Here is a 144,179-nt window from a genome sequence, read left to right on the forward strand (position 1 = left end):
AAATCCAACACAGCACACAGGGGTGAGGAATGTACAGGAAAAAATACAAATTTACAACGAAGAGCGAACTTCCAAGAGGGGCCTGAGAATAAAGGGTACACAAACACAAAATCCAACACAGCACGCAGGGGTGAGGGATGCACAGGAAAAATTACAAATTTACAATGAAGAGCGAATTTCCAAGAGGGGCCGGAGTATGAAAGTATTAGTTCTGAAAGTGTCTTTGGAAGAGAAGAGTTTTGAGTTCAGCTTTGAAGATCCGGGTAGAGGAGGTGGCACGGAGCAATGGGGGAAGTGAGATCCATATTCTCACCGCATTGCCTGAGAAGGATTGCGCCATCGATCTTTCCCTTCTGAAGACGGGGGGCTCAAGCAGAAGCTTTTCCGCATTACGAGAGGGTCGAGAGCCTCCGGACAATTTCAATTTATTTTCCAGGTAACGAGGGGAGGACATGTGCAAGGCTTTGTGTGTGATGCAGGCAGTTTTGTAAATAGATCTTGCCTCAATCGGAAGCCATCGAAGAGAGGACAGGATAGGAGTGATGTGGCCGCTTTGTTTAGACCCTGAAATGAAGCGAGCTGCTGAATGGAGGATGGATTTGAGAGGGGAGAGGTGGGATTTGGGTAGGCCCGTCAGAAGAGAATTGCAATAATCCAGTCTTGAGAGAACCAGCGATTGTACCAAGGTTTTTAAGTCATTCTCTGGGAAGAACCGACGGACCCCCCATAGAAGGCGCAACTGGTACTGTGCGTTCTTGGCAATAGAGTTGATGTGGGAGATTAAGTTGAGTCTTTTGTCAAGAATGACACCTAGAGATTTAGCGCTGTCGACAATGATGGGTTTGTTGTTGAGTAGGTTCAGCTGATCCATCCACGATTGAACAGAAGGAGGTGAGAGAGAGGTCGAAAGGAGGAGAAATTCAGTTTTGGCGGGATTTAGAATGAGTTGTTGAGCTACCATCCAGTTGTGGATGGAGTTGAGAGTAGAGTTGAGTAAAGAGAGATCATGTGCGGAAGACACCTTGAGGTAGATTTGAGTGTCATCCGCATAAAGATGGTAATGGATCCCAGATTTGCTTAGGAGGTTCCCTAATGGTTCCAGGTAGAGATTAAACAGAGTGGGTGCCAGGATAGAGCCTTGAGGGACACCTTGACCTACAGCCAATGGAGATGAAAGACTTCACTATCTTAATCATTTGGGATCTGTCTGAGAGGAAAGAGGCAAACCATTTAAGCACCGTGCCATCCAATCCCATTCTCTGTTGTAGAGTGTTGAGGAGGGTGCTGTGATTAACAATGTCAAAGGCTGCAGAGAGGTCAAGAAGAATCAGAAGACAGGATTCCCCGGAGTCGAGTATTTGCAACGCACTGTTGAAGTTGGTGAATGCCATGACTGCCTAGTGAGGACACCAGCACAGCAAAGATCCCTAAGACACAGAACAAATACAACATGGCCACCAGTAGCGCAAACTTTCCTCACCAGTGTCTAATGTGTAAAAGAAACGTATAAGCTCAGGGCCTAATCTTTTTTTGCAGGTCGCCTAGACGTGGCTCAATATTGGAGGTTCCCGATTATCAAGTCTACCTAGTTATAATTTCATCGTATGACATTTTCCTCCACCACCATCCACTTCTTGTCTCCTTATACCTATTTTCCAGGGTCCATTTTATCCTTGCTTTCTTCCTTAATCACTATTTTCTTACATTTCTCTTCCTTCTTCATTAGTCCCTTTGTAACAATTTTACTTTGTTTCCCTTTCTCATTCTTTCTTCCTTTTCTGTCTTACTCTCTCTTGCACTGAGTCAAAGTCTTCTCATGGTTCCCAAATATTACTGCCGGAGCTCACCAGCTGTAAACACTGGCACAAACTAAGAATTGGCTACATCCATATTTCAAGCATTGAGATAGAAGTTATTCAGTCTAGAACATCATACAGAGATAACTTTAGTCCGTTTGTGAGAAAAGAGATCCTATATGCAAATCGGGTTTGGACGTGTACAGCGGCATAATGCAGGTCACTGCAGCTCCAGCCATGCAAGAGGACCCTTACCCTTCAGGGGATCCCCTTTGAGCCCAAGACCAATGAATATTGTGAGATATAGGAGACTCAGGGCACCCTCATCACAAACTGCGGGGGGGCATCATTTTGGGTTATGGCAGTAGACATGTAGTAGGGTTGCATGATCTTGTCATCATGCCAGAGATGTTCATGGCCACCCAGTGAGAGTCGAGAGAAGGGTAGCAAAGATTACATCCTAACAAACCATTCAATAGGATCTTGCGTATGATGCAGGAGTCATGCATGAAATAAATGTATTGGATTTGAAACCCAGTTGTGATAGCAAGAAACAGCCCCATAAGAAGTTGTTGAAGGTTGCTACAAGATCTGCAATGAACGTTGCACCGGTGCATCATCACGTGTCATGGCTGGGCTTGATTCACAAAGGTAAACTTACACTTACTCAGTATTCACAAACTGCAATTCGATGGTAAGTTTATGACTGTGGAAACTCTGCAGTCTGAGTGGAGAACTCCCACATAAAAAGATAGGCCTGTCCTATCATTTTATGTGCAAAGTTCCCCGCCCCAACGGCGTATTCTCCGCAGTCGCAAACTAACTATTAAATCATAGTTTGTCAATATTGTAAAAGAGTAAATTTAGACTGAAGTGTAATTTTACCTTTGTGTTTCAGGCCGAAAGTGTGGAGGCTGCAGCACTGGAACATAGGAGAAGAGCTGGCTAGCAGCTATTTGCTGCTATGATGGAGAAAGGTTCCTGCATGGCTCTAGAGAGCAAACACTACTGCCAGCATCTGAAGCTCTGTAGATTTTTTACTTTGCCTCAGCACAAAGGACAATCATGCATGTGCTCTGAATGCTTTTCTGTGAAATGGAACGAAACATAGAGGGGACTCTCTTGGCCTGAATGGGCACAACAAATATGACTTATTTATTGAGAGTGACTACCACCAGATCGCCGTATTCTAACATGACTGTGGACCAGTGGTGCCCGGCACGGATCTGGGGTGGTGGGGCAGGGGACGAGGGGTAAGGGGGTGTTAAAGAAGAAAAAGACACTTACCTCCTTGCCACTCTCTCCCACGTCATCTCTCCTCTGCGTTGGCCGAACAGAAAGCAGCCAGGCTCCCCTGGGCCTATCACAATGCTGCAATGCATGGACATGTTCTCCACCCAGCCTGAAATTCAGCCTGGGTGGAGAACATGCTAAGAACGCATGACTGTTTGGTTGGCCCGAGACAGGTGGCCAAAGCGTCATGCACACTTCATTGTGCTCACCACTCCTCCCCTGCGGTACACTGTGAGCAGAGCAGCCCCGCCTTTTCCCCATTCTGCCGCAGCAGGAACAAATAGAATGATAACGTCAAGTTCTTATCATTTTATTTTTCCTTTCTTTCACTGCTGCAAATCAGTAGGGCAATGCTCCTCCGCCTTAGCAGAGGAGCCGCCACTTGTGTGACCTCATGCCAGCTACTGTTTAAATGTATAAATAGGCATTGTGTAATGTACAGCTGCTTTTAAAGCCTGCTGCCCAAGAGCAGGTCTTTAGCTACAAAGGAAGGGGTAAGGGACTTAGATGTGGAGGCTCTTTAACATAAAACAAGACACAGAACCAAACCCCAGTCTGCCCAATCACTGGAGCCAGGGTACACCAAAACATATAACAAGTGGTGCCGTGGGGCTCAATCGAAACAACAGTAGAGGTTAAAATACATGTCAATCCTGATCATTTACAAAAAACACAAATCTGGAAAGAAGCATAAAACAGTAAACAGTTTTTTTGTAAATGATCAAGATTGACATGTGTTTTAACCTCATGGGTTATTTGATTGAGTTTCACGGAACCACTTGTTCTATTTTCTAGATGTAGACGCAGCATCCCGCCACCACGTGTTGAAGATCTACTGCAGAAGGTGCTGCAGTTAATAAATGGCATCACTGCCAATCATCCGGCACTGTGGGCCGAGATTGAGGTATATATTGGGGGTGAGGTCCAAGAGGACGAGGAGAGTGATTGCGACATGAAGGTGCCATTAGACAGCATAAGAGATTGAAGAGGTAGCTGTCTGTTGAGATGAGAGAGAGCCTGAGATGGGAGAGAGAAAAGGAGAGAGACTGCAGCAAGGAAGAGGAAAGACAGGTGATAACTACAATGACTGTTGTGTCGTTCCTTGTCTCTAGGTATTTCTTCTTCTACAGTGGAAACCCTTCCTATGCTATCACTACTGGTGTCTGGGGCCTGAGCATGTAAGACTGATGTAACATGTCTGCTCTCATAGCCGGGATGCTGTGTGCAACCGGGCAGCGGTATGCTGTGTGCAACCGTGCAGCGGTATTGCTGTTCTTCCTGCCCTGTTGTCTAGGGTATATTTTAAGAATCTACTTCGAAGGACCAGAATAGAAAAATTAAGAGAAGATGGTACATACATACTGGTAAACAATAGGTAATGCAAGATTACATTATCATACTCTTTTTACATGCCTTTAGAAGACAGTTGCTGAATCATTTTGTAATGTAAATTACGCTGGAAAAACTCTTTGTCTGCCATTTTGGGTATGGTATGCCTTGCACACAAAAATGTGGTGCATTATTTAATTAGTGCCTCTTCAGAAACTTCGAATTTTTAATTCATTTGTGTGAAAATTGTGTTGTAAAATTCATCATTACAACATTTTTAAAAACTTTTTCTCAGGGGGTGGATTCGTGGTAGACAGATGCTTAAATCAAGTAGTCAACCTGAGAAGTGGCCTGTCCCTCCTACCCACACACATAAATCTTGAATGCTTGATTCCCCATTAAATCACGATTTGATTGTTGGCAACTAACTCTGTCTACCTTACGAGCCCCCCAAGTCAGTGACCTGCACAGAGTGCAACATGTGGCCTTTAGTCTCATTACTGGCTTAGGCAGCAGAAACCATTTGTTGCAGGCTAGATCAAGTCACTCCACTGGAAGCTGGTCTGTGTCAGAGTGTGCTTTAAATTGGCCTAGTGGATGCCTACATTTGTGAATCATCTTGATCTCCTTTATCTGTTGAGCTGCTTCTCACTACACCCTGTGCAATTACTCCACAGTTAAGTGAAAATCAGCTTCTGACCACATATGTAAATCTGAAATCCAAGGGTGGCAGAGATTTCACGGTCAATGGGCCAGTGATTGGGGACTCTTGCCACAACCTTTGAGGTATTCACTCAACTAGCTTCCTTTTCAGGAAAGCGTGAAGGTCACACCCCTTCTGTGGATATGGTGTCAAGGCAGTGCTAAGAGGCAAAAAACAATGTACTACATCGACCAAGATGCCTAGAGGTAATAACGCTGAGACGTGATGGCAGTGTGCTCCTATCCCCTTTCGCAGTGCAAAGAGGCCCCTGTTCATAGTTAGGGGTATATAAATATTATGATGATAATGATGATGATTTGTGAAAAATGGTGAAATTAAAGTCATTGCGGGGACAATAGACAAGAGGACTTAAGCTGCCTATCCGCACAGAGCTGTGATGATCAAAGCCCCATCTGCATTAGTTGCAATGTCATTGGGTAGCAACGAGGATAAGGGTGAGAGCTGCTGTCATGGGTGCAGCATTTATGAACATTCTAAGGTAGTGTGAGACGAGGTCAGAGATATCCTAAGAGCAAGTAGCAGACCTTCGACCAAACGATTCCTGACAAAGGTCTCCGATGGTACCACCTTACCCTTTGAAAGAGGCATCCAGTGGAAACAGTTTTGAAGCGAGAGATAAGTAAAATGTCCAACATGTCTATGGACATTTCTGTTGTTTTTATTTTTTACTGTGGTAGTTATCGGATATATATGTTCATGTATGTGTGACGATACGCTAACACTAACTCACACTCAATGGACAGAATTTGGGACTTTCCCTCCCTTTTCGTTGAAATTGCAGTTTGATCCACACAGCATAAAGTCAGTTGAACTGTTCCCATATGTATTTACTTTGGCATTGGCCACAGTCTGATCATATATGAATGCCTTGAACCACATGGATATGCTTCTGATTGTTATGTTTGTGCCACTAATGAACTTAAGTCTGAAGAATAAGATGATATCCATGGAAACGTTGTGCATTTTCTAATCCACTAGTCAGAGAACTCACGCAATCTGGCCATATAGTTAATCCTTCTGACATAGGTGTTTCTAATCCTCTGGCACAGCAGCTGAACATTAATTACTGTCTTCTTAGAAAAAGAGGAGCGATCAGGATGTTTTGAGTAATCACAGAGAGTATGTATCATAAAGAAAAGTGATGTGTGTCTGTCTGCTTCAGGGTCCAATAACATGACATGCCATATAACTTTGGAAAGCAGGTTTAACTTTTACAAACACATTTGGAATGCCATTTCTCTAGTATTGAGTGATAAGCATGCATTGCAGTGCTCTTTCTAATAGGGATTATTAATATTTGAGCTAATGCTAATATTTGAGCTATTGTGTTCGGTAGCATACATTTCATAATCAGCCTTTAAGTGCATTAGGAAGAGTTTTGGTTTGAGAAGACTTCTTTTCATGATAGGAAAAATTATAAGGTTATATTTAGTCTTTGTAGGGAAATGCCTCTTTTTGTATGAGCACAAGATTTTAACTGATGTTGATGTTTTTTGACTCTCTAAGTGCACTGAGTCCTGCCAAACAGGCATCAGTGCCAGTGCTCTGACTCTTAAAAGGATATATGTTTGATTGGCTCACCCACAATTGGCATAAGTTAACTTACTTACAAGTTCTAGTATATGGTAGCAGGAGTACCAAAGGCCTGTAAACCAAAGTGCCCCTTGTGGATTGCAGCACTTATTGTGGCTCCATGAGCATGACAAAGCTAAGTATGGCTCCAAGCCTTCCATTGCTGGGAGCAGTGTTAGTCTGCTAACTCGACTTTGCCATTTAAAGTAATTGCAAAGCTCAAATCTTCCTTCTAATAATTGTTGATCACCCCTAAGGCAGACCTAATGAGTCCTAAATGCAAGGTGCATTATATTAAATAGATGGACATATGCTTTAGTAACTTTACATGTCTAGGATGTAAAACTATGCACTGTCATGTTCACTGTGGAAAGGCAAGTACACTGGCAAGTACAGCGTTACAGACAAGCAATGCTAACTTCTGAATGCGAGTACTAAATATAATACTTCAAGGTATCAAATAATCATTGCATTTAATCTGGCTTAATGCTCACGTCAAATTTAATGTAACTTTTGCAGAAATGGCAACTTTAGAAAGTTGCCACTTTGTTGCCCAAAGTTTCCAGTGATGGTTTACGGTTGCACACAAGTTACTGTCCTCTTGACAGTCTTCTGCCATACTGGAGAGAGGTGTAAAGAACTCTCAGGAATTAACACAGATGGCTTGCCATTGGAAGAGCTGTTACCTTCTCCTGGCAAAAAGGGCAAACAGGCTGTGAGTCGAAAAGGCAAGCTTCAAACGGGAAGCCATCTTTAAAGGACAAATAGTAGTCAGACAGAAGAGAGGCTTGCTCTTTTTTCAAGCAGACAGGTTGGCATCTAAGACAGAGAGGGTGAAGCTGTATCCAAACCATTTTTTCCATGTGCTTATAGCCCCGAGATATGCAGATGAGCTAGGAAGCTCCACACACCAAGAGAAGAGTTCTACCATGCTAGGAGCAAGCAGAATGATGCATTCTGGGATAGCTAGATGCCAGTTTTTCTAGGAAGCCATCACTAGAAACGAGGATATGTGACACTCCATTGGATAGTAGTCACCACATCCCCCAAGGACACAAATGGGTCCTGAAAGTGGCACCCAGACCTCAGATCACATTTCTACATGAGAGAGGATCAAAGGAGGACTGTCCTGCTGTTCCCAGTTCCAGAGAATAGATTTTGTCATAAAATCCTGGGTGCACCCATCTCATTCTCCAAATACGCTAGTCATTGTGAACTTAACCTGCCATACATTACCCTGGATGCTGCCACTATTAGCATGACCCCAAACTTCAGCACCGTAGGTTGCAATTGGTATGCATTGGAGTCTGAAAATCTTAACAGTGGCGGATACCACCTCCGTGTTCCTCAGCTTTGGCAGCCCAAGTATCACATTAATGGAATTTGTGAACTTCCTCCTACAATAGGCCAGGCAGCATACATTTTGCTAAAATGAGCTTCCGGGGACTCACTAGAGATATTACAACTAATTGATGACATAGGGTTTCCCGGAGACCTCATGCCTTTGACGGCCAACCAAAAATCCTTGCCATTTTTTAGTGTGGTGGCCTGAGCAAGGTTTTCCCAATGCTCTCTTGCAATCTCCTCCTTTCTGATTGCTATAGCTCTTTTGTAACTTAACCTAAGTGATTTGATAAGGGAGCTATCTTTGGGTTTATTAGCAAGCGCCCTTCGAAGGGATCTATTAGCTAAGGAGCAGTCAGCATTAAACCAACCTAGGTCAGAGTGAATGTTCTTATTGGGCCTAGACAACAAGCATTTAATACCTATGCAAAGGTCTGAAAAAGCACCAACTACCTCAGAGTTGCGTTCTTTAAACGTCAAACAAGTGTTATTCAGATCAGGGTGATATCTTACCATCCTGCCAGATACCACTTTATTATCTAAACCACCCCAAACCAATCTAAGGTTGACAGTAGTGGGAGTCAAATCCCTGGCACCCTGCTCATTGTCATAAATTGGTCTAGACGCAAAACTCAGGGTTAGATTAATCAGATTGTGATCCCCCTCTGCTTTTAACACACAATTTTCTAGGCAGGCAGTAATAAAAATATAATCAATAGTTGAAGTCGAGCCCCTGCCTCTATAGGTAGGTTCTATATGGCCAGTGCTCGTTGGCACTGCTGCAAGCTCCATAACATCTAAAACGTTATTGGAACTTAAAAGATCTAATAATTGGTCCCCCCTATGACATAACGTGCCGTATCAGTAGGGTAGATGGCTGAATATATACCCTTTGGAATTTTTACATTGACATCGCCTCCTAAGCAAATACCCTCGGGTTTAACACCACGATTGGCTGTCTGTAAATTAGAAATAAAGGTAAACAACTCAATAAAGTTCATATTGGGAACATTCTTAAAATCATTGTTGTAAAAATTAATTAAACAAAACGAAATCCCCCGTGTATAAATTATGGCCTGAAATTTATCATTATTAAGCTTTATACTTTTATCAGTGAAACTGTAAGTGAGTGCAAGTATAATGGTCATTTCAATTGAATATGTGTTGTATATAATGGCAGTATGCTACCATACGATGCATGTTTCACACTACCCCACTGCACTCTTGTATGAATCACTCCTCACCACTTCACTTTACACCACTCAACACTATGCCACTCCACTCCACACTGTGTCACTGTACTCTTTTCTGCACCACTCGACTCTATGCCTCTCTACTCTACACCACTCCACTCTTCTCTATGCCAATGCACTCTATCCTACAATACTCTACTATGCACCACTGCACTCTTCGTCACTGCACTCTATACCACTCCGTGCCATTCCACTCTGTCACCCTACTTTGCAAGTCTGCACTTTATGCCACTGCACCCTACGCCAAAGTACTCTACTCCACTTTACTCCAAACCAATGCACTCTACCCAGTCCATTCTACTCTGCACCACTGTACTCTATGCCACTGCTCTCTGTGCCACTCCAGTCTACACCACTGCACTCTTTGCCACTCTACTCTGTGCCACTGCACTTTATGCCATTCTACTCTAAACCACTGCACTCTATGACAATGCACCCCACACCACTTTACTATACGCCACTGCACAGTACAACAGTATACTCTGCAACACTGCACTCTCTGGCACTCTACTTTGTGTCACTCTATATTACTGAACTCTAAGCCACTAAAACCTACGCCAGACTATTCTAAGCCACTCTAATCTACTCTGCACAACTGCACTTTATGACACTCTACTTTATACCCCTGCACTCTACGCCACTTCACTCTACTCTGAAACAATCTACCCTGCCAATGAAGTCTATGCCAATGAAGTCTAAGCCACTCTATTGCACTCTGCTCCACTCCACAACACGCCAACACACATCATGCCACTGCACTCTACACCACTTGTACTCAAAATCAATACACTCTATCCCACTGCACTCTATACCAATCTACTCTCCACCACTGCACTGGATGCCACTACACTCTACTCTAGCCCACTACAGCATTGCATGTCACTTTACTTTGCACCCCTGTACACCATTGCACTCTACACCAAAGTACTCTACGCCACTCTACTCTACACCAATGCACTCTATGACAGTCTACTCTGTAGCACAGAGCTCTCTGCTGCTGAACTCTCATCCACTTAACGCTGCGTCACTCTACTCTGCACTGCTCTACTCTGCACCACTCTATACCACTTAACTCTGTGCCACTGCAGTCTACTCTACACCACTCTATGCCACTCTTCTGCACTCTACGCCAATGCATTCTACACCAGTCTAATCTACTGTGCACTACTGTGCTCTACGCTTCTTCACTCTATGTCTCTCTACTCTACACCATTCTACTCTATGCCAATGCACTCTACCCCAATCTACTATGCACCACTGTACTCTTCACCACAGAACTCTACACCACTCTACCCTGCCATACTGCACTCTATTCCCCAATATACTCTATGCCACTAGTCTATATCACTCTACTCTATCCTGCACCACTCCACTCTATGCCACTTTACTGTACTCTGAAATAATTTACTCTGTCACTGCACTCTATGCAACAAAACTTTACAACACTCTATTCAACTCTGCACCACTCCACTATATGCCACTGCAATCAATGCTGCACCACTCCTTCTCATCACCACTGTACACTAACCCACTGTGCTCTACACTACTACTCTCTACACCACCACTCTCTGCCACTGCACTCTACCCTACACCAGTATACTCTACCCTACACCACTTCACTTCATCCTAATCTGAAACAGTCTACTCTACGCCTCTGCACTGTATGCCACTGCACTGTGTGCCACTACGTACCACTCCACTCTATGCCACAGCACTGTATTCTGTGCCACTCTATGCCACTGCACTCTATGCTGCGCCACTCCACTCTACACCACTTTACTCAAAACCAATATACCCTACACCACTGTACATATGCCAGCTACTTTGCACCATTGCAACACTGCACAACTGCACTTTATGCCAATATATTTTACAACATTCTACTCTATTCCATTGCACTTTATGGCACTGCACGCTACGTCACTCAACACCATTGTGTTCTATGTCACTGCACTCTATGCCAGCCTATTCTACTCTGCACCGCTGTACTTTACGTCAGTGCTCTCTGCACCATTCTACTCTGCACCACTCTACGACCTTGCCCTCTATGACCACTGTGCCTATGCCAACTACTTTGCACCACTGCGCTTTACACCACTATACTCTACAACATTCTACTCTATGCCACTGGACTCTATGCCATTGCAATCTATGTCTACTCTGCACCAATCTACTCTGCACCACTCTACGACCCTGCACTCTGACACTCTACTCTGCATGCCTGCATTCAATGCCACTGCACTCTATGCCACTGCACTCTGCTCTGTACCACTCAACTCTACTGCACTCTACACCAATGCACTCTGCACCAATATACTCTATGCCACTGCACTCTATGCTACTCTACACCTCTGCACTCCACCCTGCACCACTCCACTCTATGCCACTCTATGCCACTCTGCACCACTCTACTCCACTCTGTGCCTCTTTACTCGAAGCCATTGCTCTCTAAGCTACTGCAATCTACCCCGCATCGCTCTACTCTATACCACTGCACTCTACGCCACTCTATGTCATGGCACTCAATGGCAATGCACTCCACACACTTTGCTCAAAACCAATACACTCTATATCACTGCACTCTACGCCAATCTACTCTGCACCACTGTACTTTATGTCACTACGCTCTAGGACACTTTACTCCACTCTATGATGCTCTACTCAATTAAACTCTGCTCCACTGACATTCTACTCCACTCTACATCACTCTACTCCACTCTATGCCATTCTACAACACTACTCCACTCTACGACGTTCTATGCAACTCCCTCTATGCCACTCCATGCCACTTTACTCCACTCTATCTATGGCACACTACTCCACTCTACTCCACTCCACTCTGACATTCTACTTCGCTGTACACCACTCTACTCTAAAACACTCTACTCCACTTTACGCTACATCATATATGCCACTCCACTCTACACCACTCCATGACACTCTATGCAACTCCACTCTATGACACTCTACTCAACTCTGACTCTCTGCTCCACTCTGCGCCCTTACCTCAACGACACTCCACAACACTCTATAACACTCCACTCTACTCCACTTTAAGACACTTCACTCCATGCCACTTTCCTTTGCCCTACTAACTTTAAGCCATGCTGAACAGCAGCCACTCTGGTGTACAAAATTATTAAACATATTGGCAAACCCAATAGCTCTTGCATAGGCGAGACCTATTGGCTTTGCCAATGCTTGTCTTCAAATGTAAACACTGCATGGTCTGTTAGTATGCATTACTGTCTACAATGTGAATCAAGGCGTGGCAGCTTCTGTATAAATCAGTGTCCTTAACAACATACTGCCCATAGGCCTGGTAAAATAAGAGAACAAAGGAAAACTGAAAAGAAATTGATGGAAATAAACATTGGGGAGGATTATGAAAGTAAGAAGAAAGGAAAAGCAGAACGAAGTGCAATATGAAGTTGTGAAAGGGAAGGAGAAACTGAAGAATTGATCAGTGTGAGGAGAATGAAAAAGAGCAATACAACAATGCAGTGGAATCCAAGGGTGGGAGAAAGGAAGCAGGCACAAAGAAAATAGAGAGCCGATGAATGTGGATGGGAGTAGCGGTAGTGAGGGGTGTTAGAAGATAGAAGGCTCCAGAGAAAGATGCTTTAAAGAAAGGGTTTATGGATTGCTGAATTGTTTCAAAATGCTTAAACTGCCTGAGCGGTGTTTATTGTCACAGGGATGCTATTTAGCACCATATTAAACATGGGGAAAGTATGATAGCACATTCTAGTCATTTTTGTGGCTGCAGTCAATGCAGTTTTTATCAGCAAAATTCAGCGATCGAATTTTGATTACAAACAATGAATTTTGCTGCCGCAGCTCAGTACTTGTGGTATCCAGTCGCACCAGGATACTCAGGTAATGCAAGGTAGGCCGCATGCACTGGTGCTTGATAAATGATTCACACTGACACTGTACTTCGTCACTGGGCCAAGACCCCGAGAGGTCAAGAGCCCCTTTATTTATACCCTCGGGCGAGCCTGCCCTCGGGGTGCGTGAATGCGTGTGGCGTGCGTGGACGGGTCGGGTGGCTCCGTCACTACATCCCTCCAATCTTTTAGATACAAAGAAAACCCTTTCAGGTGAATGTTCAGTTCTTCTTTACGCACCACGCAAAGTCTCTTAGTTTCTGGCTAGGAGTTGGGTTCAGCCGGAGACCATACCTCTGGCTCCGGGAGCTCTTGTTTGCTTCCAACCCCTCCACATCTCGCTCCAACTGGGGCGATGCTGTTCCAGTACTCTGTGATTCCTCCGCTGCAACTACTGCTCTTCCTGCTTGGTGCTGGTTTGGCTCCAGGCTGTCAGGAACAGTATCTGTGGAGACCACCCCTCCTTCTTCCTCGAGGTCTTCCGGGGTACAGTTGGCTGACGGTCCTCCACGACCTTCTTAATCTTGAACCATGAAGTGTTCCTCGTGACTACGCGAGTCCCTTGCACCTCCCTGCTTATTGACGACCTTCCACACTTCAGGCTCATACGTGGTGTGATACTTCCAGCCTGGGTATCGGTCTTTCACCACAACTTGGTCCCCAACACGAATGTGCATCGGTTGGGATCTCCTAGGTTGGCTCACCTTCTCATTGGACATCTTCCTCCGGCTCTGGGCAGCCTCTTGATCCAGCGCTGGGGGAGTCCATGACGGGTCCGCGGGAACACTATCCCTGGGTGCTCTACAAAACACCAGGTGAGCCGGTGCACACTGGGTGGTGCAGTGTGGGGTTTGACGATATGCGCTGAGAAACTGCAGGAGGCACTGTTCGTCATCTTCTCCCTTCTCGACTCCGATTCTGAGCGCACGATTCGTTGTTCGCATGAACCGTTCTACTTCCCCGTTCGCCTGGGGCCATTGAGGCATGATCTTCTGGTGTTGGATGCCTCTGGAGGAGAGGTACTCCTGGAAGTCTCTTCCCTTGAACGGCGGCCCATTGTCTGACTTCACCTCCGCAGGCAGTCCCATCATGACAAAGACGTGTTCAAGAGCAGTCTTAACGTGGGGAAACGCTGTTTATGATACCACTTCAACCACCGGGAATTTCGAGTAAGAGTCGATGAGTACCGGGGTGCTCCGTCCATCCAGAAATGATCCGAAATCCAGGCTCACCTTAGACCATGGCTCCCGGCACGGCTCTTCAGTGATTACCGGGTGGGGCGCAGGATCGCCACACGTGATGTTGCTGGCATGGCATGTGCGAACAACCTCCTCAACCATGGCGTCCATCCCAGGGAACCAAACTTTGCTCCTCAGCCTGGCCTTGGTCTTTGAGACTCCCTGGTGCCCTTGATGCGCTAGACGGACCACTTCTTCTTGAAGGCTCCTCGGGATCACTAGTGTGGTTCCACGCAGCACGACTCCATGAAGGCCTTCACTGAGTTCACTCTGAACTCTCCACACCTGTTGTCTGAACAGCCTTTCCTCCGCCGTCAACGAGCTGACACCATCCAGGAAATGACGGCAGTTTCTCTTAGCTAGCGTGGTCTTGACCCTGGCAAGGCATTCATCCGATTCTGTAGCCTTCCCGACACCTTCCAGCGTGAGCATGACTGGACATGCTTCGAGGGAGACCATCCTGACAAATTCTTCAGTGCAATCTTCGTCGACTAGCACGTTGGACGGTGTTGGCGGGCCAGGGTGCCGTGATAAGAAGTCGGCAGGGTTGTTGGCCCCTGGACGGAAGATTACTTCAAAGTGATAGGCTTGCAGCTGAACTGCCCATCTCTCGATCCAGGGGGGGGCGAGTCGAGATGTGCCAGCGAAGAGAGGAACCAGGGGTTTGTGGTCCGTGACCACCCGGAACGCATGTCCATATCAGTAGAGATGGAAGTGCTGGCATGCCCGTTTGATGGCCAGGGCTTCATGCTTTATCTGTGCGTACTGCATTTCCGTTGCAGTCAGCGCCCAGCTGGCGTATGCAGTAGGGACCCATTACTTGAACTCTGTTTCTTGCATCAGGACTGCGCCCAGTCCTCGTGGACTCGCATCCACCACTACCTCCGTGCGACGATGTGGGCGAAAGTACGACAGGACTTTGTCATCGATGAGGGCCTCCTTGACAGCCTGAAATGCCAGATCTTCTCTCGCGGACCAGACCCACGGTTGACCAGGCTTCATGAGAGCCTGGAGCAGCTCAGACAGGGATGCCAGGTTGGGAACGAATCGGCCACAGTACGTGGCCATCCCGAGGAAACTCCGGACTTCCGTGGCTGATGTTGGTCTCGGGGCAAAACGTATGGCTTCCGCTTTCTTCGGGTCAACACGCAGCCCTTCCCTGGAGAAGATATACCCAAAGAAATCCACTGACTCCTGATAAAACGAGCACTTGGCTTTGTGTAGAGTGAGTTCGTTGACCGCCAGCCGTTGAAGAGTGGCTCTGAGGTGTATGTGGTGTTCTTCCAGCGTCTTGGAGAACACAAGGATGTCATCACTCAAGTTTATTACACCCTGCAGTCCCGTGAGAGTCTCTCTTATTGTGTTTTGGAACACCTCCGTGGCCGATGATACGCCGAAACTCAATCTCTTGTAACAACGCAATCCTGCATGTGTGGAGAACGTTGTGATGTTCCTACTGTCAGGGTGAAGCTCCAGCTGATGATAGCCGGCATTGAGGTAAAGTTTTGTGAACCACTTGGCGCCATTGAGGTCAGCTACAATGTCAACCATCGTTGGTGTGAGATGACGTTCCCTCTTCACGGCCTTGTTAGGTAAGCGCATGTCGACACAGAGTCAAATGGCCCCTGGTTGTTTCATTTCAGGGCCACGACTAACAGGGACACCCACGGTGTGGGGCACAACACCTTCTCTATCACCCCTAGGTCTTCTAACTTCTTCAACTCCTCCTCTACTTGCGGCTGCAAATGAAATGGCACCCGCCAATGCCTCAAGGCCATGGGCTGGACCATCTGATCAACGTGCAGCTTGAACGTCTTCCCTTTCAGGCAACCAAGGCCCTCGAATAACATGGGAAAGTCTCTGAGCATCTCTCGGGCATGAAGGTCATGTACCTGGTTCGTGAAGAACACTAGCTCCAGGTCCTCCGCTGTGTGACAACTAACGAGGGTGCCTCGTTTTCCTTCAGTGACGTGGAACTTTGTGTGGAGACGATGGCCCTCATTGACAATTTCGACCTCCATGACTCCTCGTAGGGGAAGAGGCTCATTTCCATCGTACGTGTACATCCTTACTTTGGATGGCAGGAGTAGCGGGCATGGCGATAGCTTCTCATACTGGTCACTGTCCATCACGTTTACTGACGTTCCGGTGTCTATGAGGGCACTCACGGGAGATCCTGCGATGGTGACAGAGCAAATGGGCGGCGGGCGGCACCGCGTTCCTTCTCGGCCAACAAAGGATACAAAGAAGACGTCGCCGTCATCGCCCAACCCTGGCGGGGTATTGTCCATTTGCGCCGCCGGGTCTTCCAGCGACAGTTGCCTCACCGCCGTTGAGAGTCCGCGCAAGCCCGGGGTATTGCCCCTTCCTCTTCCGCTCCTGCAGACTTTGGCAAAATTATTACGTTTTCCGCACTGGGTGCACGTTTTTCCTCTCGTGAAGCATCTTCCTGCCGGAGGGTGATCCAGACCACAGTTGCCACATGTGGTCTTCTGGGGAGGCCGAGAACCTTGTGGTTGAGTGGGCCGTCTCTGAATCGCGTCCACTTTCTCTTCTTTGACCACCAGGGGTTGTGGAGCTGCACCTTGAGTTGTGGGCCGGTTGAGGGCCGCTTCCATTTTGTCTGCACGCGCATTGGACAGTACGTGGGCCCTGGCGAGCACGAGGATCTCATCAAGACTGATGCCTGGCTGGCGCAGTATCAGACGGCGCAGTGTCACGGAACGGCATCCCTGGATGACCTGCGCCCTAATTTCTTTCTTCTGGTCGGGCAGCGTGCAGGAGCTCGCCAGCTTCCGTAGATGAGCGTAGAAAACGTTGATGGTCTCAGCTTCCCCTTGACGCGCTTGACGGAGCTTGAAGCGCTCGAAGTCGGGTTTATTTGCGGATCAAAATATCGGTTCAAGGCCGCGACTGCTGCATTGTAATCATCATCCGGTCCGGTGTTAGGCAGCGTCTCTAATAGCTCGTATAATTCACCCCCTCCATAGCACATGAGGAGCGACCTCTTCACCCTTCCGTCGGTCTCCCGCACATCCACAAAGTAGTGATCCAGGCGGCCAATCCAGGACTTCCAGCGGGCCGCAGCGGTGGCGGGATCAGACAGTTCACTGAATGGCAGTAGGGGGATGGCCATGGCCTGACCGGGCCGAGGATGATCTGGCCCGGCAGCCTGTTGAGGCGGTGGTGGCGGCGCCACAGGCACATTCCCTCCTCCATCAGCGTTCTGCACGCTCATGCGTATCGTTTACATAAGCAGGCGCGTGTGTCAGGGCAGGCGAGGTGGGTTGTCACCAAGTATGCAGGTGCAGAGCGTGGGCTTGTGTTCCAAGTGCCTCCACTGTTGTAGTTTAATTAGCGCTTTTTTTCACATGTGTCTTTAGGTGACTGAGGTATGCAGGCAAGTGGAGCACTATTCAGGCAGGTGACAGACAGATGCAGGAGCCGTGCTGAGCAGGTATCGTGTCTTCTTGCATTTGACTGCACTTTCTCTATTGTTCTCTTTACTATATGTGTTGTTTTTTTTTTCACAGTCCGTGCAGAGGCTGGCAGGCTTTGGAACGTGTGAGGGCACTGACGGGCCGACCGGGAAGGAGACGAGTGCACCAAGTGGGAGAGGGACACACCCCACGCTGGCTCCAGCATCAACGCGTTGGGCTGGGGAGGCTCTTCTTATGCCTGCCAGCCGCGAGCTCCACCGCGGGACTGCGGGAGCGCGGCACGCAGCAGGCCTCGCAGGGATCAGCACGTATGCTCCACCACACCAGTGTGGAAGCAGCGTGACTGGCGTGCGCACGGGTGTGCATCAAACAGGGCCGGGCTCAACTTCCGAGGACCGCAGCCTGTTCTGTCTTCTTCCGCCACAGGCACCACATGGCCCAGGAGTCAGGGCGGGGAACCAGGCACCGCGGGGTGGGCACCTGCTTGACGAGGTGCGCGACAGCACGACATTCCCCACCAGGTAGTAGCTGCTTCGTGGGGTGGGCACCCGCCGCGGTGGTGTGCCGGGACAGCAGGCAGGCTGCACACGCTCCACGGAGCTGCTCCGTTGGCGGTGCACGCCGCGGCCACAGCACAGGATCAGGCACGGTGAGCACGGCACGGCAGAGGCGTAGGTGAGGCCCGCCTTGTCGCCAGTGTAGTATCTTGTTGCACCAGGATACTCAGGTAATGCCAGGTAGGCCGCATGCACTGGTACTTGATAAATGATTCGCACTCACACTGTACTTCGTCACTGGGCCAAGACCCCTAGCGGTCAAGAGACCCTTTATTTATACACACGGGCGAGCCCACCCTCGGGGTGCGTGAATGCGTGTGGCGTGTGTGAACAAACCGGGTGGCTCCGTCACTACAGTACTGACCTCCAGAACATTAACATTGGGTGTGTGGAGCTAAGGGTAGCCTTTAAAACCAGAGGTTTGCCCTTCCATACCCATGGTACTAACTTTACTACCCAATGTCCTGAATTAAGAGGGAAGTAGTAGGAACAGAAAACAGCTGTTTCATTTCTGTAGTTTGGACTGGTTACTCTTTTCCTCTCCTAACTCCTCTGTAGCAAATTGAAGACTATTGGGGTGCTAGGGTAGGGTGACTAGATTTTGAAAAACAAAAACCGGTATTTTTTGCAAACATAAAAGAAGGACTACAATTTTACATCAACGAGGGGCACAAAATGATTTAACTTACAGCCTCACCCACATAGAAATATAGACAACGAGGGACTAAATTAAATGCAAGTTTAAACTCATCCTCATGTGTGTTAATTAAATTGCTCTCTGATAAAAACTCGTCTTGCCTCGGAAATGTGCCACCTTCTGTTTTCAATCCAGCCCCTTTAAAAACTAGAACATGTGTCAGTTTTGCCGAAATCCGCCGGGAAAAGTGGTAAGAAAACACAGGTACTGTCCTGGCAAACACGAGGCGCCTGCTCACCCTAGCTAGGAGTGGGAGAAGAGGCCATTTCTGTCACGTGATCAGGATACAATGGGGTGAAAGTCACTTCCACCAATACCAAAGCGCTGCAGAAAATGAAGAACAATTATATTATACGTAAATGTAGTGATGGCAGTAGGTTCAGCGCAGTTTTGAAACACGATCTGGTGTGCCACTGACGTCGAAATAAAAGGATACACAGATATTTCCTAGATCAGCATGGAATGGTTCTGGACAGAGTAACGCATTTCACCCCTGCAATATCTGCACAAGGTGCATTGTTCCAAAACTCGTTCCCAAGGCAAGTAGTGCCTGAGGTACTAAACTAACTACCCTGTCCCGTTTTACACTCAACAGAGCAGGCGGTTGGACACGATCCTATAGAAGGAGGAGGCGGAGACGTGTCTCATAAAATTCAGCAGTATTAAAGCAAATATGTAAACTGTCCGAGCACCAAGGAGACACTTCAAAGCTTTACCAGGGCAAATAAAAATTCGGCGCTGATGTAAGAGGGGGTCAGAGAGCCTCGCTGCTTGTGTGCGGCTTTTGTTTTGATGTGCTGCCCAATGAAAGGTGAAATAACAACCTCTCCGTCCACGGCAATTCCTCAGTTCATCTCGAGCGGATATAAAAGGACCAAATGAGGGAAATCGTGTGTGTGTGTGTGTGGGGGGGGGAGACACCGAGAGACTGGCTAGTCCTCAAAGCTTGGCCCATGCCACTGCTTATCAATGCTCTCAGCAATCCCATTGCCATACTTGGCGCTTTGGCTGCATGGACGGTTCTCTGTTGAAATAGTTGAGGTTGCAGTGGCTTGCACATTTACATAAATACAAAGATATTTGCTGACAGTGGCCCAGTGTTTTATTTCCAAAAAGAATTAAGAAAATGTGGAAAGGACTGTGCTGCCAAACTGCAGGATTGCCCAGTACCAAGGCTGCCAGTCATGATTCCACCCCATGTTACCCCCTCCATTTCCTATCAATTTATCCCAATCTTGCAGCATCTTTTTCATTCCTTTCTTTTTCATCCGTTCTCCATTTGTCATTGTTTTCCTGACTTTCTCTTCCTTCTTCTTTAGTCCTTTTCTTCCCTTCTTTCTCACTTGCTCCCAGGCAAAGCCTGATGATAATTAAGTACCAGTTCCTAATAAAAATGTGTGGGGGCCCAACACCTGCAAGCACGTCCACACTGCAATGTCCCTCGAACCATCTAGATATCTTGTGTCTATGTGTGCTCCAATGTTGCACCCTCATAAGCCACCTTGGCTGCCAAGAAGCCAAGATGAAAGCATTGCAATCACAGGAACAAAAGACTGAGCCAAGCCTTCCTCTGAGAGTGCCCCAGTCCTGCCCTCCTGGGCTAGCTCCTTTTGTGCCTAGAGGATATCTCCTGTGCAGTGAACTAGCACACGTAAAACAAAGAGCAGATTTCAAAGTAGAGGATATGGCCTCAGCTTCTTGCAGGAAGTTTGCTAACAGCCAAGGAAGATGGATCTGGTAGGCTGTGAGAGGCCTCTGGACTACGGGAACGCCCTCTACGTGGGATCCACGGCCAAACTACAGAAGAAACTACAACGCATACAGAACGTTGCAGCACGCCTCATCCTGGACATCCCCCGCCACAGCCATATCTCTGCCCACCTGAGAGACCTGCACTGGCTCCCGGTCAGCAAGAGAATCACGTTCAGACTCCTCACCCACGCACACAAGGCCCTCCACGACTCGGGCCCCACCTACCTCAACGACGGCCTTACGTTCTACACACCCAGCCGCCAGCTCAGATCCGCCAGCCTCGCCCTCGCCACCGTCCCACGGATTCGCAGAACCACCGCAGGAGGAAGATCCTTCTCCTACCTGGCTGCCAAGACATGGAACTCCCTTCCCACCCACCTTCGACTGACCCAGGACCATCTCACGTTCAGGAAGTTACTCAAGACCTGGCCCTTCGAGATGTAGCAGCACCCCCCCCCCCCCCCCAGCGCCTTGAGACCCGTCCGGGTGAGTAGCGCGCTCTATAAATGCCTTGATTGATTGATTGATTGATTCAATAGTGTGCAGGTTGGCCCTCATCAAACTACCCCTACATCTATCCAAACTCACCACCCATCCTGTCTAAAAACACAAACTCCACTCAAGACAACATCCATTCTGAACTCTTAGATCAGTAATGGGTCTCACACTATCATGACATATACTCTCCAGGCCCCACCGGTCAAACCTCCTTCTGTTGAGGTCTGCCTAAAGACAGCTTTAGCTGTCTTGCCAGCCTCATGTTTACCCAAAAATATCATATAAAAATTCATTCATATATATGGGGTCCCAATTAGCAGTGTTTTACCATTGATCTGTTGAGATGCCAATCAAATTATGCTCCCTATCACCACTGCGCAAGGAAATGTTCATATGTATGGTTGGTAGGGTTTTATCAACTATTTCGCTAACTCACAAAACAATTACTGTAATTTGCAATGTTGATTCCTCACTACAAATTAGCGTTGGTATATTTATTAATAATAATAATAATAATAATAATAAATTAAATTTATAAACGTGCATGGTTACTCCAAATGGAGTTTTCCCGTGCTAGAATTGCAACTCAAAAGGGAGAAGCAGATTACTCACTAACCAGAAGAGGAGAGAAGACTAAAACTAGTCTGGCAAACACAGCGCTCACTGCTAGACCCCAATTCTGTCTAAAAAACCATGTCTTGAGTTCCTTTTGAAAACTTACTTCTGAGCACTCCTGTCTCAGATATAGGGGGGAGGGTGCCACCGTTTTGGGGCTAAGAACCTGAAAGAGCAGCCACCCGTGGAAACTTTTAATGCTAGGGGTATTTTGGTCCACCTGAGACTTCTACTAGGCTGATATGGCTTCACCAGCGGAAATAGGTAGTAGGGTCTTTTACCATTTAGAATGTATTGGTACAGACACAAAGCTTTGAAATAAACTCTTTTTCCCTGGAAACCAGTGCAGCTTGGCAAGAGCAGGGGCCATAGGAGAGCGCCTCAGGAGATTTAACAATAGGCAAGCAGTCGTATTCTGTGTTCTTTGAAGTTTTAGCAGTCTTACTTGCGTAGCACATATGTATAAAACATTACAATAGTCCAGCCTGGACATAACCAGGGCCTAAACTATTGTTTTCCTGACTATTTCAGCGAGTAGGCAGATGATTTTATTCAATGTTTTAGGAATACCAAAGCACTTCCCCGGCAGGCAGGCCAGTTATTGACTGTCCAAGTCAATTTAGCATCAAACCAAATTCCCCAATTCTTCACTTTAGGTTTGGGATCTGGTGCGGACCCAGTACATCTGGCCACCAAGCGGAGGACCAGATTGAGGGTTGCTTACCAAGGATGAGAACCACGGTTTTGCTGGCATTAAGCTTAAGACAGCTTTGATCCATCCATTCTGCAAGTTCAGCCAAACAAGACATAAACCGAGCAGCAGCAGCTCCCTCATCCTGAGACAGCGTGATGATCAACTGAGTGTCGTCGGCATATCACACGTGTTTACAATGTGTCGCTTGACGACTTCTGCAAGTGGGCACACATGAAGGTTAAATAACGTAGGGCGCAGAGCAGAGCCTGGAGGTGCTCCGCTGCTTACCTTATAGAAAATGAACATAAATCAGTAGAGTAGGTAGAGTGTATGTGCAAATTTCTACATTCAAGCAACACTTCCTCAGGTTTGCGATTAGCATTTCAAGCTCTTGTATCTGTCTTGAAAGGGACTTCTAGTAACGACTTGTGTAACTGCAGCTTCATGAAAGAATTTTAATAATTTTGCATTTGACAGGAGAGGGACACCTAGTAATGATAAATGGTGATGCACTTTTATGAAAGGATTCCAATGCTTTTGCATCTGACAGGAGAGGGATGTCTAGTAATGACTTGTGGAACTGCAGCTTAATAAGAAATTGGGGAGTTTTATCTGACTAGAGAGGGACATCTAGTAACGCCCTGAGGAACTGCAACTTCATGGACGAATTTTGAAGATTTTCTATCGGACTCTAGAAAGGCCATCTAGTGACACTCTGAGGAATTGCAGCTCTGTGAAATATTTCTGAAGATTTTGCATCTGAATCAGAAGGACCTTTAGTAATGACTTGAAGAATTGAAGCATCATAATAGAATTTCAATGCTTTTGCATCTGACATGAGAGGGAAACCTAGTAAAGACTATTGGTAATGTAGCATTATGAAAGAAGTTCATTGCTTTTGCATTTGAGTGGAGAGAGACAGTTAGTAAGGAATTGTGTGGCATTTATGGGACCCCTTGCTTCTCCAACCTTGTGCAGTGTCTCAGCGATAATCTGAGTACCTAGAACTATATGGCAGAAACTGAAGTTCGCAAGTGTCAGGTCCCATATTTGAAGAAGTCTCCTCCCAGGTTTGGGTCCCCAAGGGAGCCACAACTCTCGGTTCATCATCCCTACTGAAGCATGATCAAATCCAGTTCTCTTCTTTCAGTGGCACACTTCAGTTTTTTCTCTCTGACTTGATTTTTTCTGGTTGACTTGAAATCGTCGTACTTTAACTTCACCACAGGCACTATCTGGCAGGAACGTAACCTATCAGGTCCCTTGAAGTACTAAAAGTCAAAGCAGGATCTGGCAATACATATTTTGGACCCTCCAGTCACTCAAGTAGATAATGATGCCCTGCCCATCTCTGGACCCAACATCTGGAAACACCCCTAGATGGCATGCAGAAATACTGTACTCTCAAACGTATATACTATCACAAAATCTGATCCCCAAACACACAAATATATTCTTCTGTTCAACCAAAAATGTTATTGCATCTAAATGAGCAAAGGAGCGGCATTAATAACAAGCCCAAGCTAATTTTTCTGTGTCAGGAATTACACCATGATGGACATTTGCACAAGTTGTTTGCTCCAGAGAGCTGATTCGAGCAGAAAATGTCCTGTGGAAGAAAGGTTCGAGCAGAAAATGGGTCATTAAAGACCTTTAACTCTGCTTACCAGTACCCTTGACAAGATCTCGAGAGACTTTTCATCATGAGGTATGCTCTTGATTTCAGTTTTGCCTCAAAATAGCCCAAAGTGCATCCCAAATAATTTATGTGTGATAAATGTGTAATTCTGCACACCCTGAAACAATGCACCAAATGAATGGCGTATTGCGGAACCACCAAAAGTGATTGCCTTTTGCCCATAAAAAGGTCTTTCTGTGGTCAAAGTGGGATCATTCTCAGTCACTCCTAGGCAGGTACCTCCATCTCTACAGTTAGGAGGCTCCTTCCAGTGGTTGTCCATTTTGTTCACTGGGATGTATGTCCATTGTGAGGGCAAGGAGCTTGATGAATCGTTTTTTTTTTTATCCCCAAGCCATTCCAGTTTGGATCCAGCCATATGCAAATCAGTTCTGACCCTGCTCCCCATGGGAACAGTCCAGCCTGAACTGCCAGGCCAGGTCCTCTCTGGACTGGAAAACAAGCATGCTAGGACGGTTCCGGGGCATCACCCCTCATCAGTCAGGCTAGCTTGAATCCAGTGGCATGGGGAGTTCTCCCTAGGACATTGACGTTATCCTGATTGATGCAGGAAGCGAGCTCTGGTTACCTTCATAAGATGTAAGCACAGACAGACCACACTGATTTTCCTCACTGCCTTCAACTTTCAATAAGGCAAACTAAATGCAAACTAACATGTGAAATATTGTTTCCTGACGGTGTGGTGAATGTGCGTCTGGATCTATCCTGAGGCTGTGGGATTTCCTTGGTCTATCTCTCTGACATGGGTTACCAAGCTACAACTTTCTTCACTATTAAAAAAGAGACAAATCATCCTCTACAAAGGGCTGATTTAAGGCAGATGCAGATAAGCCAGAAAGTGATTACAAGATCACAGGATGGCGAACAACCTCCCAATCCTCATCCAAACTGCTCCTACCCTCCTGCAATTCAGATTTGTTCTGCCTTCATCTTCATAAATTGATGCTCTCACATGATCAACCAAAGACAAAGCCGTCTTCAAAGTACTAAATTCAGTGATGCTGTAAAGTGTCAGCCGTAAAAGAGTAACCAGGGCACCCCCTAAGGTAAGGGAAAGACACATATGCAGTAGTTCTGTGAATCCAATGCAAATTAGAGCAAGAAAAAGAGTACCCCAAAAATACAGGAAGCTAAAATGCTAAAAAATGGGTGACCCAAAGCCATCTTGACAGGGTACAACCGTAAGTCATTAGTTGGAATGAGCAGGAAGGAATGGTCTTTTCCTGCTTTCATTTGTCAGACCATAGAAGTGTGATCTTGCCCTGGTTGATCTGCCTTAAACAGATCTGGTCTGCTAATGTTTGGTGGTCATATGCGTTTACCTACCATGTGATGTTAAAATTTGCAGTAGTATTGGCGGTGCTACCTTATTGCTAAATTATGGGCATTTACTCTGCCTACACAAATATATTGGGTGATGTCTACATATATTAACCTACAGCTGCCATGCACACTCAATGTCACCCCTTTCACTGCTTTCCCTTCACAATGGCATCAAGCAATTGCAAATTTTAAATCATTTAAAATTATTGAATTTCACCAGGTGTCTCTTCCTTTTACACTGGCTAAACAGAATTTATTGCAAACTCTACCTGATTTGTAACTGTAATGCTTCCCTAAACATTTCGCTCAGGCTGTCCTATTTATTATCCGCATAGCTTGCATCATCTCAGTAGATCCCTTGAGGACAATCTTTTGTCGGTGTGTGCCATTAATAACTGACAACAATACTCCAAATAACCTGCCACCGAGGATTATTAAATGGTATTAAACAGTAACACAGCATCATTCATTTATGTTGCACGAGAATAACCAGAAACCTGCCACACATAAAATAACCTCTCGGCCACTCTTTATATGGTATTCATTGTTTTTTAGGTATCGCCTGGCATTGCAGCGTGCATGCGGTGCTCGCTTGGCGAGAGCTAATGTCATCAGGATATTTCAGAAGGGGGCTTGAAGCCCCGCCCATCATTTTCATTGGGTCGCATCAGCGTTTATGCTAAATGCTGGCTTCCCATTGAAAATGATGCTTCTTAGTTACCGCCCTGTCTCCCTTTTGGACGGCCCATCCGGACTGGGTCGTCAGCTTCACGGCTGATGTGAAGGAATATCTAATCTGAAGGGGGCGTGTTATATAAACAAGCCCTATAGCAAAGGATCCAGTCCGGATGGGCCGTCTGAAAACGAAACAGGGCGGTAGCGCACTGTAACTCTTCACACCACTAAGCCACCACTAAGCCAATCTGCCCGAAACTTTCATTGCAGTAAGTTACAGTTAGAGTAAACTTCTGAGAGGTGCACAGTTCGTCCAAATCTCTGCTGGGACTGACTCGGGCTGTGGATGCCCCTCCGTTGGACCCCACTGGAGCCCTGGAGCTGCACGCCACCCTTTACTCGCACCTTGTCAGCATGAAGTCTGCGGAGCGAGGTACCGTGTGCCTCGCGCCCACCTGCCCCCACAAAGCGTGCCAGCTCGCACTGTAACTCTTCACAGCACTAAGCCACCACTAAGCCAATCTGCCCAAAACTTTCATTGCAGTGAGTTACAGTTAGAGTAAACTTCTGAGAGGCGCAAGGCTCGTCCGAATCTCTGCTGGGACTGACTCGGGCTGGTGATGCCCCTTCGTTGGACCCAGCAGGAGCCCAGGAGCTGCACGCTGCCCTCTACTCGTGCCTTTTTAGCATGAAGTCTGCGGAGGGAGGTAGCGTGTGCCTCGCGCCCACCTGCCCCCACACCGTGTGCCAGCTGTGGACACTGCCCTGTCCCTCCCCCTTAGCTTAAAACTCTGTGTCTTGGCAGGAGGCCCGCTCCCCTCCCCCACAGGTTTCCCTCTGCTCACTGCCTCTGTCTGGAACTTCACCAACAGGTGTCTCCTCTCACTGCCCGGCGCATCTGGAGAGGCGATCACACGAGGAGCGCTGCTGCCTGTGACTGGGTGTATGAGTGGGCGCATCTGGCGCATCTGGGCGTGCATGTGCCTGCACGTGTATTCTAGTGTATATGTGTGCGTGCTTGCATGCATGTGTATCCTTAGTTGTGAGCCTGCTGTGTTTATGTGTGTTGTGTTTGTGCCTCTGTTTGCGCACCACGTGTTTTAATAGTTCGTATGTTTATGTGCATTTGTGTGGCTGTGTTTTTATTTTTTTTATAAAACGTTTTATTAACATACATCAGCTTATTGATTGCAATACAGAGGAAGTAATAAATCAGGCATCATGGATACAATAGGTAAAATCATTTAATGCAATATATCACTTGGAAGATCTAGGGGGAAGGGGGGTCATCATAACTGACAGTGAGGGGCAGTTGACATATATCCCCACAATAGGAATTCCACAAACCCCATAAGCGGGTCCCCTTTTAGGGCAACCCCGAGCCACATACACTGTCTTCTCTCTAAACATGGACCAATCCAGGTCTTTCTTCCAGTTTCCCACTGTAGGAGGATGTGACGCTCCCCATAACTGTGCGATGTTTCTCCTAGCGAGCATAAGCCCCAGAGTGACCCACTGTGTCAGGTAAACATTCAAATCTGTCGGTTCCCAAATATTCAATAAACATCTACGAGCTTCAGGGCCGAGTTGGGTGGATAGAACTGTGTTGATGGTGTCATGTATCTTACGCCAGTAGGGTTGAATGATGTCGCATTCCCAAATAATGTGCATAAAAGTACCCACCTGGCCACATCCCCGTCTGCAATCCCCCCATCTACTTTACCCATCCGCACCAGCTGGGGTCCCATCACGTATACCCTATGGAGGATTTTAAGTTGTACTAGTCAGAGTCGCACTGGTATTGCCACGACTCTGGGCGAGGAAACGGCCTCCTGCCATTCTTCGTCGTCCATCTCAATACCGTCCCCTGACCATTTTTCCCGGAGTGAGTGAAGAGGGTCTGGCATATTATTTATCAATTTTTTATATATCAGAGAGATAGTTTTATCAGGGAGGTGTCCATCTAGTACCCTATCCTCCAACGGGGAAGACTCGGGAAGGGTGGTACCACACGGCAAGTGGGAGCGCAAAGCGTGTTGGATCTGCGTGTAACGAAAGTATTTTGTGTCAGCTATGGTTTGACATCCGACTTTTCCCATAAATCACCTATACATGAGATACCAATAAGGTCCCACTTGTCAAACCCCTTGGATTTCCCTAGGCTACCCAGCTGCTCTGAATCCCATAACGGAGTCGCAAGCGTAAGTCTGCGATCCCAGCCAAGACATTTAGTGGCAGTATTCCAAACGTGTACCGAATGTTTGGTGGGGCCCGTGAGTTTAGAGTGCTGAGGTTTGGAGTAAAGGGCTCTATTGTAGTTCCCACCGGAGAGAAGCCATCTGTTCATGATATAGCCTGGATCTCCCGGTCGGGCATAGGTGCTATGTTCAGAGTGAGCTTACTGAAAGCAATACGAGGCTTTCCATCCCACAGTAGGTCCCGCTGAAGGCCCCCTACCTCCCTGAAATAGGACGACGGAACAAGATCTAAGGAATTCTGCAGGGCGTACAAAAACCGAGGCAAGGACATCATTTTAAAAAGAGCCGCTTTACCCAGTAGGGAAAGGGGAGATTCTTCCAATTATTTATATCTTTCCTCCATCTAGTCAGAGGCGGGAGCAGGTTCTGAGTGTACCGGAGAGATGACTATAAGGAGAGAAAGATCCAGAGATACTTAAAGCCCTCCGTACGTATTTGTATAGGGCACACCTTCGGTGGGGTAGGCAGTTCTCCCGCTAGAACAAACAGCAGGGATTTACTCCAATTAATAGAATACCCAGAAATCTACCGAAGATGGGCAGGATATCCAAGACGACAATCAGGGACCGTCTCGGGGAGGACAGATAAAGTAGGATATCATCCGCATAGAGTGAGTTGCGGTCTTCCCACTCTGGGGACCAACGCAGGCCCCGTACTACCGGGTCTCTGCGTATCCAAGCTGCTAATGGCTCCAATGCCAAGGCAAACAGGAGGGGAGACAGTGGAAATCCCTGCCGGGTCCCCCAGCTAAGCTCAAAAGTGGCCGACTTATTATTATTAACCACCACTTGCACCAGAGGTTTAGGGTATAGGAGCTGTACCCATTGAATATATTTCGGGCCAAACACCATTTTTTCCAAAACTGCCCAGACATATGGCCATTCAATGGTGTCAAAGGCCATGGTTGAGTCAAGGGAGACTATTATAGCTGGTTCTTGGATGAAGGCTGCTCTGTCTTGTACCCCATGCACCCTATGCAAATTAAGAGCTGTGTTGCGATGAGAAATAAAACCGGATTGTCTGGGTGAACTAGAGTCCCAATAACAGTGACCAGGCAGTTAGCCAGGAGCTTAGCCAGAATCTTGGGCTCGGCATTCAAGAGAGAAATCGGTTTATAAGACGCACAGTCAGTTTTAGGTTTCCCTTCCTTGTGGATAGTGATTATGGTGGCCGTCCTCTGATCAGCCAGGAGGATCCCCCTGTTTCTGTATTCCTCAAACATGGCCCGGAGATATGGGGCCAGTTTGTCTGGCAGGAGTTTGTACAGTTCGATCGGAAGACCGTTAGGACCGGAGGTCTTCCCTGAGTTTAAGGACCTGATTGATTTCGCTATTTTGTCGTTGGATATGTCGCTATCCAGAAAGTTACAGTCCTCTACAGGGAGCTTGGGCAGCGTTATGTCAGCTAACAGTTCACGGGAGTCCTCTACAGAATAGGAAGCGACGGAAGAATAAACAATGCTGAAATGGTCCGCAAACATGTCCACAATGCCTTGCGGATCTTTGAGAGGGCTGCCCCCCTCCCCATGAAGTTCTGGTACTAGCCGGCTCGCCCATTCCTTTTTGTCCAGCCACGCTAGTAATTTCCCTGCTTTATCTCCCAGATCATATAACCATCCTTGCATGGCTCTCCCAAAGGTTTTGGACTGTTCAGTCGCTAATGCCCTATATTCCTGCTGTCGGAGCTTAAGAAAGTGAAGCTTGTCAGGCGTGACCTCTGATTCCAGGTCAGTCTCGAGTCGGCTAATCTCAGCCTCAATGGCAGCTATCTCTTTCTGGTGTTCTTCCTTTGTTCCGGAGATCAAAGATAAGGCTTGACCCCGGATCACCGTCTTAAAGGCCTCCCATAGCGTCTGCGAGGAGTCCACTGATCCATCATTGTCAGTAAAATAATTATCTATGGCTACGAGAAGTTCCTTGCGAATTTTAGGATTCCGGAGATACCATGGGTTGTTAGGGACCACCCTTCCCACCTGTTTATAGTTAAGAACAAAGCGAAGCCAAACCGGTGAATGGTCAGAGATTCCCCTGGCCAGGTGTTTAATCTCGAGAATATGTGCAACCTGAGATGCAGGGACTAAAATGTAGCCTATGCGCGAAAGGCTTCTATGGGCCCCCGAATGAAACGTGTGCTGCACTGTGTTTGGGTGATAGGCCCGCCCCCTATCCACCATCCCCATGGTCTCAAGGAATTCAGGAAGCCACCACGCTGTTGTACCCACCTCTCGGGGGGGATGACGATCTAGCTCGCCCGAGACCACCGAGTTTCAGTCACCCCCAAGTATTAGCAGGCCCTCTAGAATAGCAAGCAAGATAGTCCCTAGGTCCCTGAAGGTGGTGGCTTGTAAGCCAGGCGGTATGTAAACCGACAGAAGTGTGATGGGGTGCCCCTCCCATGTGCCCGAGACCCCAATGTACCTACCCCGGTCATCTGTCCAGGTAGCCTGTACCACCAGCGGGAAGGATTTTCTCATCATGATACCCACTCCTAGCGAGCTGGAGGTGAATCCCGCATAAGCTAACATGGTGTAACCCCCTCTGTGCATGGCTTTGCATGCATTTCCGATGAGATGTGTTTCTTGAAGCAATACAAAATCAGGGGCCTGACGCTTCATGTATTGGAGGACAACACTGCATTTGATTTTATCCCCCAACCCGTTGACATTCCAGCTTAGAATTTTAATCCCTCTGTCCCACTGTGTATCCATGACGGATTAGAAAATGTCCCTACTTCCTCTAAGAGAGTTGCAGTATACGTTGCTGATGCAATAATTACAACAAAAACCAAACAATATGCCTCCTCCCAATGACCCCCCACCCCTCTGCCCTGCACTCTGGGCTTAGAACTACCCATTTGAAACTTGCAGAGTGCCTGTCGCCCTCGTATGGAACTAAAAGTAGAAGAAAAAGAGGGGTAGAGCGCTCCTCTTCCCTGTCCCCAACAGATTCAAGTGTATTTCCCCAAGTAAGTAAATATGTCAAGTCCGTAGGAGTCCACCACTGCAAAAAACCAGAAACAAGGTAACCCCCCTCCCGAGCCCACCCCGTTCCAGGCCCCATTTACTCAGTTCAGGTTCAGCTGCATGCTTGATCTCATCCTCAGGAAGGCCGATTGATTTCACCCTCCCTGTCATTGCGGTCGTTCGGGCTTCTAACTCCCCGTTGTTCAATCCAATCTGCCACTGCTTTCAGTTGTTCGAAGAACCAAGCTCTCCCCTCTGCTTCGACCCGGAGACGTGCTGGGAATAACATTGAATATTTCAGGCCCCTTTCTCTGAGATCTCGTTTCACTGCGAGGCACAATCTCCTCTGCCTTTGTACCCTCTGTGTGAAGTCCGGGAAAAAGATTATGTCAGCATTTTCGTAGCGAAGGGGGGGCACCATCCTGGCGTTCTGGAGGTTAATATCTCTGTCTCGGAAGTTCAGGACTCTAGCTAACATAGGTCGCGGGGAGCGCCCCGCTTGGGACGGCCGCCCGGGACCCAATGAGCTCTTTCAATAACAATGAATTTGCTTAGGCATTTAGGTTGCAAATGTTTCAGGATAAGGTCTTCAACAAAGAGGTCAGGGGACTGTCCCTCTGACTTTTCCAGAACTCCCAAAATGCGCAGGTTGTTGCGCCGAAGGCAGCCTTCATAGTCGTCCAGCTTTGATTCTGTAAATTTGCGGAAATCTTGTAGTTCGTGGACTTCTCCTTGGGGCTGTGTGACATACCCGACGAGACTGGTGGCAGTGATTTCCACCTGTTTGACTTTCTCATTAAATTTAGCTAGATCAGCCCTGATGAGATTCACGTCACGTCAATTGCCATGGTGTCCATTTTGTGCTCTAGGGAGGCCTTGCCGCGGTCCCTTGCGCCGCCAACCGTCGACACCGACCCTGGCCTGGGTCAAACGGGGCAAGTGGTGGTCGCTGCACTCCCACAGTCGGCTATCCTGAGTGTTTACTGACCCCGATGTCCAGATGCATGGTGAACCAACCCGATCTCTGTCCCTCCCAGGGACGCCTGACGCTGTTCGGCTTAGCCTCCGTCAATTGATGTAAACTGGTGCTCAGATCTGGGCCTCCCCAGTCCAGATGGGCCATTCCTTGCGGGTCGCCGCGGGTGCCCGGCCCTGTCATAGCACGGTCTGCCCGGGGGAGCCTCTCACACCTCTCTCAGAGGCGATGGTCCTCCAGGTCCTGCGTGTCCCGGGAAACAATCCGCCAAGCTACGTCACTCCCTTGGCCTCCGGTTGGACTGTGGGTCCCGGCTCCAACACGGGGAGTAGGCCCCGATCTGCAGATCCCCGCAAATACGGCCCCTGACGTCGGCCCCGGGCAGGGGGAGCAGAACGAGGTACCACTAGGTCCCCAATGCACAACACCGCTATCAGCTGAGTTTCCGCCAATTGAGTGAGGATGTCGCTCAGGTCCGGGTCCCTCCTGCCCAACCGGAGCCCTCTCAGCAGATTTCTGCTGGTGCTAGGCCTCGACGTGTCCCGACCTGCACGAGGAGATCTCGCACTCCTCTCTCGATGGCGATCACCCCCAGGGTCCCTCGTCGCCGCGGGAAACCATCAGCGCGGCTGAGTCACTCCATCGGCCTCCGGCAGGACTGTGGGTCCAGGCTCCCGCTCAGTGAGTAGGCCTCACTCCACCGGTCTCCGTAACTTTGGCCCCAGACGTCGGCTGCGAGCCGGGGTGGCAGGGATAGTCGCTGCTACTTCTCCGATGCACAGAACAACCTTCAGGAAGGTCGAATAAAGGATTCGGATAGACGTGGGGAAGATTAGGGTGACGGAGCTTCACTCTACGCGGCCATCATGGTTCGATGCTTGGCCACGTCCCGGCTGTGTTTTTATTGATGTATTTGCAGACAATCTATGTATGGTTTATCTGTAACTTCATTGTTTATATTTAGTTGTTTGTGTTTTATGCCTCTGTGTCTGCACTTTTTTATGCTGGATTGTATCTTTATGTGCTTTTGTCTATATTTCTGATTTTTGGATACTTGTGTGAGTAGGTACATATTTCTGTGTGGTTGTTTGTATTTTGTGCCTCTGTGCTTGCGTATTAAGTGTAATGCTAGTTTATATGTAAGTGCACGTGTGTAGTTTTGTGCTTATTTTTCTCTGTGTATTTGCAGGCATGGGTGCCCATTGCGGTGCCTGCTGTGTTTACATATGGCTGTTTGTGTTTGTTTGCGCATTGTTCTGCTACTTTGTGTTTTTATGAGCATGTGTGTGCTTGCATGGATTTTTATGTGTGTGTATTTGCGTGCGTGCTCATGTGCCTGTTGTGTTTATGCCGTTGTACGTGTTTGTGCATGGTATGATTGGGTCTGGCAATTCCGTTGTGGAACTTTCAGCTGATCAACTGCAAACGGTTTCTGCAGCATCCAGTTGCTTTTAAATGGGCTACTGGAAATATGAAGAAATAATACGAAAAAAGTCTAGTTAAATATTGTTCTATTTTGGTGTCGGTTATTTTTGTCTAATCTTGTGTGTTGGATCTGTTTATATTCTGTATTTGTCATTAAAATCTCCCTTGGTTTCTTTAACGTTGGAACCTATATGCCTCACGTGGGTTCAGATAAAAAGCCTTTGTATAGTCCGATGCCTGAAGCCCACATGCCTCGACTTGGACCAAGTAGAACTACTTGCCCCTACACAGGTGGCATGTCCTTGGGGGTAAACAGTTCCACCTCGCCCCCTAGCGGGTCCCAGCCATCCGTACCAGATGGATAATAGCAAAGCATTACTTCCACTCTCCTGAAATATTATAGGAGGGATGTAATACTGGACCCATTCTCAAAGGCATGCAGCAGTAGGTAAAACACACTTCTGTAGTACTCTGTTACAAACCCTTATATGTATTTCTGAATTGACCCCAAAACATCTAAACAAGGAATATGGGAAAGGGCAATGTGCCCTGTGCACTTTTTACTGATAAGGAGTCGTACCTTTTGGGCTGATTAACAAATGCACATAAGAGTACGTAAAAGGATACAACAGGAGCATGTTTACTCACTCCAGATTGCCTCTGTAAATTGAACCCAGTGTAGGGCCGGCTTTAGCGCTGGTGGCGCCCGGTGCGACAATCACTTTTGGCACCCCCTACGCCCCATGACTGCCTCCTCAGATTCTCACACTACCACAGGGCAAACGTCCTCCTCATCTCTCCTAACATGATATACTGCTAAACACAGCGCCCCCCTGAGGTCAACGCCCCCTCTCCACAGGTCAGCACCCAGTGCAGCCGCACAAGTCGCACTGCCCTAAAGCCGGTCCTGACCCAGTGTGTTTAAACTGCACGGCGTGGATGCAGGAGGCCCCAGTCCCGGCTTCATCCTTGGTCACATTTTAGGATCCAGAGCATATCAAGTTGTCACAATCTGCTTTCGTTCCCCGAGCTGACAAAATTGCAATGCGTAGAAGCAGAATAGACGCTAGAGTTAAGCGCCATGTCACATCTCCAGTGATTGTTACATTTTAAGGGCGGTTTAAACACAACAAAAATAATTGAGGACCTGTAAAAAAAAGTGAAGGTCACCTAGGAAACCAATAGCAGGTACCTGTGGAACAGGATCTCTTGCACGTGTCCTGACGTCACCGGCTGACTTAGCCGAGTCCCTGAACACTTTAAAAAACAAGCATTTGCAATGCAATAGGTCTCGCATTTACGCGAGTTTAAGCTATTGGCATTGTAAATGGCAATGCCTTTTATTTATTTTTTTAAAACCAAAACATAAAAAAGGCATTGTCATTTAGAATGCCAATAGTTCAAACTTGCGTAAATGCGAGACCTATTGCATTGCAAATGCTTGTCATACCCTCCCACAGGGGTCGGCCAGTGCTCCCTTAAGTAATGCATTGGTGCTCTATTCTAGGAGCAGGCCAGTGATAGGACACTGACTCAATCATAAACAGAAACAACTTCGATGGGAAGTCTCAGGGAACTACGGTGTCCCACAAACCCCATTTGAGGATCTCATCACAGGTAAAGCAGAAACTGCGGAGTGTCGCTGCTATACACCGGTTAGGGGTGGGAGCAAGGAGCTGCTGTTTTTCCTCAATTGACTTTTCCCCATGCTAACCCTGGTCTCCGGGGTCTTGAAGGCAGTGAATGGAACAGAAGAACAAAAAGAAAAACAGGCTTCCATTTGTCCTGTTTAGAGTGTGTAGTTTACACTCCAGCATGGCCGGCTTTAGCACTTGTGGTGCCCAGTGCTGCAATCTTTTTTAGCACCCCATATCGCCTTCTCCTCAGATTACCTCACTAACAGCCAGCAAAAGGGCTCCCCATAGCCCCTCTATCGCATACATTTGATTTGTTTTGAAGCTCTGGTAAAGGCTGGCTTTACTAATCCACTCAGCTCTTTACTTTAAATACAGATCTGTTCTTTGCAGCAGGCATTTTAACCCTCTGCGCTACTTATGGTGATTCGAAACTGTCACTAGACAAAACACTGATCTCTCTTGCTAGCAGGTACATTAATCACAAGAGTTATCTTGACATTTTTGTTGCTGCCCGAAATCTGGACACACAAGGAACTCTGCATCAACTGCTTTTAAATCCTAAATTATTGCTAAACACAGTGCCCCCAACTGAGGTCAGCACCACCCCTCCAAGTGAGCGGCCAGTGCGGCTGCACCGGTCGCACTGCGCTAAAGCCGGCTTACTCTATCACCGTGGATCAACCCCATGGGTTGAACTGATGTGTGATGTCACTTGCGCTCTGACTGACATTTTCTTGAGTTGTCGTCCATGGCGGTGCAAAAGGTAGCATTAGTCTAGCCTAGTGCCCCCAAGTCCCTAAGAAGAAGACCAGGTCCTATTTTTACATCCGATTGTGCGTGAAAAACTCCCCCAGTCAAGATTCCTCTTAATTTCACCGGCCTATCAGGATAAATGTGCAATCCGCGGTAAAGTCAGTGGAGTGTGACTTTTTTCAAAGCTCGTTCAGTGACAGGACGACAGAGCCTGCTGGCCATTCATTGACATTTGGACTGTGCGGTGTCCAGTCAAGTTGGCACCAGCAAGTTAAAGTCAACTGGCAGTGCGTGCACAAGGCAGGGCAAGTGTGTATTGTATACAGTGGGGTCAAGATGACATTCTGTGGAGATTGAGAAACTAGTAATTGAAGAAACGTAGCTTGCACGTGAGATTACATCATTTAAAAAAAAAAAATAATAACATACATTATTGTTACCCGTTCCCAACACACAATGGGGCTGGATATCCACGTCAGTGAAGAGAGTACCTAAGCCCAGTGCAAAAATGAATAAAAACAAATAACATACATTGATAAAAAAAAATGCAGGCGTGTTATCTCTCTCCTGCTCCAGAGAAAACAGGAAATGCTTTGCCCCTCTCTGCACGAGAGCTTCATTACTGTAATGCGATGGGGCTTATCGCGCCATCGCAGCCTGGGCGACGGTTATTTTGAGCTCTCTCCCCTGTGCCTGCTGTAATTTGAAGCACATGCTAAGATGGCGCTTTCCCTGGGCTTCGCAGAGCTCACAGCTATCTCGCTATCAGAGCCCCTTAGTTCAAGGCAATCTTTTAGCTTGCTCATGATACCCAGGGTCAGACCGGCCTTAAGGGCAATCAGGCAGTGCCCAACGGGCTGGTCTCAGCTCAGTTGGTGGGCCAGGTTTTCTGGCAGTTTGTGGGCTTGTTTTTTGGTCTCCTGGGCCTGATTTTCCTGTGATGTTCATGATGTTAAAACAAACATTGCCTGCAGCAAGCTCAAATCCATGCAATCTGCCATATCTTGCAAAACGTGTATCTACCATACAGGGGTGTAGCTTGGTCAGTAATACTGGGTGTGGGGGGGGGGGGAGGGGGGGGGGAGCTTCAGATTTCCCATCAATCACGCTGGCATATCATGTTCACATACATTATCTGAGAAAAAGGAGATTAAGGAGCAGCGTAAAGGAAGCTCAGTTTGGATTGTTAAAGATATTTAAAACAAAATATTTTGTATAATAACCGAGATTTTTTAAGAACTTTAAAACAGAGAAGAGAGAGAGTGTCTATGTGTGTGCTTGTGTGTGTGTGTATGTGTGTGCCTGCATGTGTTTTAGTCTGTGTGTACATATAAAAATCCTAGGTGACATCCGATGGACACCTTACCATACCCGAATGAAAGCACCCTGTTCCAACTATTCTCTACATAATGCATATACTAGGGGGTATAACACCCAAACACCACCCTTGAAGAAAGGCCCTGATAGAATGTCTTTACAAGTTTCTTACTGCCCCAATTTTCAACCACGGGTCACTTTTGAGCTAATTCACTAATGAGGGCCACTTTTTTTTGGTGCCTGCTGTATTTTCAATCCCCATCTGACCCTGATGATACGTCACCATGTCAGCTATTTTTTGTATTCCTGTATTTCTCAGGGGCCTACCTACCAGTGGTGCAGCCAGTGCAATACACCAGGGCCCAGAGGTAGGAAGGGGGAGTAACTGCATGCTGGAGTTCCAAAGGCGAATGAGCATTTAAGATTACTTTAAATATTTTTTTATCTCCTCAGATTTGTTGTGCGTTGAGATCATCATCAAACAAGCTTTATTTGAAAACACATTGTGTTTCATAAAAGCTACATAAAACATCAACACTTGAATAAAAACACATGATTATTGATCACATTAAATAAATAAGTATATACACAATGGATAAAAAGCAAGCATGCACCACCATGCAAGGCAATAGAATTTCTAGAACTGCTTTCTTTGTTTTATCACAGCCAGTAAATATTGTGACAACATAAAACATGCATACAAGCTTCCTAAGGTTTGCAGATAGATGAAAGCTGTGCGACATTGCACAAATCCAAGTTGTTTAGCAGCGGTTTGCTAAAAAAAATTCTCAACTCTTTATAAAATAGACAGAAGAACAGAGTGTGAATAGTACTTTGCAAGGAGACGTTATCACAGGGACACAATGGGAGATTAGAAGCCCAGTTATTAATGTTTGGGCAGGTCGTTAAATGATGAAAAATGTCCAGCGGAAACCTAGTCAGGAAAAATCTGTCCTGATGGTTGGTTACGTTAACTAGGTAAGGCTGCATGTCATAGCTAGTCAAAATTAACTGGTTTTTCCTTACCGAGAGTTTCATAATTTTGGTGGATAACCTCAGATCCTCTAGGTGGGAAAAGCATTTTAATTTGAGAGCTTTTCTTACAATATTGCTGGTGAGCTCTGGATGTACGAAAAGCTCAGAGTGACCAATGTCGACCAAGAAGTCACGTAAAAATCTGAGCCAAGGAATTTTCAAGGCTGATAAAGAAGTATAACAGTCCTTAACAACAGAGCAGTTAAAGTGGTATGCTCCGAGGACCAGATCTTGTGCCAAAGAAGAACTGACTGTACCCTGATCATGTCTGTAAGATATGGCACTCCCAGTTCAGCGTGACATATGTAAGTAGGACTGTTTTTAGGGAGTGCAAGAAGAGTGCATAGAAATCCATTTTCTGCACACTGTAAGGGTTCAACATTAGAATAACCCCAAAGCTCAGACCCATACTTAGCAGTCGGTCTACACTTGGCCTTGTAAACATGCATCGTTTCCCTCAGGGATTTTATACTCAATTTCCTGGCAAAGTCCAGGCTGTAGTCGTTTTAACAAAATGAAGCCCCCTTGATTTAATAGCATTGGACCAACGACCCTCTTTGTTAAATAGAATGTCTAGGTAAGAGAATGCAGGTTTAGCTAGCACCTTCGAACCCTCTATGTAAATTTCACTACAATTTGAAGACTTCTTCCCAAGCATCATAATAAAAGGTTTGGCTAATATTTTTTTTATGCCCCAAACCCCGCATAAAAAGGGCAAACTCGTCTAGTACTTGCTGTAAACCATGAAGGGGTGCGGGCCTTTAAAACTGCGTTATCCGCGTATAAAAGTGTCTGGATCGGGCGCTGTCCTACTTGGGCTAAGTTGGTGCACTTGTTGGCTAGGGTGCTCCCAAGCTGTTAAGATAAGGATTAAACAGAAATAGGGCGAGTATGCAACCTTGGCATACACCTCTCTCTATCGGGCAATATTGGCTACATCCACCTTCCAAGCCATAGCGAACTCTGCCCCGCCCCAATGCATACAATTCTCTATGAAAATATTCAATAGAGTGATCTACACCCATACTAACCATCACCGACCAGTTTTGCATGCACCACAAAATCAGTAGCGCTTTGAGACCTGTCGGTGAGTTGGCGCGATACAAAACCCAGTTACAAATTACAAATTACAAATTACAAATTACAAATGCGGAGGTTAAATCAACAAATGCTCAAAACAAGCTTCCTTTTTTAATAAGTACATTATTCCCTATTAGTAGATTTAAATCAATAGCCTGTTCAATATTCCCCAAACCTGGGCGGAACCCATACTGTAGGTCAGAAATAATACTGCAGTCTGCTTAATAGGGCACATCCCGCCACTTTGATTAATGAGTCCAACAGGGAAATTTGTTTATATTGGGCTGGGCTATTCCGGTTACCTTTCTTAAAAATGGGAACTATCAGGGACTCTGGCCAGGTATGTAAAAAAACCTTTGCTTCTACAAGCTCTAAAAAGTAGAGTTAATAGAGGTCCCCAAAGGTCAGTGTTGCATTTAAACATGTCGATGGGGATTCCATCAGGACCTGGTGCTTAACCACCTTTACTTGATTTTCGGGCCATTTCTACCTCCTCTAAAGAGAAGACAGGGTAAGTATGATCAAACTCTCTGGAAGTGTAAGAGGATGTATGCGCAGAACTGGGGCTAGGAAAGGATACAGGCAAACCCTTTTGGACTGAGTAAAGAGTAGAAAAATGGTTTAACCAATCTGTTTCAGTAATGGCAATCTCCAAGCAGGGCTATCAACTGTATTAAAAAAAGGAGAATTGATAATACGCCAAAAGGTTGTATTATCGTTTAACTCACTGGCCTTGAGTAATTGGTTCCAAGTCTCCTCTTTCAGAGTCATTTTGCAGTGTTTAATGGCAAGACTATAAGCAAGTCTACACTCCTGCACTTCCTGAGTAGACCTTGGTTGCTTACCTAGTGCTAACTTTAAATTTCTCAGGGCTTTGAACAGGCGGAATCAAACCAACCGCGGTTGACTGCTCCCGCTTTATTCCGCTTGGCAGTAAGGTTTTCGGCAATACATTTTTTTATTTTCTCAAAGGGCATGATGATTAAATCGGCATCTGCATTCTCATCTAAACAGGTAGCAAAAACCATCTTTTGCTTGGAAATTAACTGTTCTAAAAAGATATTAGGATTAACCAGAGACCATTTTAAGGCATACCCATTGCGCCGGGAGATCTCAATGTTCGCCATGGTAGACACACCTTGAGGATCCCTCTGCTAGGAAAGAAGGTTAATGTTCAGTGCTACGCTCTGAGGAAAGTGGTCGCTAATTGCAAAGTCATTGGTTGAAAATTCTAAAACCAACTCGGAATAACGTAAGGGAAACAGCAAAAAGTCGATAACACTTTGCAGACCTCTGCCGTTAAACGTACACTTTGCTTCTGTTGGGGGATTAGTAAGATATTTACAGAAGGGTAGATTATATTTAAAGAATAAATCATTTAATGTATTCCCATATTCTGTATGTGAAAAATGAGGGACATCGCCATTATTAATCGCAGCTAGCCCAATCAATCAGGGAATTGCAAGGCGCTGGCCACAAATCTCATTAGATGGGTGAGGGTAAGTACATAAGTTAAAATCGCCACCCCAAAGAACAATAGGGTCCCTGCACCCAGTAGGCAAAACTAGTTCCAAATCAGCATATAATTGTCAAAGGGAGCTAGGAATTTTTACCGGGGAGCATTATTATAAAAATTAACTATGAACAAAGAAGAAAACTGAGTAATTTTAATAGAGATAATGTGATAATACAATCTGATCACAATCGTTGCAATGTTCTGCAAGGGCATCTTATTAGACACATATATGCATAATCCCCCTTTAGGTCGCCCACAAGTCGAGGTGATTGCCGGGTTGTGGAAAGTTTTAAAGCTGTTAAGATGTATTGGGTCCACAGCCCATGTTTCTTGGAGGCAAAGAACGTGAAACCTGGACACAAACTCAACCCAATAACCCATAGTGCTTTTCACACGTAGCTCTGCGACATTCCAAACAATGCCGTTAAGGCACTGTCAGGAAGCACCGCCTGAGGTAGATGGGACTGCTTACCCATAAAGGCCATGTTAGATTTAGAGTGGGGTAAGAAACATCAGCCTCAACACCTTCGTCCATGGACGCTTTCAAAACAGGGTCTAAAAATGTAGAACTCCCACATTGAGTGTCCTTGCCTGAAATGGAAGAATCCTTCAGTCAGTCTAATCCATTAAGAGTAGATAGACATTCAAATCTATTGTGAGTTGCAAAAGAAGGGAAAGAGGCAGGAAAAGAGGTTGTGAACTGAGCCTGGTTGGATTGAACCATCTGTTGTGAGAAGTTTTTGGAGACCAAGGGTCGGTAGAAAAAGCCAAGAGGTAAGACTGCTATTTGGTTCATGTCACATGGTAAGGAACTTGCCCGCTCTAATATGGTTTCGACTAGCTTTGGTGATGCAAAGGAAAGCACCACACAATCACCCTCCATTGTTTTATTCCCTGACTCAACCCATTTAGCTGAGAATAGTACTCCACCTAGTCCATACCTCGTATTTGCCCAGTTTAAGGATTTGTTCCTTAGTGAAACCCAAGATTCAAGTACAGAAATGGAGGCAGGAGGGACGTTAGCTAGAATTACCACATAGGGTGTGGCTGCCGAAGGGAGCTCCAAGCGTTCAAATTTAGAAATAGGTATGGACACGGTATTAACATCCTTAATTAATAATGAATTAGGGTAAATGCCACGTGCTATAGTAGGAGGGTTGCTAGTCTCTGTGTTGATTTGACCAGCCAGGGGAGAAGGGTTGAGACTACGTCTGTTGTAAACTATTCTAGGTGGTAATATATTAGAGGGAAATGCAGCTGGGTCATTAACTGGATCTAAAAAAGTTAAGGAGGGCTCGGGTCGGGGCTGTAACTGAGTATTAGGCCTACTAGTGTGCTGCACTTCGTCCCTAGCTGGGAGAACCATTGACCTTCCCTAGCTGATCCACGCAAGATTTAACACTGTTCTCTATGGCATTTAGGCACTCAGTAAGAGTGCTAAAGGAGAGCCTGATCAAGTCCGAGAGGGCCTGGATTGACACTGCCAGTGAAGAACGATCCTCTATAAGTGCAGGTGGAGAATTTACTGATAGATTTGTGGGCTTGTTGCAGGGTTTCTTAGAGGTCGTTCGCTTGTGGGGTGTGGTTATCTTTGCACGCCTCCAACAGCTAAGGGGGTCTGGGACGGGGCGTTAGACGGCGTTTTAGATTGTTTCCCTGGTGGTTGTGTTGCCCGGAGGCTGGGAGAGGAAGAAATATCAACACTCTCGTGCTGATCCGTCTCTTCTGGCTGTATGCTACCTGACTGACCCCCAGGTTTGGCAGAGGAATTGAGATCGCCCTTGGACGTACTCTGCCCTAGGGTCTCCGCAGTACAAATGGTTACAGACTCCTCCATGTTCATAATCTGCTTTTCAATCGCCCCCATGGCCCCAGTAATATCATTCAAAATAGAGGACGAGGGTCGTGGTGATTTACCCGGCGCTCCCCCTGATTACTCTTCACCATGATTAGTTACACCCTCATATAATCAACCAAAAAAGTCTTGGCACGATGAACAAGAAGTCTCTCCAAAAGGTTACAGTCACAGATGCCTGAATAGACTGCTGATAAAATCCAAAACAAGTCAGTGGCAAATACAAATGCACATAGCATGAACAGAAAACGCCACAGACCTCCTACGCCAACTGCAAGCGGATCTCCAAGAATCCAACTGTGTGCGATTGTCGAGCCAAGGGGGGTGGCCCAGCCCTGCCTCTACCTGGTTCTGACAGGCGCAGGACGGGCCCGCCCTTGACCCGGGCATCGCCCAGTTTCAGCCCGCACGTGTCCTGCATAGCGGGAACCAGCCAGCACTTTTAAGTGCGCGGGTGTTGGCCCCTCCTCCTAATGGGGCACAGCCTCCTGGGACAGCGAGTCCCCAACAATGGCGTGGAAAAGACAGCAGGTCCAGGTCAGAGCATCCCCACAAAAGTCAAATGTCAGTCTAGTTTTCTCATACATTTCTAGTTATTTTTTAACATGGAGACTGGTGTTTTCTTTTTCTTACAGCAAAGTGTGAGGTTTTTGTAAAGTGGACTATGTGACAGTCGTGCTGGTGTGAAATTGGAGTCTGTAGGATGTTGGTTTCTTCTAACACACACAATATGTAAATACCTATAAATGACCTATACAAATATTTCAAAATAAATACACACTTAGGAAAGAATAAATTAAGCAGTTCTGAAGTGTGATGGAAACAAAGATTTTAATAGGGTCAAAACAAATCAAGACACTTTACTTGGTGAGGTGCAAATGCCAAATATTCCCTGAAACCTTATGGCCGCACATTATCATTTGTGCACTATATAGTTTTATCAGTACAACTGGATGTCTGTTAACATGTAGTAGTCAGTTCAATGAAAAATGTGCTCTCTGTAAAGCACAGTATGCTACCACACCATGCTTTAGTAATATAAATGTGACAATGTGCTCCTAAATCCAACAGCAGCCACATAGTACATACACCCTTACCACCCTCCTGATAAATGGTTGTTTCTTATTTGCAACTTTTGTTCTCTGTGTGAACCTAGGATTTTTCAGAACCCCTGTGTGTTCATGATGTAACTTTGATGGCAGCACAAACTGTCTGAAAATTGCGTCAGCACCACTGCCTACTAGGGCCACAGGAGTGTGAGAAGGTGGCCTGGTATATGCTGTCCACTAGTTATAGTTGGCACCTTGCACCAGTCCAAATGACCCTTATTGATGATTAGGTTAAAGACAACCTTTATTGAAAGCTATCCTAGTGGTAGCTCTGGAGAGCAGCCTTCAGGCTAAGTCTCGAAGGAATGTAAAGCAGCTTGGTTTACTAGATTATAACCTCCTGAATGACCAAATTAAAGGAGAACCACACAAGGTATTTATAAAATATATGTATTTATTACTAAACACTCTCTACTAACCTCTTTATGAGATTAGAGAACAATATGCACAAAATTAAAGCACTAGAACGACAGTAAATAGCACAATACACAGTGGGCTCCAGGGGGAGACCAAACCATATACTAAGAAAGTGGTATAACAACCACGACTTGACTAGACACAGTGCCTTGAGCACGTAGAATCGCTGGGACCCCAAGGAACCACCCAAGGTAGTGACACAGGGGACCCACGGGGGACACGTGCAGTGTGAGAACACAGGCGCAAGCTCCGTACAATCCTATGGGAAAGTCGCGGTTGGAATTTTAAAGATTAAGGACACCTAGGAGAGGACTTCAAGCAAACCCTTTGGAACATAGAAGGTTCTAAGGCCAGCACCCTTGAGAGTACCGAGGTACCCGTGTTACCTATCCCAGGAGATCCGAGTGCATAGGGGTCAAGTGGTGTCGGAAATGCTTGTTGATTTCAATGGCTTGAAGCGAAGAAGTGCTGCTGCCGGGAAGATGAGAAGTGTCCGGTGTTATCCAAGCCTGGATCGGAGCTGAGAAGAATTTGAAAGCAGAAGGGACAGGGGCATGATAGACAAATGCCCACCAATGTCGGGTGTTTCAGGTGAGATGAGGAGAAGCTTGACTCTGCAGCCACGGGGACCAGGAGATGTCGACGATGACCAAAGTCCGCGTGCGAGCTGTCTCATGAAGGATGTCGAGTGCTGGGGGGTCAGTGTCCGGATTGAACACCCACAAGTCTTGGCAACTGCAAACCATGCAGTCAGAGAAAAGATGCTTCGGTGGGGACCACCAAGGTCCCGGGGACTCCCCAAGCAATAGAGAGTCAGGGCACATCTGGAGCAACCAGAAAAGCCCACTTAAAGTTAAAGTTCCCTTCTCAGGGACCCACAGGTCGACGGACCAGGGTTCGCGAAGGGACCTCGAGCTGAATCACAAAATACCAGCCCACGGAACAATCGTGGAGTGTAGGCCAGAAATCTTCAGTGGAAATACTGCTCGGGGTCTGGACTACAGGTAGCCCAAAGCACAGCCTTAGGGGTCGCCAAAAAGCATATGCTGCTACACGGTGCCCAGGGTTTCGGGTTGCACGGTCCCCATGAGTGATGTGGATCTTAGAATTGCTGAGAGCACGGATCAACCTCAGAGACCACAGGAACCCACCTCCTGTGTGGCAAAAATCTTCGGAGTCCTTCAGGAGCTGCATAGATGCAAACCGGTCAGATGCGTTTCAGGTGCCTGCCTTGCAGGGGAGTAACTCCTTTACTCCAAGGGACATTCTTCAGTAATCCAACGTAGTGTAGATAGTCGAAGTACTTGGTTTCTGTAGCAGAGTTTCGTCCAGGTAAATCTAAAGTCCTGTAGCCAGGGGCTCCTGCTTTATACCCAAGGAAGGGGTGGGACAAACTCTGGGGACCCACCTATGGGAGGGTCAGGACAGAGTGGTGGCTACACCCATGTCCTTTGTCCAGTTTCACCGGTTTGAGCTGGACTATGCACAGGGACACCAAATGTGCCCTCAGTGCAGACATCAAAGCACTCTCAGAGTGCACTCACCCAGCCCCAATACACTAAAGCCTGTCTGGGAGGTGGTCACACCTCCTTGTGACAGGAAACCTATTGTCCAGCCTTCCCCTGCCGGAGTTTCGTCTAGCAGCAGGAGGGCAGACTCGTGTCTGTGGCTGGCAGCATCCATTTTGTGATGCCAGGGTTCTGTGAAGCTGGTACCGGGTGTACCGGTGTTGTCATATTTATCCCTCTAGTAGGGTGTGATCATACCTTCCTCACCAGTTACTGGTGTGGAGGTATGATTCCAAGGTGTTTGACACCAAACACGACATGTTTCCATGCAGTCGTTTTAAAGTTAGCATTTACAGCGAGGTTTTAATGCACTTAAGTCAGTGGTTCCCAAACTTTTTCGACCCCTGGCTCCCTTGACCTATTGGCCGTGGGCCGCGGCTCCCCGTTATGTTTTAGTTTTTTTGCAGGTGGGGGAATGGACACCTGGCCTCGGGAGTACTTCCATTTTTCTCCCTGTAAATAATTGGGATGAAGCCGATGAAGGTATTATAATCATAGGCCCTGCCTCTTGCCTGCAGCCCCCACAGTGGCAGCAGTGTGTGCATTCACAGATGCAGGTTTGAGGCCCTTCCCTCCAGCCTTTGCTGAACACTGTGTGCCAGTGGTGTTCCTACAGCATCTCAGACAAGGTATTTACCTTTGGCCTCCTCTCAGTATGCGCACAGGCCGCACACTGTGCGCACGTAGAGTAGTCGCCTTGCTGGGCCTGCTCATGCTTCCCCAGTAAGGCTCACGCAGTATGCCAGCAGCCCTCATTCTACACCCCAGTGTGGAAGTATGCACCTTGTGCCTGTTGCTCCTTCTTACCTCAAGCCCCATCAATTTGTACAGGAAAGGATGTCCTCACCTTGGAAGTGCTGCCTTGTGTTCAGTCTTTCCCCCTCACAGTGCCAGTCGCACTCTCTCAATGCTGCAGCAGGAGAGGCTTACCTTGGGTCCTTTGTCCCTCTCCCCTCTGCTACTATTCCATAAAACTAGTAAACTATCAGCTCCAACTTTCTTCTAACAGCTGTTATGATTCTAGCTTGTTTTATGTTGATAAAATGAAAACTGTATTATTATCAGTGTAAAATTCCAACTATGTATATATATTACATGGATGAAGCAATATGCGTGTTACGTACTCAAAATTCCATACAAATGCAGACATACAAAAAGAAATCCCAAACCACTTCACCTTTTACATAAAATGCATTAAAAAAACAGGTCAGACCTATTTACTTAGAATATGTTCGTTATTAATAGCAGGTTCAATGCATGCTCTTCAGTCTGAGCAGGGCAATGTGATTGTGTGCTACAAAAAAAACTATAAGCAACAGCATACAAAGATACGTCGTGTCACTGACTGGGAGCAAGTCTAACGTCTTGGAGCGCAGTCTCACTCTGGGATAATCTGTACGACCCCTACTGCGTGTGCACTAAAATCCTGCCATAAAAACGTATTTTAATTACGAGAATCTAAAATTTAGATTGCTTCAGGTGGTTGGTTTCAAGGGGTGGCTGCAAATACCAGACAGCTTACAAACGGGTGATATGCTGAGTTGACGCACTCCACTGGTGCAAGAAACTGTTAATGACAGCACTTGGAACAATGTGTTTTATAACTCTCTGGAATTTCGCTCCTAGGACTTCTTCTCTTTAGGACTGCAGGGGAAGTGCACAACTCTTCAGAAAGCACTAAAAATATAGTTCAATTAAATAATAACAGGGGATGAGATGAAATCGCTTGCATGCCTGGTAACTGAAAGGCCGCGCCACAGGAAGGGCTTCCACTCTGGTCCTTTCCTCTGGATTAATGAAACATCTTTCACCACACGCATGCTTACCTTTGCAAGTCAGGTACCCGGGCCGTGCTATCCATGCTGGCCACGGCCACTAAGCGGACCTTTGTTCACTGCCTGTGAATGATGCTGGCAGTGGCTTGTCTGCTGGCGCAAGTGCTACACTGCAGCGTCAGCACTGCCTACTTTCCTTGCGCCTTGCACTGTCTCTTTGATGATGTCATCTGTAGCGCAAGACCAAGAGCGGGTGGGAGTGGCAGCTCTTTGCCTGGATGTGCTGCTGTAACCTACCAATGAGGTGAGCACACCGGAAGGAAAAGTTCAGCCGGAACGGAACTGTCCACATCAGCAAGACCTTCAATTTACGATGCAAACTAACAGCAACACTGAAGGAACAGAGTATGTCAGTGGTTCCCAGACTGGTGCGCATCCATTTGCGGCGCCCCTGGCTAGTTTTAACGGCGCACCCGGGTGCCGCGGCGTACAGATTGGGAACCACTGACTTAAGTATATGTGGTTTGGCTGCATCAAAAACAACCCTGGAATATAGGTTCCGAAGGCTGCAGAGGGGCTCTGCTCATGCATGGGCACCCTCTCACATAAAACCCAGCACCCTGCCTTCAGGATTGATAAGGCCTGCCATAGGGGTGACTGATAGGTTTATATGTGCAGTGATAAAGATTGATATAGTGAACCTATATCTAAGTAAGGGGTGCATGCACCACCTTACACAGGCTGCTGTAGCAGATCTGTTGTGTCATTGTGAATGGTCTCCCAGGGGTGTCATAATACATGCTGCAGCCCCTGAGAGACCTCTGGGGTACCTATGCCCTGGGTACATAGTATACCATATACTAGTGACTGATAAGGGTACCCCAGAATCCAATCCGGAGTGTACCTAAAGTACATGAACAACCAATATAGGGAGAAAGCAGATTGACTGGGATCCTGATTAGCAGGATCCCAGTCAAACTAAAACCAGCAAAACACCAGGCAAAAGGTGGGGGTAAGCATGCAGTCAGATTCCACCTTCCTACAAGGAGTTCTTACAACTCTAGGACCTTGCTGTTAGGTCCATCCGATTCCATCAGCTGCAGGAATCAGACTCCAAGCAGCAGAATCTACAGAAGCGCCAGCAGGGGCACTGCGAAGGCCTCAATGTGCTTGCAATGAATCACCGAGCAGTGTGCATACTCACTTTTGTTTAGTGCGCCATTCGGTCCTGGCTGTCCGTCAGCAGCAGAGGTCAATGAAGACGTTATGCCCATGCTGCTGCGTGGCTTCTGAAGATAAGACAGCATTCCCTGGTTCAGCCTCACAGATGGAGTGCAGATGATGGTGGTTAGTCAAGGAACATAAAATCATTTGTGACAGAACTGGGAAAAGGAATTATTTGAGTGTTGTTTGTTTCATTTTATGCTTAAAAAAACCTGCAGGTGATTTCAAAACAAACTCTTGTGATCTCTGATGCACAATTCTTCCTTATTAAAACCAGAAGCAGGGATATTCATCCTTTTGAGACCCGTGGAAAACTGCCAGAATCTCAGAAAACAAGATGTTGCTCCTCAGAGCAAGGTACTGATAGAGGGGGAACTTGAGTAACTGTTATACACAATACTGTAGTCGAGGTGAGTGAGACAATACATTTACAGGGACACCCAGGTCAAGGGTTTGCCTTGGCTCCAACAGCCTGTATTGGTTCTAAGAGCCAAGGCACGAGCTGATTAAAATGTTTGTCACGGAAATTGATCAACAAATATTATGTAAACTATGATAAAATGTCTTCACAATTGAAAAAATTATATTTCTTTAACAAGTGTTTCACCTTAGTACATCAGATTATATCAACCCATTGAGTCATTTATTCAGAGTACTATTAGTGAACTAAGAGACAAGAAAGTTATTAGGTACACCCTATTTGTCAGCTATATTCTTATTTTACATGGAGCAGCATTTTAGTCTATTAAGTCAAATGCTAACGAGATTTTTGTACAGCACTCAAACTCAAGTAGTGCAAGGTTTTCTCATATGCAATAATAAAAAAATAGGAGGCATGATCAACTGAAATCATTTTCTAGTATCATGCAATTTGGTCAAGTGGCCAAGCCAAAACTGATTGCAGTTTTTTTTGGTTTTACATTGTGTAATTCAACCACTAGATTGGTATCCCTTTCTCGCTTCTGTTTGACATCAAAGGTATTGCTTTGTCTTTCATGCTTGGTTAGAACGTGGGTATGAGGCAGAAGCTACTTGTAAGGTCAGCTCATTTGGGCTCAAGGGCTTAGAGGACCCTGAGCTGAACTGTTATGTTTCATATATGTACCCCAGGTAGTCACCTAACCTTTCAACTATATTCTCCCCTACCATTACACTACATAACGGTTCTTGGGACTGAACTTTTACCTAGTTACAGTACTGCTAACAGGACGTAGGTTTTTTCCTGAATACTAGCCTCATCCATTATGCATGAGGATTCTTGGAAACTCAGCAGGACTAACATCTCCTGCATAATAACTATGTACAAGGGTAATTCCTTCCATCATCCTAAGTGCTACATGACACAGCAAGGTAGAACCCCTGAGGGTACCACTTTGGATATATAAACACAATATGCTGCTGAGGTAGTCAGAAGAGAAAAAGACTTCAATGCCGACACACTGATGCGAGATGCTAAGGTTCCTGCATGCAGACACTCCAGTTCGCAGTGGTCTGACATTCCTTACAGGGTGTCCATCTCGAGACCAAGACAGGGTCTCACAGTCTCTCACTTCAGGTAGTGGGGTTGACTTTATCCTAGAGGGATTCTTGGCCTTACACCTACATACATGCTCGGTACACTTAGGTACATCTAGTTATGGTTGCATCGTAGGAGTACACATTTATTACTGTCATATACTTTATATACTTGCCTGTATGCATTGTTTTAGCATGATGGTAGAAATCTACCATCCTTATACTCTGTTGGTGCTTCTAATCATTTATATCTGTTTCTGTCTACTGGTTGTTTCAGCACGCCTATTTTACACTAGAATGACACTGGTTCAATAAATGCTTATTGAAAAATGTCCCCACCGTTTATTCTGTGTACCTGTCTGAGACAAAGTGAGCATGAGTGACTGAGAGAAAAGTATCGCACTGGTTCCACGATCCTGAGGGATCAGGGTTGTCATGTTTGATAGTTGCCAAGAACTATTCTCTCCTTGGTAAGAGGGATTTCAAGTGGCACTGTGAGCTAGCTGGTATACAGGCTAACATACCCGGTGGGGGTGTCTAGAATCAGTCTGGACACCAATCCTACAGTGTATGTTGTCGAAATGCGCAGATCCTATATAGATTAATAGGAACTATACAACAGAACCAGAGTCAAGCATCTTACTCAAGCCTTCAGTGGCTCACATACCTCTGTACTTAACACTGGGTATTCTGTGTGCCTGAAATAACCCTAAATGCTGCAGTCAGTGTGATACCTTTTTTGTATGTGAGGATACCCTAACTGGCGCTGCTGCTTACCTCCTTGTACCTGTGCTGTGTGTGAAAGTTTACACTTACACACAGGGTTGGACTGCTGAGCAGATGCTGTTCTTTTTAGGTCGAGCCTAGCGCAGCGCGCATGCGCTGGCCTATGGGAGGCTTCATGTGAGCACTCCAAACTTTTCAGTGTGGGTCTCACTCAGCCCACACACCTCCCACACATTGGATTGGCCTTTGCATGTGGCTTTCAATAATGAAAGCATGCAAATGGCCAAAGGCGGGTACATGTCCCACCTCCTTTCCAATGTGTCACTCCCACTGCGTTTTGCTTTCGGGAGCGAGCAGCAGCACGCAGGGAGGCATCTGCATTCCTGTGCCCGCCCCCACCATTTGTCTTAAGCTGCTGTTTTTTTAATTAGATGCCTGCTCTCCATGTTTGCATCCCCTCCCACAGAGCTCTCCCACACAGCTGGTTTCGGATCCTTGTTCTTGGTTGAAATAACACCTAAGTTAGCGGTGTTAATTGTCAGAATAGGGTTAATTTTACACAGCTTGACAAATTCTACAGGCAAGCCGGTTAACTAGCAGGGATTTGCATAGCAAAGGAAGGGAAGTGTTCCTGCTTAGCTGTTAGAATTCCACGGGTCCCTGGTTGGCTGAGGTAGGTACAGGTCACCTCTAGAGATAGCCCCCGCTCCACCCCCTTGGTAGATTGACACGAGCAGCCAGGCTTATCTTCAAGGCCAATGTGTAAAGTATTTGCAATTACGCTCACAGCAATCCAATGATGACACCACAAATAGACTCCACACGAGTTTCATAGAAAAAGTAGCATATGTCTATAAAAGATATATGATGCGACAATACAAGACTAAACTAAACCAACATATGCGTCGGGGTAATGCTCTCCCTGGCCTATTATTATTGAGCTAAACTAAACAATCCTACGTAATCCTAATGTCGTAATATGCAGTTTGTTATGCAAGAATCAGGTACTTCACAACATAGGAATAATGCAGATCATAATACGGTTATCTGGCGATTTGTACTGTCACTATAATGCAATGCGTAAAGCAACAACGTGGTAAACTGCTATGCCCCCGTAATGCAATGCATACGGTCCCCTTTCAGGTACTCTGTTAGGAAAAAGCAATGCAGCGTGTAATACAGTTATCAGGCAGTTTGTTATACGAAACTAATGCAATGCGGAACACATATATCCAGCAGTTCGGTATGCAAAACTAATGCAATGTGTAATACGACAATCCGTCAGATCATGATGCAGGACTAAGATGGCATAACACATCTATCAGGCAGTTCGTTGTGCAAACCTAGTGCAATGCATAACACACCTATCAGGCAGTTCGTTAGGCAAACTAATGCAATGGGCAATACGACAAAACAGGTAGTCCGTTGTGCAGAAATAAAGCAATGTGTTATATAATCATCAGATACTCCGTTATGCAGAAGTAATGCAATACGTAAGTTACTCCGGCAGCGTTCACGGTGCCTCCGGCGGTCTCTCCGCCACTCCTGCTGGCTTGCGGTTAGTCTTCGGCCACAGTTGCCCCCCCACACGGGTAAGATAGAACACAGTAAATGCAGCTTCTCACTCAGGTACCGGTGCTGCCACTCCCTTGGCACACGGGCCTCAATCGGAGTAGAAGCAGAGGCTCACGCTGCAGGACAGAGAGAAGGGCCAGGAGCGTCTCCCTCCGAGCCCGTGCCCCGGAGTCGACACACATACTTTGGGGGCACGAACCCACTCTCCTCTCCTCATCCAGCGACTTGGGCCTCCGATGCAATTTCTCAGAATTTCCAGGCAATGGGAAGATCCCAGGCTGCACACTTACACCCGCACTCAGAGTCAATGAGACTCACGGGAACTCCGGGTGCACGATAACCAGACAACTCCTCACAGGGGTCTCAGGCTGCGCACGGCACACGCACGCAGCGTCGCTGAGATACACTTGATCTTCTGGTGCCCACGATCACAGGGCACAACTTGCGCAGGTCTCAGTCGGTAGAAAGTACACACACACAGCGTCTCTGAGACACACTTTATCTTCCGGTGCCCCGGATCACAGGGCACCTCTTGTGCAGGTCTCAGGCAGTAGAAAGTACACGCACACAGCGCCGCTGAGACACACTTTATCTTCCGGTGCCCCCGATCACAGGGCACCTCCAGCGAGGGTCTCAGGCTGCAAATAGCAAACACACACAGCGTCGCTGAGACACACTTGCTCTTCTAGTGTACACGATCACGGGCCAATCCACACGAAAGTCTCAGGCTGCCCCCAAGCACACACACACTGCGTAGCTGAGACTTACTTGGCTCCCCGGTACACACGTTCACAGGACGATCCTCTCGAAGGACTCAGACTAGACAGAGAACACGCACACCCTGTCTCTGAGTCTTGTTTGGAACTCCAGGTGCCCAAGATCACAGGGAACAACTTGCGAAGGTCTCAGGCTAGACAGAGCACACGCACCCACAGCGTATCTGAGAGTCTTCTCTGGGAACTTTTGTGTTACTGTGTTTCCAAAGAGGGAGCCAGCTCACCTCAGGCCCTAGGGGATAGTTACTTCAGGACACAGCACACAGCAAAGTCATTCAAGCATGGGGACACAGCACACAGCAAAGTCCCTACAACCTTGCATTAGTTGAAACAGCAAACTGCAGGCCAGCCCCAGATCACACAGCAAGAGCAGTCCTATCCATCAGTCTCTTCAGTTGTGTCTTTCTTGGCAAAGGTTTGTCTTGATCCACAAAGTAGCCCCAGTCTTGTTCACACTTGATCAAGCCATTCTCCAAAGTTCAGGGGCTTCAGCTCGCATAGTTATACCCCTCAATGGCTTTGAAGTCTTTATGTTACAGGGGGCACTGACCACTGCTCAAACCAGTTCTGGGTGCCTCCCTACCAGTGACACCTTCTTCTACGTTTGATTAGTGGGGGTCTGGATTCTCAATCACTCAGCAGGAGATCGGACAATTGTTCTATAGCACCAGCCCATACCTCTTCACCTCTAGGCCTACTCCTCCCCCTATACACTCCAGATGCAGGTTAGCCTGTGCTGTGTCACCTCCTCCCCAGATCCTATCGCTTTCAAATCCAGCCAGTTAATCCACAACCAGGCAGAGACACACAATCAATCAATCAATCAAGCATTTGTATAGCGCGCTACTCACCCGGAGGGTCTCAAGGCGCTTGTGGATGGGGGGCCTGCTACTGCTCGAACAGCCAGGTCTTGAGTTGCTTCCTGAAGGCGAGGTGGTCTTGGGTCAGGCGGAGGTGGGTGGGGAGGGAGTTCCACGTCTTGGCGGCCAGGTAGGAGAAGGATCTTCCTCCCGTTGTGGCTCTTCGGATGCGGGTGACGGCGGCGAGGGCGTGGCTAGTCGATCGAAGCTGGCGGGTGGGAGTGTAGAAGTTGAGGCGGTTGTTGAGGTATCTTGGTCCTTGGTTGTGGAGAGCTTTGTGTGAGTGGGTGAGGAGTCGGAACGTGATTCTTTTGTTAACGGGGAGCCAGTGCAGGTTTCTTAGGTGTGCGGAGATGTGGCTGTGTCGGGGGATGTCCAGGATGAGTCGTGCTGAGGCGTTCTGAATCCGCTGAAGTCTTTTCTGGAGTTTGGCAGTGGTTCCGGCGTAGAGGGAGTTGCCGTAGTCCAGTCGGCTGGTGACGAGGGCCTGGGTGACCGTCTTCCTGGTTTTGGTGGGGATCCACCGGAAGATCTTCCGTAGCATGCGTAGGATGTTGAAGCATGACGAGGAGACGGCGTTGACTTGTCTGGTCATGGAGAGGGAGGAGTCCAGGATGAAGCCCAGGTTGCGTGCGTGGTCCGTTGGTTTGGGTGTGCTGCCCAGGGCAGGGGGCCACCAGGAGTCGTCCCAGGCGGATGGCGACGATCCCAGGATGAGGACTTCCGTCTTATCCGAATTCAGTTTCAGACGGCTGTTCCTCATCCACTCAGCTACGTCTTTCATCCCTTCGTGAAGGTTGGTTCTGGCGGTGGCGGGGTCGTTGGTGAGGGAGAGGATCAGCTGGGTGTCGTCGGCGTAGGAGATGATGTTGAGGTTGTGTTGGCGTGCGATGGCCGCAAGGGGGCTCATGTAGATGTTGAACAGCGTGGGGCTGAGTGAAGATCCTTGTGGTATGCCGCAGATGACTTCGGTGGCTTCTGATCTGAACGGGGGGAGGCGGACTCTCTGTGTCCTTCCGGCGAGGAAGGAGACGATCCATTCCAGTGCCTTCTCTTGGATTCCGACGTTGCTGAGGCGTTGCAATAGGGTGCGGTGGCAGACAGTGTCGAACGCCGCGGAGAGGTCCAGGAGGATGAGGGCCGCTGTTTCGCCGTTATCGAGCAGGGCTCGGATGTCGTCAGTGGCTGCGATGAGGGCGGTCTCGGTACTGTGGTTCGCCCAGAAGCCAGACTGCGAGGGGTCGAGGGATCCATTCGTCTCGAGGAAGGCGGCCAGCTGTCTGTTGACGGTCTTCTCGATGACTTTGGCAGGAAACGGGAGCAGCGAGATGGGGTGGTAGTTCTTGAGGTCGGTGGGGTCGGCTGATGGTTTCTTTAGGAGGGCGCTGAGTTCGGCATGCTTCCAGCTCTCCGGGAAGGTTGCGGTGTCGAAGGAAGCATTGATGATGTCCCGGAGATGGGGTGCGATGACGGAGTCGGCCTTGTTGAAGACGTGATGAGGGCAGGGGTCGTTTGGAGATCCGGAGTGGATGGAGTTCATCGTGCGTATGGTCTCTTCGGTGTTGATCGGGGTCCAGGCGCGGAGGGTGGTGGTGGGGGGTGTTGGTGTGGTCGTAGGGTGCATAGGCTGTGTGCTGAAGCTGTTGTGTATGTCTGCGATCTTGTTGTGGAAGTACGAGGTGAGTGAGTTGCAGAGGTCTTGCGATGGGGTGATGTCGTTGTTTCCAGCGCTGGGGTTGGAGAGCTCTTTGACGATGTTGAAGAGTTCCTTGCTGTTGTGGGCGTTGTTGTCCAGTCGTTCCTTGACTGCTGTTTTCTTGGTGGTGTGGATCAGGTGGTGGTGTTTTCAAGTGGCGAGCTTGAGGGTGGTCATGTTGTCTGGTGTCGGGTCTCTGCGCCAGGTTTTCTCGAGGGCCCAGCAGTACTTCTTGGAGCTCTTGAGTTCGTCGGTGAACCAGGATGCTTTCTTGCTGCCGGGTCTGCTGGGAGGGGTCCTCAGTGGGGCGAGGTCGTCTGCGCAGTTGTTGATCCACCTCGAGAGGTTGATGGCAGCATGGTTGGGGTTCACTGAGCTGGCGGAGTGTTCTGGCTCAGGGATGCTGCGAGCCGGTCGGCTGTGATCTTGTTCCAGCTTCTGCGTGGAGCCTGTTGCTGGTGGTGGTGGATCGTGTTCCTTTTGAAGCTGAAGTGGATGCAGCTGTGGTCCGTCCAGTGGAGTCCGGTGGCGTGGCTGAAGGAGATGTCCTTGCTGGAGGAGAAGACGGGGTCAAGCGTGTGGCCGGCGTAGTGGGTGGGGGTGGTCACCAGCTGCTTGAGTCCGAGGTTGGCGAGGTTGTCCAGCAGGGTGGTGGTGTTGCGGTCGTTGTTGTTCTCCAGGTGGAAGTTGAGGTCCCCGAGGAGGATGTAGTCGGCGGAGGGGAGGGCGTGCGGGCTGATGAAGTCGGCGATGTCTTCGCTGAATTGTGTGCGCGGTCCCGGGGGTCTGTAGATGAGGGTGCCTCTGAGGGTGGTCTTGGGGTCGGTGTGGATCTGGAAGTGCAGGTGTTCGGCGGCTGTGAGGGTGTCGTCAGTGTTGGTCGTGATGCGGATGGTGTTCTTGTGGGCGATGGCGATGCCTCCTCCCGTCTGGTTGACGCGGTCCCTCCGGGTGATCTTGTAGCCTTCCGGGATGGCGATGGCGATGTCGGGCGCTGATGAGGCGTTCATCCAGGTTTCCATGAGGAAGGCGACGTCTGGAGCTGTTTAGTCGAGGAGGTTCCAGAGCTCCACGGCGTGTCTGTGGACGGAGCGGGTGTTGAGCAGGATGCACTTGAGGTGGTTGCTGCTGGGTGTCGGCTTGGCGGGTGCAGTGCAGGTCCGGATTCTGGAGAACTTGCAGGAGTGGCAGGTGAAGGGTCCGTGGGTGCGTCTCGGGTTAGCAGGCAGGGTTCCGGCCGGCGTTGAGTGCGTAGAGGGTGGCGGCGTCGTAGGTCCGTCGGGTAGTCTTGCATCGGCGGGGGCCAGGGGTCCTGGCGCTGGCCGCGGTCCAGGCGCGGCCGGGCGCAGACGGGCTTGCCTTTGGCACGCCTTCGGCACACAATCGGCGCGCCCGCTGCGCGTCAACGCTGCGCGTGCGTGGGGGCGTCATAAGAAGGGAGCCGGGAGGGAGGGTCCGCTGGGTGGCGGGAGCGTGGGAGCCAATCGGCTGGCGGGGGGCGGGGTCGCAGGGAGGCAGCGGCGGGAAAATCGAGTGCGGGCTGGCGGGCGGCTCAGCGGCGGCTGGGGCGCCTGCAGGAAGATGAAGTCGGCGTGGGAGAAGTCAGCGGCAAAACCAGGTAGCAGGAGGCAAGAGGAGCATGGGGGCGACCAGGCCTAGGAAGGCGCAGTGGTCACAGAAATGTTTAAAGCACAAAAACCTAGCCACTTCTGAAAGAGTGGCTTACAAACACATAATGCAAAAAACATCTTCATAAAAAGATTTGTTATTGCAGGGCGAGTTCAGGCATACTTAACTTCACCTTTCCATCTTAAGCCTTTGTGAAGATCGGCAGGAAAACATATTACACATCCTTTCCATTCTATTCTAATGGGCAATATGGCCTTTCAGCAGTAAAAACGAAATGACGATTATTCCACTGCCAGGACATGGTACATACCTTGGTACATGTCCCACCTTTCACATGCACTGCACCCTGTCCAGGGGGTACCCTAGACCTACCATAGGGGTGCCTGATGTGTATGGAAAGGGAAGGGCAGGGTCTGATAAGTGAGTGCACTTACCAGAACAACATGGCAGTTTAGGAAACTGAGCACAGGCCCTGCAATGACAGGCCTGAGTTCCCTTCTCAAGGCTACATGAGTGGGTGGCACAATAAGTGCTGCAGGCCCACCAGTAGCATTTGCAGTACTAGCCCTGGCACACATAGTGCACTTTACTAAGGACTTTGCAAGTAAAGCAAACATACCAATAATGGACAGCTAATCTCCATTACACTCTACACCGGGAGCACTTGCACTTTGACACTGTTTAGCAGTGGCAAAGTGTCCAAACCATCTAAGTTCTGCAACACATGTCAGAAAAAAGGTCTAGGGGAAAAGCAAAAAGTTTAGGGAACTTTAGCCAAAAAGGGCCAAGTCCCACATTAGCCATGTGGCAAGTGTTAGAATAAGACGATTCGATTCAATAAACTTTATTTCGATTCATAAATAGAATCATAAAAGTATACACAGATTTAAAAGATTACATAAAATTATTTTAAAAACATATTATATATCCATATTAAATTTGCAATACATTTAGACTAAAAGGGTCACATATATGAGCATATTGTAAAGTGCTTGTGCGTTCCATTTAAATACAAATCCACATAGTAGTCTATTACAGAAGGTTTCCAATAATAATACTGTTCAATATCGATTTCTAATATTGAGTGCCAATCTAATAAAACTAAGCACAGCACTACATATAGCTGGAGTTTACAAGGACAGTAAATACTCATAACCCTCTTTATAATAACGGGATCCAAGGGTTAACAAAACAGGCTTGAGGAACCGGTTTCTTGGATCTTTATACAAAGCACAAAAGAGGATGAGGTGCACAGTGCTTTGTGAAAACTTATCATTACAAGGGCAAGGGGGTAGTCTCTCACACCACCCCCCTTGTTTTGGGAAAGCAAAAAGAAAGTGCAGAGAGCTAAGACGGAACCTTGTCAAGTAAAAACACCATTGAGTATGCATGATATTCGATAGGTAAAACTGCTGCTGCAGCTTGCCCCTATTATATAGTGCATGCTCACTATTTTTTAACATACCTAACCTGGTACAATAAGCGTTTTTAATCATTAACTTAGATTCCTTGCCAACCATTTCGGGATTTTGAAATATATGTCCCAACCCAATCTTGTAAAGGGTTTCCCTTACACATAACAACCATGGGATCTCCATAGAATAATCAAGCTTAAAGGCAGTCTTGTAAGATTTCCTTTGTAAGTTTCAATTCTTCAGACCGCCAATCTTGCTCCATAGCAACAGAGGAGAGACATGGATAATATCACTCACAAAATCAATACCCACCTCGGTATGGCAGAAACTATTTGAGGTACCAGATGGGACAGATAAAAGGCGCTTTATAAATTTATTTTCCATAACTTGGATCTTGTCACAATTTTGTATCCCCCACACTCCTGCACCGTATGTGGCAACAGGGAGGCATTTTGCTTTATATAGAGTTTTTAGTTCTGCAATCGGCTTTTGACCCAATTTACTGGGAAAACGAAAAAGGGCCTCTATAGATTGTGTAGCCTTTTGAGCGCGAGCTGATATTAAAAGTTCCCAACTCAACGTTTTGTTAAATAAATTCCCCAGATAATTAAAATTGTCAACTTTCGCAATAATTGAGTCTTTCACCATAAACCTGCGAGATTTTACCCCTTTGGGACCACAGGCCATGGCAAAAGACTTTGTGAAGTTGACCCTAATATCTAATCCTTCCATGAAAATATCAAAGGCATTCAGACAAGTTTGCATGCTGTTGGCAGTGAGGGTCATTAGCACCGTGTCATCTGCATAAGATAACATCGGTATCCGTTTACCATTTACCTGGGGGAAGTCTGCACCGCTATCCAACAGAAAACTTTCTAGACCATTGGTGTACACCAAGAATAAAAAGGGAGCCAGGATACATCCCTGGCGAACACCTTCAGTAGATGGGATGGATTTTGTCCTCTCACCACCTGGTCCAAATCGAATCCTCACTGTTGTGGCAGCATGCAGCCTGCGAAGCAGGATGACCAACGGTTCTTCAAACCCCATGGTCTCCATCATTTGCCACAACTTCCCTCTACATACAGTGTCAAAGGCACTGGATAAGTCCATGAAGGCCAGGTGAATACAACTATGCTTGGCCCTCATGTACTTACCCATAATTAAAGCCAAATTAAGACACTGCTCTGTGGTTCCTTTGCCTCTCCTAAACCCATACTGGGAATCCACGATAATACCTGATGACTCAGCCCATGTTTCCAGGCATGCCAGTATCACTCTTCCCATCAACTTACAAGACGCATCTACTAATGATATCGGTCTGTAGCAGCGCGGATCACCCTTGTCACCCTTTTTAACCCCTTCCCCGCTCATGACGGAGCCGCTCCGTCATGAGCCACGGTTGCCGTGTGCTCATGACGGAACGGTTCCGTCATGTCACGGCCGTTGGCGGCCGCTCCGCCTACGCGGCGCTGTTTCCCCGCCTGTGCGGGGGGACAACGCATATGGGCGGAGTCATGACGGAACCGTTCCGTCATGAGCACAGCTCAACCGTGGCTCATGACGGAGCGGCTCCGTCATGAGCACAGCGCCACCGCGCTGCCCCCCCGCACCCCCCAGCGCCGCGGCGGAATTCCTGCCGCGGCGAAAGGGTTAAATATCGGTACCACTACCGCCTCTTGCCAATAAGTTGGAATACGCCCTACCACAATCGCTCTAAATACATTTAATAAAAGTGGTGCCCACACCTCAACGTTGTGTTTAAAAAGATCTAAAGGGACTGCATCGGGCCCTGGGGCCTTTAGTATGGTGCCCTTCCTTAAAGCAGCCTCTACCTCTGAAAGAGTGAGTGAAAGGCTAAGCATTTGGGCTGACTCCAAATGGAAATCGCCAACCCCCTCATTAGGAGTTGACCACGTCACCTCATTTGGATTAGAAATTCTTCCATAATGTGCTTCCCAGGTATCCCCCGGTATATGCACTAGCATATTGCCCTTTTCTTCACTCTGTAGAAATGGGCGGTTTATTACCTTCCAAAATAGCCTGCTATCCCTCAATTCTGACGCTTTTCTTAAGTCTTCCCATGCCTTTGTCCTTAAATCTGATTTTCGCCTAATGATGACATCTCTGTACATTTTCCTAGAATTTCTAACAAGCTCCCTATCCCGTGGTACTTGATGTAATGCCTTCGTTAATCTTGATTGTGCTGCGGAACATTCAGCATCAAACTGTTTGTATCCAATTTCTTTTCCCCCCCCCCACGGTTTTTATGAGGTGGGATGCCACATTGCCTAGAAGAGCCTCAAAGTTCTTAATTATTAAATCTGGCTCAGTGGTGGGGGTTAAGCAAGCATCTATCCCTACCTTATTTGTCTTAAAAATCTCCACCTCCAAATGCCTTGCATCTACCTTATCCCACTTTAAGGAGACCCCTTGATTCTGGCTGTATTTTATTGGCTGTTCCGGGGTCTGAACTCTCTCAAGGACAGGGTTCAGACTTAAGATTAAGGGGTTATGGTCGCTAGCAGGATTCACTGCAATCTGAAAATCATTAACAAGATGAGTATACCTGCTAGAGACCATGGCGAAATCAATTACACTCATTTGGCTCCCTGTACCTTGAAAGGTGGGTATACCCGATGGTCTAGAAAAAGTAGGCGTGTCCAGGACACAAAGTTCATTAATCGTAATGATATTATTCAAAGCATCCCCTTGTTTTGAGTGCTTAAAATGTGCCAAAGGCTGATCACTTAAGTCTACCAAACCACAGACTCTAGTCCCGCTGAACTTGAACAAAGCACAATTAAAATCACCTATCCACATAATAAAAAGGGGAAATACGATGTTAGTCATTTTAACAATCTCATCCTGTAATTTTTCAATAACCGATGTAGCATGGGCATCAAATATATTGTAGTACCAATTTATTAGAAGCAAGGGTACTGGAAATAAATCCTTGATCATAAGCATTTGGTACCAGGGAGATTCCACCAATGAAACCGTTTTTTATCATATTATACTTCACAGAAATAGCTGTCATGAGGCCACCCTTAGCTCTTCCAGCATGTGAGGGCTCAGCGTGAACATTAAACATTTGATATCCGTCCAAGCTATGGTCCACTCTACTCCAGGTTTCTTGAAGGCAAATTATATCAAAGGATTCGATGAATTTTAACCACACCGGGTCCTCCAGCCTCCGAGAAAAACCAGCTATATTCCATGAGATCAAGCGGAAAGGGCAACCCTCAGCCAGACTATCTTCTTTCCCCAAGAATATTGTTACTTTCGGCTGGTTCACATCACTCTCACCCTGAATTATTCCTACAGGATTAATTACTGCATCAGGAGGTGCCAATTTTAATTGTCTGGTGTTGTCTCTCCCACTCTGATTTACTGCCATATAAGTATTTTCTATGCCCAAAGGTGCCGTTGCTATTTGTTCTACCTCTCCTCACCCTCCCTTGTACGCCACTATGGGGACAATCAACGGATTAGAAGATGGACTTATATTGCTAACCGTCTCTACCCAAAAACCAACTGCTTCATCTGAGTTTTTCCTCCTGGGGCTAACAGCCATATCCCTAGCCGTATCTTTAACCCCGCTATTAGAGATGCAATCGTTCCGGAGTCAATCCACCCCCTCCAATCCCATGAGTGGGTCGAACCTATTTCTTAGCGGTAGATACTGAGCTACCCAATCCAATCTGTTATTACCAAAAGGTCTGCCCCTACCAGAATTCTGTGACAAACGTAGCAAACCAGGATTCACATAGGGGTAGAAATAATGTAGGCCTATTGACTGGAAATCACCTGATCGGCCAAACCTTGGTTCCCTACATATATAGTCTACAGCCCAAGGATCTCTAAGGTTAGCAATTATACAATCTCCCTCGAGATCCTTAGTACTATGGCCTAACCAAGCCACTCTCCTCACACCTAAGATCTCTGTATTAGAGCCCAGGGGTAATCTCCTATTCTTACTAAGCCAGAAATTGACTTTATTCTTAAGTTCCCTATCTGATTTGTGGGATTCTGGGCTAAGTTCTGGTACCCCTGTTAAGATAATAGTGAAAGGCATAGTTTCCGGGGGGAGATTTACACATGGAAGCCTCTTTCTTGGCACTTCTCTGCCCTGGGGTGCATCACTCAAAGACTGCCTGACCACTTGCTTTGGATTAGGAGCCTGTTTAGAGGCGACCACCATGGCTACCTCAGTGCGTTGAGCTTTTCTAATTGCTACACCTTTTTCCCCTGTGGCTGGTTGAGTATTCTGAATTACGGCAGTTACATTTGTCACAGAATGAGCTGCTTTAGCAGTCCTAGCATTTCCTGAGGGTACAGTGGGAGGGACTCTAACATCCTTGCTTTCTATGCTTTTAATCAGCGCGTCGAGTTTTGAGGTGTTCCCTTTAGCCATTAAATCTAACTGATCTAATTTTTCTTTGATTAGTTTAGTTCGATTGATCAGGGGCAATATTAATGACCTTACTAGTGTTTCCATTTTGACAAGAAGATCGTCATTGGGATTCTGTTGGTTCAGAGGTAGAACAGTGTTAGTTAGAGCACCATTTGGGATAGGAGACTGGACCACAGCCCTTGGGGAATCGCTGGGGTTTTGGGTTTTTGTCAGTCTCATGCCACTACCCTTCCTATGACCTCCCCCTCTCTTCTTTTTTCCAAGTTTAGAAGTTACAATACAATTCTTATTTAATCCCCCCGTCACCTGATCTTGTTCTTGTTCTAACCGGGGGGCAGGAGTAGAAGACGTTGGTGTGGAGGTTCTGCAGCTCAAGCCACTGGAAAGAGAACTAAGTGAGTTTGAACTCAACATAGAGCCGGTACCTAAACCACCTGGCCCCTCCTCTGATGAGCAAGGGATTGGGCTAGTGGCTACCGGAGGGGCCGGGTCATTACAATGGGCCGGTGTTACAGCAGACCCGATCGCACCCAGAGAGGACCGCTTGCCCGTCAAAAATATCAATCGACAGGCGCTTTTCTGTAAGAGCTATTTCCTTCTCTAAAATTCTGGTAGTCCTTGTGAAGAACTGATCCAATGTGCCCGTAACTAGACCAGCGTTTGTATTCAAGGTAACCAATCTATTTTTCCCTGAACGTAAACCCATAATGACAGGTCAACAGTAGTCAATAAACATTTGTTAAGGGAATAAACTGTATCTGTATATAATATAGTAACACCGTGTAATATTAAAACTTAGAGTCCAATAAGGTGGCCCAGCCCAGCCTTGGTCGTCCTTGGACGGCCGTAGTCGGCCCGCCATTTGCCCGGGCCTCGCCCGCGCGCGTCCCGCGAGCGCGGATCAGATAGAGGTTTAGTAGGAGCAGATAGGGGCGGGAAGAGGACCAGCTGCGGCAGATCGAGCGCCGCACTGCACGCTGGTCCTCGCAGTCCCGCGGCGATCTGGGGGTCAGTCTCTTCCCCTTGCACCAATGTCACTCTGCAGTAATCCCCACTCGAGCAGCACCCAAAATAATCAAAACGAAGTAAAGCGCACTGCTCCCACTCTGCACTGGTTCCGATGAAAACACAAAATTCTCCACCTCAGGGAATTTGTTTCTTAAGGTGTGGGACGAAGCGCTGGCAACTCTCCTTATGGCACTCGTTCCGGCTCAAGAGAACGTAAACAAAAGAATATACCGTGCTCGCGTTGGAGGCGGTGCTGCCGGCTCCTGCCGTGCGACTCAGTGAAAGGGGAGAGGATAGGCGATGGGCGCTTGATGTCGGTGTCAGGGGAAAACACTTGTGGCTCCCGCCGCGTTAAAGAAAAAATTGGGCGGCTCCTGCCGTTGCTGAAATTGAGTAGCAGCTTCGGACGAGTTGAGGTAAAGTTTTAGCGGCTCCTGCCGCTGTTACAATTGACTCGCGGCATCTGCTGCGTTTAAGGTGTATTCTTGGCGGCTCCTTCTGCTGCTGATATTGACTTGCTGCTTCTGCCGCGTTAATGAAATGTTAATGGCGGCTCCGGCTGCTTTGGATTTTGATCCGCTGCACGGGGGAAATGTTTTGCGGCTCCTGCCGCTTACAAGAGGTTTACGCGGCTCCTGCCGCTGTAGGGAACACCCTCGGCTCCTGCCACGATAACGGAACACCCGTGGCCGTTAGTCAATCCGGACACCGAAATGTGCAAAATCTTCCAAGTGGGAGGCCAAAATGTTAGAATAAGACGAACAGTGTCCATGGCCCCAAATGTAAACACCAGGGGTGGGCAGTGATGTGTTGCCCAAATTCAAGGAATATCGCAAAATACAAACAGAGTGTTTCACCCCTAGCTCCACGCTAATTAATGCCCCCTTCCCTCTTTGATTTCTGTTTGAGGTGTCACAGACACGCATCATGCTCTGCGCCAGCCTTGACGCTTGTATCCATGTGGCTACCAGTGGAACTCTTCGGGCAAACTGTGGCCTGAATTGGAGTTGGGTGGTTATGGAAGGAAAGTGATGATCCTCACTGGTGGTTTCTCCTCTGAATTTAGCACGTCCCGAGAAAAGTGGAGGATTTTCCATGAGTACCTAAATCTAAAACAGGGGCATTTGTGCGCCTGTCTTGCATCGCTAAACTCACAGTTCATGCCCTAGGTCTGTGTGATGGACTAGCATGCATTCTGCTAGCCTCAGTGTTTAAAAGTCAGCCTGGCTGGTCGAGGTATTGACTTATTGTCCTAACCCCGTTTTCGGGATTTCAAGATAACTCATTAAGTGATCCCCCGCTACTAACATCTGTGGTGATCTGCAGGGCACAAGTTCAAATCATACCAAGAATAACTCAGCCTTTTAAGTTGGGTAAACCTGTGCCGGTTTCCCACAGTGCTTAGAAGCTGCAGAGCTGCCGTTAAGAAGCGCTAGATAAAAACACATTATTTTTATCTACAGGCCCAACAAACCGTTCAGCCTTCGCTTATAAATCCGTACAGGCAAAATGTTTGCAAGACCTATATTAAATGTTTTTGTAAACCTGTGTCTAATTACAAGGTTCTAGAATTCAGATGCATGGGTTTTGGGGTTTTGAACTATAAATTAATGTTTTAACATTAAAGCGGCAATTCCCAAGTAAGGGATTTAAATAAAGTCAACTTCGCCATTGAAACTTGTCTTTGGGGGCTGGTAAACTTTTAACATCCACCTCGATTTGCAGCAAACGCACTCTTCTTTCTCCACAAATGTTGAGTGGATTCTTCCTCCCAAGAAAAATATGAAAAGGAATAGGGCTAAATGGTAAATTTCACTATGTCCCCAAACAAAACACACATGGTGACTATACTGGTTGTGTCTTTTGCTATACCAAAATGACACGCACCTTAATCTTGCCTTGCCCACAGGATTGTCTTCATTAACCCTGGGCGTAGTTCGCGAAGTAGCACTTCGCGAAGCTACGCAAAGTGAAGTTCGCACTACGCGAGCTACGCGTAGCACTTCGCGAACTGCGTAGTACGTTGTTCGCACTGTGCCAGATGTCGTTTTCAATAATTGCACAGTGCGGACAAGCAACCGGCACTGTGCAATCATTGAAAATGGCATCTTGCACAGTGCGAGCTGTAGTTTTCTGCTGCTCGAGTAGATTTTTACTCGAGCTTCAGCTTTCTCAACGCGAACTGGTAGTTTCTCATCGCGAGCGGTCGCGAGCATATGCGACCACTCGCAATGAGAAACCTGACCTCCTCGCGTTGGGAATCTCGCCGGGAGGTTTATTTTCCATGCTCGCGATCGCCAACTTGAAGTTGCTGATCGCGAACAAGGAAAAAGTCTCGCCGGGATGTCATTTTGCTTGCTCGCGGTCGCCAACTTGACGTTGAGGACCGCGAGCAAGCAAAAAATGACCGCAGCACTACGCAACACTACGCTACGCGTGTTCGCACTGTGCTACGTGCAGTTTGCGTAGTGCGAAGTAGCGCGAACTTCGCAAACTACGCGAGCGTAGCGTAGTGCTTTGCCCAGGCTTAGTCTTCATAGAAATCCAGCCTATGGACTACCTTGGCTTAATGGAAAGGGAGTGGTGCACTGGTATATCAATTGTCTTGAATCTCACAACCTTTCTATATTTCACAAAAGTGTAATGCTGAAAACGAATTTCTCTTAGCAGGGAAGCCTGCTCACCTCAAGCATACAGAGAAGCGACTCCATGCCTAAAACAATTCCTCTTGGGTTTTTTAATTGGGTCGGGGCTGCATTATACTGCAGGCCAAGAAGAAGCCTGGGGTAGGTGCCTCGGTTACACTATTACCAGTTAGTTACCGTAGCGTCACAATCACTTCTTAGTAGCTCACCAGCAAGCTACATACTGGGGCTTGAGGACAGAAACAACATATCTGTCTAGTTGGAATTCACTAAGAAAGCAAGTATTGACAACGCTATCTGACCTATTGGCTTTGCCAATTTTTTTTTACGATGCTACACAGCATCATTAAAAAGCTAAATGCTTTGGAGCATTGTGGAAAATGAACATAAAAAATAAAATAAAATCACATTAACGTAGATGCAGGCAATGACCCTGGCACAAACATTCAAGTTGGCGTATGAATGTGTGTGCCAGCCTCATGACGTAGGCACCATTTTCTTTTAGTTTTTTATTTACCGATCCAAGATGGCAGCCACTACATGGATCAGTAAATTAATATTTTTTTTAAGTGATTTTTTTTTTGTATGAAAGCGCTTAGTGAATTGTGGAGTAAATCAGCATCAGCCGGGCCCTTCAAAACTTAACAAGCATTTGCAATGCAATAGGCCTCGCAATTATGTGAGTTTGAGCTATTGGCATTGTAAATGATAATGCTTTTTATTTTTGTTCTAGTTTTTAAAACATAAATTAAAGTCATTGTCATTTACAATGCCAATAGCTTAAACTCACGCAAATGCGAGACCTATTGCATTGCTAATGCTTGTTTATTTATGTGAGGGAAGCGTGCATTTTTCTGGCTAGATCAGTATTTGTACTGTGCATGTCATGGAAGCGTATGCTTCTCCCGGGTGCTGTACCTGTTGTGTGTGTGGATCTCTTGCTAAGTCTGAGTCAAGCTTGCACTCATACACTACAGTGTCATTCATTACTCTTGTACCAAACCTGAAATGCTGCTTATTCGTTGCATCTAACAGAGGCATTAAATGCTGCAGCCCAGTGCCATACTTGTCCCATATCTTTGAAGGAAGCCTGCAGTGTCCCTGCAGTACCACACTTGTTTCATGACTTTGGCTGAAGCTTGCACTGGCCCTACAGTACCACATTTGTTCTATGCCTCTGAAGGAAGCTTGAGGTGACTGGCCCTGCAGCAGCACACTTATTCCATGTCTCTGAAGGAAGCTTTCCCTGGCTGGCACGGAAGTACCACACTTGTCCCATGCCTCATGTCTTTTTAGGAAACTTGCCCCGGTCCTGCAGTGCCATTTTTCTTTTTAGTCTTTCAAGGAAGATTGTGATACTCTTGACCAGTGTTGTATGTCTTATGCATGTTAGCCAAGGACACACTGCCTTCCTGCTCCCTGTGCTCTATCGTCGTGAGTTCCCTGTAGGACCCACTGTGGTTCTCCCTTAAGTTAGCCAAACTTTAGGTTGCAGGCCACTTTTGCTTTGCACACGTTACGAAGTAACACATTTAATTTTTGTACCACAATATTATTTCATAAATGCACTGCACGTGTTGTTGTTACTCAGCACTTCTTCCTGGGACTCAGCCTGGACATTTGGTACATAGTCAAACAACATTGTGCTTTATTTTTCTCTGTGGTCAGTCACTAACACATTCTAACAAATAGACATAACAGAGAGACCCAGCCGCTGATTTCTAGCATGGCATTTCCGATCATGTAGGCTGAGACTTCCCATTTTAAAAACAGAAAGGAGGATTTCTAGCAGAGGAAAGGTGCCAGGATGACCGAGCCAGCTCTGTGCAAATGTCAGGTATGGGGGCCAGTTCTAATCCCACAGATCTCTTATATATCACTCTGCTCATGTAGTGAGATTAGGCTTAGGCAGAAATATAATTTGGCATAACAGGGCTTTTCATTGTATACAGTTTATTGGTAATGCTAATTACTCTGCTTAGTTTCATATGTTTTCTAATTGCAGCACAATTGCTTCATGATGGAGCACAATAGTTTAAATAAATATGGTAAACATTCCTTGTGTTTTTCTTTTGTTTATTATGGACATGCATGAGTGAGAGAATGGAAGGTAATGATCTGTTATCATGGTTGCCCTGGGGAGCTAGAGTGTTGTGTTTTGGGGTGCCACTTACCTGTTACTCCGGGAAGGTTAGGAGGGCAGGTAAGGCACTATGACTTGTCAGGATTTGGGCCCACAAGTACTGATGTGGTATGGTGGCTCAGTCCCTACATACTGACGTTCTGTGATCCCAGGCGTAGTTCTGTATCCGAACAGAATCCCTGCAACACTATCAATTTCTATGTGTTTTAGGTCTAACCAAAAGACTACTTTAGCTTTCTTATCAGCCTCATTAAATCAAAAATAAGAAATAATGTTGCTGAGAGAACATGGACTTTGGGTAAATCCACTTCAGTTATTCATCAGACAGTGCCACATATTCATTCAGAACTTCATAACAGCATACATATAACTGGGCAGTGAATCTGCCCCTTTACAGCCATTGGCTTTGTTGCCAATATTTGGCTCTACATACTAGATGGCCACTGGTCTTTAAGATGTCAGGTAGCCTGAGTAACAGTATTTTACCTGCTTAATCTGTGTTACTCTGCATCGAAAGAAGTCCGACCTCAGGAGATATTTCCTTTAGTTCATCCTCCAGCAGCTCACCTGCAGACTAATACTAATTGAGTAATGAGAATACCAGAAGCCCTTTTGTCATTGCTTTTGGATCCCTAACTTTCTTATGCAGAAAGTTAGGCATCACTGCTTCAAAACCATGTCACCATCTTGAAACGGTATTATGTGCATTCTTTTATTTTTCACTTTTCCAAGATGGCACACCAGTGTGAGGCTTTACTTTTTTACTTGTTTATTGAAGCACATGCCCTCCACCATCAGCTGGCATATTTTTCCTAAGTTTTTCTTTCTTTCTTTTTTTAGTTATTTTACCATATTGTTGCACTACTAAGAAAACCACCACCATGTGTTTTAGAAGGCAAGCAGGTCTTCTTTTGATGCCAAGAGTCTTCCAAGCAAAAGTCCACAAAGATCAGACTCAAACAGTCTGATGGTCCAAGTGTGGCTATGGGGAGATTAATACCAGGGGACATTCAGTCTTCAGTTTTACTTACTTCAAGAGCTTTGAATTACACTAGTAGACCGATGCACCAGATACTCAACCTGTGCCTCCTATGCCACATCTGTCTCACTCTCCTCCTTCCTTGTGAGTGGTGTACTTGTGTGTGAGCCGTGTGGTCGTATGAGTGAAGGACAACCACCATGTTTTGTGAGTGCATTGTGAGTGGTGTGCCTATGTGAATGCAGATTTAACATTGTATTTTGTGAGGGTATGGTAAATGGTCTGCAGGTTAGAAGTAGTGCCTGCGTGAGTGTAGAGTGAGGCATATGCCTGTGTGGGTGCAACATGAGCAGTATGAGTGTGGGGTCCCTGCATATTATGTCTTTGTGTGTTTGCGCTTTACGAAGGCCGAACCTATTGGCTTTTGGAATGCTTTATAGAGTTATGCCTTTGGCTTCCAGGACAACAGGGAGTGGAAATACAAGAATGTGTGTATGAGGATGGTTGCGAGTTCTTATATGTCAGCTGCAGGCTATGTAGAAGGAGCTTCATGATTGTTCGGGACAGCTGAAGACTGAGATGTCACTCTTATGAGGGGCCCAAGTTACCTTGCTTGCACTAGGGCCTACGACAACCTAGCTACGCCACTGTTATTTAATTAGCACTTTTGTGGTGATGAACTGGAGGTGTTGAGCTTTGCACTTAATCAATAATAACACTACAATTGATAGTAAAGCATTGGTTTTCAAAATGTGTAACACCATGCTTTTCTCATATAAAATAATCTCAATAAGGCATCCAAAGTGACAAACATATTTTCTCACATTTATTTCATCAAAGGCTATGTGTAGGAAACAATTTGAATAATTTCACTGTGGTTTAGGGTGAACAAAAACAAAAGTAGACAAGTACACCTGTGCTTAGTGTGACGTCTTTTATGTCTGCAGAGAGAATTAGATTAATTTGAAAGGGGTGGCAATGCACACTCTAGAAGTGGATTAGAGGCTGCTGGAGTCACAACAGGAGGAGATATGGTGCTGTTCACAGGGCTTCACCGCTCACTCTTCCATGTCTGACATTATAATATTCAGCTGACAATTATAATAATCCATAAAATAATCCACATTTGTAAAGCGTGAACAATCACCCGTAAGGGTCTCTAGGTGCTGGGGGCCGTCGGGAAGATTAAGCACGCTATTGCCCAGAGTCAAATGGTGCTGGGCTAATCTGCTGCCGGCGCGGGGGATCGAAGCGTGATCCCAGATTCCGGAGTCAGTCACCCTGTCCGTGGCGCCACACCTCTTCCCACAATCGGTCCCTGTTCTATGTGGCATCGTCAGCAAGTCATGGCTTTTTAGTCAAATGCAGTTTTTATGCTGGTGATTACAGCTGGTACTTATAATGTTAAATGTGAAAGTACTAGTCTCAAAATGCACTGGGCAGTAGGCTAAAATACTTAGGCTGAAGGTGTTGGACATGATATGGCCCACATTGTAACTGTAAAAATGTATAATGTTTTGACCGTTGCGGTTATGTTCAGTAATTTTTTTTTAAGTTCAATCAAATACATGGCTGCCAATATGCTTTTGGCAGACCTTTAACAAACATTTTTCCGGTTTGAGGCAAGTTGCTGCTTGCTGCTGCTGTTTCTGTTGTGTTCCATTTAGGGTTATTTTCTAATTTTGCACAAAATGCATCCTCGGAAATTTTGTATGCAAGCCTGCATTTTGCACTAAGAAAAAGGCACCAAAGGCCAGTGGCAGCTGCTTGGGATCCTAAGCAGTGGAGCAGCAAGAGGGGGGGGAGAGCAGGATGCAAAAATAAGCTAAGATAAAATATATATGCGTAGTAGTCACCCAATGCCTCTTATAAAGAGTATTCCATATGGGGAGCTACTCCGGATCAAAAGAAATAGCTCCCAAAAGATAGACTATGAAAAAGCTGCTAGTAACAGTATTAACCGATTTAAATCAAGAGGTTATTCACAAAAAACATTGCAATTGGCAAAAGAGAAGGTTGAAATTAAAGAAAGACAAATCTTATTAAATGAAACAAACATAAAGAAACCAGGAGAAGACACGGGGAATTTAAGACTGATTACCAGTTACTCATCAGCAGCAAATAAACTAAGAATAATTTTAAATAGGAACTGGAAAATCCTAAAATCTGATAATGTGGTGGGGAGAGAATTTATGGATCATCCACAAATAACATTCAGGAAGGCACGGTCTATTAAAGATCGCCTAGTACAAAGTCATCTCCCTAAACAGATAGCTGGGGGCAGCCTACAGAACCTTCATGGCTCATTTCCATGTGGAAAATGCAAAGCTTGCAGCTCCAGTAAAAGAGTTCTCATGTATCAAATCCCTGGGTATCAACACATGAATAAGATTTCTAAATTCATGACGTGTACCACGACATATGTGGTATACTGTTTGGAATGCCCATGTGGCTATCGCTACGTGGGCAGTACTGTCAATGCAGTAAAAATGCGGGTACTTGAACATCAAAGGGCAATTGCTGACAAGGATGAGAATTATCCAGTTGCCCGTCATTTTGCCATTCATCATAATAGTAATAGATCACTATTGCAGTTTTTCTGTCTAGACTGTATTCCCAAGGATGTAAGAGGGGGAGACAGAGAGAAAAGGTTACTACGTCTGGAGTCAAGATATATTATTGAACTCCAGACTAAGTACCCGAATGGGCTTAATGCTGGAGAAGAACTAATAACCCATCTTTGGGATAAATCTATCAATTAATACAGCATTCTCTAAAATCTTGGCACAAAAAGTGAAAATATAAAATAATGACACGAAAACAACCGAAGCCCATTCAGGGCAGTATAACGTTACAACAACGTTATTTACGTTTGAATTATCAATTTAAATATAATATATAGCATTACAATGTGCGATTCTTTATTTAAAATCATGTAATACGACAATAATTTATTGTGTACCTAATGATTGCTAATAATAATGAATTGAAACATATTGGTTTGCACATTCAAATATGGCGTCCATGAATTTTGGTGTCGTCCTTCATTTGTTTTGATGTATTATGTCTTTATTTACTTCCGCTTCAGAGACGGTAGCCGACACTGACGAAGGCTATGGCTGAAACGCGTCTGTTCTGTTAAAGTTTTTGCACCGAATAAATCCCTTATTGGATTATTACCAATAGGAGTGCTGGTCCTTTCTGTGCGTGAAAGCAACAGTAGAGCGTGAATATATATATATATAAAACTTTACATACTTGCCGCTGCGATCACCGCATTGATTCTCTCCCAATGCAGGTTCCCAGATGCCAATCCTGATGCTGCTCTCATGCTCAGACTAGTATTCCCAGCAAGGGAACAGCACTGGGTTTGGTCTGAGCTGCCTGGTTTGCTGCTCAGACAGTGCCTGGGAGTCTGTGGCTTTTTCCCAACCCAGCTTTGCAACACAGCCGGGTGGAGAAATGCTAAGTGTGCATGACGGTTTGGGCAGCCTAAGACAGCCTGGCAAGCTTTCATGCGTGCTTAGTAATGCCCATCACCCCTACTCCCCACTCTTGCACATAGATTGCATGGCCCCGCCCCGCCATATGAAGCGCCTTGCTGGCAGCCTGCAGGAGGTAAGAAAAAAAATTAAATTATAATAAGATTATTTTATTATCAATTCATTTTTCAAATGGTTAAATCTGCTGCCACCAAGTGGGGCGACGCTCCACCGCCAAAACGGAGGAGCCGCCCCTGCCAAATACAGGGTTATCCATCTTGTGTAACTTTACATTTTTGTTGATATTCTGCATAATTACAGAGGCTTATGCAAGTTACATCCACTCCTAATTTTAATGGGTTGTTGTCATCTTGCATTTTAGTTACCAGAGTGTAATGACAATACTCTGGGTTTTTGTTTTGATGTTGATGAAGCAAGTATACTGTGTAAATTTTACGATTTGTCAGATGTGTCCCATCTCTCTCATCTTGTTGTTTGTATTGATTGTTTTATGGGTGAAACTCACCCGAAATAAACTCTGTTGATGATTAACAAAATCCCAAAGGGTATTATGAAATCATCAGTAACCAATGATTTTCAGGCCTATTCCTTTAGCCCCTAAGCACACTCTGGTAGATTGCCATGAGAATATAGTTTAAGTTTTGGGTTAGATACATATTTAGCCCCCTATTCTGAGTTCCACATTAATCCCGCATTGAGATACGAGGCCAAAATTAATTACACCAGTCAGTATATCCCAGTAGTCTAAAAGGGATTATGAGTTAAACTATACTAAATGGGGAATACCTTGCTGGACCTAGAATCACTGGGTTCTTTTGCTCAGATTTTCATCAATACTGTGGTGTTTAATGCAGATATTTACCACCTTCTCTGAGCAGGTGATAAGTATCTGTGGGGGGCCAGTGTGAATCATCGAGTTTTGGACAGGGGGCGGGCGATTGAGGGATGGGGAGGCTTTGGCATATCTAAGGGAAGCATTCTGTGAGCTTACATAGACCTGGAGGGGGCAAGCAAGGGCTGAACTGTGCCTCAGCTCGCAGCTCGAGCCCTGTTCCCACCAGTGACGACGTGTATCCAGTGAAACTGAGTCCAGTGTTTCTGGACCTGGTAATTTCAGGTCTTGAAAAAACAGACTGTTCGAGTTGCCTCGAGTGGAAGTGGTATTCTCCTGGGATACTGCTCTGGGCAGTTCAGAATTGGGGCCTTAGTTTCTTCTTCAGAGAAATCCCTTTCCATTTACCATGTTATTTATTTATTTATTTATTCAGTGTTTTGTATAGCGCGAACTTGACCCCGTAGGGTATCAGAGCGCTTTACAATTCAGGACATGATAACTTTTACGGTACAAAGTTCTGTATAGCATTTAATATATTAAAGTCCAGTTCCAAGTTGTCACAGCTACTTCTTCTGATAACTACTTTAGCAAAAGTGAGAGGTTAGGGCAATTTCATTCTCTAAGCAAACTTACTCCAAACATTTTACAACTCAATTTAAAATTTATGTGTGAGATTAAAGTGATAAAACCCAGTGAAAATCTTTCAGGATAACGGAGAAGATAAGATGACAACCTGAGCGGTCGCAGTGGTGTTAGCTCTGAAACACCACGGCACAGTGGACCTCGCCCAACCCACAATCACCTGAACATGAGGGTAGAGTGGCCCCCTTATTTGCTGTGCTGACCTACCTGGATCAGTATAGGGCTCAGAACTGCTCTGAATAAAGACCAGAAGAGGGGCGTGCAGACTCAGAAACATCTTCCATGCTCAGTGGCGTAGCTAGGTCTTTGGCCATGGGTGACAGTCTCTGCGTTTGCTGCCCATGGACGCATTGAAGGGGGGGTGCTGGCAGGATTCCGCTGATTGCCGCTGCGACTGCCGCAGTGTAGAGCGATGGGGGGCTCCACTGTCTCCAAAACATGTGCCGCCCAGGGTGGACCATCCCCCCCCCCTTTGCTACGCCACTGTACCTGGTGCCCCAATGGTTGCAGTGAGCCACCAGCAGTGGGAGGAGGAAGCTGCTTTGTTTCTCCTGGCTGAGATCTTGCTTTGCTTTCAATGTTTTAACTGACATGGGGTCTAGCAGGGTGCTGCTGTTGTGCAGTTGGTGTGGAGAGAGCAGACTGGATGGGGGCATACCCAGGCCCTGGACTGCAATAGGCAAATTAGGTAATAGAAATCCAAGGCGGTATGTACCGCCCTTTACCATTTTTATGTAGCAGCAGTTCAGCAGTGGTAGCTACTCCGCTAACGCGGAGAAGTGTCGCCCACTGCTTTTTAAGCAGTGCAAAAAAGAAAATGATAATAACACAATGTTATTTTCATTTTATTATTCTGTACTGGTTCAGAGTTGCTTCATTTTAGGTGTGGTGCGGGGATGGGCTGTCACAGGGGCAAGGCGGGGAGAGGTGGGCACTCTCTTAAGTGCACATGATGGTTGGGCCGGCCAAACAGTCATGCACACTTAGCATGTTCTCCACCCGGCTGTAATGCCCGCTTGGTGGAGAACATTCACAGGCTCTCAGTCCCTGTCTAAGCACCAAATCAGGACACTCAGACCAATCACCACGCTGCTGCTGTGCTGGTAACAGCAGCGTCGTGATTGGCTAGGGAATTCTGGGAGCCTGTGAGCTTCTGGTGCTTCCGTGCGACAGAAGAGGACAGAGGAGAGAGGCTGAGGCAGGTAATTTTTATTTTTTTCTACCCACCCCCTGTTTCATCCATTGCAGTCACTACTGCAGCTCAGTTGCCCAAATGTGCAAGGGGGGGGGGGTGAAGCATCCACCACAATAAACAGGCAAACAACTGAGGAATGACTGGCAGAAATGCTGCAAAGTGCGGTGAACCAGAATCCTCTGATGGAAGAGATTAAAGAGGGACCCCTGATAAAGAAATACTTGTTTAAAACCACTAATTATTGAAGCACATAAAGCCATCAAGGGGAATATATATGACATTGTGATTTTGGTTACAGTGCTGATCCAAGATATGGAAAAAATCAGGAGCCACACCAAAGATCTCGAAGACTCCTTGGCTGGCCTAGAAGACACAGTCGGAAACCATTCACTTGACTGATATACAAGTCAATTGACCGATATGAGCAAAGCATTGAAGTGCCATGAGGAAAAGCTAGCAGACCTGCAAGACAGAACAAAAAGAAACAATGTACGCATTTTGAGATTTCCTGATGCAACAGAGATGCTCTCATTGAACAGTTTCTTAAACAACTCTTGTGGACCTATTAAAAAACCTGGATGGCGCAAGTGGACTGGTAATAGAAAAGGCACGTAGAACCCCCAGAAGGAAACCTCCCCCTGGGGAGCCACCACAGATGATCATGATGTGTATGCAGGACCAAATTCAGACTACGACTACTATCAATGGCGCAATAGTTGGAGACAGTAGAATACAACAGCAATTTTGTATCTCTTTATACCCTGATTATAGTGTTGCGACTCAAAAGAGGAGGAGAATATTCCAGAAAGCAAAATGCATCTATGTGAGTTGAAGATAACAAATGCGCTCCTCTGATCATCATGCTTGTGGATCAATGTAAAAAGCAAAAGGCAATTTTTTGAAATCCTCGAAGATGCCATAAACTGTATTGAAAACTTGGGTCCAATGGAGTAATGTAAAATATAAACCCAGAATATAATTATTGCTCATTTCATATGGTGCTTAGCTAATGCTGGTATTCATCTACCAAGGGCCAGGGTGCTGTTACATTATAAATGGCCACTAATGAGTACTGAGCTGGCATAGAGGTGGAGCCATAACCAGATAATTGTTAAGGGTAACTGTAAGATCCAGGTAGTGCAAGTGGTATGGGTAAACGCAGGTGCCCCTAAACAAGTGAGCCTGAGTGACCCACTCAATAGTGGGAAGAGTAGAATGTGTTATGTTGGGGGCCAAGGGCAGGGGATTATGCACCTGTTGTGCCAATTGTTTGGGCCAAGTTGGGGAGGGTCACCTGGAAGGGGGCAGTTAAAGGCATTTGGGTGGCTTGGAAGCTCACTCTCATCAACACATTTATAGTGGAGATTAAAGGATTTTGTAAATTTCTGTTACAGACTTGGCAACTCAAAACAAGTGGATGTTTAGGACATACCTGAAACACAATTTCATGGAATTTTAAGTGGATAACTAGTCAATTAAGAGACAAAGAGTGGGGTCTTATTTAAAACAGTAACAGGTCCAAATCATTATGCTGCAGGAAACCCATTTAACAATCACAGAGCTTGAAATACTCCATGAGAATTGAGGGGGGGGGGGGCACTTAGGTATGTCTCATTAAGTTCTTCAGCCAAAGAGGTATTCCTCTGGGCGTCACTGGCCCTACAAGCAGAGGCTACATTTCAGGACCCCGATGGTAGAAATGCAGGGGTGACAGGAACGCTGAATGATAGTATTATTGAACACTTATGCACCTAACAAGGACTCACTCAATTTCTTTGAGGGTTTGATGAAATTGTTGGCACTATATGTTCACTATTGTATATTGTTCATGGGAGACTTCAGCTTTGTCTTAGATAGGTATCTGGATAGTTCCAGGGCTAAAACCAGGCCACCAGGTGGTTCGTTGTGAGCATTGCACGTGACTATGGACACACTGAATTTGACTAGATTGTGGAAAACTCCACACAAAGATACAAAAGGGTACTCTTATTATTGACCACCCCCACACACAATAGTTTTTCCAGGATCAATTGTACCCTGGTGCACCTGGAAAGTGCATTTGAATTTGACAGAACCACATATTTAGATCACACATTATCAGATCATGCTCCCCTTTTGATACAATGGGTTGAGGGAGTTTATTCAGTGCCACTTTCCCAGTGGAGATTCCAGGTGAGGGCATTACCAAAATGCTCCTTTAGAGAAGAGATTAGGGAGACCATCCGAGGATATTTTCAGATAAATATAGACATGGGGACATGGGCCAGAATTATGTAGGAGGCCTTTAATGTAAAGATTAAAGATACTTGCATGGTAACCACCTATAGAATCAGGAAATCATTTCTAACTCAAATGGACAACATGAAAAACAGAAATTAAGTAGCTAATCAACACACAACAGAGGGCATGTTGGAGTGGAAAACTAGAACTGAAATCCTTGAGGAATTAATCAATCAATCAATCAGTCATTTGTTGAGCGCACTACTTACCCGCAAGTGTCTCAAGGTGCTGGGGGAGGGTTGTGGGGCCGCTACTGATCAAACAGCCAGGTCTTCAGTATCCTCCTGAAGGTCAGCAGGTCTTGGGTCTGTCGTAGGTTCAGTGGGAGGGTGTTCCATGTCTTGGGGGCGAGGTGGGAGAAGGATCTCCCGCCGGTGGTTGTTTTTCGGATGCGCGGGATGGTGGCGAGTGAGAGGTCGGCGGAGCATGGCTGGGGGTTTGGGGTGTAGAAGGAGAGCCGTCTGTTGAGGTAGGCTGGGCCGGTCTTGTGGAGTGCCTTGTGTGCGTGGATGAGGAGCTTGAAGGATATCCTCTTGTTGACGGGGAGCCAGTGCAGGTTTCTTAGGTGGGGGTGATGTGGCCGTGTCGTGGTACATCGAGGATCAGTCGTGCTGAGGCGTTTTGGATGTGTTGTAGTCAATTGATAAGCTTGGTCGGGGCACCCGCGTAGAGGGTGTTTCCGTAGTCGAGTCAGCTGCTGACGAGGGCCTGGGTGACTGTCTTTCTTGTATCTGTCGGGATCCATCTGTAGATCTTGCAGAGGGTGTTGAAGCAGGAGGAGGAGACGGCGTTGAATTGCTTGGTCATTGAGAGTGTTGAGTCGAGGATGATTCCCAGGTTGTGTGCGTGGTCGGTGGGGGTCGGGGCTGCCCCCAGTGCCGTTGGCCACCAGGAGTCGTCCCAGGCTGATGGGTTGGAGCCGAGGATGAGGACCTTTGTCTTGTCCGAGTTCAGCTTCAGACGGCTGATCTTCATCAAGTCGGCGACGGCCTTCATTCCTTCGTGGAGGTTGGATTTGGCAGTGATGGGGTCCTTGGTGAGGGAGAGGATCAGTTGAGTGTCGTCGGCGTAGGAGATTATGTTGAGGTTGTGCTGTCGGGCGACGTGTGCGAGTGGGGCCATGTAGATGTTGAACAGTGTCAGGCTGAGGGAGGATCCCTGGGGTACGCCGCAGATGATCTCGGAGGCTTTGGAATGGAATGGGGGGAGGCGGACGCTCTGGGTTCTGCTGGAGAGGTAGGAGGTGGTCCATTCCAGAGCCTTGTCTCGGATCCCCCTGCGGCATGGAGGCGTGCGCGTAGTGTGCGGTGGCAGATGGTGTCAACGGCGGCGGAGAGGTCTAGGAGGATAAGTGCTGCGGTCTCCCCGTTGTCTTGCAGGGTCCTGATGTCGTCGATGGCGGCGATGAGGGCGGTCTCGGTGCTGTGGTTGCTGCGGAACCCAGACTGGGAAGGGTCCAGGATTCTGTTCTCTTCGAGGTATCAGGTTAGCTGTATGTCGACGATTTTCTCAACGACCTTGGCCGGGAAGGGGAGCAGAGAGATGGGCCGGAAGTTCTTCAGGTTTCTTGGGTCTGCCTTGGGTTTTTTGAGTAGGGCGTTGATCTCGGTGTGTTTCCAGCTCTCTGGGAAGGTCGTAGACTTTAAGGAGAGATTGATGACATTGCGCAGGTGGGTTGCGATGGAGCTGCTTGCTTTGTTGAAGACGTGGTGCGGGAATGGGTCTGATGGAAAGCCGGACTGGATTGTGCTCATGGTCTTGATGGTGTCATCGACGCTCACGCTGGTCCAGGCTAGCATGGGGACGTGGTTGATGGTGTGCGGAGGGTCTGTTGTGTTGCTGTCTGGTGGGGCTGTCTGGGTGTTGAAGCTGTCGTGGATGTCTGCTATCTTGTGGTGGAAGAAGGTGGCGAGGGAGTCGCACAGAGCTTGCGACGGCGGGATGTCGTTGGTGTTGGAGCTGGGGTTGGAGAGTTCCTTCACGATGTTGAAGAGCTCCTTGCTTTCGTGTGCGTTGTTGTCGAGACGGTCTTTGAAGGAGGTCTTCTTGGCAGCCCTGATGAGGTGGTGGCGGTTGCGGACGGCGTCCTTGTGTGCTGCGTGGCTATCTGGAGTTTGTTCATTTCTTCTTTAGTTTCTGGCAGGCTTGCTTGGAGGCTAGGAGTTCTGGGGTGAGCCAGCTGGCCCTCTTGCTGGTGTCTCTGTGGGGGGTTTCTTCAGCAGGGCGAGGGTGTTGGTGCAGTCCTCGATCCAGCGTCTGAGGTTGTGGGCAGCGTCGTCAGTGTTGGAGGGTTTGGTGGGTGGGCTGAGAGCGAGGTTTGCATGTAGTTGGTCTTCGGGGATTTTGCTCCAGCGGCGGCGGGGGATCTGTTGGTTGCGGTGGTGTGTGGTGGGTTTCTGGAAGGTGAAGTGGATGCAGCGGTGGTCGGTCCAGAGGAGTTCAGTGGTGTGGCTGACGGAGACGTGTGGGCTTGAGGAGAAGACGGGATCGAGTGTGTGGCCAGCGGAGTGGGTGGGCATTGTGACGAGTTGTCTCAGTCCGAGGTTGGCGAGGTTATCGATCAGGGTTGTGCAGTTGTTGTCGTTGTTGTTCTCAAGGTGAAAGTTCAGGTCTCCAAGGAGGATGTAGTCGGTGGAGGTCAGGGCGTGCGTGCTGATGAAGTTGGCGATGGAGTCGCTGAACTGGGGGCGGGGTCCGGGGGGTGAGTAGACAAGGGTGCCTCTGAGGGTGGAGTTGGGGTCTGTGTGGATCTGGAAATGCATGTGTTCGGCAGTGCTGAGCGCGTCATCGGTGCTGGTCGAGACCCTGATGCTGTTCTTGTGGACGATGGCGATTCCTCCTCCGACTCCATTGGTGCGGTCTCTGCGGGTGATCTTGTAGCCGTCTGGGATGGCTATGGCGATGTCGGGTGCAGAGGAGTTGTTCAACCAGGTCTCTGTCAGGAAGGCGACGTCCGGGGAGGTTGTGTTGAGCAGGTCCCAGAGCTCGAGGGCGTGTTTGCGTGCGGAGTGGGTGTTCAGTAGTATGCATCGGAGGTGGTTGAAATCTTTCTTGGCGGGTGGTTCGTCGGCTTTGTGCCTGGTGTAGCTACAGTTCCGGCAAGTGAAGGGACCGTGTGTGCGTTTCGGGGCGGCCTTGAAGCAGTTGTGGGTCCGTCCGGGGTTCAGAGCGTGCAGAGTGCTGGCGTCGTAGTGGCCGGTGCGGGGGCCGGGGGTTCTGGCGCTGGGCGCGGTCCAGGCGCGGACGGGCGCAGACGGGCTTGCAGCAGCCGGCATATATGGGGAGGTGGGAGGGAGGAGCAACTGGGAGGCGGGGGCAGGGAATGGGCAGTCAGGGGTGTGGGGCTGCAGGGGACGCAGCGGTGAGGGGCGACGAAGGAAACAGAAGGCAAAAGGACACAACAATTGGGAGGGAAACGAGTGGCACAGAAGGCAAAAAGGACACAAGAAAGGGCACAAAGGTCACAAAAATCAGGGGGAAATGAGTGGCACAGAAAGCAAAAAGGTCACAAAAAAGGGGGGAAACGAGTGGCACAGAAGGCAAAAAGGTCACAAGAAAGCGCAAAAAGATCAGAAAAATCGAGGGAAATTAGTGTCACAGAAGGCAAAAAGGTCACCAAAAAACAGGGGGAAAAGAGTGGCACAGAAGGCAAAAAGGTCACAAGAAAGGGCAAAATGGTCACAAAAATCGGGGGAAATTAGTGGCACAGAAGGCAAAAAGGTCACAAAAAACGGGGGGAAACGAGTGGCACAGAAGGCAAAAGGTCACAAGAAAGGGCAAAAAGGTCACAAAAATCGGGGGGAAACGAGTGGCACAGAAGGCAAAAGGTCACAAGAAAGGGCAAAGAGGTCAAAAAAATCGGGGGGAAACGAGTGGCATAGAAGGCTAAAGGTCAAAAAAAGGGCAAAGAGGTCACAAAAATCGGGGGGAAACGAGTGGCACAGAAGGCAAAAAGGTCACAGAAATGCAGGGGCAGCTAAGCAACAGAAGGCAAAAACGGGCAGAGAGACACGGGGGCAGCGAGGGATACACGGGGGCAGCGAGGGAAACAGAGGGAGAGAGCGGGCACAGACCACGTTCAGGCAGTGGGGGAGACAGACAACAGCAGTCACAGACACAACAATGAAAATGCAGGCACTACAACGAGAGCAGTGAAAAAATACAGGCAGTACAATGAGAGCAATGAAAAATACAGGCAATACAATGGAAGATAAACAAACCTACGGCCTACCACTGGCCACCAGGGATGAGGCGCAGGTGGTAGCCTTCGGGTGGAGGAGGGCCTCGAACTTCCTCATCAGCGGCAGCTGGGGCAGGGACACACAGGCGGTGCTGTGCGGAGGGGGAGCGACCTACCTGGAAGGGTCAAAGGGTCGCTCTCCTCACCGCGCAGCGGCAAGCATATATGGGGAGGTGGGAGGGAGGAGCAGCTGGGAGGCGGGGGCAGCGAATGGGCAGTCAGGGGGGCGGGGCCGCAGGGGACGCAGCGGCGGTGGCGGTGAGGGGTGACGAAGGAAACAGAAGGCAATAGGGCACAACAATTGAGGGGGAAACGAGTGGCACAGAAGGCAAAAAGGTCTCAAAAAACGGGGGGAAACGAGTGGCACAGAAGGCACAAAGGTCACAAGAAAAGGCAAAAAGGTCACGAAAATCGGTGGGAAACGAGTGGCACAGAAGGCAAAAAGGTCACAAGAAAGGGCAAAAAGGTCACAAAAATCGGGGGGAAATGAGTGGCACAGAAGGCAAAAAGGTCACAAAAAACGGGGGAAACAAGTGGCACAGAAGGCAAAAAGTCACAAGAAAGGGCAAAAAGGTCACAAAAAACAGGGGGAAACGAGTGGCACAGAAGGCAAAATGTCACAAGAAGGGGCAAAAGGTCACAAAAATCGGGGGAAACGAGTGGCACAGAAGGCAAAAAGGTCACAAGAAAGGGCAAAAAGGTCACAGAAATCGGGGGGAAATGAGTGGCACAGAAGGCAAAAAGTTCACAAAAAACAGGGGGAAACGAGTGGCACAGAAGGCAAAAAGGTCACAAGAAAGGGCAAAAAGGTCACAAAAAATTGGGGGGAAATGAGTGGCACAGAAGGCAAAAAGGTCACAAGAAGGGGCAAAAAGGTCACAGAAATCGGTGGGAAACGAGTGGCACACAAGGCAAAAAGGTCACAAAAAAGGGCAAAGAGGTCACAAAAATCGGGGGGGAAACGAGTGGCATAGAAGGCAAAAGGTCACAAAAAAGGGCAAAGGGGTCACAAAAATCGGGGGGAAACGAGTGGCACAGAAGGTAAAAAGGTCACAGAAATGCAGGGGCAGCTAAGCAACAGAAGGTAAAAACGGGCAGAGCGACACGGGGCAGCGAGGGGAACAGAGAGAGAGAACGGGCACAGACCACGTACAGGGGGAGACAGACAACAGCAGTCACAGACACAACAATGAAAATGCAGGCACTACAAAGAGAGCAATGAAAAAATACAGGCAGTACCACGAGAGCAATGAAAAATACAGGCAATACAATGGAAGATGAGCAAACCTACGGCCTACCACTGGCCACCAGGGATGAGGCGCAGGTGGTAGCCTGCGGGTGGAGGAGGGCCTCGAACTTCCTCATCAGCGGCAGCTGGGGCAGGGACACACAGGCGGTGCTGTGCGGAGGGGGAGCGACCTACCTGGAAGAGCAGACGAGGGACAATTTTAGGGACAAGAAGCTGATGTACGGCAAATAGGATTAATTCTAGACAAAGCACAACTACCCCAGCTAGTGAGAATAATATATTTATGTTTATTTATTTATTAATTAGATGCACAGTTATTAAAAAACCATTGCATACAAAGATGCTTTAAAAGTAGTGCAATAATTCATGTCAGTTCAGTTCATATAGAGCTACATAATATACCACAGAGATTCATAAAACCATGTCACTGAAGCAACAACATCTGTGGATAGAAAGTGCAAGTAAATGGATACGGCAGAACACTCTATTAATGAAGCCATTACATACAAAGACGTTGAAAATATTTCGATGGTACACGTGATTGCTCTTCCTGTAGAGCTACTTATATTGCCACCAAGTCCTTAAATCAAGTTGGTAGGGTTTAGTGTGTTTAGGTAAAGGTGCAGCAGTAGGATGCTAAAGGGAGCATTATGAGTCAGGGGACCAATGGCCTGATTGGTGTGGTGGTCATCTTTCACTCCAAGTTTTGAGGAGAACACTGCCAAATGATCTTTCAATATCTTTGCTGTGCAGAACAAGAATTTAACAAAGTGAGCGACTAGTCTAAGAATAATGGCTGGCGGAGACTCAATCGATGCTCTTCTACATGTTCTGATTCCTCTTCATTGATTTGAACCAATATATAGGCTCCATCAGGAGAGCAGGGCAGGCGTATGTTGTGTGTTCAATGGTTTCCCAGTCGTGGTAACATAGCCAGAATTTCTTCCTACCATTCGGGTTCTGCCAGCTCGAGTCAGGTCTAGAGATGGTAGATCTCCAAGTCGATACTGTGCAGAGAGGCAAGCTGCCAGGTAGGGTTGGAATTGCAGGGCCTTGTAGCTGTTTATAACTAGATGAGCGTGTGATCGCCTTGCCAGCATGCTCTTGTTGGTGGTTAAAGCAAGATGGATCGTGGCTTTGTTTACTATGGTTTTAGAGGGTATGAAAGCAATTGCCTGGCTCCATAAAGCGCGTAGCTGAAGATTTGCAATCGCCTGATCCAGGTATGCGATGGGTCCTCATTTCTGTGGGAAATGGCCACTACAACGCGGCCGTTTCCACGCATAACAGTAACCACGCATGCATTACAACGCATGCGTGGTTACCACGAAAAGCCTTCACCACGCATACCTTTACTACGAGATACGTAGTAAAGGCATGTGTGCTAAAGGTAATATTAAAAAAGAGGGGTTGCGGGGGTCCCCCCCCACAAAAACAAACAAACCTGATTCCATTGATGTGGAGGCAATCGGCGTCGTACCGTCGTTAGAGGAAACGGAAATACACTTCCACTTCCGCTTCCTCTTTACGACGTGGACGCAGATCGGAAGAGCTTCCAGAGAAGAGAGGACGTAGCGAGGTACGGGGGAATTTAGTTTTAGTAATTAATGAGGGGGTCGTGCAGCGAAGGGGAAACTTTAAGGGTTTGTGGGTGGAGGAATCGCACAGGGAAAAATTTGTAATGTTGAGGGGAGGGGAATTTATTAGAAGAAAATGGGGCGGGGGGTCGCACAAGGGTATTATTAAAAAAAAAAGAACATTTACCACGAAAATGCCTTTACCGATATGCGTGGTATATGCATTTTCATGGTAAATGTTATTCGTGGTAACGGCATTCGCGTTGTAACGCATGCATAGAAAGGGCATGCATTGCAACGAAATGCGCTGTAATTACATACAACCCATTTCTGTCCAAAGGAGTTGATTTGATGTGTCGGGTTTTGAGCTGCGAAGTCTATAACAGAATTTTACAAATGACCCCTGGCGCATTACTTTTTGCCTGATGAGTCCAAACTCCAGGCACATCTCATACAGGGACGCCCAGGAGGGAAATAAAAGGCCTTCCTATGGGTACCTAAGGCCAAAGTGTCGAGGAGCTGTGCATCCCTAACATACAGGTCTTAAGAGTGGTATGAAATTGGCAGTCTCAGTTTTTCCCTGATTACCTCAAAGAGGGGCTTTGCCACTTTTCTGAAGGCCTGCAAAAGAGATCGGATGCATTTTTTGTGTGGCAGGAAGGATCCTCTGCTGTCAATTAGGACACCCCGCTACACATAGATGTTATCTTTGGGAATCTAGCTGTCATTTAGGAACCACTCGCCCTCCTTTTTAGAGTCAGCACGCATGCGCTGCGAGACATTATGTATCTTCAAAATGTACTGTAACCAAGCCCATCACTTGCCATTGTGTTTTTTGTTGTGCCATTCTGAAATGCTGGATTTCTATTGGTCCATTGCTTTCAATTGCCCTGCCTTCGGGTGCTTGGTTGACGCCCAGGCGATTTCACTCATTGTTTATTTTTTGGGGCCATCCAACGTTCACGGTTCCTACTGGCCCAGCGTGAGCTGACCCCTCCTTCTGTCTTAGAATTCACATCAGCCAAAGCCCTGCCTCCTCCCGCTGTTTTTCTCCTGACATGGAAACTTGTTTTAGAGGAGGAAATGGTGCTTTCTCTTGTCCCTGCTTCTGCCATGCTCTCTTAGCAAACACTGCACATAGAAGACATGCACCAGATTCCTTTGTGCTTCATGCTGCTAGTCTGTGAACTGTTGTTTTTTTAATTCCGGTAATGTTGCTTGTTTTTTCCGTGGAGTCCCAGCACACATAATAGACCAGTATCACTGTATACCTGGTGGGGACTTTGCTGTAACGTAATTACATTAAGTAATCATGTTCATTAATCACAATTTTGTAGCTTCTTGAGAAAAACCTGGAATGTCTCGCCTGCCCACACGTAGAGAGCGGGCAGCAGCAGGGGCCGGGGATTGTGAGGAGGGCAGGGGCGAGCCTTCCTACTTCGAGTGCTCAGACTTACCTGCTAGAGGCTGCCAAGTGCACTAGCAAGGACTTGGAGTACGATGGATGATGTGTGTCCCACTCATTGTATACATTATGTCAACATTTGCTATTAGGTCACTGGGTGTTTCCAAAGCACAGCGTTAGCTGTTTGGCTTCTTGGCGATTTACGCAGACGACATTTAATATATTATGTAATACTTTATCCTGGTGTGAAGCCAGAAGTTCACATTGGATCATATCCAGTGGTGGTACTTTCTTTAGTTTGTATTTATTTTAACCATTGATGGTGTGCTAAAATAGCTCACTGATGAGACAAGAGCTTTACAGACTGATTTTTAATGTAATACCCAGATATTAAAGGTGCTGTACAAAAACATTAGTGTGTTGTCCATGTGAGTGTATTTTGGACAGTTGGTTGCAAAGCCTTTAAGGCCACTGCCTTACGTTTGCTGATGATGCGCACTATTCTTAATTCTGTGCACAAGGTGGACAAAGTGGCACAGAGAGGCTGGCGAGTGGGCTCAGACAGAGTCCCTGCGTCCCCCAGCTGCCCGAAGATCGAAGGTGTGAAACCCAGGTGTAGGAGGCTGGCTTAGTATATGGTGCTCCCTTATGTAAGTGTAGAACTCTGCACTAATCCAGACAACCCTTATGGTGATTTTAGTGGTCTTAGACAACCTTAGAAAGCTCTCTAAGTGGTAGCTGTGGAGAGCAGCCTTCAGGCTTAGTCCAAAAGGAGTGTAAAGCAGCTTGTTTTACCAGAACATAATCTTATTGGTGTAGATTAAGTGAAAAAGAACCACACAGTGTATTTATAAAAATATGTATTTATTATAAGACATTCACTAACACATACAAATATCTCCTACCTGGAGATATACGCAATGCACACAATACTTTGCAACAAACACAGGTAAGTAGCACATATACACAGTGGTCACCAGGGGGGGACCAAACCATATACTAAAATAGTGGTATGTAAACCACGACTCAAGTCAAGACTATACCTAGGAGACGTAGAAGTTCTGGGGACCCAAAGAACCACCCGAGGTAAGTAACCAGGAACCCCACGGAGGTCTGTGCAGTGTGAACCCGCGTGCTCAGTTCAAGTCAATGGGTAAGTCGCGGTTGCAATTTTAAAGAAAAAGGACCCTTCCCAGTGAACCTTGAAGAAACCCAGTGGAAGACAATAGTTTGGAGAGCCACCCCACCGGTGGATACTCTAGGAACCATGATACCTATCCTGGGAAGCCGGGTGCATTGATGGGAAGTGGCGTCTGAAATCGCCGATTAACTCAATGGATGACTTCAGGGAGATGCTGCTGGCGAAGAAGGTGAAAGTGTCCGGTGTAACACAAAGGTGGATTAAAGATGAAAAGTACCTGCAAGCAGAGGGGACAGAGTCTATGCCACTCAAGAGTGACCAGGAGGCACTGAAGACGAATGCCCACCGATGTCGGGTGTTGCATTCCATGAGCAGTCCATGAGCAATCAGTAGAGCCAGATGGAATCAAAGAAGAACCTCAAGAGGGCCAACAAGCCAGAGGCACTGGAGTCGCAGGAGGACCTCGAGCAGCTTACCAAAGATGCAGGCCCACGGTGCAAGGGATGTGGCAAGGACAAATATCTTGGTCACAGGAGATGCTTTAGGTGGGGGCTACTTGGAGCCCAAACATCTCTGAGGAAGAGAGCCAACAAGCTTTTGTAATGGCATGTCAACGCGGTGCACAGGGCGTTTGGTTCCTGCAGCTCTGACAAGGGATATGAAATGAGAGAACAGTGGAGGCCTCAAGGGAAGTGAAGAACCACCACCGGTGTTGCTGAGCCTATTGGAGTCCGTGGGAGGCCAGCACCAGCAGACTGGTCAGTTTCGTTGCGATGCTTGCAGCTGCAGGGTAGTGACTCCTTCACTTCAAGGGAGATTCCTTCAGTTGTCTTGTCTTGGATGTCCACAGACCTTGGAAGGATCCTGTATGGAACACAGACACAGACGTTCCAGTAGACAAGCAGTACAACGAGACCAGGAGCAGCAGGAGTCTACCCAGTTGCAGTCTCGGTGCCCAGAGTAAAGTCCAGCGAAGTCCACAGTGCCCAGACGGTTGAAGAAGAAGTGGTGTCTTAATATGAATCTTGTCCCACGACGAATCTAGGGACCCACCCACAAGTAAGCCCTTAAGTACCCTAAGAAAAGGGTTGGTACGATTTAGGGCTCCCTCCCAAGGGAGGGGTTGGACAGTAGGGAGGATAGTCCCATGTCCTTTGTTGAGTTTTGCCAGAGCGGGAGCCAAAGGCTCCCTGAGCTGATTTGAACTGGACTATGCAAGGAGGGCACCAAATGTGCCCTTCAAGCAGACTGAGAGGCGCTGGACAGCGCCCCCACCCTGTCCTAATACACTAAGCCCTGCCTGGGAGGTGGTCACACCTCCCTGTGACGGGATACCTATTGTGCTGCCTTCCTCTGCTCGAGCTTGGCTCAGCAGCAGGAGAGCAAAATTGTGTCTCTGGTCAGCAGCAGCCATGTTTTGCTGTACGGGTCTAGAAGACTGGTACCGGGAGCATGGAGGGCCTTCCGGGAGAGCTTTACAGTGCATGGAATCATACCCCACACCATAATGTTTGATACCAAACACAACAGGGGTAGTTCCAGCAAGTTTAGAGATAGTCATTGAATAATGACGCATGGTCATTCTATGTATCGTAATGGCTGATGCACTTACAACCCAGGAGAATGGACTCCGAAGGTCATGGGGGTGTTCTGCTGATGCCGAGGCACCCTCACACTCAGAACTGAGCACCCTGTCATCAGGCATGAATTAAGGCTTGCCTTAGGGGTGACTTATAGGGTTTAAGTGCAGTGACCTCAGATATAAGAACTTATATCTGTCGTAAATGGTGCTAGCACCATGTTACACAGGCTGCAATAGCAAGCCTATAATCCCTGGTGTACCTATGCCCTCAGTACCATATACTAGGTACTTATAAGGGTACACCAGTAGCCAATCTGGGATGTACCTAAGTACTCACCATAACCAATTTAAGGGAGAAAGCAAAGAGACTGGGGTCCTGATTAGCAGGATCCCAGTCAGACTAGTGAGAAACCATAACACCAGGTAAAAGGTGGGGTTACCCAGGCAGATGGATCCTACCTTCCTACACCAGGCGTCTACAGAAATGTCGGCATTGTTAGCAGCTACCTGTCCTTTTTCAAGATTGTTTATAATTCCCCAGAATTTTTGGGAGTTATGACTTTTACTGCCTGCGAACAGATTGGCACTAAAGATGTCTGCATAGTTATTCATGTGCTCCCAGATCTTGCTATTATATTATCTTTGTAACACCCTGACCTTTGCTATGGTGCATTTGTGTAAACAGTTGCGGGCTAGTGGTCATAACTCTCTGTTTAGCACCCTGTTTAGGGATCTTAGTGCTGTGGGAGATTGCGTGGACTTGCCAGGACAACAGTCAATTGGTGGACGTTGCAGTTGCTGGTTTTTGGCAGGCGAGTATAATTGTCACTTAGGTCTTCCATCCATTGATGTGATTTTGGGAATTGGCTGATGATGTCGCTAATAATGCTTTGAACACTGGTTAAACTGAGTTTGCAATGGAGTCCTCATTATATGAGGTGTTGATCCCAGAATCTGGACTACCTTATGAGCTGGGATATTCAGGTTAATTATGATGTGTTGTGAAAAATTATCACTTTTTTGCACTGGTATTGTGAATGAGTCAATGAGGGAAAACAGTGGCCCAATACAATTGTGTAATCAAGAATTGACTTTGAGCTTACAGTACATTGTAGGGGTGACATTGTTTATTCTCTTGGGATAGCTGTATTGCCTCATCAACAAATAACAAACAACAACATTTGGACAATGTTTGTACAGGCCCAGCACTAAATGTTCAAGGAATCGTGATGATATACTTATGAAGTGAAATTGTAAGCACTGTTGTTTCCGAGAAACTAATCCTGCACTGTCACGTGAGCAAATGTGTGTCAAAAAGTCAGCGTGTAGATAAGAAGGTAATTTAAGAAACGTGTACGTGTAAAATGTTGGTGTTTCTTTCTGGGCCTAACCAAGTCATGTGAAGCTCACTCCTCGGGCATGAGTTGACTTAAGCTATATAGTATTAAGAAAACAATCCAAAGCAACGCCATGGAATATATATCAATATAAAAGATGCTAAAATTATGAAAAGGCAATCATACAATGTGAAACCAAATCATACAGAAACCCATCATTACAAATATAAAATAAAAAGCAAATATAAAACAAATGTAAAAGGAATTTAGGATCTTAAAAACAGGTCTAATTAAAAAGTTCAAAACCAAATGGAATAGCCAATTGTTTATGATTTCTGAGAGGTAGACAAAACATTTCTATTCCCAGCAACTTCAGATGATGATTTGAGAGACATACCTCGGTGCAGGTTTATGTAGCAAGTGTGTTCCCATCCTACCCCCACTGCAGCCACTGAAGGAGTGACCACAGCTAGTGGGAAATCTGGAGAACCAGAACAAATATCCAACTCATCAGGAGAAGAAGCATCCCAGGAAGGCTTGTAGAATGCATTAAGACGCAACGGCAAATGCAAAAGACAGCAATAGAAATGAGCCTTTAAGGGGTTCACCAGTATTTCCATGTCCAGAGGCTGAAACAAATTGCGTTCCTGGGCACAAGTCCAGAGCACACTCGAAAATGCATGGCAGACAGCGAAACACCAGCTGCATGCAGTGAAGACACACAGGCCAAAAGCAAGAGAACCTGTGCTTATTTAGTTCCTGAAGAAAGGGTGTGCTGAAACATTTTACAATATGTTCACGGCACAGGAGCACATGTGGTAGTGCCAGTTCCCTTAGATCTCAAAATGGGACATCCATTGCGGAGGAGAAAAAATAAAACCACTGATCAGACAATTAGGAACAGGACCAACGGACACCCCTCCAAAGATGCTTATGAGCACGAAGTGAATGAATGATGGAATGAGTCTGAAGACTGGAAGGTGCTAACCAAACCAAAGCCTAATGTTTTTAAAAAGTGTGCAACCACCGCAGTTTGAGACATGTTAAACATGTAGTGCACCAATTTTCCAAAATGTTGTGGGAAATTATAGACTGTATCTCTGAAGAGGACCTTTCAGAATAAAGATCAAACGTCTTCTTTGCAGATGTTAAGGCCGCATCTTTCTGAAACAGTAAGGCTTTCAGTCCGCTCAAAGCATCAAAGTGCCCATTCGAAAGCATTATTGAATGCCAAAGTGTTGCCTCCCTAACTGTATGGGCAGGTGGAAACAGTACGTGTGTACAAGTGACAATGGAAGAAACAGCGACAAGATAGGTCTATGCTTCGTCTCATAGTGCAGCAACCTTGATCGTTCAACATCAAATAACTCCCATTAGGGAGCAATCTGAAAGACGGATGAATCATGGCCAATGGGGAACCATTCAAGTAGCAAGATAATTTTGCCACAGACACGTTACAAGCCCCGTGGAGCGAAACGTCCTTGCAGACTAAGGAACCACTCAAAGCATTCTCACAGCCAGAACCGCTGTGAAAAACTTCAGTTTCCTTGTTCCGACAACAGACTTTAAAAGGTAAATCCCAATACTGATGTACATACACTTCCCCTAACACTTCATATCGGCCCACTTCATGTTGTTGTAGACAGAATTAGAAATAGAATGTCGAAATTGGCAGAGTAATGAACCTGTGGATTATCCAATTTGCGGAAGGTGTTTCAGCATAAGTGAAATGTAATTTCTCTATGTGTAGCATAGTATATGTTGCATCTTTACGTGCCATGAGTTCTTACTCTTTCGCACGTTGGTATGGAGAAAACAGGCTTGTGGCATTAATATGCTGCCATGCTATGGGACTAGAACAAAGTGTCTGAAGTGCCCAACTCAATAGCAGGATAGATGTAAGTTGCGACTAACCATGTTGTAATGTAGACATGTCATAATTGTATAATGTATATTGCAGACGACACTATGTTAACCCGAGAGTACATTCTAGAAGACAAGGTTGTCATACCATTGTCAACAACATCTAAACAACTTTTCTAAATTAGCCCTGTCAATTTTGCAAAGTCTTTCAGCAGCTTTCTGCTGGGAAATGTTCCAAATTTCATTATATATTGCAAACAAGAAGCGTTTTGACATGGTTTTTGAGGATTTAGCATAAAGTCCTGTAGTTCCAGATCACCAGACAGAAGGGACAAGTGTTGTTTCACCTGGGACAATGTTGAGATTTTTAGCCAATCAAGGCACAACTTCCCAACACTCTAAGTTGTCACCACCTTGAGTGTTCTGTCAGCACATACCGCAGGTCAGATCTGATGATCTTAAAGCCCTCTTTGTTACCCAGGAACCGTGCTTGACATCTGTTAGTATCTAACATCCAAACTAACTATCTCTTCCAATTGGTGTCTGATGAATTGTAAGTGCCATTCTGTAGCATGGTGTCTAGTGTTTCTTAATTGCTGCCAGTTTTCAAAACGTGCAAATGTGGGAATGCGTGGTGTGTTCAAATCCTTAGTCGTTAGCTAAACCAAGATATTATGTTAGTTGCACAGTTTTGTTCATGAAAATGATCTGTTGTGGTATAAGGCATGCTCTAAAAAAAGCCTTGTTCCCCAGAACTTGCCAATCTTTTGACAAAAATTGATACAATATTGGTAATGTCTCACCAAAAGTCGAACCATTGTGTGGACAGCTGGGAAAGAAAAGAAGCATAATAAATCACCTTGGTATTTATTAGCATATTTTTCTTTGCAGCTGATGGTGCAAGCTTATAATGAGACAATGGGTCTAATGTATCAAAACCGAAAAATAAACCGACTTCTGCACAAACCTTTTTGAACTCCCTGGTGGTGGTGTAGGGCAATGCTCCCATTGTGTGTAATAAAAAAAAAAAGCTTGTGGAGTACTTGCTTTATGCAAAAAATGCTGACTATAATGTCGGAAACAAAATATTTCATCATAATTATATGTGCTTTCAAACAGTTCATCCCACAAAAACCGTAGAATACCCTAGATCTTCTAGCATTTCATGCACTGCATCAATATCCCAATCATCAGTGATAGTACTGGGGTGATGATGTCATTCAATGATAATTTAAATGTTAGACCTGGCTTTTTCAGCGGGTTTATTGCCTGACTTTTTGCTTTTGAGCCTACTGTTTCTGACCCTGTTTTTGTTGATTTTATGACTCTGGGCACTTTACCACCACTGCTGATCAGTACTTAAGTGCATATGCTCCATGTGTAACTTGTTAATATGAATTGGTGGTTCCATAATTGGCTTATTTTATTAACTACTAAGTCCCTAGCACAGTGCACTCTGTGCCCAGGGCCTGCAAATCAAATGCTGGTAGTGGGCCTACAGCACTGATTGTGCCACCCACACAAACAGCCTTGCAAAGGGTTCTCAGACCTGCCACTGCAGTGTCTGTGTACAGTTTGGTACTGCCATGTCGACCTGGCAAGTGCACCCACTTGCCAGGCCCTAACTTTCCCTATTCTTACAAGTGAGTCACCCCTAAGGTAGGACCAAGGTGCTCCTGTGGGCAGGGTGCAGTGTATGTGAAAGGTAGGACATGCCAGTTGCATGTGGCATGTCCTGATAGTGAAATACTGCCAAATTTGTTTTTCACAATTGAAAGGCTATCTGTCCCATAGGATAGACTAGGGAGTTTACTTATAACATCTTATAAGTATAACTGCCCATGGTAACAAGATAGTAAAGTGGAGTTTGGTTTGTTTGAACTCAGAATATAAAGATGCATCTTTTAGTAAGGATGATTTTATATGCTGGGTTTGAAAATACCACTTTAAGAAAGTGGGTATTTTCTTGCTTAGTCATCCAATGTGCCTCTGCCTTGTTTGTGTATTGGCTGTCTGGCTGGGGAGTGACAGGGGCTGGGGATGTGCATTCTGTTCAGACAGTCACGTGTGGGTGTGAGATGTGTCCTGCCTTTCCAGGGTGAGTCAGGGCTGGGCTGAATGGACCTGGGCTTCATTTAGAGTAGATAGCGGAGATTTCCTATCACCTGAATGGACCTGGTCTGCCTTCCACAATGGTGTCTCCACCTCCTGTCAGGAAGCTGCACCAGAGAAGACAGAACTGGTTTTGACTGAGCACAGAGCCTCTCTGACACCAGGGAACAAAGAGAAATGCTGTATAAATAGTGGGGCCTAAACCCCAGAACTTTAGACCACTTCTGGAGTTCAAGAGGAACCTCTGCCAAGGGGAAGAGCTGCCCCTTTACTGTGTGCTGTTTGAGGGTTGGCCTACAGTATCTGTTTCTACCAAGGAGAGGATAAAGACTTTGCTGTGTGCTGTGTATCCTGCTTGAGGAAGATCTCAAAGGACTTGAAGTAGAGCTTGCCTCCTGTTTTGAAGTCTCAGGGATACAAAGACTTCACCCCCAGCACCCCCAAACCTCCTTTCTGGGAGTTTTGACATGTTAAGAGGTGCATGTGTCTGTGTTGGGCCTCTGGAGGTTGTTCCTGCTGTTGGGAGCTGGAAAAGAAACGCAGCTACGAGAAGCGCAACTCATCCGAACGTGTTTCCGACGCATCGCAGAAGAAACCGACACAGCGCCTGCCCGCGGCTGGAGAAATCGCCGCACGCCAAATCCCGTGCACCGGTCTCTGAAGTCCGAGATCACCACACCGATTCTGATGCTGGCCCTGCTGTGTGGCTGCAAGAACCAACGCATCATGCAGCTGGATAGACCAACGCAGTGCCGTTACCATCGCCACATCGAAAATTGATCCTCATGCATTGCACCGGGGCTCCAAGTCTACAAGAATGCCGGGGCCGCAGTAAGAAACCAATGCATCACCTCCCCTGGAGTAAGGAACCAACGCATCACCTTTCCTGCAAGTAAGGAACCAACGCATCACCTTCCCTGCGGCTGATTTTGTTTGTGGCTGTGACACATCCAAAGTACTTTGTGTTGAAAGTGTTGCATCTATAGTTTGCTATGGACAGAACTGTTTCTATCTTTTAAAAGTCATATTTTGATGACTGTATTGTGGATTTTTGTTGTTTCGCTCTTGTTTGGTTTAGATAAAGATTACATAGCTTTTTTTCTAAACTAGTGTTGTGTCCATTTGTAGTATTTTCACTGTATTACTGTATGTGTGCACAAATGCTTTACACACTGCCTCTGAGATAAGCCTGTCTGCTCATGCCAAGCTACCAAGGGGTGAGCAGGGGTTATTTTAGAAGTGTATGCCCCTTACCATTATTAGGAAGAAGGGACCATACTTGGACAAAGGTGCAAACCATTGCCAACTAGAGACCCCAATTTCTAACATTAAACAAATACAGAATTTGTAAATGTTCTGTAGGGCTGTACACATTATACGATCCCCTATCCCAAACAATCCCATCAGGAACTGGAACAGCTGAAACTTTCACCAGGGAAAGGTCTCTTTGTGCTTTCGGCTGATGAGGATAGTGGTTTTAGAACCAAGTTTACCAACTGTACTGCAGAATGTTCTAGGAAATAGTATCCATTCAGAAGCAGGAAAAAGACTGTCACAAAACCAATCCAAAGGACCAGGAAAAGTCACGCAATTGTTTTTTTTTTTTTTTTTTTTTTTTTTTGAAACCGTTTATTGCAGTTTGTAAAAGTTACAGGTATGGGCCTACAACCACCCGGCCGGCCGCTAGAGTGACAAAAGCATATTGCATACATACAGTAAGAGTCTCTTGGCAGTGCAGAGTAGCGAAACAGGAGATATCAATGTTGCAGGCCGCATAGCTCCATGCCCACAGTACGGTTCCCTTTTCTCAAAACAAAACAACACGAAAAACCACACCCGCAAGGCAACCCGCGATCCAAAGTGACAGCACGTGCTCCATAAGTGGGGGATCCAAACCAGCAGCAGAACTCTGAAGAGGGGAGTGGGAGTAGATCAGGGACTGGGGGACCGCGTGCCCACGGCCGAGGGAGGGGGGCCATCTAGGGAGACGGAGCAGGCGAGGCAGCCGGTAGCAGTGGCGGCTCACAAATACCCCCGCGGTAAGCGTTCCAGGGGCCCCAGACTTTCACCCACGCCCCAGGCTTACCCCTCGCCACATACACCACCTTTTCACGAAACATACACCAATCCATATGTTCTTTCCAGGCCAACACCGCAGGGGGCCTCTGGGATCCCCACAATTGAGCAATATCACGCTTAGCTATCATGTATCCCAGAGTCACCCACCGCGTCTGCGGGACCGAATAGTCATTTGGTTCCCACACATTCAGCAGGCATCTCCTCGCTTCAGGCAACAGCGCGACACGCGTAACCACACGCAGGACCTCATGCACACCACGCCAGAATCGCTCCACCTTTGGGCACTCCCACAGTATATGCATGAAAGTTGCCAACGCACCACAGCCACGCTTACACATTCCGTCACCAGCAAAGCCCATACGTAGAAGCCTTGGCCCCGTCACGTAAACCCGGTGAAGGATCTTAAGCTGGACGAAACGAAGGCGAGCCGGGATGGCCACCTCTTTTGGAGAGGCCACCGCGGAACTCCAATCCTCGTCGTCCAGCTCTAGCCCGTCGGCGACCCAGGCCTCGCGGAGACTAGTCAGCAGGCACGATCTGTCGTTGATCAGTTTTTTATATATGAGGGAGATCGTGCTGTCTGGGACATGGCCATCCAGCACTCTGTCCTCCAGGGGGGAAGACTCCGGAATGGACGCGACATCCGGGAAGACGGAGCCCAGCGCATGGCGGACTTGTAGGTACCGAAAGTACTCACTGCCCTGCAGCTGAAACTCCGTCTGCAGCGCCGCAAAAGTCTTGAATCCCCCCCTCGTCCAGAGATCTCCCACCGTGCTGATGCCGATCGTGTCCCACTTCTCGAAGCCCTTCGACGTCCACAGGGAGCCCAACCTCTCAGACGCGTACAGCGGTGACGCTCGGGTCAAACGGTCCTTCCACCCCATGGCTGCATTAGCCGCGTGCCAGACACGCACCATGACACGCGTCGGTCCCGTCAGACGGGAGTCGGGCGCGGCAGAGTAGAGCGCTCGATTGTAGTCGCCACCGGGCAGGAGCATCTTGTCCATCTCAAACGCCGGGTTCAAGGCGGGCCCGTAAAGGCCATGATTAATTGCAGCCAGTTGGGAGGCCCAGTAATACCGTTTAATGTCCGGGAGGGCGACCCCCCCATCGTACCACGGGAGCGTCAGTTTAGCTAGAGCAATGCGCGGCCTCCCGTCCCAGAACAGGCGCCGCTGGAGGCCCTCCACCTCACGGAAATAGCGTGCCGGAACCAAGTCCATAGTATTCTGGAGGGCGTAGAGGAAGCGCGGCAAGGACATCATTTTAAACAAGGCCGCTCGGCCGAGCGGCGAAAGCGGCAGACGCCGCCAGCGCACCACGTCCTCCTTCAAGCGCTGGAGGGGGGGCAGCAAATTCCGCTCATAGCGGGCCTCCGGGTCAAGAGTGATATATATACCCAGGTACCGAAACCCCTGGGAGGCAATCTGGATCGGACAGTCCCGTGGCAGGACCGGAGCCTCCCCGGAAAGCACGTATACACAGGATTTCGCCCAGTTGATGACAAGTCCTGAGTTGCGACCGAATGAGCGCAAAACATCAACCAGGACGATCAGTGATTTACGCGGGGAGGCGAGATACAGGAGGATATCATCAGCATAGAGGGACACACGGTCCTCATGCTCGGGGGTCCAGCGGAGACCACGGATGGAAGGGTGCCACCGCAGCCACTCCGCCAGGGGCTCCAGGGCCAGTGCAAACAGGAGAGGTGACAAGGGGCAACCCTGTCGCGTGCCCCGCCCCAGCGCGAATGGGACCGAGACTCGCCCATTCACCACCACCTGCGCCAATGGGCCCGAGTACAACAATTTGACCCAGCTGATAAAGCCCGGTCCAAATCCAAATTTCGCCAGCATCGCCCAGATGTATGGCCACTCCAGCGTGTCAAACGCCATGGTGGCGTCCAAGGACGCCAAGATGGCCGGCTCCCGCACAAATGGGACACGCGCGAGCACCCCGTGCAAGCGCCGCAAATTGAGCGCCGTGTTGCGGTGTGGTATAAAGCCAGATTGGTCTTGGTGGACCAAATCGCCCACCACGCCAACCAACCGGTTGGCCAACACCTTGGCGAGGATTTTGGGCTCCGCGTTCAAGAGCGAGATCGGCCTATAGGATGTGACCCGTTCACGGGGCTTCCCCTCCTTGTGGATCACCACAATTGTGGCCAGACGCTGGTCCGGCGGGAGGGAACCCTGCGAGTGGGCCGCCAGGAACATCGCGCGCAGGTGGGGCGCCAACACATCCGGGCGTAGCTTGTATAGCTCAATGGGAATACCATTGGGGCCCATGGCCTTGCCGGATGCAACCGAGCGAATAGCCAAGGCAATTTCGTCCGAGGTGGGAGGAGCGTCCAGCGAATCCCTGTCCTCCACCGTAAGGGAGGGCAGTGCGATGTCCCGAAGCAAGGCATGGGAATCTTCCTCCGAGCAGGGGGAAACCGGGGAGTAGACTTCGCGGAAATAATCCGCAAAGCAGGAGACAATGGCTTCCGGCTCGGTGACACACGCACCATCCACACTCTCAATCAAAGGAACCACGCGGCTCGCTCTCTCCCTCTTATCCAACCACGCAATCAATTTGCCAGCCTTATCACCCACATCATACAATCGCCCCTGCTGCTCTCTACTGAGGCCCCTGGCCGCCTCCGTGATGAGGGCCCGATAGGCCGCCTGCTTTAGGTGTAGAACATGCAGCTTGGCGTCTGTTACCCCGCTCCCCAGGTCACCCTCCAGTTCTGCAATCTCGGCCTCTACCCGGGTCACCTCCTCCCGCTCGCGCCGCCGGGCATGGGAGATAAAGGAGAGGGCCTCCCCTCTAAGAACTACCTTGAAAGCCTCCCACAGGGAGATGGCCGAAGGGACCGACCCCACATTCTCGTCGAAATATCGCTGTAAGGATTTGATCAAATCGGCACGAATGGTGGGGTCGCGCAAATACCATGCATTGATTGGAGCCACCCTGCCATCCCCCCTCGGGAAGACATCGAAATGTAACAGCAATGGGGAGTGGTCTGAGATACCCCGCGCCAGATGGCGCACCTCCCCCACCCTCCCTGCATGGGCCGCCGGGACAAGGATGTAATCAAGCCGCGAGAGGCTACCGTGGGCACCCGAGTGGAAGGTGTACTGCCGCTGTGCGGGATGCTTTAATCGCCAGCAATCCACCAGGCCCAGCGTGTCTAAAAGGCCGGGCAGCCACGCCTGTGCCCGGGGGAGGTCCCTAGGGGGATGGCGATCCATAGACCCAGAAGCTACCGCATTAAAGTCCCCTCCAACCACCAGCAGGCCACTCGGAAGGTCCAGAAGGAGGTGCCCCAGATCCTCAAATGTGGTGGCTTGTAACCCAGGCGGGACGTACACTGATATAAAAATAAACACTCTACCCTCCATTCTTCCCACCAGAACAGTGTAGCGTCCCCTCTCATCATGGCGCACCTCATCAATCTCCAACGGGAGCGAGTTCTTGATCATAATGCCCACCCCCCGCGAGCCCGAAGTGAAGCCAGAATGGGCCGCCAAACGATATCCCCGCCGATTCATTGCATGAAAGGAGTTACCTATAAGGTGTGTCTCCTGCAGGAAGACAACATCTGGTGAAATACGTTTTAAGTACTGCAGGACCACACCACGCTTAATCCTATCCCCCAGGCCGTTAACATTCCATGACAACACAGTCAAATCCCTACCCCCCATCATACGTCGAAACAATCGGTCGTCCCCCACCGAGCATCTTAAAAACAACAACACAGTAGCGGGTTTGCCTTGCGGTGCAAACAAACAACACACCCCCCCACCCCCCCATCCCAACAGAACTCCCCCCTCCCTGCACCCCTGCATGAGCCCAGACAGCCCCCCCAAAGTGCAGTGTGCCTGTCGCCCCATAGCTAAAACTAACTAGTCCCCCAGAGGAGGAGGGAAGCCCCCAACAACAGACCCCGCACGACCTCCATAGGAGGGGAACATATGCAATCAATAAATGGTGAAGGAACATCGTCCAGAGCAAGGCCTATTCAGTCACCCCTCAATTCTGATCCGGCGGGCCCTCCTCGCCAGCCGCGCCCCCCCCGCCCCCCCGGCCCCGATCTCCAGGCAGAGTGTCCAACCAGTCCCCAGCCGCCGCGGGCCGGTCGAAGAAGTGCGTGCGACCATCCACCTCCACCCTCAGCTTAGCTGGAAAGAGCATTGAGTACTTGAGGTTCAGGTCCCGTAGGCGACGTTTAACACCAAGAAAACTCTGTCTCTGCTTCTGAACCGCCGGAGTAAAGTCTGGGTAGAAATGCACATCCATGTTGTCAAGCTTGACCGGTCCCTGTTGCCTGGAGGTCTGGAGGATAGCATCTCTGTCCCGAAAATTAAAAATCCGGGCAATGAGAGGCCGCGGCGGGGCACCGGTCTTAGGTCTGCCCCCAGGGACCCGGTGAGCACGCTCCACCGCAAAAAGCTTACTCAGCCCCCGGGGCTGGAGATGGGTCAGGATCAATTCTTCCACAAAAAGATCCGCCGCCTCCGCCTCTCGTCCCTCCGGCACCCCCACAATACGGACATTATTCCTCCGGGCCCGACCCTCGGAATCCTCCAGTCGCCGGTCCATCAGGGCGCTCGCCTGGCCAAGCCGGCGCACCTCCTTCTGGAGGGCCACCACGTCCGTCGTGAGGCTCGTTGTGGTGTGGGCCAGGGAATCGACCCGGTCGTTCGTTTTGGACAAGTCTGCCCTCACAAGGCTCACATCCACCAGGACCGAGTCTATTTTTTGCGCTAGGGTGTCGAAACGCTGGTCCACCGAGGCCTTCATCTCTGCAATGGCGCCCATGACGTCCCGGAGGGTCAGATCCACCGGATGAGCAGATGCCTCCGTCGGGCCCACCGGGGATGCGCGCGATGTCTCCGGAGAACCCTTCTGGAGCGTGTAGCGGTCCATACTGTTAGCTTGGTGCGCCGTGCCACGGCGGGTTGTCTTCACCTTCGCCCGGTCGCCATCTTGTTTGGTGGACATGCTTGCTCTCCCACCGCCGTGCCAATCTCCTCGAACGGGCCGCTATACCAATTCACGGGCTCCGGGGGGGGGCGGGGGCGACCACCGAACCGCAGGTCAACCCACCGCCGGCGGGTCAGCCGGGCTCCTGGACAAGACCACCCCACCGCACCCGGCTCCGCAACCCAACCTCGCTTGAGTGCAAGGAGGGCGCAAAAGCGAAAGTGAAAGTGCGGGGTACGCGAGTCGCCCAGCCCTGCCCGCCGCTGTTGTTCACTGTGTCCCCGGATCGCCCCACTACTCCAATCCGGGGGGCCGGCGAGGAGAAGGCCGCAACCTTCGATCGGTGCTCCCACCGGTGTCCGGGGTCCGATTCGAGCCCGAAAAACGGGTGGCGCCTCAGCTCGGGTTCCCCGACACAGTCCCCTCAACAAGGACAGGATATCGCCAGGATTAATTCAGGAGGTCGCGGAGGTCCTCGGGAGCCTCGCACCTACGCGGCCATCTTGGTTGCGCGCTAGGCTCCTCCTCCCCAAGTCACGCAATTGTAATACAAAAGGTGTAGCCATGAAGGAACAAAGTATGGCAACAGGTAGAAGAGATACTTCATTGTTGGTTACTGCTGTCTCCTGTTGGGGAGAGGATGTTTTATCAGTAATTAAAGCCTCCATCCGAACTTCCTGGATGGGAGTGAGAGAAGGCAGGTACCTGCCAAGGAGCCCATGCAGCTTACTGCTGAGAATGAGCCACATAGTGTGCAGATCACTGGAGACAACTTTCTCCATTTCTGCAGCTAGCAAGAGTCGGAAGAAGTACAATTCTAGTACCTTCGATGGCAAAGTTAGGTACTGGGGCTCTGCAGCATGGCCTGAATTATTTCCTGTCCACAGTCCTTTACGTGACCAGATCCCCAATCTTCGGGATCCAACCAGGAGCTGCCTGCACTTCATTCACTTCACCAATGGTGGTGCATTTTACTTGGAAGTTGCTTTGTTCATGCCGGAAACTTCTCAGTTCCTGAAAAACAGGCAGACTTTTTTGTACTTCAAATGGTGTTTCAGCTGCCACTGTGCTGGCACTGCCGAGTTCTGGGACCCACATTTTTACCCCAAACAGGATCCAACAGTCTGACCAACCAGGCATTTTCTAGGAAAATTGTTCAGTGCCCTCTGAACCCAATATAAATGATGGACTCAATTACAACCTAAGCCTAGTACCCTAGCTGTTAAAGACTGCTTTAAGTCAAAAAAATTTCTCTCCATGACCAAATTTCACTCTGGATAGTACGGGGAGGAATACTGCAGGGTAACACCCAAAATTCCCATGGTATCTTTGTAAGCCCTGGAGGCGAACACCGGACATTGTTAGGCATGTGGTGTGCCTACTGCGTATGTCCCGATAAAGACTCACAGATCTTTTATAACAGTTCGGCCATCAACCAACCTCTGTAGCCATACCCACAGGAATCGAGAGCAGGAAACCACTGCAACCAAGATATGCTTGTAAACCCCATCTGATGACAAAGGTCCGCAATGGTCCAGATAGACACAAGCCAGATGCTTGTTTGAAATAAGTAGTGGTGTCTGTGGAGGACGGGCCATGGTGGCAGAAGTCGCATTTGAGGACAAAGTCCGTGGTCTGTTTATAGAGACCTGGCCACCAATAGTGTTGCTGCAATAATGAGATTGTAGAAGCCACCCTTGTGTGTGTCGATGCAAGAGCCTCCTGTGCCGCTAGAATTTAACTTAACCTGCAGTCATAATTGAGTATTACTCTATCCCCCACATCAGGAATGTGAGCAAATGGTACATTTGTGCATCTAACTTGTAGTAGTACTTGAGTGGAAGGCCTTTTGGCAGGTAGATGTCATTGCATGCAGTGTTGACAGCGTTATGATATCTGTATTTATTCTCATACTCAAATGAGTTGTTGCAGCGACAGCAACAGTTTGTACTGTTGCTTTTGAGGCTTCATCAGCCATTGGATTCCCTACAATGTATACGCCAACATGTTGGTGACTCAACATGTGCATTACATAACTCCATGAAAAACTTTGCCACTTGTTCCCAAACCATCTTGTGCTTGACTGTGCACCCTTTAGTATCTCTGAATCCATTAGGCCGGTCATCTCCAGCCTGATTACTCTCAGGCTGATGCTCCCTCTGTCACGGATGAGGATTCTGTACATTTTTTAGCCGTGAATTGTTCCTCGCATGTTTATTTTAATATGCTGCTATACATGTTAAATTTGCACTAGGTAGCTTATTTGCACATTGTGTTTTTTTTAACCCAATGCTGGTCTCATTTATATTTTTTAAGCTCATTTACTTTTATTTTCAACTCACCTTCAGCCGCTCTCCGGTCCACCGTAGTGCATTATGCCCGTTTGTGTGGCGAGAGTTGGCTCAAAGGAGCAGGCAGCTTCAGTGACGGCCGCCATATTGGGTTGGTTGATGGTCTAGCTGTCTAAATCAGGCAGAGCCTGCCTCCTACTTAATCGGGCCAGACGCGGACGCGCAGTGGTCATCTCCAGCCTTATTACTCTCGGGCTGACTCGCCCTCTGTCACGGATGAGGATTCTCTGAAAATTTATAGACGCGAATTGTTCCTAGCATTTGTATTTTAATACACTGCTATACATGTTGAATTTGCACTAGGTAGCTTATTTGCACATTAAGTGATTTTGTTTCCTGTTTTTAGCCCAATTCTGGTATCATTTTTAAGCTCATTTATTTTTATTTTGTGCTCACCTTCAGCCTCTCTCCGGTCTCTCCAGAGCCTGCCTCCTACTTAATTGGACGCACAGCGTATGTGCACAACAGGCTCGTCGCCGGCGCACCAAAGGCAAGCCTGTCTGTGCCCGTCCGCACTCGTACCGCGTTCAGCTCCAGCCACGCTGCCAGTTTTAGGTAAGACACAATTGCCACTATGTACACATACGCTCGAGATATGCTGCTGGCCTTGTCCTCCACTAGCCCGCGCTTTCTAGGTCCTATTTTGAAATGTGTAAAACGCTCAGATCCCTGGAAATGTCATATATGCAATTTAGAGCTTTCCAACCTCAAAAGTGCATACAACGGCACCGCCTATAAGACCCAGCCAAGGCTCCAGTGCGCTCTTAATAATACATGCTCGCTCGTCAAACATAAGTTTGAATTTGCCATCTTTGCTGAAGAGCAGAAGCTTGACATCCTGTTCGTCATAGAGACTTGGGCAGATGAAACTTCAGGGCCTGACATTGTAGTAGCCATTCCGCCTGGCTTTTCCATCTTTAGGAAAGATCACAGAGATAAAAAAGGAGGTGGGCTAGCAGTTGTCTATAAGAACCACTTAAAAGCTTCCTTCAATGATATTCCCACTAGAGTACTCTGTGAGGCACTTTCCTTTCAAATATCCATCAATCATATGCACTATTTCAATGGAATGCTGATCTATCTTCCCCCTGGACCCAGGGCAAATTTCCTACAAACCATGGGGCAAATACTCAAGTATAAATTCAGTTTCCAGTACTATACCATTCTGGGGACCTAAACTTCCATTTAGATAACTTACAGGATAATGACTCGATGGCCTTGATGGACCTTCTTACTAGTGTAGGTCTAGCACAGTTGACCGAAGGTCCTACCCACAGATCTGGGCACCTATTGGACGCTGTTTTCTCTAATTGCCCTCTTCTGAAATTTAAAGGCACCTTGCAACTACTTTGGTCAGACCATGTGGCAGCTATGCTAACTATTATCCTGCCTCCCTCTGCAGGTAACAAGCAGGTACCGATAAAAAGCCATAGGCGCTTCCTTTGGTATCATCTTGACCACACTGAGTTTGTTACAGAACAAGCAGCTCTAGAATATCATGACTGGATTGGGTTGGCAGTTCGGGCGACTGTCCCTCAAAAAGCTGGGAAAATTACTAGGACAGCCCCCACCGAACCCTGGTTTTCAGACGAGCTTAGACTTCCTCAAAAGACAGTGCCGCAGGCAGCAAAGGTGCTGGAGGCTCAACTATGAGCCTAAGGAAAAAGAGCACTACTGGTAACTACTTACCCTTTACAAAGGAACGATCCACATGGCAAAAACCAAGTATTTCTCAGAAAAAATTGTCAAAGCCAAGAATAAGTCTAAAGAACTGTTTGCCACAGTCCAAAATCTCAGTCAAGTGCAGGTCCAAGAAGAGAATATTCCTGATCAAGCCTTCTGTGACACCCTGGCCTCATACTTCTGTCACAAGGTTCGCGGCATCTGGGGGGCGGAGCTTGCCTGGCCTAAAGATGGCCGCAGACTAAGCGACCTCCGCCACATCGCCACAACAATCCGGCACGAATTAGCATAAATTCCCAACAAACTTGCCTGAGGCTCTGGGTCGGGTGTGCAGCACAGTCAGAGTCCCTCAAACCTTCAGAAATTCCGGTGATTTACCCAGTCCTTGAGTGAAAACCGGACCTGGCGCTTTCTCCCCTTCGCTCTCTGCGACATCGCGGCCTGCGGAGGTGGGGCTCCCCCTTTTGGCTTGCGGCTGCGAGGCTGGGAGGCGAGGCCATCTCCCCTGTGAAAACTCCAGATTGGTGAGGCCGCGCAGGTATTGTTAGACCCCATCCTGCGGAGGCACGCGGGGCAGGTGCCGGTATATGTGGGCTGGCTTGTGCTGTAGCGACTGGTGGTTGCGGCCTGTCCCGGGACGCGGCGCTGCCCCCTGGCAGGCAGCCTAGATGCTTGCGGAGCACCTTAGAGACGAGACGGTGAGGAACCATTTTGCTGAGCCTCTACCGCTTACGCTACGTGACATGAGTGTTGCGCATTGACCCTGGGTCGGTCGGTAGCATTTCTCCCTCACTTGGGCACTGGTGATGAAGCGGCCCCCTGGCAGGTGCCGACCCGGCAGTCCTGATTCCCCCCCTAAAAATAAATCCAAAGAGCCTGGAGGATAGTCACCTACCTTTGTCCAGTGCCTGACGAAGTGTACAGTGAAGGTAGGCACTACTGGTGAAACTAGAGGACTGCGTGAGTTAGGCGTGTGGTGCCTGCCCCTTCAGAGGCTCATGGCTACTGGCCTTTTGGAGAGTGTGGAGCCTTCTCTGACCCTCTACAAGTGGATTGAGACCGGCATTGCTGGGGCCGGGGGCTTCTGGCCTAGCGGTTGTGCTTGGCAGACCCCGTGACTTTTGTAACAGCGCTGTAACTCTACAACATGGGGAAACCTGACAAGTCCCAGCCCAAGTTGAGCTTTGAACAACGTAAATCGAGGCATAAGTAGGATACTGGAGACTCTGCTGCGTCGGAATCTGAAACACCGGCTGAAGACCCCATTGGAGATATCAAAACGATCCTTGTGTCTATGCAAAAGGGCCTATCAGCTATTGACGCGAAAATAGACTCTCTGTCTTATAGAATGGACCGAATGTCTGAGAGGGTGGATAAACACGCTGAGCGACTCGACATGGCGGAGCGAAGAATCACTGAAACCGAAGAAGCACAAACTGACACCAACAGTGTGCAGAAACAGGTGGAGAAGGCCCTGCATCAGTTACAAGATAGGGCTGAGGATGTGGCGGCCAGATCTTGGCGCAGCAATCTGCGCATTATTGGCCTTCTGGAGTCCACTTCCACGGGCAACATGGAGGTCTTCGTCAAAAAACTGCTCACCACCCTGCTTGGCGCTAACACCTTCTCCTCCATGTTTGTTGTCGAATGGGCCCACCGCTCACTGGGTCCTAAACATCCCCAGGCGCACCCCAAGGCCTGTAATAGCTAAATTATTGAATTACAGGGACAGGGACGCGGCGCTGAGTAGGGTTAGAGAGCTTGGCAGCCTTCAATACGAGGGCTCATCGCTCTCCCTGTTCCCCGATTTTACGCTCAGAGTACAGGAGGCCAGAAGGCAATTCTCTCCATGGAAACTAAGGGAACAGAAGGTGGAATATGCAATGTTATACCCAACGAGGCTGAGGGTGATGGAGAACGGGAAAGCAAAAATCTTTTCAGACCCTCAGTCACTCCTAAATACTGGGACAAGCTTGGCAAATGGAGTAAAGGACAAGTGGAGGAGGATCGTAACGACAATGAGAGCGGTATTCTCGATGAAAATGACTGATGATTATGCCGAGCACTGGGGGTCTCTCCCCCTCTACTTTGCTGGAACATTTTTGGTGAACTACCAACAAGACCAGCTGGGGAGTGGTAATCTCCCAAGTACTTGATGACTTCCTCATTAAACTGGCCATATAACGCTCACTTTGATTACCACTCTGCACATGCAACATAGCCCCGGCTCCTAGCTGTACGGGCAATTTCTTACAAGTCACCCTTAAAGGGTGCCATCTCGTATGTGGGACATGCAGTATAAGGGATTTCTAGAGGGGCTCCTTGGGGGGGCTCCCCTTCCAGTGATGTCTCCCATTTACTAGCAGGTGGCGATGTGGATTTGGTTAACGCAGGAGTAATAGCCGGTAACATCCGCCCCCATGCGTTATATGCTTAATGACATTAAGTTAACTTGTGTTTTCTATTTTCTGACAATTGTTTCTGTTCTGCATGTATAGTTTTCTTTGGCCGGGGGGGTGGGTGGTAGACCGCCTGTGCCTAGTTGGGGATGGCATGGCGTGGGAGGGGGGTGGGTCTTTGTTTTGTTGCCTACAGTTCACCAGATTGTGTGGGTTGTCAGATATAACGATACTATCTTCACAATACCAGCTGTGGTAGGCATGTCATGTAAAGGTAACTTATGACACAGAGAGGAGCAGATCAGGGGCAAAAAAGGAGACTGCGGTGTTAAATGGTAGCGGCAGTTTCAGTCGATAACCTTTCAAGTATTTGCCCGGCGGTAATCGCCTCTTATACCACTCGATAATTTACCAATGAAAGAGGCAGGCGCCGGAGACTGGAAGGCAGGAAACAAAGTTTTATTCCGTCGGAGCAGAACACATCAGATCAGACAGCAAGGTATCGTCACGAGGTGCTCTAACCGCATCTCTGAGACCTGGTCTCTTATACACCGGTTTATTGCTTTATTACACATAGTACATTCTTGAGATTCCCTTGAAGTATGGGGGAGGTATCCCCTGAAGCCCTGGTTCAGATCCGATCCCACACATAGATACAGTAGAAGTTCCCACCCTACCCGCAGTGGGAGATGGCTATCGCGCAGCAGGGAATTCCGCTAATTCCCGGGGGTGTGTGCAACCGGCCGGGTCTCAGGGGGTAGGGGCTTTGATCTACTGTAATCCCTTTGATGAGGGGTGTTTCCCTTACAGTAGGGGCAATAAACTGCATCCGCAGGGCTAGGTGATGGCCTGGGACCAGTTCGGACAATGGGGCGCAGAGGAAGGGGGTTATCAAAGGAGAGGCATGACCATGTATGGGATGTCGGTCGGATGTGGTTCCGTAGCAGGGTCGCGCAGAAGGAGAGGGTTTATGGCCTGTATGAGAGAGCGGGGGTGGCCGGCGCGCGGGGGGATGCTCGCAGTGCTAGGGGAAAGCGCTGGTGATCGAAAATGAGCGGGGAGAGAGTGGGGTGCCTAAAATGGCGGCCGTGCATTCGCGGTGCGTGGTGCTGGGGAGAGGCAAGATGGCGCAGATAATGTTCAGTTTGCACGCTAAATTTCCACAGTCCTCCCTTTTAACATGTCTCGCCAGCTTGCCTGGCCGTCATTTATTCTTCGTTAACCTTCAGCTATAATATCGTTAATGTCTTTCGTACATTCCTTAAAGATACAGAGTTTTTAGGGCATGCAGGAGTAATCTGACATATTTGCTTATAGTTATTTACAGGTGATAAAGTAGGCGCGGAGGTAATACATACAGAGTTACAGTGTAGTCGTGTACATGGCTGGTGTTGTATGGATGTTACTATACAAAGTTACATTTCCTTAACCTCTCAGTGTACAGTCGGAAGTGATTGATGCAACACCATAAAAACTTGATAAGAAGATAGTTAGTATAAAAAGGTGGTTGGGAGAGGATTTTCGACTTTGACATGGGTTCTTCTTTCCAGTGTCCTTTTTATGAAGAGCTATCACTGGTAAGCTCTCATTGTTGTTCTTCTTTCGTTGGCACTGTTGAGCACCGGCGGTGGAGCTAAGGTCCAGCTCAAATCCAATTTCTCACATTGCAGGGTGTGATCATTCATTGTTCTCCGATCACAGCCCTGTTCATTAACACAGTTCACCATAGGTACTTTGAGACAGGGTACCTGCCTTTTGTTCTTCTGTGGGTAGGTCAGATTCATAATCCATATAAAAGATGGTGAGAGAGAGAAGGGTGTGACGTGCTTCGGGACGCCGAGGGAAGAGGGGGTGGAGTGGGATCAGATCAAAAATGTGGACCAAGGGGAGCAGAATCTTCCAGCACTGGGCCCACCAATCGGGCCCGACGGGTTGAGACTTCAGGCACGCTGGTCGGTGAACAGGGGGTCTCGATGTAGCCCCTCGCGCTTATCATCCTGAAAATGATGTCTCGTCCCACGCCCTTTTTGCTTCGTAGCCTCCCCCTTGGTCGATGTCATAGATGTTCCAAGGTCTGCAGCCAGGCTGTGCGTCACGTCCGACCCCTCCCTTCCGATGGCAGCACGTTATCTTTAAATGGGTACAAGAAACAAAAGTCTTAGAGAGTTGGCAGGGAAGACATTTACATACTTCATCCTCTCTCCCAACCACCGAGTAGTTGCGGACATGTTTTTATCGGTTGCTGCATGATTGGTGTCTTTTAACTCTGATGTTAGTGTGTGCGTTACTAATCTATTAATCATTGCTGTGGTGCAAGTTTCTGTGGGTGTCTCTGTCCATCGTCTGGCCCCCTAGGTGCCGATTCCTGCGCCCGATACTGGTTGCAGGAAGCCTGACATCTGTCAACCTTCTAGTCTATTAAAAATTCGAACCGGCTTCTCCGGCAGAGGCTTGTTCGTCTCAACACAAGTTTTGTTAATATATATATCCTTCCGAGGACTGCTAAGTTTATGAAAAGAAAGTGCGAGGTGCTACTGTCACGGGTTCACGAGAATCCATTTTCGGGGAGGGACATAGGCTAAGCATTATTTTTGCTGGCGGCAATAGGTAACCCTTTAACAGTTTAGGCGATGTATTATTAGTGAGGCGGCTAATATAGGGCTGGGGTTATCTTGGGAGGGCGGGGTGCTTTAGACGTTCTATTTCGGGGTAATTGGGCGGGGGTAATTCTGGGCGGTGGAGATGGTGTCCCTTAAAAAAAACAAAAACCATTGACATATAGTCCCCGTGTTGAGGGTCAGATTGGGGGACATCAGTCGTCTTACCTGTCCTTTCTTTCTCAGCCGATTAGGCTCAACATTTGCAAAAAGGAGAGGTAGTAACGTGGTAAAGTATGGTCGTTTTGTTTCTGTCAATTTGTTCGAACACCACCGTGTTCAGGCTAATTATACACTTACCGAAAAGGTATGTGTCGTTAATTTATTCAAACAGAAAAGAGGGTAAGAAGGCTTTTTAGTGAGGGAGGGAGTGGGAGAGAGAGAGAGAGAGAGATAGAGAGAGAGAGAGAGAGAGAGAGAGAGAGAGAGAGAGAGGGAGAGAGGGAGAGAGAGAGAGAGAGAGGGAGAGAGAGAGAGAGAGAGAGAGAGAGAGAGAGATGTGCATCAAGTAGGCTATTTGGCATACATACGACACAAAACGAGAGAGACATGGGTACGAAAATAGGCCACTTGGTGCACACACAACATGGAGTAGCATGGGTCTGTTCCATGTAAGAAAACACAAGCGGGGAAAAGACATAAGTTCGGTGATCACGTACACACAAATGCCGGATAGGGTGTGACAGTACATGCATCAAGTGTAGAAACTTAAGATGGAGACTCAGGGCTACGTTGAGCATCGGGACCTCTCCTTTCCTGTCCTCTTTTTCTATGCTGCGTACTTTCAGTATTTTGTAGTTTATCCTAGGGGTTGTCGGACCCTTTATTCTCCTCCCTTTGATCGGTGGACGAGTGCTTCAATCATACAGTGACGCTCTCTTCAAGTGACCCAAATATAAAACGCATACACATTCATGCCGTATAATCGTAGAACACACGCACAATCATATCATACACTTTTTCATGTTCCTAATGGTGGTCTGTAATTTTACGCACTATCTCACAACGTTTGTCTATGTTTTTCCCTGATATTGAACTCTGTGCGGTCCATGTCCATTCCACTCTTCAGTCGGAACTTTGTCGTGACCTATAGAAGGGAAAAAAGAGGGGAGGGGATGTGCAGTATTCAAAGTACCCCAGCGCGCGTAGACACGAAAAAGTTCTACTTACCACGTACCAGGCTAGTCGCAGGAATGGGTGATACCACAGACCTATTATTCTCTTTGTCCGAGACAAAGATGCTCTAATTTATTTCATTTCCTAAATTCGGGTTCCCTTGTCATATATGCATTTCTCAATCGGTCGTGTATTAGGATGCAAGATACCATACCTTGCGTTCGGCATATACCCTGAGCTATGGTTGACCATGGTTTAACAACTCTTGGAAAAGATAGGTGTGATGGGTACAAATTCCGTTAATCAAAAAGATTCAGGCAAATGGGGACTGCATTATCTGTTTTCTATTGCTTGGGGGTAACAATCATTTAATCAAATGAAGAGATCTCTATCAACCTATGTGATTAGTCATGGCACTGATTCCGTAATTCTTTCAAGAGACCCTTTATTTAAAACAATGTCAGCATACAAGATACGGGCCTACAACCGTTCAGGCCGGCCACGTGGTGGGGAGGCGTCGAGTGTCATGAGCAACGCTACTACGGCATAAAATCGGTTCCCTTGCCGCCCCTCCCCGACCATCATGTGTGGAAGCATCGCATATATATATATATATCTGTTTAACACAAATGTCACGTGACTGGGACGCCACAAGGGTGTGTAGGCCTCTCCTACATCGGCGCCATCTTGGGGCGAAGTCGGGCCAGAGTACAGTCTAAGTCTTTCCATGAATTTGCTGTTGGACCAGAATCCCTTTCAGTAGTTCGAGAACTTTCGTTAGCGTCAATTTTGCGTCAGCACGGCGTCACTGCGACCCCGTAGAAATGCCATGGTTCGTTCTTGGGGCGGGGCAGGAGGCGGGTTCTTCCGCCAACGCTTCGAACCAGTCTTTCTCACTGCACTAAGCGGAGGCAAGGTGGCTGCCGTCCGGGGCAAAGAGCAATGGCGGCGGTTTGTCCTTACCGGAAGTCCGCGGGAGTCGAGTGTCAAATGACTCCAGCCGATTCTGCAAGGCTGAGGGGAGCGTCTTGTCAAGGGTGGGGCCCATGCCCAAGCAGACAAGCTTTCGAGTCCAGAATTGTCTCACGGTGGGCTTTAGGCCTGGGTCCGGAGGAGTCGACCGCCGGAGTTCAAGGGCAGCAGTAGCAGCAGCTCTTCGGTACAGTCACCGGAGAGGAGCCAGCAGCAGTAACAGCGGCAGTTCGGATGGTACTGCTACCGGGGTGATTCCAGTAGCAGCGACGACAGCAGTTTGGATGGTATCACCACCGGGGTGGGTCCCCGATTACCTTGCTGCGGGGGCCCACTCCTCACGTCGGGTGCTAGCGGCAGTCCTGGTGAACCCGGTGCTTGGGTGGTTGCCTGGCGGCCGCGTGCAGGGGCGCCGGCTCAGCCGAACGGCGAATGAAGTGGCAGGGCGCAACTCAGCTGGCTGACGTGTGAAAGATGCGGTTGGGGTGCCCTCGTCTGCTGGCGAGCCTCCACCTGGGGAGGCGTGGGAAGCCCGTCCGCGTCGCTTCCCCCGGCCAGGGCACCCCTCCGTTATTGAAGGAAGAAGAAAAGAATGGGAGGATCCACTCGACGTGGCAGGGTGCGATCCAGCAGACCGATGAAAAAGATGGTTGGGTGCAGCTTAGCTGGCCGGCGAGTCAAAGACGGTTGGGTGCAGCTTAGCTGGCCGGTGAGTCAAAGACGGTTGGGTGCAGCTTAGCTGGCCGGTGAGTCAAAGACGGTTGGGGTGCCCTCATCTGCTGGCGAGCCTCCACCTGGGGAGGTGGGGGAGGTCCGTCCGCGTCGCTTCCCCCCTCGTAATTCCTTTTCTGCTTTTACTTCTTCCCTCTTTTTCCGTTGCGTTGCTTCTTTGCGCCACATGCCGATACTGTCAAGCATAGTAGGCGTCGTCTTATTGCTACGCAGAGCTATTTCTAGCGCTTCTATCTTATGGTCGTCGAAGGATCCCATCAGTGGCCACTGACTCTCGGGGTCCTTCTTTGTATATTTATGCCATAGCTTGGTATAAGCTACGGCGACTAGTCCATATTTAGTGAACATGTCCTTATTAGGGGTGCCCTCCAGTGGAGCCGGATGGTTCACCTCTAATAAGCGGTCCGGGCAGAACCAACTACCAATCAGTGGGGAGAAGATAGGCATGACGGGTTTCAACGGGGACAAAAGTCAGCACTACCTATCTTTTCACTGCTTGCAAAGACTAGACAGAATATCTCTATTCCTCGTTATTTGTAAGCAGAGAATACCTCCAAAGAACCAATATCGAACAACTGATGTTCGGACAATCAATCAATCAATCAATCAATGGGAGATAAAAGATAGGCATGACGGGTTTCAACGGGGACAAAAGTTAGCATTACCTACCCTTCACTATTTGCAAAGACTAGACAGAATATTCCTATTCTACGTTATTTGCAAACAGAGAATATCTCAAAAAGCACTATTCTCCAAAACAATCAATGTTCGGACAATCAATCAATGGGGAGATAAAGATAGGCACGACGGGTTTCAACGGGGACAAAAGTCTGCGTTACCTACCCTTCACTATCTGCAAAGGGAGAGAGAGAGAGAGTATTTCTACTCCTCCCCGTTTGTAGACAGCGAATATCTCAAAGAGAACAATCAATGAGCACAATCAATGAGCAATACTAGTATTTCCAAAGCTTTAAACAATCAATCAATTATTTCGCATTTTGTCGTGTATCACGACCTTACCCGGACCGCGTGGACAGTTTCTCGTCTTCCGCCTCCAGCGCCCGATCGTCCTCTACTCTCCGTATTTGCTGCGGCACTCCTGATGGTTCCCAGTCAGGACCGTAGATCACTCGAGAGAGGTCTGCTCGGAACCAGTGAAGTTCGGATGATCGGCTGCCAGACGAGGGTCTATTGGGCAGGAGCTCTCCCGATCGTTGCAGTCGTTCACTCTGTCGTCGGGACCTCTCCCACTGGATCCACGTGTCGCTGATGGGCCCCACGTTTGGGACGCCAATTGTTAAATGGTAGCGGCAGTTTCAGTCGATAACCTTTCAAGTATTTGCCCGGCGGTAATCGCCTCTTATACCACTCGATAATTTACCAATGAAAGAGGCAGGCGCCGGAGACTGGAAGGCAGGAAACAAAGTTTTATTCCGTCGGAGCAGAACACATCAGATCAGACAGCAAGGTATCGTCACGAGGTGCTCTAACCGCATCTCTGAGACCTGGTCTCTTATACACCGGTTTATTGCTTTATTACACATAGTACATTCTTGAGATTCCCTTGAAGTATGGGGGGGGTATCCCCTGAAGCCCTGGTTCAGATCCGATCCCACACATAGATACAGTAGAAGTTCCCACCCTACCCGCAGTGGGAGATGGCTATCGCGCAGCAGGGAATTCCGCTAATTCCCGGGGGTGTGTGCAACCGGCCGGGTCTCAGGGGGTAGGGGCTTTGATCTACTGTAATCCCTTTGATGCGGGGTGTTTCCCTTACAGTAGGGGCAATAAACTGCATCCGCAGGGCTAGGTGATGGCCTGGGACCAGTTCGGACAATGGGGCGCAGAGGAAGGGGGTTATCAAAGGAGAGGCATGACCATGTATGGGATGTCGGTCGGATGTGGTTCCGTAGCAGGGTCGCGCAGAAGGAGAGGGTTTATGGCCTGTATGAGAGAGCGGGGGTGGCCGGCGCGCGGGGGGATGCTCGCAGTGCTAGGGGAAAGCGCTGGTGATCGAAAATGAGCGGGGAGAGAGTGGGGTGCCTAAAATGGCGGCCGTGCATTCGCGGTGCGTGGTGCTGGGGAGAGGCAAGATGGCGCAGATAATGTTCAGTTTGCACGCTAAATTTCCACAGCGGCTTCTGCCATGGAACGTTAGGAGTGTAAATGACTACAGGAAGCTGCAAAAGATCTTAGCATGCCTGAAAAGACAGGAAGTGGACATGACTCTACTAGGCTTCTGGGGCCGTATCAGGCTGCCAGATTCACTTCGCACTCGCGGGGAGTGCTTACTTGGTTAACCCCGAAATCTGAATTGTCACTTGAGGCACACAGGGTGGACCCTACCGGTAGATATGTTATCTCTAGATGCCACGGCAAGAGGGCGGACTTTCAAATTGTTAATACATATGGGCCCAACTACGACAACTCCCAGTTTTACAATGCATTGTCATCCCACATGTCAGAGGCTTCTGCTCTGCCACTACTCTGGGGCGGGGATTTTAATTGTGTTTTAGATCCCGCACTTGACCATTCTAGTGGGCCTCCTAGGCATCCATCTGCAGCTACTAGAGCTATTGGAGATACAATGTTACAATGAAATGTAATGGACACTTGGAGGACCGAATCCCCTGGGCAGGGAGGGTACACACACTATTCCGCATTCTATAATATCCATATTAGAATAGACTATTGGTTCATATCAAAGTCACTTGAGTCTCGGGTACGGAACTGCACGGTGCTGCCCCGCTCTTTCTCAGATCTTTCCCCAATATTGCTGGAACTTGAGATCCCTCCAGGTGGGCCTGCCCCTTTCCTATGTCTCTTTCACCTTACTTTCTCTTGGATACTGTGTTTAAGGCCGAGTTGGCTTCAGCCATCAGAGAGTCCTTTGACATTAATATAGGGTCGGTGGATGAATTTGCCACTGTATGTGAGACCTTCAAGGTCTTCATAAGTGGGGTTGCCATGAAAAAGCACTATGGTGTACTACGTTCAATTAGAGGGAGAGTTGCCCCCCTGGAGGCTCGCTTGGGTACACTAGAGCGGGAGGTTTTGCATGGAAACGAGCCACAGATTCAAGAACAAATTTAAAAAACTCTGGAAGAATACCACGAGGAGGCAGACAGTGAGTTAAAGAACATGGGGAAGTACGCTATGGCTAGGTCCTATGGTGAACAGATCGGGATCAGCATTGGCTGCCCTAGCCCGCTGCGATCGCGGCACATTCAGCGAGCTCCGCAGGGAGAATGGCGATGCGCTGAGAGAACAGGCAGATATAGTTAACAGGTTTGGGAGATATTTTAAGGACCTGTATAGTTCTAAAATTACACCTGACGAGGAGGACATTGCGAATTACCTGGAATACATCCGATTACCCTGGCTTACGGATGGCCACAGAGAGTACCTACTGAGGCCCTTTGAAGTGGTTGAGATCCTAATGGCACTCACAGTTGACAGAGGGAGTGCAGGACCTCACCTCCCTCACGCAATTCCACTTTTTAAGAACCCATCATGCACTACAAGAGCTGCTTGGGTCCAAGCTGCAGGAACCCCCCGGAATTACCCACCTTTTCGCTGATACTGCGTTCCGAATGCCCTATTGAGTTAGTCTCAAAAGTCTATGCCATGTCACTGGCTTTTAAACACAAGCAATACACTAAAGCTAGAATTGAGTGGCAAAACGAGATTGGTGCAGGGCTAACAGACGATATTTGCTGCAACTGCTGTGCTGTTACGCAAAAGATCTTGTTGAATGGAAAGCATAGACTAGTCCACTTCAAGTATCTCAATAGGGTGTATCACAGACCAAATAGGCTATTTAGCTATGGGCTTAGGGACTCTAACTGCTGTGAGCGATGTAGTGAGCTGGAGGCTGGTTTCTTGCATGTGGCGTGGCTGTGCCCTGCAGTTGCGAATTCTGGAGGCAGTTCTTTCACATACTTAAATCAAATATTGAACAACAGCTATCCCCTGACCCCCTGTTATCACTCTTGAGATACACAAAACCTCTCAAGAAGGGTATTAGAAAGATGGTTTCCTTGGGACTATTACTGGCCAAGTGCAGGATAGCAATGCTCTGGATGCGAGGTCCCGTGCCCACAGTAACGGAGTGGGAGAGGGATATGACTTACTGTAACACCAAATCAGATGTCTACAATGAGTAGAAAAAAAAGTTTCTTGGGCCTGTACACACAATATTTAACATCTGATTTGAGCATAGAAATAATGTGTATTTATAATAACAGTATCCATGCGTCCGTGCCGAGGCTTCAGCCAGGGTGGCATTGTTTATTCTTTTGTGATTGCTATGTCCCTATCAGCGAATAACAAATAACAACATTTGCACAATGTGTGTACAGGCCTTGTACTAAATGTTAAAGGTGTCGTGATAGTGTACTTACGAAGTGGAATTGTAAGCAATGGTGTTTCAGAGAAAGTAATCCTGCACTGTCAAACAAGCAAATATGTGTTAGAAGTCATTGTGTAGAAAAGAAGGCAACTTAAGAAAGATACATGTAAAAGGGCTTCAATGTTTCTTTCTGTGCTTAACCAAGCCATGTGACATTGGTGGTCTGGTTATTGGCTGGGGCTGCTGGGGATGTTGTCTGGTTATGGTGGTTTATGGTTGAGCATTTGCTAAGATATTTTGAGATGAGCTGCTGTTATTCCTTACTCTTTGCCTTATTTTGTGGAGGAGCTGAGCTTGAGCCTTTGACAGTGTGCCACTATTTCCATGGTCTTCAGCACTGGAGAGAGAAGTTCTGCAGATAGAAGTAAGCTACTTGGACTTCCTGAAGACTTTCTGGGGCTTGGGTTAATCACTGAAGGTTAGGTTTTCTGCCTAGTGTGCCTTGTGTTGCCTCCCTTGCTCATTTGTGTATTTTGGCACATTGGGGCCCATTCTTGCCTTGTCAACCAGAGTGATAGTATTTGGGCAGTGAGTCTGTTTGGATTCTGTAACATCCGTGTTCTTTGACCCCTTTCTCTTGTAGAGTGCTTGTGACAAGCATATATAAGAAGGCATGCTCACCCCTTCAGCCACAAAGCAATGTAGTTGTGAGAAAGGGTGTAGCAAGAGCGGATAGGAGGGTCAGAGAGGGGCACTATGGCTGGCACTATCGAAGGCTGCTGTGGCAAAGAGATGCTTAAGTATGGGTATGGGCTCTGCAGGGAGTGCGAAGTGCTGCGCTTCCCACTTTCTCGCCTGTGTCTTACCGTCTCCTGATCTGGGCTGGTCTGGGTTGGTCTGCCCTTAGTTTGCTCCTGATCAGGAGAGATTAATATCCACAAGCTCTGATGTCCTGGGCATGCCCTGGGCACCTGGACACCTTGTACTTCATCCTGCTGACTGGTGGCCAGTCAGGGGAGCAGGAATGGTGCGTGTGTGGTTTGAGGAGGAGGCAACCATTTTTTAAGGCTAGCTGCCCCCTATGCTAGCAAGCCACATCAGCATAGCAACAGCTGATTCCGCTTGTGGGGTGAGCTAGCTACCAGTGCCTAGCACCCAATGATCAGTCCTCTCCAAAGTGTCGCATTTACAAACAGCAAGCATCTTGCTCCCAGTGGCTAGTAGACACAGAGCCATATTTGTATCTGAAACAAACAGTCATTTTCTGTGAAACATTGTCTTAAATTTTTCCTCTACTTTAAAATTAAGCCAACTACGTCCTAATGTTTTATGAAGCATGTAGGAAGGTGGAATCTGACTACATGGTTACCCCCACTTTTTGCCTGGTGTTTTGCTGGTTTTCAATTTAGTTTGACTGGGATCCTTCTAAACAGGACCCCAGTCTATCTGCTTTCTCCCTAAATTGGTTGTTCATGTACTTTAGGTACACTCCAGATTGGATTCTGGGGTACCCTTATAAGTCCCTAGTATATGGTATACTATATATCCAGGGCATAGGTACCCCAGAGGCCTCTCATGGGCTGCAGCATGTATTATGCCACCTCTGGGAGACCATTCAAAATGACACAACTGGTCTGCTACAGCAGCCTGTGTAAGGTGGTGCATGCACCCCTTACTTAGATATAGGTTCACTATATCTATCCATATCACTGCACATATAAACCTATCAGTCACCCCTATGGCAGGCCTTATCAATCCTGAAGGCAGGGTGCTGGGTTTTATGTGAGAGGGTGCAACTGCATGAGCAGAGCCCCTCTGCAGCCTTCGGAACCTCTATTCCGGGGTTGTTTGTGATACATCCAAAAATATATACTTAAGTGCATTATAACCTCGCGGTAAATGCTAACTTTAAAACGGCTGCATGGAAACATGTCGTGTTTGGTGTCAAACACCTTGGAATCATACCACCACACCAGTAACTGGTGTGGGAGGTATGATTCCACCCTACTGGAGGGAGAAATATGACAACACCATTACACCCGGTACCAGCTTTACAGACCCTGGCATCACAAAATGGATGCTGGCAGCCACAGACACGAGTCTGCACTCCTGCTGCTGGACAAACTCCGACAGGGGAAGGCTGGACAATAGGTTTCCTGTCACAGGGAGGTGTGACCACCTCCTTGACCGGCTTTAGTGTATTGGGGCTGGGTAGGTGCACTCTGAGAGGGCTTTGATGTCTGCACTGGGGGCACATTTGGTGTCCTTGTGCATAGTTCAGCTCAAACCGGTTGCAGAGGCTATCAGCCCCTGCTCTGGCACGCAAATGGACAAAGGACATGGGTGTAGCCACCCCTCTGTCCTGACCCTCCCAGAGTTTGTCCCACCTTTTTGTTGAGTATAAAGTAGGAACCCCTGGCTACAGGATTTTAGATTTACCTGGACGAAACTCTGCCACAGAAACCAAGTACTTCAACTATCTACACTATGTTGGATGACCGAAGCATCTCCCTTGGAGTAAAGGAGCAGTGATTCCACCGATGATTACCGGCCTACCCTCCACGAGTGTTCCGTGGGCTGGTATATTGTGATTCCTCTCGAGGTCACTTCACGATCCCTGGTCCGTCGACCTGTGGGTCCCTGAGAAGGGTACTTTAAATTTCAGTGGGCTTTCCTGGTTACTCCAGATGTGCCCTCACTCTCCATTGCTTGGGGAGTCTACAGGACCTTGCTGGTCCACACCGAAGCATCTTTTCTCTGATCGCGGGGGTTGCAGTTGCCAAGGCTTGTTGGTTTCCAATTTGGACACTGACCCCCCAGCACTTATCTTATCTTATCTTATCTTATACGGAATTTGTTAAGCGCACGGTCACCCAGAGGTTTCATGGCGCTGAGGAAACAGATAGTAGATGGTGAGTAAAAAGGCAGATGGAATAATGCTCTAACCATGCGCTTGTTTGAATAACCAGGTCTTCAACGCTCTCCTGAACTCTGTCAGCTTGGTACAATTCCGGATAGACAAGGGCAGAGAGTTCCAAGTTTTTGGGGCAAGGTGTGCGAAGCAGGATCCACCAAGTCGTTTCTTTTTAAATGTCGGCACCGTGAGGAGGGACAGATGGGCAGAACGGAGGTCGCGGGTCGGTTCATGTTTGTTTATGAGTTGATTGATAAACCTAGGGCTTTTACCGTGGAGAGCCTTGAAAATTATGCAGCCTGTCTTGAAGGTGATCCGATGGGTTATGGGGAGCCAATGGAGGGAGGCCAACAAAGGTTTGGCTGACTTCCTGCGATTGCTCTTGAATATTAATCTGGCCGCTTGATTTTGAACAATCTGCAGGCGTTTAACGATGGTGAGGGGAAGGCCCAGGTAGATAGAGTTGGAGAAATCTAATCGCGAGAGAACCAGTGCGAGTACTACCTGGATGAGAGCAGAATGGGTCAGCAGATGGGCGATTTTTTAAATCTTTCTTAGCTGGAAGAAGCAGGAGGAGATCACTGTTCCGGCCTGAGTTTTCAGTGAGAGGTCGGCACTGAGAGTGACCCCAAGGCTTTTAGCTGACTGGGAGGGTGATGGGGGAGTGCCCATTGAGGATGGCCAGAAATGGGGGCCCCAGCTGAGTGTGCTATTGCTAGGGAGTACCAACTCAGTCTTTCCTGGGTTCAGCTTAAGATGGTTCCGATCCATCCAGCTCTGAATGTGCAGCATGGTCTTTTGAAATTCCTCGACGGAATCTGGGGAGTTGAGAGGGAATACCAGCTGCAGATTGTCTGCGTAGTTGTAAATAATGACTTTTCTATTTTTCAGGGAGTGCAGAAGGGGTTTAAGATATAAATTAAAAAGGAGGGGAGACAGTGAGGAGCCCTGTGGGACACCGCAGGTGGTTGGGAGTGTGGGGGATGTGAAGTTCTCCAGCTTTACAGCCTGGGATCTGTCCGTCAAAAAGGACTTAATCCAAGCGAGAGCCGCGCCACTGAGGCCGGCTTGTTCGACACGGTGTAATAGAATAGTATGGTCCACCGTGTCGAACGCGGCCGATAGATCGAGAAGTACGAGGGCTTGGTGAATTCCATTGTCGGCGTTGGTCCTTAGAGTGTTCTGCACGGCGAGGATCACCGCTTCGGTGGAGTGAGCCTGGCGGAATCCCGCTTGGTTGGATTCCAGGTAATCTGATGTTTCGATAAAATTGGATAAGCAGCTGGTTACATAGGCTTCCAGCAGCTTTGCGCCGTAAGGGAGAAGGGAAATGGGGCGGTAGTTTGAGAGGTTAGAGGGATCGGCACCAGGTTTCTTGATTAGAGGGACCAGGGTGGCATTTTTAAAAGAATCGGGTACTATTCCTTGTGATAGGGAGGTGTTCAAAATGGGGAGTATGCCCTGAGGGAGTGCGGCATAGACTTCTTTCAGTATATGCGGGGGGCAGGGATCATTAGGTGAGCCCGATTTTACTCGGTTCATTAGTTCCAGTAATTTGGGTGGATCACTGGGGGGGATATCCTGAAGGGTATTAGGATTTCTACTGATGTCCGGGTAGTCTGCCACAGCATGGTTGGTTTGGATGCTGTTTTTTATGATGTCTATCTTCTCCTTGAAGAAATCGTTGAGTCGGTTGCACATCATTTGTGATGCAGGTTGAGAGGGAGAGGTTCTGGAGTCATTGCATAAATCGTTTACGACTCTGAAGATTTCCCGTGATTTGTTTTTAGCGTTGGAGATTTTGTCTGAGAAAAAAGTTGCTTTGGCAGATAGGATGGAGTCTTTATAATTTTTACGGGCTGTCTTGTATGATGCTCTGTCTATGGCGTGGTAGCCATGTCTCCACTTCCTCTCTAGTTGGCGGAGTTCTAGTTTCTGCTTTTTTAAGTCAGAGGAAAACCATCTATGGGCGTCCATACGACGGGCGCGAGAGAACATGGTAAGGGGAGCGTGTTCATTGCATGCAGAGCGGAGCCACTCGGTGTGTGCTTTGTCCATCAGATTGATGTCTGGTCCCTGGGTAGGGATGGAATTGGTCAGGGTGGAGAGGAAATCTTGGAGGTTTAGGGATCTCCATTTCCTGGCTGACCCCCCCAGGGGCGCTTGATTTTTTGGGTGACCCTGAGTGGTGATAGAGAATTGCAATAAATAGTGGTCAGACCATATGCATGGTAAGGCCGTGGGACAGGAGGTAGAGATGTTGTGAGACCAGATGTGGTCTAGGATATGTCCCTTTTCATGGGTGGGGATCGAGACGTGTTGGAGAAAGTTTAAATTAGAAAGGAGCTCGAAAAGTTCTGTGGCGTGAGGTCCAGCTTCCGAGTTATTGTACCATTAATTGAAATCCCCTAGGACCATGACCTTGTCATAGTCGACGACTAGACCTGCTATTTGCTCAGACAAGGAAGCTGGGAAGGAAGGCATAGATGTAGGTGGTCGGTAGATCAATGCTAGCGCCATGGTGCCTGTATCGGTGTCGGATTTGAAGACTAAGTTTTCCGTATCTGGTAAGTCTAGGGGAGGTAAGATGGTAAACGTATGGTCTTTATGAATAATGGCGGCAACCCCTCCCCCAGCTTTTCCTGGTTTTCTATCTGCTGACAGGATGTAATAATCTGATGGTAAGGCCGTGAGTATATCTGGCACGGAGTCTGTAGTGAGCCATGTCTCCGTGACAAATAGTATGTCAGGACTATCCGACTTCAGGAGCAGAAATATATCTAGTTGGTGTTTAACCAGAGATCTGGTGTTAAGATAGAGACATCGGAGGGTCCGGAGATTGGGTTTAGGGGGGGTTTATTGGTTTTAGATCTTTGAGGTAAGATAGGGGTCGGTTCTTGTATGTGATGGTGAGAAAGAATATTGCTTGCCTTTAGGCGAGCGTGTGTGGTCGGGTCGAGGGGTTGAAGAGCGGGATTATGAAAAGAATGCAAATCGAGGGAGGAATACCTGATGAGTTCTTCATTCTGCCTTGTCCCTGGGCCCGTGCAGGCGCGGACGGGCGCAGACGGGCTTGCCTTAGACGCGCCTTTGGCTCGCAAACGGCGCTCCCGCTGCGCTCGTCCGCTGCGCTTTCTGCCTAGGCACATGATGAAGGGGAAGGAGGGGGCGTGGCCTCAAGGGGGCGTGGCTAGCGAGCACGCCTGCGATGGCGGCCGCTGAATGGCAACAAACAATCAATCACCGCAGCAGCGCTCAATCAGCTGCGTGGTGTGACGGCGGAATAGAGTGATCAAGTAAGCTTTTAGAGGTTATTTATTCAACAGTTTAAAAGCAGTTTGCACAATTTTAAAACAAAATAGCGTACCTCCAGAACCCGGCTTCCGCCTCAGGTCTGGGAATCTAGCACTCGACATCCTTTGTGGGACAGCCCACCTGCAGACTTTGGTGGCCGTCAATGTTTCCTGGTTCCTGTGGCTGCAGAGTCAAGCTTCACCTCTTCGCACCTGAAACACCCGACATCGGTTGGCATTTGTCTACCCGGGCCCCTGGTCACCGTGAAGTGACCCAGACTCTGCCCCCTCTACTTTCAGGTTCTACTCAGCTCTGATCCAGGCTTGGATCACACCGGACACTTCTCATCTTCCCGGCAGCAGCACTTTGCAACATCACGCCATTGAAAACGACGAAGACTCTCGACACCATTTGACACCTATGCACTCGGCTTCCCTGGGTTAGGTAACACAAGTACTCCAGTGCTCACATGGGTGTTGGCCTTCGAACCTTCTAAGTTTGAAAGGGTTTGCTTAAAGTCCTCTCCTAAGTGTCCTTAATCTTTAAAATTCCAACCGCGACTTTCCCATAGGATTGTACGGAGCTCGCGGCTGTGTTGTCACACTGCACGGCTCCCCCGTGGGTCCCCTGTGTCACTACCTTGGGTGGTTCCTTGGGGTCCCTGCGATTCTACCTGCTCTAGACACTGTGTCTAGTCAAGTCGTGGTTGTTATACCACTTTCTTAATATATGGTTTGGTCTCTCTCTGGGGCCCACTGTGTATTGTGCTATTAACTGTTGTTCTAGTGTATTAATATTGTGTACCTTGTTCTCTAATCTCATAAAGAGGTTAGTAGAGAGTGTTTAGTAATAAATACATATATTTTATATCTATATATATACCTTGTGTGGTTATCCTTTCATTTGGTCATTCAGGAGGTTATGACCAGGTAAACCAAGCTGCTTTTCATTCCTTCGAGACTTAGCCTGAAGGCTGCTCTCCATAGCTATCACTAGGATAGCTTTCAATAAAGGTTGTCTTTAACCTAATCATCAATAAGGGTCGTTTGGACTGGTGCAAGGGGCCCACTTTAACTAGTGGGCAACATATACCAGGCCAACTTCTCACAAAGCATGTTTCTTCACTTTAAATTCCTCACATTTAAACAAATGGCTATATTTTCCTGTTATAAATATGGCACCATTTCTACATTCCACCGGGAGTGATATGCCTGCTATTTATAAAGAGACTTTGACATGCAAGAAAATTAAAGTGATGAGTTTTATGTAATGCATATACACATACATTTAACTCTTCAGTTGAATTTTCTCCCATTCAAAGTGCTTTATTTACACACAACAGCCATTTCGTTCTTAGTGTCTGATAGACACGCTGCCATATTTATAACTTAAAATTACAGCCATTTATTTTTTTTAATGGGAGAAATTTAAAGTGCAGAAAACGTTCCATCAAGTGCAGAACAATGTTCCTTTTTATAAACATTTCTCTACACTTCAAATTTCTTCCATCTAAAAATAAATTGTTGTATGTTTGTGTTGGAAATGTAACGGTGCTACATTTGGCAAAAGGTATGTCCTGTGTCACAAGTACATACAACACTGGCTCTCAGTCATCCATACACATGTATCCTTTTCAATCCCACACATGTTCATACATTCCTATAGACCATGCACTCACTGACACACGTCAGCCCTATAATAGTACCTCTAGTCACAGTATTTTGTTCAAACCATAGTATGAATTCCATGGACATTAGGTTTAATGTAAGTGAAGCTGGGCGAGGTGATGCCTCGTAACAATGAACAAGTTACATGGCCTTCAGTGGCTCACAACGATTTTCATTGATCAGAAGTAGCTCTCATTACAGAAAAGGTTGGAGAGCCCTGAATTAGAGGCTACAGTGAAAGAGGCGAGGGAGTTGCCAGGTTCAAGTTAAATCAACATAAATGTATTATACACCCTCTGAATGACGCAGATCTGGGGGCAGGAATTCCCATGCCTCTACAAATACAATTGACTCCCTTCCAGTATTTAGGAGTAATGATGAGTGCAGATTGATACACAGTTTACAAATGTAATGTGGAGAGCATGGTGATAGGGTTGGCAGCAAGTGTTAACAGATGGTTGAAGTTCCCAATGTCATTGATGGGCCGCATCGCTATCAGTAAAATGATTGTGACACGAAGGTGGCTGTACATATTACAGCACAAGCAGATGACGGAAAACTGCAAATACAATGACTGATGAACAACCCGTTGCGTTTGCAAAGCGGGCAGAATTACGAATGCGTCTGAACCATGCATTACATTTACAATGCAATTCGTTACAATGACATGTGTTAGGTCAAGAGCATTGGACTTTAAAGTCCAACGCTTTCCCTACTGTTATGGTGACTGGAGTTGGAATAGTAATATAATCTATTCCAAAATCCAGCATCCCCCTAAGGCAAGTCATTGTAACGATGTGCGTTGTGAATAGAATGCACGGTTCAGGCGCATTTGTCGTTCCACCCACGTTGTTAAGGAACGCATGGAAAAAGAATGCATGGTTGTGTCATACAACCGCAGATGACAATACCTGAATCATGATGTCGGACATTGGATGAATTATTCCTACTACCTTATCAGAAGACAGCAAAAGCTAGGCTAGCCTTAGACATGCTTAGATTGTCGTGGGCTTAGGAAAGTACGTTAGGTCCTAAATTTAAGGCATACCATAGGGCCGCACAGTTGCAGTATGGGGTGCCCTGGATTGACCAAGAGAAAGAAGATTTAGAGAATAAGATTTGATGCCCACCAGATTTGATGTCTTTGACACTGGTGATCCGACACAGGAAGAAGACACTGCCTACACACATACAAACCCTTATAACAATCTGGAATGAGGCAACAAGACAGGAGGGATATTAACAAATGTACATGCCACACCAGTGTCATGGTGTACTAGCCTCTGCCCAAGTTACTCAAGATTCTCACGAGAGGGGTTAGCCATAGTGCAGACTCGCTCCATAGGTGATCTATATGAAGATGGCCGGTCGCTGGGATTAAAGCAACCACACCCACTTCTTCACGTATGGGGGTCTGGCCGCAAGTGTGTGAAAGTATTAGCCGCAGTTCCCACAAGAACCAAAAGATAATGGAAATACAAGGGTGTTGGAAGCTGATCTCTGGTTTATCCCAGCAGTATTACCCCAGACAGATTAGCGGATGGAAGGGTTGAAAATGAAATAGGAAGTAGGTTTAGGAGAGGAACTGGTGGAGATTTCCTGGTGATTTATATGCCCAAGCCGCATGATGGTTGGTTACCCGTAATGCTAAATTAAAATTAATTAACTGCAAATGTGTGCATTGAGTATATATGCCGACCAGCTGCTTCACAGATATAATCTTGAGAATGATGTGAACCGCCCTTGATGTCAGACTGCACAGGGGACATATCTGCACACATGGTGGGGGCGCCCATTTACACGAAGTTTCTGGGGAGATGTAATCCACAGATTGAACGTCTTGACGGGACTCTGGTGCAGGCAAAGATGAAACAATGTCTGCTGGGATTAGTACTGAAAAGAAGCACCCGAGGACTGCGAGCAAAGTTATAGAATTGGGGTTACTGATGGCTAAAAAATGTACTGTACTAAAATCGATCATGAAAACGAGTCCAATAATCAAGGATTGGCAAAAGGATATGATGAATGGGTAAATGCATTATACGGTGGGGGGTGGGGGCAGTTCGACTGATTAAGGAAAGACACTGTAAAGTAGCAAGTATAATGCATGGTTGAGAAGCATCTTGAATTTGTTGAGATTACCAGGACATGTTAATGTATGACTTGTGAAAAAATGATCAAAAATGATCAATAAAGCATTTTTATTTTTTAAAAAGTAAACGCTTCAGGATAGCCACATAATTCTGACGAGGTGATATTCCTCACATCAAGACCCTCCCTCTGTTCTTCAAACGAAAACACCCATTTTCCATACTTTCTATACTTTATCAACACTGAAAAATTCGACGGTCGCTACTATCTCGAATGGAATCGAATCATAGATTCAACGTTTGGGGGGCACCAAGCACAAATTTGACTTTCCCAGACAGTCACGCAAGGGTTTGTGAAATGGACTAGTGTATTTATGTGATCTCCACCTTTGTTGTGCACCAGCTATTGTCTAACCCTGGCAACACATTGCTTAAATAATTACAGTGACGTTTTTATTGGTGATTTACTGCCTTTTAACAGCTTACAGTAGTACGTATAGCAACAGGTTTTGTTTTTGTGCTTTGGAATTGGCAGGTAATAGCCAGTCCGTCCTTGCTTCAACTTCCTTGCGGCTATTGAGGTAAACCATTGTTTATTTATCCATTTCTGTGACTTGTGTTTGTTGTTAGTTGACTGAGCCAGCAGGGTTGATACAAGGATGGAGACAGGTTGACTGTGGGTCATGGATAATTTAGAACTTCAAGCTTTAGGGTCAAGCAGGGGTCACAAAGGAAATACCTGCATTTAACAGATAGGAACATAAGTCAACAAAGATCACAGAGGCGTGATTATAGGTGTACCTGGACTGACATGTGGAATTAGGAGCTATCTAGAAACCTCAGTGCTAGTGGTGTGTGGAATTGCATAGTTTTTTCATTAAATGTATCAATAATTACAAATAAATAAGCAAATGGCTAGAAAAGTGGTTTCCTTGCATTTTGTATGAATTTGTCAGAAGCGGGTATGCTTTGGTACCAAACCTCACGCTAAATTCCAACAGGAAGCTAGTTTGAGGAGAAAATGACTCATGAATTTCACAGATTTTGCGACCATGATTAAATTTCACACTGGCCTAGTCAATGTCTCTTCAAGCCTTTACTGGTTGGACAGACTCACTAATATGTCTTATTTTACCTGATATAATCAACACTGCCTCCTATTTACAAGCCTTTTAGAGGCCCAGGCCAATCAGAAAATGTGCCCATGTTTTGAATGGTTGCTGCTGCACAGTTGCTGGTTCAACTCTGACTAGGGTAATCAGCAGCGTTTGTCAGCCTTTACAGACCGATGTGTAGTGTTACTAAATATGCGTGCAAAGCCTGGCTCGTTGCCAGGCGGATGTGCACGTGTGATCAAGCCAATGAGATGCAATGCTGGGAGTTAGGAATCTGGGTGCTAATGCAAGGTTTCACGCGTTAGCGTGACCTTGCTAATTAGGCGATAAAATTATCGCCGCTTTTTGGCTGAAAACGGCCGCAAAAGCGGCGATAATTTACTATCGCCGCCTTGTAGATATGCCCCTAAACTCTCTAAGGGGCATATTATCAAGGACGGGGTTAAAATTATCGCCGGTTTTATCGCCGAGATAGCGTTCTATTAGCAACGCTTATCTCATTAGCGATACAAATCCTAGCGCTAACTGCCTAACGTGAGATAATCGCTGGAAACCCAGCGATAATCTCACGAAATGTGGCATTAGCTTGATGATAGGGCCCCACAAACTTAGCCATGATATCCACCTTCCATAGGATATCATGGCTAAGTCAGTCCTGAAGCAGGCGTAAGGAAAGTAGCGATAACAGGAGCTATCGCTACTTTTCCTGCCGCTATGCTTCATAGCGTGGGGCTTGATGATAGGAGAAATGTCACTTAGCGACATTTCTCCTGTCATGTTAGGTCAGGAACGCCCACTTTGCATCTCATTAGAGATGCAATGCTGGGCGTTAAGAATCTGGGTGCTAATGCAAGGTTTCACGCGTTAGAGTGACTTTGCTAATTAGGCGATAAAATTATCGCCGCTTTTCGGCTGAAAACGGCCGCAAAAGCGGCGATAATTTACTATCGCCGCCTTGTAGATATGCCCCTAAACTCTTTAAGGGGCATATTATCAAGGACGGCGTTAAAATTATCACCGGTTTAGCAGCAGAAAACTGCCGCTAAAGCGGCAATAATGGGCTTGATAATATGCCCTTGAGAATTCCAATAGAAGCCCATGTTCACACTAGAACATGGGCTGCCATGGGAAGCTAAATCGGCGATAATTTTTAACGCTGTCCTTGATAATATGCCCCCAAGTGTGTGCATATGTAAGTATTTTCATTATAATATATTTGGAAGACATAAGGATCCTGAGTCAGCAAATACTATCTTCGGATCAGTCCTAAAAAAACGTGAAAGTCTCAGTTTTAATGTGAAAACCCCATACATAAGAAAACTTTGCAAACTACTCGAAGCAATCATATTATTACAGGAGTTGTGTCAGAAAAACGTTGCAACATTACACACTACTACGTTTCAAAGTTCCGTGTGGAATGGTTGTCTTCTCAGCTAGGTTACCAAGGAATGGACATCTCACACTGATATCCTGTATCAAAACTAGCTTGGTTTAGTTGCCTTGATCTGCACCTCAAGCAGAAAGGCTTCCAGGGCCAGACTGGGAATCCGAAGCAGCCCTGGCAAAAATGCTAAAAACAACTGCGCTACCTTCATCTCCTCGTACAAAGTCTCAATTTCCATCCATTCATCCTCTCTCTTTATCTCTCTGCTTCTCTCCTTCCTCTCTGATAACCTTCTCTCTACCTTCTCCTACCTCCTTCTCTTTCCCTGTCTCTCAAAGCCTCCCTGTGCCTGCTGCAATTAACCTCGGGGTTCTGGGGAGAGTGACAAGGTGTGCAGATTACAATGGAGAATGTTTCCTTTTTTGTGCTGATTATATGGTTAGGTCAATACTGTTGTGACTATGTAGCAGGCACTTTCCTCTGTTTGTTAGAGCTTGAAACAAATGAGGCATTAGACAGTATCGTTTGGGAACGCTACATACCTGGGAAGAGTTGTGGCGCCGCGGCCAGGGCGACTGACTCCGGAATCTGGGGTTCACGGTTCAGGCGCTGGCAGCACATTAGCCCAGCACCATGTGACTCTGGGCAATAGCTTGCTTAATCTTCCCGACGGCCCCCAGCGCCTAGAGACCCTTACAGGTGATTGTTCACGCTTTACAAATTGAGGTAAATGACGATTGCCTGGAGAGTTTACTAATTAACTGAATGAGGAACGAGCTTGCTGCAAATTGACTGTTAGATATGATCAGTAGTGAACATACTGAGTAAGAGACATAAATAGAAATGTTGGAGGTGGAAGAGCATGACAGAAGATGGGCTCAAATCTAGGCTTCATGGTCCACAGTGACAGATGTACCTATATGCCAAAACCTTTTGGAGTTCGGTAACAGCTTTAAGAGCTCGGGATGGCAACCTGACTAGTTAAAGTGTGCACATAACATCCAAGCTGTAGGTTACCCATTTTTTCAACTATTTAAAATTCGAGCCCCTGTTACCTCAATAGGAGAGCTGAGTCTCAGCACCACGCTTCATGTCAAGGTCACTCCTTTGAGCTACGGGAGGTCACTTGCACCCTACAAATGAGCTCCTCGTGCAAAGCGCCAGAGTCTGTTTGGGTCCCAATAGATCAATTCAAGAGAATATAGGTTTTTGGGATCCTCTCATTACCTCCTCGTCAGACCTCCCCGTCACAGTCATTGCCATATGAGCAATAGCTGCTCCCCAGAACTTCCAAGCAAAACTCCTTAGCTCATCCCTACCCTCCAGGCCACTCCCACATCCTGTGGCATATAACCCTTGACCCAAGAAAGCACATCCTGTTGTTTTTTTCTGCGAACTACTCCTTGCAAGACTCTATGCTCCAGCGACTGTTGTGTGGGTTTGGGGGTTGAGTCCCTGCTATAGCGGGACTATGCTGCCATTTTGCGGCTTACTGCCTCTTGCTCTCGTAGTTCTTTTTGGTTTCCTGGATTTTCAAGGTGATTAGGTTCCCCTCTTCCGGGTTCAATCCCCTGCTGTAGCGGGGACCTCCTGGGGGGTTTGGGGGATTTGTGGGGCACATTACAGCACTTTCCCGCACACCTGGGGTGTTACAGGTCAGCCTCCTCCTTTGGGAGGGCAGGCTCTGGTTTTGGGGCGTGGTCCTGGCTGCAGCGGGTGAAAATTAGCTCTGTGCTTTCGGAGCTGGCTTACTGCGGGGATCCTGTGAAGCACGGTGACAGAGTTTTGCCTCCTGCTCCTTTGCCATGGCCGGGTGCTGAGACGGTCCACGGGAAGGGGGGCTGACCTCCACAGTATTTTGCTGCTGGTACTCCCGGGGACTGCATAATGTGGCATTTCGGGATTTCCACTGTCCTAGGCAGCGGGTGTGCTATGTCTTGGGCTGGGTCCCTGTGGCCTGGTGATTGGGGTCTCGCCTCATTCGTCTTAGGTGCCTGGTGAGTCTCTCTGGCATGCTGGTTACTGTCACAGTCTCATTCCCCATTGGTTATGTGTTCGTGCCTGGTGTTTCACTACAGGTCATGATTTTAGTTTGACTTATGTTCGTTTCTACACTGTCTCGCTTTTTCATGGACAGTGGAGGGTCATGGTTGTCCTGCATGGGTGGCATCTGGTGCTCTGCCTGGGGCCTTTAGAGCCTGGGCCTCGTTAGGTCATGGGTTTTTATAGATGTCCAGGTTTGGTTGGTTCCTGGGTTGACCTCCAGGCCTGGTGGTATTGGATGGTTTTGCTGTTTGCCTGCCTGGGGTTGGCCCTTGCTTGGTTGTAATTTGTTGGTGCTGTCCGTATATATATATTTGTCCGTGTGTGCTCCTCTGGCCGTTATTCATGGATGCGAAGCGGTCAGAGATGAGAAGGAGGTGGTGGTTGCGGGACCTTCCACAGCGCCTTCCTTATCTGAGGTGCAGCATATGATTGAAGCTGCGGTGGTGGCGGCTTGCTTGCTAGGGAATCCAAGGGGCCTAAGAGACAGAAGTTGGATGCCCCAGCTGTCCTGGATCCTGATGAGGATGTGCAGGACAATTTGGGGTTCCCAAGTCCCTCTGCGGGTGTTATGTCGGTGGATTTTTTTGCCATTGATCAGCGTCGGGGCCTGAGTACCTTCCCATGTATCTGTATGGATTGTGTTGGGAGGGGGAGGGAAGAATATTGACATGCATTCTCTTCTCCGGTTTCTGGCTGGGAGATATCCTTTGCAAGGGTTCTCGGAGGAGTTTCCTCCTGTGATGTAGGTAGATTTCCTGCTGGAGGGTCTTGCATCTCAGAGCCTGGTGGATTCCCGTGATGTGGTTCCCTCTGATCCTGGGGACATAGCGGGTTGAATGGGCTTTGAAGAGGTCTGTTGCAATCTCTTATCTTGCGGTTCTTTCTGCATTTTTGCACTAGCTTCCTGGTTCTGTCTGTTCTGAGGGACTGTTAGGGTGTTTCAGAGCAGCTCTTACAAGAGGAGGACCCCTCTGAGTCTTTGACTATGTTGGAGCAGCAGTGCGCTTGTTAGCTAATTTGTCCTTCGATTCCCTAAGTGCTTTGGGTGCTGGGGCCTCGGTGGTGGCTAGGAGACAGTTGTGGCTTACAGGGGAAGTTTGCTGGGTCTCAGCAGGCTTTGGACGGGTGATTCATTCTCCATGGCCGCCCAGCCCTTTTCGTAGTGGGGGATGTGACCGGGGTGTCCCTTCCTTCCACAAGTCCCAGGGTTGGCATGGTGCCTCCACTTCTTCGGGGCCTTGCAATACATGTCTATGTGAGGGGTTCGGATGTGACACCGGTTGGGGTCACCTCAGGACTTTTTTTCCGTTCTGGGGGAGTCCGTTCGGGATCGATGTGTTCTGTGGATTGTCCAGCTGGGATATCAGATTGAATTTGGGGTTCCACCAGTGGTTGTGTTCGGGCTACCCCTGTTCCCAGATCTCAGGTCAAGTGTCGGGCTCTGTGGGACGGGGTTCTAGACCTGGTTTCGAAAGGAGCTGTGGTGAGGGTTCCTGGGAGTCAACAGGGTCGAGGGGTTTATTCGATCTTGTTTTGGATTCAGAAACCCGATGGGGATTTCCATCCTGTACTGGATCTGAAGGTGGTGAATTTATGCATCTCTCATTGGTCCTTCAAAATTTGACGCTACCATGTTCCGGTTCACGTGGCTTCCCTGGGGGTTCTACGGTTCTATGTGGGTGTTGGTTGTTTCCAGTCCCAGGTATTACCATTTGGCCTGTCTGCCTCTCTTAGGGTGTTTTCCTACGGTGTTGGAACCCTGGGTGAGGTTGTTGCATGCTCAGGGGATCCAGGTGTTTCCTTACTTGGATGTCTGGTTGATATCTTTCTCTTCTTTCCTTGTGGCTCATTCACATACCCAGGAGGTTTGCTGGCTCCTTCAGCAGTTCGGGTGGATTCTGAACTTGGTGTAGTACCATCTGTACCCCACTCAGGACCTGCTGTGCATTGGGGGGTCCTTCAACACCGAGATGGGGAAAGTTTTCCTCTCAGAACCCTGCAGGCTGACTCTGGTGCATGGGCTGAGGAAGGGGTTGGTAGCGCGGTCTTCCACGGCTCGACTGTGGTTAAGGGTTCAAGGGTTTATGGTCTGCTGCCATAATGTTTGTTCCTTGTGCCCGTTTGCACTTGTACCCCCTGGTGACTCATGTTATGGGGCTTTGGTGTCTGGGGTCTCAGATTTATGTGATTAAACAAAGAGGACTAGCTTAAGTTGACCAAAGTGTTACAGTACTCAAATTAGTTCTGTCACGGGCACCTTGTTGGTGTATTCATGAAGCCCTCACCCACCAACCTAGTTGGTGGCATGCTTCATCATCGGGCCCACCCAGTGACACCTAGTATGTCCCGGGTGTGCTACGACGCCTGATTACAACGGAGCTGGTATATTGCTGAGAGGGCAGTGAGGTTGGGTGAGTTGTGATTTAAAACGGCTTGGTGGTGGTCCCAGTACCCGAGGGTAAATTAAATTTTAATAACTGGGCCGTCACCAGCGGTTAAAAGTAAGGCTACAGGACGCGTGAGGGTGGCGAGTTACTGCCCCCTGCATCCTTCAGATGGTCGACATGTTTCAGCCAGTGCCTTAGAGTATTCTGGCTTTCCTCAGGACCGTTTTTTTAAAAAGGTGTGGTGAAATAAAACAGACTTAGTGTTGTGGTACAGACTATGTGATACACTCACTAAGGCGTTTTTCTATATGTGAGAGGGGGATTCCCTTCTCATGCATTCGCTTTGGGTTATTAGCCAAGGCTTCCTGGAGGGAAGCGGTAAGGGGATGACCAGTCTTTCTGGTCAGGGCCTGCCTTGTACCTGTTGTCCCGCCGTCGTCCTCCGGTAGGGTCTCAGATTTATGGGCAGTTGATTCCGGAGGGTGTGGAGTTTTCCAGGAATTGTTGTGGTGGCTGGAGGATCCGTCTCTCTTGCAGAGCTCTCCCTTTGTGTCCCAGGAGCAGTTGGTGCTGACTACAGTTGCCAATGAGCTGGGTTGGAGGGCTGTGTTTGCCCTCGAGTCTGTTCAAGGGATCTGGTCAGTCCAGGAGGCAGGATTTCTTCATCTTGGAGGGAATGGAAGGCGGCTCAGTCATCCTTGACTCATTTTCTTCCTTGGGTTCTACAGCGGGATGTGCTGGTGAGAACGGTCAACACAGTGGTGGTGTGTTATGTTAAACTGCCTGGGGAGTGCGATAGTGGCCTCCCTCAACTTGTTGGGGCATCCGATTTGCTGGTGGGACAGCGTTGATTGTGTTGTCTCTGAGGGTGATGCATCTGCTGGAGGTTTTAAACTCGGAGGCGGCTCGCCTGAGTGGGGTTTTTTCACTCCCAGTCAGACATGTGCTTGATGCCGGAGGTGTTTAGGGGGCTGATAGAGAGGTTTGGGGTCCCTGTGGTGGACCTGTTTGCTGCCCTGGGACACGCCTTGAGGCAGAGGTTGCTCTCTGGTACAGTGTGACTGAGTTTGGTGAGTGGATGCGCTGTCCTTTCGGTGAGAGGAGGCTTGCTGTATGCCTTTCCTCCGATTGCCTTGATTCCAGGTAGTCTGCTGAGGGTCAGGTTGGACCGGACTTCTGTATTCCTGGTGGCGCCTGCTTGGTGCCGATGGCCTTGGTTCCCTCTGTTGATGAGGTTGGCGGTGGGTCCTTGCTGGCAGTTGCCGGTGGTTCCTGGTCTCCTGTTGTGTCCTCCTCTGTCCAGGGATTGTCTGGTCTGCTTGCATCTGGCTGGCAGTTGAGAGGACGAACCTCGTGGCTATAGGGTGTTCTCCTGATGTGGCTCAGTTTCTCCAGCAGTTCCGTCGCCCTTCGACTCTTATGTCCTATGGTCGGCATTGGGTGTGTTTTCAGGGTTGGTGTATAGATCAGGGCTGGTTTGCTATGAAGGTGGATCCTATGCGTATCTTAGTTTTCCTTATGGATGGCTTCCTCTTGGGTCTGGCTGTGTTCTCCTTACAGGCTCAGTGGGGGGCTGTGAGGGCCTTTAGGGATTTGGCCTGTGAGCCTGTGGTTCCGTTGATGTCCTGGTTGTTGAGGAGTTGTTACCTCCGGTAGCCCATGGTTAAATCCTTGGCTCCTTGTTGGGGTCTTCCATTGGTGCTGTGAGCCTGGCGGTCAGCTCCCTTTAAGCATCTGGGTGAGGTGCCTCTGCGTTTTTTGACGATCATAGTGGTTTTTCTGGTTGCTATTGCCTCGGCCCGGAGGGTTGGGGAGTTAGATTCATTTCTTTGTTGGTAGCCCTTGTTGTGTTTTTTCTGGATTGGGCTCCGGCCTGATCCTTCCTTGTTCCCACGGTCCCCTGTCGTGTCCTCCTCTGTCCAGGGATTGTCTGGTCTGCTTGCATCTGGCTGGCTGTTGAGAGGATGAGCCTCATGGCTATGGGGTGTTCACCTGATGTGGCTCAGTTTCTCCAGCAGTTCCGGTGCCCTTCGACTCTTATGTCCTATGGTCGGCATTGGGTGTCTTTTCAGGGTTGGTGTATGGATCAGGGCTGGTTTGCTATAAAGGTGGATCCTATGCGTATCTTAGTTTTCCTGACGGATGGCTTCATCTTGGGTCTGGCTGTGTCCTCCTTACGGGCTCAGTGGGCGGCTGTAAGGGCCTTTAGGGATTCCGCCTGTGAGCCTGTGGTTCCGTAGATGTCCTGGTTGTTGAGGAGTTGTTTCCTCAGGTAGCTCATGGTTAAGTCTTTGGCTCCTTGTTGGGGTCTTCCATTGATGCTGTGGGCCTGGCGGTCGCTCCCTTTAAGCATCTGGGTGAGGTGCCTCTGCTTTTTTTGACTATCATAGTGATTTTTCTGGTTGCTATTGCCTCGGCCCAGAGGGTTGGGGAGTTGGGTTCCTTGCTTTGTTTGGAGCCCTTGTTGCGTTTTTTTCTAGATCGGGTTCCGGCTTGATCCTTCCCTGTTTCCATGGTTCCCTCTTCGTTTCACTGCTTGGAGGATCTGGTTTTGCCTGTGTTCTGCCCTGTTCCTCTTACGTAGGTCGAGGTGCGGCTGTACTGTTTGGACGTTAATCGGGCTCTTGAGGTGTACTTGGTGCATACTCTGCCTTTTCATATGGTGGATTTGCTTTTTGTGACCTTTAGCCTGGCTGGGCGGGGTCTGATGCCCTCTGGTGCTAATCTCCGTCGGTGGCTGAGCTGGACTGTGGGGGCGACCTATGCTGCTTGTGGTGTGATGGCACCCAAGTCGGTAGAGGGATGGTCGACTCAGGGTGTGTCTGCTTCCTGGGCTTGTTTTCAGCGGGCGTCTATGGCGGAGATCTGCGAGGCAGCTTCTTGGCGTGGTGCTCGCACCTTTATGTCCTATTATCGTTTGGTGGTGGGTGGGACCGGTCAGCTGGTTTTGGGGACGCTGTGTTGTGTTCTGTTCAAGTGGTGTGACTTTCTGCTTGTGTCAAATAAGTCTGTTTCCTGCTTTCTGTTGAAGCCGATTCTTGCTTTGGTATCTGCTCATATGGTAATGACTGTGACGGGGAGGTCTGACGAGGAGGTAATGACCGGTTACTTATCGGTAATATTCCTTACTCCGAGTCATAGACCTCGCCGTCACAGTCTGGATTCCCATCACTTCCTCCCTGTTTGGCTTCTTGTGCTTGGGGGTACAGGATGTGCTTCCTTGGGTCAAGGGTTATATGCCACAGGATGTGGGAGTGACTTGGAGTGTAGGAATGGGCTAAGGAGTTTTGCTTGGAAGTTCTGGGGAGGAGTTATTGCTCATATGGTAATGACTGTGACAGGGAGGTCTACGACTCGGAGAAATAATATTACCAGTAAGTAACCGGTCATTACTAATGTATTTAATAAAATCTCTAATATTCGGATCTCTAGATCATGGTCCCCCTTAAACATCGAACCAATTTTCAAAAAGGAGATAAGTTACAGCCTGGATGCTAAAGACATATTTCACTCATTGATTCAAGTTTTAAAATTATAGGTAGAGTTATCTTCAACAGCATTAGACAGTGGAGGGAGGAAAAATGACATTATCAACCCTGGTCAATACGGGTTCCGTGAGGGCCTAAGTACTTTGGAGCAATGCTTGAATCTTCATCTGATTCTGGATAAATATATTGTAGCTAAGTGCAGCCCCATTTACTCGGCCTTGAAGGATCTCTCTTGTGCGTTTGATTGAATTAATCGATCGAACTTTGGCGAATCCTCTTGGGTCGAGATGTACCTTTGGTGTATTTCCTCACTGATCTACACATAGATCTGGAAGCTAGAGTGCATTTTGATCCGGATGGTGAGCACTCACCCCCTTTTAAACTCAAACATGGAGTGTGGCAAGGATGTGTCCTTACAACTATTTTGCTCACTCTTTATATAAACAATTTGAATAAGTGCTTGATTCAATGTGACCTTGAAATGCCCAAAATCAATGCAGCTCTGGTTTCAGCTTTATTGTATGCGGATGATGCAGTACTGTTGGCACACAACCCGAGCAGCTTGGAGCAGTTTGTCACTGCATTGACAGACTTTACGGCTGAGCTTGACCTGAATACTTATTTGAAAGAATCCCAAATTATAGCATGTGGGCCACAAAACTCGTCCTTAAGAGCTCTCTCTATTAAGGGCAATAAACTGTTGAAGGTCCATCAATTTTCCTGTCTTGGGATTGTTTTTGATTTCACAAATTCTTGGTGTGACAATTTGCATATCAAAAGTTGAACATTTGGGCAGTCTGAGGCTGCTTTATTTAACATATCCTGCACAATCTGTAGTAAGCCACTTGCCCCTCTGCTAGAAATGTATGAGGCAATGTGTGCCGGTAGCTATGGATAGTGCCGGAGATTGGTGGTATACCTTACCAATACCCATGATTTGCAATTGGAGGAAAATCGAGGCCTTTGCCATCTTTTTTCCCTACCTATTTCAATTTCTTTTTATATGTGCAACAAAAAGTTGGGAGTTTTATTTATTAAAGACTCCATTAAACTTGCCACACTTAATCTCTTGCTTTCGGTTTGGATAATCTCCCAAGCAAATCTCAATCACTCTATCATCAGTTATGGCTTAATTTACAATATTGGCCTTAAAATACCATGCCTTTGAGTGTTAAATCAACTATTGAGAGCTAGGGGTTGTGTTTTCTTTTTAGCACTCCATCTTCTACATGTTAAACTGATAGGCGGAAAATAAAATTACTGTTTATGGACAAAAGGCGCAGAGACAGGGAATAGGATGTTATGAAGAAACATTCAGTTAGGGATTATGCTATGTTGCAAGCAACCCTGGGAACTGAACCTTGCATGTTAAATGTAGTTGGGCACTGGGGAAGGGCTCTCTTAATTCGAGTCAGGCTTGGGGTCATACATTCTCAGTTTTGGGTCACGTTGGGCCAATAGGATTGCACCAGTATTTGCATATGTCCATGCGATGGCTACTGAATTAAAAACCTATTGCACTTTGTTTTTTTGTGGGGATTTTACAGTATTTATTCGAAGTGATTTTTTAATGCCATTGTTGAAGAGAGTGGAGACATATATTTACACAATGGAGACCCGCCTTGTGTTTTTTACAAATCCTGAAGTCGGAGGAGGTTTGTGTTGATGGCGCATCCTTTCTGAAAGCTGTCATGAAATGTCGGGGTCTGCTGCTCTTTTAATATTTTTACTTGCTATGCGTTTTTATTATTTTGAATCAATTGTGTACTTTAATGGTTATTTTTTATAATCACATTAAGATTACATTGATTGATTAAAAACTTGGGAGGAAACATGTTAGTGAACACGGAAACAGTGGCCCTCTCTAAAATAATTGAGTAGTGCAGTGTGTTAGGAAGTAAACCATGTTTCTTTTATTTTTTTATATAGAGAGACATGCCCTAAATCTGCTGATGTTTCTTCACACTGGAGAGTTTTCCATAAAAGAGGGAAGTCTTTCGCTTATGCTACCAGACCATTATAATTTAAATATTGTGTGATATGACTATTGTTCTCTGAAAATCGTTTTAGTTGATAATAGAAATTTGCATTCTGTGGGACGATGTATATATATTTTTAAATGATATGCAGGACGCAAAAAAAATTTAAGATGATATTTTTTATAACAATAGTCTAATATTTAAGTGTCTTTAGAAATTGAAGGACTATATTAACTATTATGAGGTTTTGTGAGAGATGGGAGGCCAGCAGTAAAATTGAAATAAAATTCAATCAATCAGTCAATCAATATAAACTTAATTCGGAAAAAAGTACATTTCCATAAAAGTACAGACACAAATTCCAAAAACAAAGAAACAATTAAAACATCAACTAGGATTAAGATTAAAATTGGACCTCCATTAATACAATGCACAAACTGATAGTGGAACAAATCATTAAAAACATATAGCCTACAGATTAAAAAACGATGAAGTAAAGTGCTAAGATTCAGCAGGGGCACATAGAATTGCGAGTGCGCACCGCCGCCTTCAGAAAGAGCCAACCCGAAAGGTTAGTTCGTCGTCTTTTAGAGCAATGACCTTCCCATAAACTGCCTTGTAATCAATCTCGGGTGAGGCTTTAAAATAAAATAAAAAACCTTTTAGTAAATATTAAATAATAAGAAGAAAAAAATAAAAATTGCAACATCGATTGTTTATGTTGGTTATTGCATGGACATGGCAAGAGATCGAGATTAGGAATAAAGCCTGCGGGAAAAGAGAGCATAAATTTCATGGTGTCAGTCCTCAGCCGGAAGAGTAAACCCCTTTCCCCACGGCCGATCGGTTTTAACAAGTAGCTGGAAACCGCGCATTAGGCGTTCTCAATGTACATATATCTAGCGACTGACTTTTTTTACGCCCTATGACAAGTCTAGCATTCTTGTACGATGCGTAGAGGGCCCTTTGAAGGCATTTATTGCTGGTGGTAACAAGGTCTGAGGGATTTAAAAATACAAATTCATGATTCACGCTAACTAAACTTTTGTGAACCACAGCCAGCCATGGTATCTCCATCCCCCTATCACATTTCAGACAGTCTGATATTATCTCTCTTGTGAGTTGAGCCGAGGGATTTTTCCAGATTCTCATCCCATATAGGGCTGGGCGAGCCTTGATATAATCTTCAATATATGACAGGTTAAGTTCACAATGACTAGCGTATTTGGAGGATGAGATGGGTGCACCCAGGATTTTGCAACAGAATCTATTCTCTTCATCCTGAATGCTGCCACTATTAGCATGACCCCAAACTTCAGCACCATAGTTTGCAATTGGTATGCATTGGAGTCTAAAAATCTTAACAATGGCAAATACCACCTCCGTGTTCCTCTGCTTTGGCAGCCCAAGTATCATATTAATGGAATTTGTGAACTTCCTCCTACAATAGGCCACGTGATCGGTCCACCATCCATTCGATGCAAATACCAAACCAAGATATGGGAAAGTACGAGTGCTCTGTAAACTATTGGAATTTAAAACTATTGATGAATTAAAATACTTCTAGACCCACACGCCATTAAAAAAGATTTTTTTTAAATTGGTGCATAGATCCAGGGCTGCCATGAACTCTACGAAACCACGCACCAAAATACGGAGAGCTTTTGGGGTGCGCCCCATCAACACCGCATCGTCGGCATATTATAACAGGGCAGAAAGTTTAATAGCATTAATGTATGGGACGTCCTGAGTTAGTGTTACCAGAGACTTGTTTAAATCATTGATATACAAGATAAATAAGAGGGGGTCCAGGACACAGCCCTGCCTGACCCCACTACCAACCTCAATGTCTTTGGAAACATCACCATCCCTGCTAATGCACACTCGGGCGTGTAGATCTTTATGCAGGTAAGCTAAAAAAGATACAAGGGACTCTTCCAGCCCATAATTTAAAAGAGTGGTCCACAGCCGAGACCTGTTGACAAAGTCAAAGGCCAACGTGAGGTCCATGAATGCCAGATATGCAGGTGATTTCTTAGCTATATTGTATTTGCCAATGATCAAGTTGAGGTTAAGACATTGTTCCACAGTGCCAATGTTACTCCTAAACCCCAACTGGCACGGATGCAAAATCTGACATTCCTCGGCCCATGACCTAATCTTATTGTACAAGACCCTCCCAAAAATTTCCAGCGTATTATAAATCAGGGAGATCGGCCTGTAACAACTCGGGTTTGAGCGGTCCCCCTTCTTAAAAATTGGCACAATAATACTGGAGGACCAAGTATGGGGTATGGGAGAATTAATTAAATTATTAAAAACATTTAGCAATAGAGGCGCCCAAAAATCTGGGTAGCTTTTGATAAGGTCAATAGGCTCATCCCAGGCTATGATCGATAGCCTCCACTACCTCCGATAAGTCGATCAGGACCCTAGTAGTTAGTGTGTACTCTTTGATAGCTGATGATGGAGCCGGGGCAGCATAAATCTTGCTAAAATGAGCTTCCCAAGACTCACTAGAGATATTACAACTGATGGATGACATAGGGTTTCCCAGAGACCTCATGCCTCCAACCAGAAATCCTTGCCATTTTTTAGTGTGGTGGCCCGAGCAAGGTTTTCCCAATGCTCTTTTGTAATCTCCTCCTTTCTAATTGCTATAGCTCTTTTGTAACTTAACCTAAGTGATTTGATAAGGGAGCTATCTCTGGGTTTATTAGCAAGCGCCCTTCGAAGGGCTCTATTAGCTAAGGAGCAGTCAGCATTAAACCAACCTGGGTCAGAGTGAATTTTCTTATTGGGCCTAGACAACAAGGATTTGATACCTATACAAAGCTCTGAAAAAGCACCAACTACCTCC

This window comes from Triturus cristatus, chromosome 11 (assembly GCF_964204655.1).
Source record: "Triturus cristatus chromosome 11, aTriCri1.1, whole genome shotgun sequence".
NCBI lineage: Eukaryota > Metazoa > Chordata > Amphibia > Caudata > Salamandridae > Triturus > Triturus cristatus.